A 142367-nucleotide genomic window follows, 5' to 3' on the forward strand; every position below is an offset into this window, starting at 1 on the left:
TTCTTAATTACTCTCCATATACATGCAGTCTGTGAAACTATTAAATGTTCATGTCATAAATAAAACGTGTTCCATTCTTATCAGCAAAGAATCAGTGATAAGGACTAATCTTTGGAGACACCCCCACCACACCCATTGTTTCACCATGACGATTAGAACAAAAGCAAAGGGCAAGGACCGCACATCCAAAGATTTTCTTAGGTGCTCGATCAAAACTAAACTTCTAAATATAAAAATCAAAAGAAAGATCTCACACTGTTCGCGCTGCTATAAAATATAATATGCAACGTTTCGATCAAAGATCATGAGATTTTCATCATTTTATGGGAGCATCGAACAGTGTGCAGGTCTTTTTGATTTTTATCTTCACCATGACTACACCTGATCACAATCATGTGTAACTAGAAATATATGCATACAAAGACTTATTTATTACACAAATAAATAAAATCAGCTTATCTGCATCTACCAAAAAACTAAGCTTTGTTTTAAGTAAAAGTTTGTTTTATCCTCTACATACTTACAGCACACTGCCCCCACCTACCCACACACACACTACACACACACAGTCACTGCTCCACTCCCCTCCCACCCACACACACATCGTCACTGTCATCACTCACATACATCATACATACAGTGCTAATAGTAAGTCCCTTCACCATACTTGCAGTACACTGCCCCCGCCCCCCCTTTCCCCAATACACAGCACATTGTCTCATGAGGAAGCTTCTCCAACACACATATTGCACACTGCCCTCTCCCCACATACACAGCACACTATCCCATCTCCCCTGTCATCCCCCCAACACACACACCAAGACCCCTGGCAGTTGGGTTAGCCCTGGGGGGCGTTCGTACAACCTAGGGGGGCGCTGGGAACCTGAGAGTTTTTATTTTTTTTATTTTAAACTTTCATGGTTTTCACATATTTTTGGTGCAAAAATAGGCTACCTGAAATAAATAGGCTATTTTCATTCATGGGTTTCTAACCCCTCTACCGTCCCAGCTACATTTGACTGTTTATCTATGCTCAGTGGTCATACAGTGCAGTTCGGGCCTGCACACGCCCGGACTCATGTCCCCCAGCCCCAGCTATCGTCATCTCTATAGTAACACCGATAAACATGACCCAAGTTTGCGGCTTAACAGTTCAATAACCAATAAAAATGTACACAATTCACTGTGACGTCTTCATCTTTAATAAAACAACACAAACGAACATGGCGGATAGAAAGAAAAAGTGCCGACAGTACAATGCAAATCAATTTTTACATGTTTTGTTTTTTACCCAACCAGTTTCCTATTGCTTCTAACAGTGGGCTAAATCTGCTTAATAATAAAATAGGCTCATAGGGACATTTTTCTTATAATTCCAGAAGAAACCAAAACAGCACAGAAATGGGCTCGTTTTTTTAAGCAATATAGCACGAGTGTGAGTGGCCTATAGCCTACCCAGGGGTGTAATTTTTTATTTTTTTTTTCATTGTGTGCCAGTATGACTGTATGCCAACAGTACTGTATTTCAGTGAAGGGTAATGTACTATGTGCTTAGTGAGAATCATTTTATGTCATGTGATGTCATCCACATCAATGAGGTTTTACTGCATATTATGACTGTGTTTACTACTCCGTACCACTTCCCACCTGTTACCTTTGTACTTTTATAAAATAAGTATATAGAAATATATATATATATATATTTCTATATACTTAAGTTTGGTAGTGTGAAGCACCTATTTTAAACAGAGCCTTTTCCAGGTCAGACAGAAACTACCACATCACACATTAGTTTATGAATATGACCTGATGGACAGATGGCCAGAGACAAAAATAGACAGTGACACAGACAGACAGAGACAGAGAGTACTTTATTGATCTCCAAGAAGAAAACGTCAGTCATTATATTTTACCAACTTGACTTTATTACTTTACAATATTCATCTTTCTTTATGGGTCATTCTATTTAGTAGAAAGGTAACCACAGGTTAAAACAAAGGTCTAAATTCCACACCAAAGTATGGAGATTTGGATCCTGCATTTGAGACAAAATGTGGCAAGCAACTGCATTTTAGAAGTATCTAATTCACTTAAATAAAACTAATCAAGGTTGTCACTGGATTCCTGTGCTGCTTACACATGTGTAATAAATTAAGTGTAGGTTAGAAAAAACACTGTACTCACATAACCAATGTTTATGTCAAGAGTGTTGTGCTGTGAAAGGATTTACTTTTTTTTTTTATTTGACCAAGTGTTCCTATCCGTAACACAGAAGAGCGCAGTGCACATCCTGGATGGCTGGTGGGAATGTGTTCTCCTCTGCACGTGGCCATGTTCCATCAAACTTAATCTGAAGATGATACAAAATATAGGATAAAAGCATACCTGTTGCTTCAAGTGGGTCACACCCTAGCTAAACATAAAACACGAGCCATATCAGTTGGTGGAGTCCCTATGCACTTTGAACCGGGGTCCGTGTCCAGGGATGATAACATCAGCAGTCTGTAATGCCACCTTTCGGTTAATCTCCTGAACCTCAGGGTTCTCGCTCAGCGCTCGCCAGGAGTCCTCATCATCACAGCACTCAAACAAGTCCCCAGCAACCAACACAACGCCCACGGAGGTGTCCTTTACCAGCACGCTCACATCCCGTCCGGTGTGACCCGGTGTGGGAACGATCGACACCTGTTGGAGAGGGAGAGAGAGAGAGACTGAGTCAGACACTCTGACATGCAAGAGAAACTATATAACTGATAGAATATACAGCGCCAGAGACCATAACTACTTTTTCAGATTAACAACCATTAGTAGCAATTCATGTGCAGCAGATGTATACATAGGTTATTAATTGCAGGCAGGCAGATAGGTAGTTTAACAGCCACATGACAGAGGCTGGTGAAACTTGGTGTCAGTAAGGTGTGTTCGGTCATTCCATATCAAATCTCCCAATTTGAGCAATATTTCACATTTATTTCACCTTCTCAGAATAAAAATCACGTGTGTTCTTTTCCAGACTTGGAAAATTCCAAATATTATGTATGTCTGCCTCTTATTTGAACCCAATCATTTATGATCAATTAGGCCATGTTTATCCAGTAATCAATATACTTAAAAGTATTTTCAAGGAAGATCTAATTGATAATATTACAACAAATATGACACCAGTGAAAAATAATCAGAGCATCTTCTCTTAATATCCACTGCTGTTCAAATGTTTGGGGTCCAATTTTCATTCCACTCAATTATAGACAGAATATCAGCTGAGATCAGTTGCATTGTTTTTTAATCAGGGCAGCAGTTTTCAGATTACAGTATGTGCTTACACAATTGCAAAAGGGTTCTCCAATGTTTTCTCAGTCAGCCTTTTAAAATAATATCAGATTAGTAAACAAAATGTGCCTTTGGAACATTGGATGAATGGTTGCTGGTAATGGGCAATGTAGATATTGCATTAAAGATCAGCCATTTCTTTTTACAACAGTCATTTACAACATTAATGATGAAAACAAAGAACATTTCTAAGTGACTCCAAACTTTTGAACGGTAGTGTATATTAATGTTCTATAAGGGCTGTATGATGTATTGAGTTTTTAATGTCTCGTAATGAGATAGTACCATTTATATTGATGTGGTGTGATTTCGTGTTAAGTAACAAGTTCCTTCCTTGAAGCAATCACACTCCACATATAAAACTGTGCCCCCTACTCTCCCCACGTGTTTGTACACAAGCCTGGCCTTACTCGCTTCGAAATTCTCCTGGGAGACACAGCAACCCACTTCACCAAAGAAGACATGGTTTGTGAAAACAAGAAAAATGACTCAGATTTAGAAGATCAGATGAGCAAAACCATGCATGTACTATGTAGAGAATGTCATGAACAGTTTGCATCAAAAAGCAGAAGCAGTCTTACACAAAGTTTGGGATCAACTGCCTTTTTAGCATGATTCATTTCAGGAACTTGCACATTGTCACTTTTTTTCAATTACCGGTATATGAAATTTTGTTGCACATCTATTGCAGAACATCTATTTCCAACATTCCATAAGAACTGTGCAGCTCTAAAGTTTACAAATCTGTAGGAGTCAAAAGGTAAAAACAATATGGAATCATTTTGGGGTGCAAAAAGAGTGACATTTAGAAACTTGTTAATGTAATTATTTGATGTCATTTTTTTTCTTTAAATACAGTTTTGTTTTACTAATGTTGTACCAATTCTCCACAAATAATGGGCATGAATATGTTATGGATAAAACCATAGACTGTATGGTTGCATAATTGTATGGGCATTTAGTGTACAAAGTGGCAATGTTGTACCATAGAGACATATTATAGGTATAACAATCAAAAATAACTGTGTTCATTTATCTATGAATGAATGTACAACATTAGCACTTTGTACACCAAATGACCATACATTGAGCTGTTTGTACCCCCAATTAGGGCCCTATATAAAATCAGCGGGCCTACAAACAAACTTTTAATGGTCAAGTCATAGCCTACTAACAATGTGTTTGTCTTCCATACATAGACTACTAGAACGTATTTGTCTTCCATCCAAAGTTTGGTCCGGCTAGGAATGATAATTTGTAAAATAATAATGCCCAAACATGGCTTCTAGGCCTACACTGAGCTTGCACTTAACAAACTGGTGTAACATTTTTTCACGCCTGTAATATTGTCGGTCATGCTGTCTCTTTCTGCATGTTTGCTGCGGTGAGAAGGATGTGGGATGAATGGGGCTGTAACTAACTATATATGCATAATATCGAAACGGAAATCGCAACACTCATATCCACAAACCTGTGTCGCAGTGTGAGAAGGCAGTATTGCGACACACCCCTTTAAGTGTTTCCAGTAGCACTTGCACTCTCTCAATCACACATCTCCCGCCGGTAGCCTATGTTGTCCAAAAATATATATATATATATATAATTTCATAGCTCTAGTAGCTTTCATTGTAGACCTATGCCTGCAACTTTATCATAGAAGTACCCTAAACTCTCTCTCTATCTCTCTAATTTGTTTAAAACTCTTGCATTCAAGTTGACTGATCATATTCTCAATACCAATGTATTTCAAGACCCAAAAGGGCCAAGGAGAACAAGTATTACCTTGAAACTTAAACACACGTGGGAAAACTGAATAGTCCAACCAGTCGTAGACCATGATAAGCTAGCCAACTAGGCTAGGCCTACTTTGTTTACAATATGTCTAGGCTTCAACCAGAGCTGCTGACAGCTGAGGCTATAATAATAGTAGGCCTACCAAGGCTATAATCTGCATAATGTGTGCCATCATGAATATCAGAAATTCAGTATTTACATCAGTTGTTTTTATATCAATATCCTTTAAATATAATATAATATTGTTTATTATTATATACAACCCCAAAACAGAAAAAGTTGGGACGTTGTGTAAAATGTGAATAAAAACAGAATGTAACAATCTGCAAATCTCTTAAACTCATATTTAGTTGCAAAAAGGACACAGACAACATATCAAATGTTGAAAATTAAACATTTGACTATTTCATGGAAAATATATGTTCATTTTGAATTTGATACCAGCAACAGTTTGGACAGGGGTAACAAAATGCTATAAAAGTTGTGTAATGATAAAGAAATGTTTCACAACTAATTAGGGTAACTGGCAACACGATTGGGTATGAAAAGAACATCCCAGAGAGGCAGGGTCTCAAAAAACGTAAAATGTAGGGGTATTCATCACTCTGTGTAAACCTGTGTGCACAATCGATGAACCAATGATCATATTCACTGAAACCGACATTAAAACATTAATCTGTCAGACTTGCCAACTGCAGCTTTAACATGAAATTGTGAAGTATTTGGGAAGTTCATTATACAGGACATCATTTTATTAAAACATTCAGAGAATCCAGAGAAACCTCTGCAAACAAGGGAAAGAGCTGAAAATCAAATTGGATGGCCGTGATCCTTTGGACCTCAGATGGCACTGCATCAAAACCAGACCTGTTTCCAGACTTGTCATTGTATGGGCTCAGGAAAACCTCTGATAACCATAGTCTATGTGCACAGTTTGATACTCAATTCAAAAACTGCAGCCAAAACAGCCAAAATTGTATTGAGACATGCACAGAAAATACCACCATCTTATCTGGGCCTGAACGTTTAAAATGGACTGAGGTAACATGAAAAAAGTCCTATGTTTGGACCAATCAAAATGCGCCATTCTTTTTGGAAATCATGGACTCATCTGGGCTAAAGAGGGGAGGGCCTATCCAAGTATCCAACCTATCCAACTTGTTTTAGTGCTCAGTTAGAAACTCAACATCGACAGTGTGGAAGATAATTAGTGCCTACACAGCATGGGCATCAATCAATTCTGAATTATGTACAGGTTTTGAGCAACATATACTGCCATCCAGACAACGTCTTTTCCAGGGAAGACCTAGCCTGACGTAGTCATACTCAACTCTAGTCAGAATATGAGTCTGATACTGCTCCATTGGGACGTAATTATGGGGCGTGTTTCAACCGATACAGGGGGGGAATGCCTCTGCACTCAATTGGATAGACCTAACCAATCAGAGCAACAAAATAGCTTACCATGAGGTGTAGGAAGAAAACACACGAACCATCCTTCTTCTACAAACATATGCTACAAACATGTTAAACTGCTGGGAAAGGCTGTCGCAAATCCCTCGAACAGGTGGTCAATCAGAGATTTCAAACAAACGAGGGAACATGTCACAATGCAACAACGCTGTTTTCCTTGATGAAAGTGAAACCACAAGTTTTCCCACATCTCAACATTTGCCAGAGTTTTCAGAAATAATCTTTCAGTGATACAACCTCATTAAATAATATGAATTTTCCATATGGGGTCTTAAAAGCCATATATCCTTCTAGCCACAGCATTTTTGTTTCACACATAATCCTAATAGTAGGGGGGCCTATGTGTCTAATTTGGGGGCTTGTGGGATTCGCATGTTAATTTTTGCAGAGTATTAGTTCTAGGGGTTCTTAAGAGTAGAAAAAAACATGTCTCCATTTTTTGGAAGGTTTTGAAGGACCCAAATCAAAGGTCAAATTCAGAAAAGGTCAAATTTGGTGTTTTGTCCATAAACCTCACATTGCTGGTAATATAGCATAGGGTTTGGTGCCAAAAAGCAAAGATATTCTACAAGGTTGTGTGCAAAAGTGGACCACATAAACAATACAACATTATAAAACATTTTAGGCTGATAATTGATGTCTTTAACAAGAAATTGTCCACTTAAAAAAATAATACTAAATAATACTTCAATATCAATTCATGCCCATTAGTGTGCTTGAGTGTAGGCCTAGCCTGCTCTGCCAGTTCTTGTCTACACCCATTCAGAGCACAAAGTGCAGAGATCTCTGTTAATAGACTTTTACATAGCTAGTATTAGGCCTTCAGTAGCCTGTGTAAGTGTGAAGAAAAGAATTTCGACTCGACCGACTCGACTCTCGACTGTGTGAATTGCTATTTGGATATGGTTATATATTATATTTTATAAATGTGAACATAGTCTCCTTTATATAAGTGTATGATTAGTAACCTGTAGACTGAATAGACGCCAATATCATGTTTACTTATTATGACAGCCTAATGCGGCCTGATACACAGCCAAGTATTCTGATAGGGTGGAAGCTTGTACTTATTTATATATAAAAAAAAGTATATTATATAAATGTTTTTCTATAAGTACATGCTTTTTGTAGATATTATGACGTTGTGTATATATGTATATAAATGTTTTGTAAATCTATGTAATTATAGCCTATCACTCTGATGGGTCATGTGACCTTTTGTACTTGTTTAAATATGGCGACAGTCTGTCTGATATTCAAGTCTGATGAAGAGCGTATAAGCTCGAAACGTTACACCCGGGTGAATAAGTCAATAAAAATTCCTGATGGGAGCAAGTGTGCGGACAATCCACCTTTTTTCCTTAAGAAAAGAAAGGGTAAAAGGATCAGATATACAAACAGACAGGTGAGTGTTTGTGTGTGTGTGTAAGAGAGAGAAAGAGAAAGACACTAGCAGTGACAGTTGGCTGTTTAGCTGGCAGTTATAGAATTTAGAATATCGAATAACCTGAAGCACATAGTGCTCTGTTCTTCATGGTTGGTGATATTAGTGACCTTCTAGCCTTCTACATTTGAGCAAGCACATTTTCATAGTTCATGGTGGCACAGTCTGGTTAGGTTATATTCTGAGGTGTGTCTTTCTGTTAGTCAGGTGATGGCACACCTATTCTAAAAGAAACAGATTTTGGGCTATGTATCCAGTGGCAGATATGTGTGGACTGGTGAATGACCCATCACTAGAGACATATGCCAAATTTCTTGTTTTTGTCCATGAGAGAGTATGGAGATTGGTGATCACAGATCAGCCAACGATTACAATGTTACAGTGCAGTTATTTTACAACAGAACAAAGCAGTTTGGCACAGGAACTGCTACAAATCCACCTGGAACAGTGAGCATCTGCAGCATGCTAAGATTCACTACTAATCATGAAAGGCAGAAAAGACGTGGTAGACCATCTTCTGAACCTGCAGCAACACCTCCAACTGCATCAAGTCCATCTAGAGGGACTTTGTACACTTGTTCAGCAGCAGCTGCTGCCAGCATAGATAAGTGCTTCTTCTGTCAGAAGCAGACAAAAGAGCGTCTTCATGAGGTCTCTTTCAATGCAGGCAACGAACCAAGAGATATAAGTAATATTTTGAAGTCAATGACTTTTAACAGGTTACCAGTGTAGAGATGCTAGGATGGGGGAAATATGTTCATATTTTTTGTGTGTGTGAGCAGCTGCATTTTGTATAAGCTGTAAGCTCTTTAGAGAGGTATTATTACAGCCAGCGTAATAGCATTGCAATAGTCTATCCTTGAGGTGACAAAAACATGGATTAATTTCTCGGCATCTGGTAAGGATAAGGACTTCCTTATCTTTGTAATGTTCCTTAAATGGTAAAATGAAGTTTTGGTGATCTGTTTTATGTGATTATTTAGTGCTACGTCCTGGTCATTTATAACTCCTAGGTTTTTAACACTTGTGGATGAGGTCAGTAGAAGATCACTATATGTAGCCTGTGATGTGGATAGGATATCCCTCATATTTTTAGAACCTAAAACCTTGACTTCTGTTTTATCGGAGTTCAAAAGCAGGACATTATTCGTCATCCATGTCTTTATATATCTTATACATGTGTCAAGTTTGGGGTTAATTCATCAGGTTTAATAGAGAGGTATAGTTGTGTATCATCTGCTAAACAACAGGGGCCCCAGTACTGAGCCTTGAGGCACTCCATATTTTACCATAATCTGGGTAGATGGTTTATTATGTACCTGTACAAATTGTTGACGGTTAGGAAGGTATGATCTAAACCAAGCGAGTGATGAGTCTGATGCCTATCAAATTTTCAAGCCTAAGTAGTATGTCATGGTCTATGGTGTATAGGGCAGCGCTGAGGTCCAGAAGGACCAGTATTGATACAAGGCTAGGTTTTTTGAGGGAGGGCTTAATAACAGATGTCTTAAACGACTGTGGTACATGCCCTGATAGCATTGAATTATTTATAATCAAGAGCAAAACATTATCCAGGAAGGGGAGAGCAGTCTTAAGAAGGTGTGTAGGAATAGGGTCTAGTAGACTAGTTGTAGATTTTGATGAGGAAATTGTGGAGGTGAGATCTAATATGTTGTGTATATGTAAATGAATTAAATGTTGTTCGAGGTCTCATCTGGGTCATTCTGTGTGAAATCACCATTTCAGCGCAATTTGGCAGGTGAACCTCTCCGAAAAAATCTGAAAAAAATCACAGGTGTTTGTAGACCAAATCCATGCATAGATCTTAAATAGTATATCTGTATAACTAATCGTTGCAAAACTACAGCCCTTTGAAACTTCAAGTCATTTTAAGCATTGTGGTGAACAATCTTTTTTGTTTAACTTCCAGCATTATTGGCTCTTTTGGTATTTCATACACATTAGTGAAACTATGTGAATAGAAGAACATTTTCCTGTTGAATTAAAAAATCCAATCGGATCAGACGGATCTTCGGATCGGATCTTGTGTACTTTCCCCTCTGGAAAGCTCTGAAAATGGCTATAAATTCATAATGTGAAAAGACATCATCACCTTTGAGGGCTTCTCATTCAAAAAGTATGTGACACAAATTCTTCAGATTTTGTTCCTACTCATGTATGTATTATAAGGTCCTGTCCATGCATTCACTTTGGTTGTTATAATTTTAATATTTTCAGAGCACCACGTGGACAGTTAACAGGATTTTTTTTTTAATTTTACCATATATCATTCTGTATGTGAGGATCATCTGCCAAAAGTTGGGCTTGTTGCTGAGTTTCTTCATTGAGATAAGATTTTTTACAAATATTGTCTATAAATCCACTGAATTTGTATTGGATCTGCAGTACCACTTTGTCAATGGAAGAGTAAGAGAGTCACTTGTTTGCGGCACATATCCAATCTAAACACACAGTTTATGGTTCATATGGTTCAAGTAAAAAGGGGTTTCTAAAATTCAGTGCATTGTCAGATGCAGAAAAATCAATACTAAAGATTTATCATCTTTTTACAAATGCCTCTTGGATCCACAAGTCCTCAAACCTTGTTAGGAATACTTGTGATGGAAACACACATGGTCATCTTCATTAAGTGAAATACCTTGATGAACTGAATTTTAGAAACCCATTGTTTCTTGAATATGTTCCAACTTCTTTCCCAGATCACATGGAGACAAAGCACTGATCTCCATCTTGATGCTTTGTCTATGTATCACAGAGGACTGCATCCCAAGCATATGACGATGGATATAGACTTTGCCTAACCAGCTGGCTAGAAATTATTAAAGTGCTCACATAGGCACTGATAGGTTGAAGCTGGTGTAGAAAACTCATTATAAAGATGGTAATTATGCTAAATCCTCTTGCTGCATGTATGATGACCAGTCAGTCTTATGTGTGTATAATTTACTTGATCAGTTTTTTTTCTCTAAATAAGATTTATGTATGAGTAGTATTATGTTGTTCATGTTGCAATAATTATTTGGACCAATTCAACTATGAACCATAAACTGTGTGTTTAGATTGGATATGTGCAGCAAACAAGTGACTCTCTCAGGCCTAGTCCACACGTACGAAACCGATCTTTTTTTCCTCCGTCTTCCCTGAAAGCGCATCAAGAATATTTGCGTCCAAACGGATCCATCTCAACACGACTCAACACGTTACTTCATACCCCAGGCCTATAGGTGGCACTGTTTCTTTACAGAAATTGACCAAAGTTTGTGTGCTTTACAAACAGACAGAATAGGCTATGACAAAATGGCTAGTGCAAGGAAACCAGAATTGTTTGTGTGGACTGATGGTGAACTGTCAACTGTAGTCAACTGTAAAACTAATAAACTTTATTTTTACGGTTTTGTGAAGGGTGCAGTCCCGTCCTTTATTTGGCTAACGCAGGTAGGCCTACTAATCACCTTTACTTTCTTTGGTTGTAGGACAGTCCGTGATTCACATTAGTTTTGGCTATCACCGCAATTAGGCTACTAAACGCAAGGCTTACCCAAGTTCTAGGGTATTCTGTCGCCACATTTATAATATTGCTATAAAACCTTCGTTAGTAACAGTCAATACGTTTGCCTGTATCAAATCAAATCGCGCATTTGCATTCAGTGTGCTACCAGCTTAACGTGAGTTCTAAGCGTCTTTGTATGCTTATATCTGATTTCACTCGACTGTGAATGCATTTATATATGTTGTAAGACATGTAAAATAAATGAATGACACTGGCACTACGCACAAATTAATGTAGCCTAAACTTACACCGCACTTTCCTAATAACTTAAGTTCTCTCGCGTCACTGACAGTAGCTAGAATGCATTAAAAAACACCGGGGAAAAACAGTCTTCAGTCCACCAAGTCATAAGCTATCGGCGCTGCGTAGCACCAGTTGTGATATTTATCTTACGGAGTGTAATCGTAGGTAATGTCATGTATGAAAACTAGTATTGTTAGGCAATACTATAAGTGCAAGTCCAGGGCAGCTGAGGTGTGGCGATGACATCATCGACACGCAAGCAGGATGTGCGGTTTAAGCTGTCTAAAGCGAATTCAAGCGGGCTACGGTTTCAGATTTCTCCACTCTGGGACCAGGTTTCAGAAAAGTGCGGTTTTGGGCAGTGCGTTTACAGGAATCGTTTGGACGCTCGGCCAAGACGAAGCAAAACCTCTGCGTTTAACCTAAAAAGCGTCTCCGTGTGGACGGGCCCTTACTCTTCCATTGACTTCCATTGTATTAAAAGAGCACCACATGTGGTGCAAAGTGGTACTGCAGATCCAATACAAATAAATATTTTTAAAAAATCTTATCTCAATGAAGAAACTCAGCAACAAGCCCAACTTTTGGGCAGATGATCCTCACATACAGAATGATATATGGTAAAATTAAAAAAAATCCTGTTAACTGTCCACGTGGTGAAATGAGAAGATGAAAACAGGCTTTTTGAAAATCAAGCCCAATTTTAAAAAAATGCTCTGAAAATATTAAAATTATAACAACCAAAGTTAATGCATGGACAGGACCTTATAATACATACATGAGTAGGAAAAAAATCTGATGAATTTGTGTCACATACTTTTTGAATGAGAAGCCCTCAAAGGTGATGATGTCTTTTCACATTATGAATTTATAGCCATTTTCAGAGCTTTCCAGAGGGGAAAGTACACAAGATCCGATCCGAAGATCCGTCTGATCCGATTGGATTTTTTAATTCAACAGGAAAATGTACTTCACTAATGTGTATGAAATACCAAAAGAGCCAATAATGCTGGAAGTTAAACAAAAAGGATTGTTCACCACAATGCTTAAAATGACTTGAAGTTTCAAAGGGCTGTAGTTTTGCAACGATTAGTTATACAGATATACTATTTAAGATCTGGTCTACAAACACCTGTGATTTTTTTCAGATTTTTTCGGAGAGGGTCACCTGCCAAATTGCGCTGAAATTGGGTGATTTCACACGGAATGACCCTCTATAATGTCCATCACATGAGGTAATTTTGTTTGTTTGTCATTCGTTGACAAAACTACCTGCCATTATATTGGGAATTCCTTAGTAGCTGGAGTAGGCCTATTCCACTACAATAGCGATCAATAGGCTCATGTTCAATGCAATCAACACATAAAAAAAAAAAACGTATCTAAATGTCTAAGTTCATTTCGTTATTGTATGTTATTTATACAATTACTAATATTTAAAAAAAAGGTTGAAAAGGATGTGGCCATGTGAAAAGGATGTGGGCATGACGATAGCCTATTGCTGGAAACAGTTGCTGTGGACATCCCTACAATGCTAAAGGGGCCATATTATGCAAAACTCACTTTTTCTGTGCTTTTGTACTTCCATTTGGGTCTGATGCTTCTACAAACACTCCAGGTGCGAAACAAAACCGTGCGCTGAGTTTTTGTGGGTTAGTTGAGAAACGTTGATGTCAGAAAGTATGCGCTTCTGTGAGCTAGTCACAAATCTCCCTTATTGAGATGTCACAATAAGGGAAATTTGAATGTTACTACCCCCAGACCCATATAGAGCGCTGACTACCCACCCCCATCTGAACATTCCCACCCAGTAGGTTAGAAACACTCGTAAAATATTTTTGTTCAATTCCAGTTTTCATTTTTTTCCACCTTTGATTTTTTTTTAAAGTGATGGCACTCTCAAAAATGAAACTCACTATTATTAGCATTAGGCACATTCTTGGAAGCCATGTTTGAGCATTAGCTAAGTAGGCATGGTCCTATGGACAAATTCCTTGAGCAGACTCCTGGATTCCCTTCTGAATCCCACTATTAGTGACCGTGTTTACCTGTACTTCAGCAGTAAAAAGTAGCAATCAAATCTGCCTTTAGCTGTTTGAACTTTTTAATTAAATTCTGGCTTGACAATGACTGGCTGTATCAAGATGTTGTTCCCAACAAGATGTGCAAGACTAGGCTACCTTAAAATAAATAATTCTTTCACACAAACATACCACTTGGAGGTGCAAATAATATCAGAAATTTGGTTGATATGACCATCAGTTAACTTCGAAACAGGCACTTTACTTTGGATAGACATCATAGGAGTGATTAATGTCAAAAAATATAGACTGGAGTAATTCAACATTTGAAACCTCCGATAAGTTTAGCGTTCTATAGCCTGTTATAGTTACATTACATTAGATTACATTTGGCTGACGCTTTTTAGCCAAAGCGACTAACAACATAGTAAACAGTTTAAGTTTTAGAGCAGTTCTCAACAATTTTAGGACAATTTAAAAACATTAGAGTACAGTAAGAATAAGTGCATCAGTGAGTGCTGTTTTTAACAGTTACTTGTCAGTTTGAGACGACTGGTGAGTGCTAGGATCAGTAAGACTTGTTGTAAGTGTTGCTATGAGAGGAGATGTTCTCTAAAGAGCTGGGTCTTCAGGAGTTTTCTGAAAATGGAGTTCATGGAGTCAATGAAATCATTGGAGTTCCTTTGAACCGCTTTGAACCAATCATAACAACCGGCATTTCATCATGCAGAGAAGTTTCTCTGCATTACGCCCATAACAAGCAAGCGTGCATCTTATCAGCAAACAGTCACACATTTCATCTAACTCTCGGCAAAATGCATCATATGGTGTTTTGTGAATGTATCCAAGTCAAACTTTCATATAAATGCATAAGTACGTCCAAAGCGCCACTTTTAAGCTTGTATGCGTTGTTGTTTTCGGGTCAAATTACCTTTTGAATGGGAATCGCTATTTTTCAAACACTAAGAAGGCTCGACACAACATGAAACTTTGATCAAAGTATCATCAGTGTCTCTACACATGAACTCGAGCATTGAGAACATTGTTGGTGTACACAGAGTTTACTAAAAGAAACTTGTTTTTTCTGCTCGCTGCCATCTTGCAAGGAAGGATTTTTATTAAACTATGTGTACACGAACAATGTTCTCAATGCTCGAGTTCATGTGTAGAGACACTGATGATGCTTCGATCAAAGTTTCATGTGATGTCGAGCCTTCTTAGTGTTTGAAAAATAGCGATTTTGACGCGACCATGTAGCCTATTAAACTAAAGTTTGACTTGGGTACATTCGTATTTCAAGTAAGGTATGACAAAGCTGATGATCGACTGTGACTGTGTGTTCGTGACACTCCTGTTAATAGGCTAAACTAGAAAGAGCTAAAATAACTCACACCAACCTTATATGTGCCTTTTATTTACATTTGCTCAAAGATTTCATAAGCCCTTTTCGCTCCCTACGTTGATGTATTCCAAGCGGTCTGCTTTGGGGGCGGGGACGTGGTAATTAAAAGACCATGCCTGGGTAGCGTAATCGCTCTCAGGGACGCCCTCTGTTCGCTGGTTGGGTCGGCTGCCCAACTACCGAAGTAAACGAGGGCGAATCAACCTATTACAGACGGAGTACTGTAGGGAAAAGAAATCGAGCAGAAATACGTAGGCAGGCAGAGGCCAGGCTAGGCCAAGGCTGCCCCCAATATGAAGTATTCAAATGATTAAATATGTTTAGCTCCTAGTAATTATGCATATTATAAAATACTATACCTTATTAACTAAATACACTTTATATGAATTTCAAAATATATGAAATACAAACATGACACAAGCCATCATTTTCCGTGTGTGTTTGTGTGTGTGTGGAGAGAGTCAAGCAGAATCTAGGATGGCCACTGATGTGAATGATCACACTTGACTACAGCATATTCAATATTACTGATGACCCCCCCCCCCCCCCAATTGTGTAAATTCCCCCTACATGAAGAACCAAAGGGGGAATTCCCCCATTTTGAAAAATTAATTTTAAGCCCTGCTCTATCTTCTAAATTACTTATTGAAAAAAAATGAAATGTATTTTGAATACTTTTTTGCCAGCAAAGGTGTATAAAAAATGTCAATAAAAATATCGGTCATCAGCCAAAGTGAAATTTTACATATTGCTATCGGCACAATGTTGCTGCTGCTCCCGAAGGGATTTATTACACGTTTCGACCAATGTTGGTCTTCGTCAGGTGTGCCACGTTGGTGTGTGTGCCTGCATGTACGTTTTTGTGTGTGTGTGTGTGTGTGTGTGTAGGTGTGTTTGCATGTGTGTTTATGTGTTTGTGCGTGTTGTGTGTGTGCATGTATGTGTGTGTGCATGTGTAGTGTGCTATTCAACTACTTTACCAATAACCTAGCCCATCTGTTACAATAATGCATACAGATCTGGTTCCTTCCTTCAAAATACTGTAGGGGACTATTGAATCACCATCATTTAACTATGTTAACAAACATTAAATGTAAAGTATATATATATATATATATATATATATATATATTTAACAGGAGTTAAAAGGGGTAGGGTGGGGTGAGAAGGGTTAATGTAACAACAACATATTACAGTTATAGTACTTTTCTTGACACTCAAAGTGCTTCACAGGAGAGGAGGAATCACCACCAATGTGTAGCACCCATCTGAGTGATGCACAACAGCCATTATGTGCCAGAATGTTCACCACACACTAGTTTCAGGTGGAGAGAGGAGTGAATGAACCAATTACACACTGGGAGGATGATTACAAGGCCAAATTAAATTAACCAGGTTGGGAATTCAGCCAGCATATCAGGGAACCACCTACTCTTTGCGATAAGTGCCATGGGATCTTTAACAACCATGAGTCAAGACCTCAATGTAACATTCATGCAAAGGAAAACATCTCCTGCAGTACAGTGTCCCTGTCACTGCAATAGGGCATTGGGATTGATATTTGTTTGGTGGCTTTTGGCCACAGGGAAGAGTGCCACCTACTGACCAGCTACCAACACCACTTCCAGCAGGAACCTACTCTTCCAAGGAGGTCTCTTATCCAAATACTAACTAAGCCTGCTTAGCTTCAGTAATTCAGCAAAGTCAGGGTATCTGCTGGTCTGGCTGCTGGCTAAAAACAAAAGGTGAAAGGCATGATTCTAACTGTCTCACTGAATTACATTATGCTGACTTAATTCTCTCTGGCATCTGCTAGACATCAAGTACCAAAACATGATTATTTCATAGATTTCACATGTAAAATACATTTTATATAACCCAACCCATCTTGCCTGTTCATAATTCGGAGAAATTCTTGAATTGTGTGCATGTGTGTGTGTACGTGTTTATGTGTATGTTTGTGTGTGTGCGTGCATGTGCTTGTACCTGTGTGTGCGCGTGCATGTGCTTGTGTGTGTGCCTGTGTGTATGTGCATGCATGCGTACATATGTCTACTGTGTGTGTATGTGTCATACGTATGACTACTGTGAATGTATGTGTGTGCATGTGTATCTGTTTATGCACATGTGTGCATATGGAATGGGTTAACATGGCCCCTGGAGGCAAACATTTGTATCCTAGGACCTACCGTTCTCAAGATATTCACAGGAAACTCTGTTGGTGTAGTCACTAAATGTACACATAAATTAATTTATTGTATGGCTCTCCATGAATAAAAGTCTACGAAACTTGGCATGCATTCAGAGGGTGTCATAATGATCCTACACTTTCAATTTCGTGCAGTTTTGACCATGTCAGCCAGAGATATTGTGATTACAACACCTAATTTTTGCTTTTTTTTATTTTTAACTAGGTGGCGCTATACATTAAATTAATGGTTATGGGATGGGTTGACATGGCCCTTTAAGACCAATATACAAAAAAGGTGGTCCTCCTAGGCCCTACGTTTCGAGATATTCACAGAAAACGGTGTCCGGCCACCTACAGGCCACTTGGTGTACAGTAACATAAATGTATTTATTGTATGGCCATTGGCCCCCCATGAACGGAATTCAAAAAAACTTGGCGTGCATTCAGAGGGTGTCATAATGATCCTACACTTTCAATTTTGTGCAGTTTTGACCATGTCAGGTCAGAGATACCTGCGATTACAACATCTTTTATTTTTTCAAAACGAAAAACAATAGTTCCATGCTATCCTTGTGGGGCTACATGCCCACCAAGTTTCATGCATCCCGGTCTTTAAGTGAAAGGAAAATTACACATGCGAAAAAGGGAAAAAAAACGGAAGAAAAAACTCTGACTAAACCTATATGACCTGCGCGGCAGTCATAATAAGGGGCCTTTTGGCAGAATTGAATCCGTGGGTAAAAAGTTAAGCGAGCACAAGATGTGTGATGTGTGGGTGATTATCATGTCTGACCAACAATAAAAACTCTGAATGCGGTGTGCTTGCATTAAAATGAGTCAGCGGATTTTGTAAATGCGGTTTGCTTGCATTAAAATGAGTCAGCGGACTTTGCAACAACCCGCCAACAAACACATGCAGTGGCTATTCAAAACAATGTAAAACATGATGTGCAAGGGTTGCCAAACATTCGGTAAAATTCAGAATAGTCCCGAATTTTAAAGGAAAAAGATGTGTTGTTCCGTATTGAACTGATAAGGAACGCATTTTGTTCCGTGTCATTGATAATCAACTCAGTGCAAGTCCATGACAGGCCTATAATACCTTAGATTCTAGACTATGAACGAAGAATGCATGATTCGTACGAGATACAGGGAAACCTTGCTGCTGTCATTTATCCCTCTCGGTTTGTCTGTCATCACAACAGAGAATGCACTTTTCGTTTGAGCCACTGTGAGTCACGTAGGCTATTGCGTGAGATGACATCTTGCTCGGAGTTTTACAATGCATCTGTGCAAGATAAACAAATAGGCTAGCCTAGCCTACTTTGCTGAGACAGAAAAAAGCCAGAAATAATATAAGCCTTCATCAAATTCAGAGCTGTGCTTCTGGAGCTGCTTGTTATGTTCAGATAAGATATTTTTTAGAAGATATTTTTTCTGTGATATCTGCCAGATCAGTTTTATACATTTCAGAGTTGTTTGAATAGAATATGATTCTTGTTTTGCCCTGGATAGAAAATGAGTAGGCTATCTACATTAATTCAATACGGAGCCCTGGAGGCGTCATTGCAATTTTTCTTTTTTTGTATATTGTGAGTGTCCACTCATTTGACCAAAATTGTGCACTCATTTTACTAAATTATGATCTCATTTTACTAGATTGTGCATAGAATGTAGTATCTTATGCATTCCTTTTAGTAAATAGTGCACTCATTTTAGTAAATAGTGCACTCATTTTAGTGCGTTCATTTGACACAATTTAGTAAACGGGCCCACAATTTTGTAAAATGATGCACTATTTAGTAAAAAAAGCGCACATGATCTTGAAATACATCTTGCAATACAAACACACACACAGCCTATATCAATACCCCCCCCACACACACACACACGCCCCACCCCATCCCATATTACTCATTTTAGTAAATAGTGCACTCATTTTAGTGCGTTCATTTGACACAATTTAGTAAACGGGCCCACAATTTTGTAAAATGATGCACTATTTAGTAAAAAAAGCGCACATGATCTTGAAATACATCTTGCAATACAAACACACACACAGCCTATATCAATACCCCCCCCACACACACACACACGCCCCACCCCATCCCATATTTTCATATCAGAAAGTACACTTCGAATAGCCCAAGCTACTTTGGACAGTCTTTAGACTTTGAATAAACAAACAACAATTCCGACTGCAAGGTCCCGAATTTAAGGACATTTCAGAATGCCACACATGGAAGCATGATCAGCTACAGACAACGAGAGGCAGATGGAGTGTGATGTCACTTATAGGCTACAAAAGACCAGTTTGAGTCACATTGTTGCAAATGTCATATGATGATCAAGTCATCAAGTTTTTCAATAGGCTAAACATATAGTCTTAATTCAAAGCTATAAGCTTTAGGCCTACTGTGTGTCATTTTGATCAGCTACTGACGAGTGGCACATCGAGCCATTTACAGGCTACCAGAATTTCTTCACATCGTTGCAAATTTCATATGATGAAGCATCATTCCACAAAATGATGTCTTCTCTGTCATCAAGTTATTAAATAGGCCAGGGGTTTTCAACTGATTGTGAACCAGGGACCACCATTCTGACTAATTACGTAACCCCAGGACCACCAGTAAATAAAAATATTGATTCCCACATTGCAACTACATTACTCAATCCATGGTCAGAGACCACCAGCAGTGTCCTCACGGACCACTGGTTGAAAACACCTGCAATAGGCTAAACATATGGCCTTGACTCAAAACAGCTGTTAGGCTTATGTCATTTTGATCTGTAAGAAATGTTACATGCAGACATGCCTAAATTCTACTCACTGGACATTTATTATATTATAATATAGTATTCAGTATTCATTATTATTGAATGTTTATAGCTGGAATTATGTATTCCCCCATCATCCTATTTTTTTAAAGCAGGCCTACCTGCAGGCATGTAATTGGGCTACAGGTTTTTTACAGGAATAGCATGTTTGAAAATCTGTAGCCCAATTGAACTAAACACGACAAAATACTTTTATAACCCTTGAGCCAGCTCCTTACTATGTGATCTCAATGGCGATGCAACGTTTGATGCACCTCCTCCAACAGATGCACCTCCTCCAACAGCATGGCATACCTGGTTACCGACCAAAAATGCCTGTATGTTTGTGTGAAAGTAAGCCTAGGCCACAGGTTTCTTGGACAGAAAAAAGACTCCTTCAAACTGAGGCTATTTGCAGGGTTGAACTTAAAGGAACCATATGTAAGATTGTGCCCAAAACTGGTACTGCAATCACTTTCAAATTACTGTAGAGCGGTGTATCCCCTCCCCCTTCCCCCTGACTTGAGGTTGCCAACTCGGATGCCAAAACACTACTGACTTTGTGATTAGTAGGTAGGTGGAGGGTGCCGCATCATGCCAAAACACAACATGACATGACATGACAAAACACAACATCAACATCAGTTGAGGGCTGCAACTTAACTTTTTAAATGTCAATATCCTGGCCGGACTACTGTTGTCAGTGATATAAGTATTTGAAATGAACATGATTTCTTAATGTCTAGTGACATACCAGAGCCATTTTATGATTGATTGAAATACAATGCTTACATACGGTTCCTTTAATGTCTGATTGCTTTAATGTGGCATTATATCAAGAAAGAATGTCATGAAACCATACTTACACAAATATTTATTTTTCATGAAACAAACTTTAAGAGACCATGATTTGACTGCCATGGGGCCAAGACAAGTTAAACCTTCATGCAATCTGATTCCTACCAGTACCATACTAGTCTTGCATAAATATTTTAGCCGCCTGGGCTCTGTGAGGCCTACTTACATGATCATCGATGAGATATGGCTGGCCGTCTGCCAGCTCGTTTGGAAGATACAGATCCCCTTGACTTATATCACATCCTACAACAATCAGTGCATCTGGAAACAGCCCTAGGTTACCCACGTGGTCTGAGTGGCCATGGGTCCCGACTACTATATTGATGTCATCAGGTTTTAGTCCCGTTTTCTCCAGCTGAGCAAGGAGGAAATCGCGATCCCATGGTCCACCTGTATCTACCAGAATATTCTTTGGGCCGACCAAGAGAGATATTGTTCCGTCTGCACGCGTACAACCATCTGCTTGTGACACACAATAACCCTCCTTTAGCACTGAGATACTGTAAGGCTGGCCAGGTATGTCCGAGCCGACATCAGCAATTACTCTTTTTCTTACGCTACAGCTTGAGGATACTACTTTGCCAGTCAGATCCATTTAGATAAGCACACAAATAGTATTGGCCAGACACGAGTCATTGCACAGGACTAACAGTTAACTGACTACACTAGCCTACGCTAAAGTTCATCACCAACTCTCTTCCGTTTCACTTCTTCTGTAGCGTTTGCTTTCATTCACCAGAGGCATTCACTGTCCCTTACTGCCATCTACTGATCACAAGTATTTGCCATGTAGCAAATGTTGGAAGGAAAAAACATATGTGTCTGGTCTGAACCATATGTGGCCTGAACTGACCACACTAAATTATCTTTCACTTGCGTCATTGTTCCAATTGTCCTCTTTATAATTCAGAAATGTATTTAAATAATTCAACTTTCAAGTTTTATTCCCAAGCACCGCAGTGATGGGACAAAAAACTATTTTTTTAATGAATTACAATGCAGTATAATAATATGTTCATGTCCAAACTATTGCATTTCTGCAGTAAAGTGCAGCACTATGTAGCCTGGTTAAAAACCAAAATGAGATTTAGATAGATAGATAGATAGATACTTTACTGATCCTCAAGGGGAAATTCAAGAATTTATTTAGATGGGCGTGGCCAGGCTAAGCACAATGTGGTGCAATGCAGAATTTTTTCATGTCCATAATAATGCATTTCATGCAGTTTTAACACTAAAAGTAGTGCAGCTATTTTTGTATTGGCCAGCCATAGATACACACTTGTATTTATGGTTGGCCAATACAGCCTGAAGGCAGTTGCTAAAATCATATGTGGTTGAGATTAGAGATGATAACAGGCTTATCCAGGCCAACAACCATCTTGCTTAGAAAAGCATGCATGTTTTTTGGTGTATTTGAATGAAACTTCAAATTTGAATCTGAAATTTAAAATGTTGAAACATTATTCTATCTCCAACCTGCGCTGTGTTGTGACCTCGGATCAGGAGTCGAGCGTGCTGAAAACCAAGCGAAAAGCTCAGCCTGCTAGCTTTCATGCTGGCAGCACTGCTCTTGAGACACAGCTATGCTGACTGGCATCCGTTGCATGCCATGCATGACCAAATATAACACAAGAAAGGAAAGAATCGAGAAGTGTGTGGACTCCTTTTTAAAGTATTGCTTAGAAAAATACTGTCGTCACCTTGGCACCGAAGTGCTCAGATTTGCTGTTATGTCTATTTGGATCCACTCATTGCCCATTATTGCTACACAAACTCAAATCCCCTGTGGTACTTGTCTGCCTGTGAAAAGTCTGGCAGACATGTAGGCCTAGTGGTCAGTCTCACTGAGCATTTAGGTCCACAACTCCACATGTAGGCTTTTGCCCTATGGGCTTCTTGCTATGACTATTACAACGGACAGTTGGTTTATGCCTGCAGATGATATGCTGTTGCAACTCCATTCTAAACTGCCAGACCTGCTTCACTTGGGTGTTTATCACTGTGCTTTTATAGTTGCTTCCATCAGATTCAAGATATGCTTAGCAGTCAGCAGTGTAGCACTACTGTAGACCTTTGTGTAGGCCTTTATGCCACCCATAGGTTTATCCTTGGCCTGGCCTAGGAATTCCATAGGTTTATCCTTGGTCTGTCCTTAGCCACATGAAATCTGACTGATTTGCAATTATGAATTGCGGCCAAACTAAATTACTTATCAATCATGAATTTGTGTATTTTAAAATGTTGTGTATTTCATCTAAGAACAATAATAGAGACACGGATTACATCCGATGGATCCATTGCACCATAGCCTACACTAGCGGAACTTTAAATACTGCTTTTGTTTCCACACGAATGAGTGAAACAGGAGACGTGACGTCACCGCCCTTGAAAGCTGACTAGCCTCAGATCTAGCTGACCACCAGCCAACTAGTAAACACAGAAGATGGAAGAGAAAATGTCAACGTCAGTGATGGACCCCTTTAAAGATGTCCTTCTCCAGTACTTTATGCCAGAGAAATGTTATGACGAATTTTTCCTCGATTTCAATTTTTTGCATGGTAAGTAACTCCGAGGAAGGAAATATCGCTCTGACAGTGAGGGGGAATCCAGTCAATCCAGATCGAAACTAATTTATGCTAACGTTAACATTACTGAATGGAGTGATTAGCATGCGTAAAGGTTAAATCGAGAATTAGGTTTCTCTGTAAGATTGTTTATTGGAAATATGATAACATAACGTTAGCTGCCAAGGAATCTAATTCCATTTTTCTCTTTGCTAGGTAGCCGCGAGCATTTACTTTACATTGGTCTGACTACTGCCATGTCTTATTTGGCAATGCAAACGTTAAAAGTCTGATATAACTTTGTACGTTATGCTCTTAGGTACTCGTTATTGGTTTATTAAAACCAAGATTGCACAGGTCAGATTTCCAATGTGTTTTTGTTTTGCAAGATGAGGTAGAAAAGTTGCCGGGGCACATTCTGATTGGATAGTTTGATTTCTACACTGTACTTTGCTCATGAGCTTTTTCGAAATGATAACGTTGTGTTTGGTAGCGTGTTTCTCTTTGTCAAGGGCTCTAGAGATGCTACTTTCACATTGGAGTGCATATGTGTTTTTGAATTTTAACAGAAACTTAATTAGTTTTTACACTGTCCGCGTCATTCTCAGATTATTCTAATTCAACATCCAGTCCACCAATATTATGAATATAAGGAAGTTGACATGTATGTTACTGGATTGTTGGGCATTAGAAAAGAGTTGTCCTACTTTATACCTTTTGGCCTCATTATTGGCCTTAGTCTAAAGTACATAAGACAAGAGATTACAGTACGCCTGGATGATGTCATCACCTGGTTGATCCGCCTGCAATTTTAAATAACATGAACACATTATTTGAGAGTATGTTTTATAAAAAGACACAATAATATGAAATACTTTTGTTTTTGTTTTCTTGAGGTTTTATGGCGTCTTCCCCAATGAAAACACATTACTCATATTTGCAGTTGTTAAGCAAATACCCTCTGTTTTCTGTTCAAAACAGTTGAATGTCTGAAGATAGTTTTAAGCAAAGGTCTGGGGATCGGGATCATTCTGGGATCAGTTCTGGGTAAGGATCATAGAAATGACTTTCTCTCTCTCTCTCTCTCTCTCTCTCTCTCTCACACACACACACACACATGCATTACATTAAGATACAGCACATCAAGCCATATGTAAGGCCTAAGCTTTACCCTGATTTGTTCTTGGCTTTCCTCAGTAAAGCTTCCACAGATCCTAAAGCTGATGGGAGCAAAAAGTGCAGAGGGCCTTAGCTTCAACTCCATTCTTCTTGAGTTGTTGGCGATCACAGGAACTATGGCCTACAGCATTGCAAATAGCTTTCCCTTCAGGTGCAGTATTACTGTTGACTATACAGGTTATTATGTCTAGTTTAACAGTTTGAAGTATTAGCAAAAGGTTAAGCTAAGCTGTGATTGCAAGCGAAGGAAGCAAACATGGTGGATCAGAAATGTTGCTATCATGGCCCCAAACGGGAAGTAAGAGAAGTGCGGTGAATGTGAATATATCAGCAGAGCAGAAACTGAAATTGCTGACAATGATTCCAACACAAGTGCTAGTGGTAACTTTAGCAGTGCCAGTGAAGTTTCCAAGGTACCTGCCAGTAACAAACAATGCAATTTAATGCTGGTGATAATGGTGGTACTTGGGGAGCCAATGCTTTTCTGAGATGGTAGTACTCATTGTCAAAAGTTTGAGAACCACTGTTTTAGACAACTTGACTTGTGAATTGAGTCCAGCAAGTGAAATGCTAAATTATGTTCTGGATGAAGGAAACCTATTTCAGATATAAATATAGTAAAGTAAACCTTTGCACTTATTGTTGTTTAAACAAATGTCTAGTGGTAATGTGTTGTAGATTTGCTGTATTTTTATACAGTTCGGATTAGTAACACACTGTGTTTTGGTTCCACAATTGATTAGCCATAATTGGGAAATCTGAAGTGTCATTTCTCAGTCAGGCTGAGAACAAACAGAAAGATTGTAAGTGTGCAGTGAGGATAAAAAGATGAGGTGGAGACTGATCCTCTAGTCATTTTGTAAAGCAGACTATAGAGGGACGGCCGACCTTGTCTGCAGTTGCTCTCACTGCAAAGTGATGTCAGTTATTCAAAACAAATTTGTTTGTCTTTAAATCTTTTCTACACAGTGCCTGGGGTGAAGTGTTATTCCTAATGTTACAGACAGTTACCATTGGATTCCTCATTCAACACTATGGCGGAAAAACCATCAAAGGTAAGTCCTCGAAGACTGAAAAACATCTTATTTAAAACATGGTAGTTAGTTATTCATTTGAAGAGATATGTATATTTTTGGTCATTTGATAAATACACGATTCTCTCTTAGGGATAATCTTTCTTGTGGTCTACTTTGCCTTGGTGGCAATCCTGCTCTCGCCAATGACACCCTTGTCTGTGGTCACCACTATGCAGGCTTCGAACATGCCAGCTATCATTTTTGGCAGGGTGAGCTTGATGACTTAATACATACATTCTTTAAGTTGCCTTCAAGTTACAGTTGACCTTTTGTATTGCACATGAAGCTGTGCAATGAAGATGGTGATTTGTTGTATACGGTCAGTGAAGTAACATGAGCTCTGCTACTTTCTTTTAGCTAATCCAAGCTGTAACTAACTACCGCAATGGACACACAGGGCAACTATCTGCCATATCAGTCTTCCTGCTCTTTGCTGGATCCCTGGCGAGGATATTCACCTCTATACAGGTACCAGATGCACGTTCACCATCCAGTCAGGTCATCATTAAAATGCTTGCTTATAGACCTATTCTAATTTAAACCTACTACAAATACTCTGCAACTGTAGGGGGAGAAAGTAGCAAAAAAAAAAAAAAACGCATTGGATATCTTTAAATGAACACTTGTCATGTCCTGTATCAGTCAGACTTTTTACGCTTTATGATTTAAGATAACTCCGACCTCGGCTGCAGCAAAGCTTTAAAAGTCTCCCTCTCTCTGTGCAGGAAACTGGGGACTCTCTGATGGCCCTGACCTACGTCATCTCGTCCAGCTGTAACGGCATCATCGCCGCCCAGGTCCTCTACTACTGGAGCAGCGGCCCTGAGGCGCTGAAGAAGAAGAAGAAGAAGAAGGCCGAGTAAAGTCTGCTTGAGGGACAGTGCCTGAGAGATTTATATCTTCCTTTTCTTTTATGACTTTCCTATGATCTCACTGGTCAGTCTGATCAGCTCAGTCTCATTGATCAGTCTGTCCGGCTCTCCGAAAGGTGTGAATTCAGCGCTGTCATTATAGAGGTAAACAATTCTGTTTGGGGATCTTTTTGCATGCACTCTGAATTGAGAGTGTGGCTGACAACGAATACTGTACCACCGTCACACACTTGCACTCACACAGACAACACACTGTCTATTTTCTTCACTTGATCAACGACCAAATCAAGATACTCGGGCCCTCTCACACCGCATTCCATCTGTCTGTGATTCTCAGCTGTGAACATTCTCTGTTCTCTCAGAGATTAATTCAGGGAGGACAAGTGTGTTGGATGGTCATTTTCATTTGTCCTTCTTCCTGTCTCTCTCTACCTTATTCTCCAATTCGTGTCCATGTGTAAGCCACTTGAAGCAGCCGTGCTGTATGCATACTGTAAATGTTCAAATGTTGCCATGGTCCTCGGACCTGTCTGAATCCATGGTGTATGTACTTTGGAAAGTGCAAAATGGTTGACAACATAGCTGTCAATGTCTTATACTGAGATAAGAATGAGAGATTCAAATACACACGCTGTACTGTCAAGAATTGTACTGTATGAAACTTCCCCTCATTTTTTTTATACCCTGAGAAAGAAATTTGCACAATCTGAATATCTTTGTACTATACGTTTGTGGTACTGCACAATAAATTCAAGGGGGTCAGATGTGCAGGGGTTCCTGGGCTCTTCACTGTTGTCGCAGTCCTGTAATACATTTCCAGTGAGGTTTTGGCCAGTAAATCCCTGTGAGAATGAAGTAAAACTACCATGTGTCATTTTTGTGTCCAAACAAAAGAAAATTCAGATACAGGATGGTCTCATACACCATCAACATCAAGCAGTGAGACTATAGTAGTTGCCTCATTGGCATGTAAAAGGGAATGAAACTAGTGGTGTGATTCATTCCTTCATCACTAGATGGAGGCAGAGATATGGACCACCATGTGGTGGAACATCCTCTACAAGAGCTAGCAGAGTTTTCTTCATGAATATATTCAGCTGTCGGAGATCCTCTGGCACCCATGGATTGGACACATGCAATTGTAATTCTAAATCTCAAATGTTACTTACAGTGGCCTAACAAACATTTACTTTTCAACATATACAACCTAACCGGCCAACCCCATAGCACCACGGGGTAGTTCAGTGTCTGTAAAAGCACTAGTTGAAATCAAAAGAAGTGATGAACTGATACACACATAGATCAAAGCGATCAATAGAAACGAAGGGGCAAACGGATCACGAAGAGTAGAGCGGCTCATGAAATATCCAGAGATATGAGATGATTGGGGAGAGGTCGTCATGTTCATGCATTCTGCCTAACCACCTGTGGAGTTCTTCTTGGGAGGTCTGTCTATCAAATATAGGTTGGTTCAACACAGCAATCTGTTTTCCTGAAAGTGCAGATGTCCTTATCTCTTCAGTGTGTGGGCCAGGTTTCTTCTCTTCTTTTTACCAGAACGTGCGTTTCCCTCTACTATCTGTGCATCACTGGAACCTGCTGTTGCTCCACCTAAATGAGGGTGTGAGATGAAGGTGACTGACTGCTGATAACTTCAGTGTTTGATCACGAAATGTCCAGTGTGTTCTAAGTATTGGCCCCCTGGCCCCCCCAAAAAAGTCCTTTTTTATTTTATTTAGTTTGAAATCGAGGGGGGGGGGGGGTCATTTTTGATAGGGAAAAAAGACACCATGACTATAGTGTAGAAATATAATTACTTCTCCAACTTTCTCTGACGTCTACATTAGCCTGACCCCTACTCCACCCAGTAGGGTTTGCTTCTTTTCTTTCTTTTTTTGAACCAGTCGAGCACAGGGTGTGTCGAGCTCATTAATTATAGTCTATAGTCTGCATGTCACAAACTCACTCACTGCTAAGCAAACAGTCCCTCTTTTAGAGGCATTAACCTCTCTGTAATGTACACATATCCATCATAGCTGATTGTGACTGGACACAAAGGTGGGCTTTTCTATTATATGTAAAAGTACGCCCATAATGTCTTAGTAAAAGTGGCTATCGGTTTATATTATAAGCTAAGACCTACAGACACAAATGCTCGTCAGGAAGATTCTTGTTTTCTTAACTGAAGTAATTATATGAGTTATTTCCTTTTACATGATGATAGAAGTATGTCATCTTGCAGACAGTATACTAGATTATACTGTGATTGTCTACATGGCAGAAAGCCAGGTCTTTGAAGTCCTGTTATTATGTACCTGTGACTAGCGTGAGCCCAGAAATCTCAGCTTATCATGACTAATGTGTAGTCACAGTTGGAAATTCACCACATACAAATTCAGATGAAACGACACTGCTTTCCTCCTGCAGTTAAAAAAAGACTATCAGGATGGATCAGTCAGTGGAGTGAGGCTACTCAATCAATGATCTGTTGAAAAACATGACGGCGACTTCCCTCTCACGGAGAAAACATACCACCTGGCTATACCTTTCCTTGTTGTTCTCACCCAGTTGCTTCTCTTCTTTTCAGTGTATGTTTTATGTTGGAGTCTTGTCTGCCTGCCTGAAAAACAAACACGTTTTATGTAGCCCATTTCACTCTCCTTGCTATAAAAAAATTGAGCAAAAGGCAAAAAAAAGTTTTTTTTACTTATACACTGACCATGTAAAGACAACCACAGTGCATGGTGTTTTGGTGGTGCCTGGGAGAGGAAAAACCCATTAGTGGATAGTGGATAATATGGTGGCAGGTGTTATAGGTCTAGCCTCTGTCAATGTATTAATTACAATAGAATACGTTGCCCATATTTGCAGTGCTGGTGTCAGACAAAACATCCTTCCATATCGAGCTAATCTCTACCCAGAAAAAGGGCAGGCCGACTGTTGCGTGACTGGTTTCCATCGGCTATGTCGTGTGAGGTGGTGAGTAAGTATGCAGCACTTGGTGGCATTTCACCCAACCGTGGCGGACGCCCACTCGCTCAACTGTGTGCAAACAACCTTTCAGGCAGGTCTGTCAACAAATTGTGCAAGAGAGAAATGCAGCTGTTTTACAGGCTGAGGACTTGCTGGCTAGAGTGCGGACACAGTTTACCCTGTTTTTTATATATACATATAAAGTTAATAACTGTACCCTATAGTCAATAAACTTGACACAGAAAATGTTAAATGATTTGTGTAACTTTTCCGAGCTTCCCCCAGAAAATCTCCACGTGTGTGTGCGTGTTTGTGTCTTTATTCATCCACCTAGGCCAACATAGGCTTGTCAGGTGTTGAGCAACTACAGCTTTTGCTCTGCGTGCAAAAGAGGAGTGGTTCCAGGTATACTTTGGAATGCAGGTAAATAAGAATCAGTTTCCATGGTTACCTTTGATGTTGAATTTCCTTGTGCAAAGTAAAAAAAAGTTCTTTGGAGGTCCAAGTTTCCCACCCCCCACAGAATAAAATGTCTAATTTCATCTCTATTTTGTTTTACTTTAAGACAGTCCATCCACATGTGTAGGCCATGTTTTTTTTAAGTGCCTAGATTCCCAGGACAACTTACATCTTCAGCTCACTTGTTTACCCCAGCTCCCAGAAACCATGGTAACCACTTGTTGAAGCCTCACAGCTTGTTGCTAAGAGATTTCATGTATGCCCCCAGAAAATTCATCAGCTGCCCCCACCCAGCCGCTCACCCCATTTTGGCCTCACTATCTACTTCCACCACAACCCCAACCATTTGGGCAAAAAGCTCAAAAGTAGACATAAGCTACTGAACACCATAGCAACAAATATATAGTGTAGGCCTAGCCTACACTCTGGTAGTTGTGGCCTAGCCCAGTGGTTTTCAAAGTGGGGGCCGCGAGGGGGTGCCAGGGGGGCCTCAGCAAGTTGGAAGGAAAAATAAAAGCAACAAATAAATACATTTGAAAAATGTAAAATATACCTATTACTATGAGGGTTGTTATACAATGCCATTATAATAATTTCTCACATTATCTGAACATTATATTTTTCATGATTATGACTGGGAATAATAGTAGAGTGATAACTCTCATATAGCAGAAAGCCATTTTTTTACACACTGTATGCTCCATCGCGAAGTGCTTGTGGCTAAAATAATTATTAGGATTAGCTTAATTGCCGTAGTATTGTCGATGGGTTTAATAACACATTAAGGGGGTCCTTGGCCAGAACCTAGTGGTATTTGGGGGGCCTTGTCATGGAAAAGTTTGGGAACCCCTGGCCTAGCCTACATTAGAAAACTGAGGTAGGCTAGGTCTAGTTGAGCGAGTGGGATATTTGACCTATCAGAGCCATAGAAAGAGATCTATGGTTCTGGGATAGATAGAACTCATTGGGGAATTCTAGACTAGCCTACTACTGATGCATTGTTGGCGGAAACACACAAGCCTAATGTTATAGGATCTTAGTGCTGACTACTAGTCAAACAGCCATCTCTTCCCAGTCCCGTCCCCTCCTCTTGGCCTCCGATTAGCCGGTGCGAACTTCGGCATTTCCATGAGAATGACAACGGGTGGTGAAAGGGTTAAGCCCGGGATAGAGAGAGAGAGAGTCGAGGCACCCGAATGCAACGCTAATTTTCTGCGCGACGGGGGAGCGAGAGAAAGGGAACAAAGCACTCCGGGGGAGGCGCGGAGCACTCAGCGGCTTTACTATGTGCACCTGCGAGCTCAAAAGCAACGGACAATGTGTCTCCGAAACGGCCAATTACGGCTGGGCCAGCCACCCGCTTTCTGTAAGGAGAAGAGGTGGAGTTGAATTTAAAAGAGAAGTGGAGAAGAAAGTTAATGATTAGGCCTGTCCAAAAAACCATTCTGCAAAATTCCGTTGCTTCTCTCAAGACATCATATTAACCTCATAGGCCTAGGCAATTTCTAGATGCTCATCTGAAACTCCCTAATATAGCCTACCTAGGTCACGAGTTTCTTATAGTGGACTAGGCCTAGACAAGTCTGAGACCGGCTATGCACATCAGTCAGGCAATACCATCTTCACCCTTGGTGTTATTCAGTAGGCCATTAGGAAATAACTTAAGCTGTATGGCCTATGCCTTTTTGTGAATGTCCTAGTCTACAGCAACATTATGGGGGGAAAAAACGAACAAAGTGCTTAAGAAACGTTGTGTTCAGGGCTTGCAAATGAATTAATTTCTGTAGAATGTGCACAAAAGTTAGGCCTATATTTGAAGCCTCAGAGAATGGTAGGCCAGGCCTATTGTCTGAATGATTCAATATCCAAATAGGCTTCTTCACAACACTTTCTTGCTTTTAATTTTTTTATTAACATTTTTGTGGTGTAACCCTCTATTCAGACTAAACATTTCTCTTCACAAAAAAATAGCAGGCATCATTGAAACAGAGGGCTTCAAACTGTACACAGGTGTGAGACTAAACTCTCATTGTATTTACATGAAAGATTATTAAAATATTTAAAAAATAAAGAAAGTTATACCATAAAAAGTTGCACAGTGCACACTTAGGCCGCAAATGTAAACAGTCTCCTTTTTCTGGATCAGGTCAACATAAAGTACAACATTAAGAGAAACTCATTAGGAAACACATTTTAAATGGCAAGTGAGATTGAGTTACAGTCCACTGCAAAACTATCAGATTTCAATTTCAAATCTGAAGACGTGTGCGTCAACGCATTTTATTTTGATGACTCTTCCCAGGTTTCGATGCACATTAACAGCTGATCCCCTCAACAGAGCAGTAGCCTAGTCACTAAAACAACTGTGTAGCTAAAGTTGACTTGTTGATGGAGTGAGAACCTCATTACTAATTTACGGTTCAATTTGAGCTGGGTACATTTTAAAACTATTAGAGAATCAACACTTCAGCGTCTCCACTCACATTTACATCTTCCGTGTGAAATAAGAGGACAAGACAATATGTTGAATCACAACTCACTTTACAAAAGATACACAATGTGCAAAAGAATGCAACAGTAAAAATCTAAGCACTCTGTTTACAAATGTGGCCAGTAGGTTAAAAAAAAAAAAAAAAAAAAGGGCACACCACAAACATTTACGGGGAAACACCATGGCAAGTCTATTTGGAGTGATCACAGTGTCTTGGCAAGATATGCCAGTGTCCACTAAAGAAACCCATAGGATTCCACTGTAGTGCTATACAGATCTGAGCATGCACATTTTCAAAATAAAACCATAGTAGATAATTCTGGTCGCGTTAAAATTAAAATAACCTTTCAATAATCTCACCGAATATCAGCAGTTCAATGTAGTGAACAATAAGAAAGGCTTCAGGTGATTAAATTGTGGGTCTCTTCCTAAATGCCTTAAAAATACAAATTACAGACTTTATTTGAATGACACTGACTTCAGACCAAACTTTCAGTGTCCATGTGGTCAATTTGATCGATTACAGCGCATCAGATCTCTGGTTAATCAATGTCTTAAATGTCATTTAAAAGACATTTGTGCCAACATGTTTATGGGACAATCTACCTTGATCTGTACAAACAACCATTTGCGTTGCCAGAACGTACAAGGGTACATTGTGGAATTTCAAGATTTTTAAACTACGTAAAAAGGGAATTGTGTATGTGTATTTAAAAGGAGCATGGTACACATGCACTCTCCCTCTGTCTGTCTCTCTTTCTCACACACACAAACAAAGACACACACACACACACTTATAAAATCACATAAAAACATTATGTAAACCAGACCTTCATACATGGCAAGACGTCAAGAGAGTATCACCAAGCAGCATTCTTAAAACAGTGGGACTCAGAGAGGGCCAGTCCACAACACATGACTGGACACCAACAGCAGCGTGAAGAACAAACCATAGACTGGAGAGAGAGGAGGTAGCTCTTTAGCCCATCTCAGTCACTGTTCACTAGCGTTGTTAATAAGGAGGCGGGTGGTCTTTGTGATTGGAAGACGGGGAGTGCAGACCTGGCCTCCGGAAGGTGTCCTGTGGACATGTCTTCTCTTTGCAGTGTTCGTTAGATATGAGTGAGTGGCACAGTTCCCCCAAGATAGTGCTGCTGTACACTGGAGTAGCCTCTCTGGGCATTATGGTCACTTGTGTCGCCACTGGGGATGTACATGCTGATCATGTCCCTCAGGTCCCCCTGGAGAGGGCCACGGTGGTGGTTTGGGGCCCCAGTTGGAGAATGAGCAATGGGCTCTGGTTTCACCATGGACATCACCGGACTCCCTTGCTGGGGGCTGTTACTGTAGGGCATGGAGCTGTCAGAAAAGATCAGAAAAGTGGTCATTAAGTATAGAAATGATATGAGTCTAAATGCCATTGGTGTCGTCATTGACTTTAAATGTGGGACATGAAGGAAGAGTCTGCTCATTTGTTCAGCTCTTAAGATGTCTACATTTATTTTTTGGGGGCTTGTATAATGTAGTCAATTTTTCATGAGCTCAGCAGGGAAAACATAGAACATAATTTATTTAAAAAATACAGTATCAGTTCACAAATTGTGCACTATAGTCATGATAAAAAAGCCTTGAATTTAGGGCCTTGCTTATCAGCCACAGCTGTGGGCCTCCCTCAATGTCAATCACTAACTGAATCAGCAATGGTTTCACGTTCTTTAAGGGCTTCGCTCACCATTCCAAAATCAACTTAAGTTAAAATGAGATCACTCACCTGTAAGAATTAACGCCATTCATGTAGTTTTGAGCGGCTGCCATAGAGGACGGGTATTGCAGGGCTGATAAATCGTAGCGATGAAGTTGCTGTGGATAACCAAGTGCCTCTCCCTGCATGCCTGCATAACCCCCCGCGGGTCCCCAGCCATAACTGTCCATTCTCGGGCTTCCACCTGATCCCTGGGCTGCCGCAGCTGCCAGCAGGTTGCCGGCTGACAATGGATATTTGCCAATCTGGTTATCCTTCTTAAGCAGAGGCTTGGTTTTACGACGTGGCTTGTACTTGTAGTCGGGATACTCCTTCATATGGACTGCACGGAGACGCTTGGCCTCATCAATGAATGGCCTCTTTTCGGCGTCCGTGAGCAACTTCCACTCAGCTCCCAAGCGTTTGCTGATTTCCGAATTGTGCATCTTGGGGTTCTCCTGTGCCATCTTGCGCCGCTGACCCCGCGACCACACCATAAAAGCGTTCATAGGTCTTTTGACCTTATCCATAGGGTCTCCACCGGGTGGACACGCGTTTTTGGACCCTGTATGAGTGTTTCCAGCCATAGGGGACATGCCCTGGCCGTTGTGGTGCGATTGCGGGTGTCCAGAAGTTTTCAACTCATGCTCCATCAAACTATACATTTCGAAACGTAGGCCTATTTAGTTCCAGATTAAACAAAGGTGAATGTTCTTGAACACCAGTTAGGATACTTGATGATCAAATCAAACAAACCCGTGCAGGTGAAGCCTCTGTCGCCTGCAGCCGGGTTTGCCTGTTCAAATAAAACAAATTACCGCCTAGAATACGAACGCTGATTTACGCAGAATAATAGTCGTAGTAATTAAAGTCACGCGCGTGTAAAAAATTTCATTACCTTTTGTCAGCGACGTCAAGGTTTCAATGAGGAGTAAGCAAACTGTTTACACAGTAAAGTAAACAAATAGTCTTTGAGAAAGTGTGATTCTTAGAGAACTCAGACACTTGTTGAACACCGATTCACTCAGCCAAAGAACTGAGGTAATACAAAAAAGTTCCCCCTTTCACTCATGTGGTCCTTAGTAATAATTGTATTCCACGCCGGACCAATCCTCCACTCTGTCATTTACATAACTATACAGGGGTGTGGCATACGGTTGCAGCGTTTGGCATGGTAATAAATGTAGCCAAGCCTTTTAAAGAGAGCCCGTCTGTAAAAACGTGTTTGCCTTTTCAAAGCATTAATAAGAACATATGAAACTTGTTAAAAAAAAGAGTTAGGTTGTTATAATTAAAAGAGGTTATTAAAACATTAAAATAATTTAGATTAAAAGTATAGCCTCGTGCAAATGTCTTTTCTGTTAAAATAATGAATACATAAAATTGGAAATGGCTAATAACCTGGTAGGAGAAATGAGGCTGTAGGCCTACAGCATTTGTCTTGAATATGACTGTGGAGAAGTATTTGTGAAGTCTTAATGTGTCAGGTCCTGAGACAATTATTGTACTGTGTCTGTTCCATCAAGTTTCCAAAGGAGGTTTAAAAATGCCAAGACTTGGCAGTTGATTATCCATGGTTCATCAATAAGTCCCATATTTAAAGAGGCAGAAAGACAGACTAAAATGGTCTTTATTTTACTGAACAGTGAAATAAGATAACATTCCCTCTAGATTAAGCTATTTATTTGGGTGATGTTCATCCTAAATTTCGACCACCATCATATTTCCAAGCACACTCAGTGTGTCATAACAAGTCAATGCCCGCATAGGGTATTAGTGATCATATGCATTAATTTTTCAGTCTCAGTCAACTCATTCATCAGTTGCTCAACATCCTCATGGTGCCATGCTGTGTCAGGTTACAGACTACCTGAAGATGAGATCAGTGCGTGATTTTGACTGTAACTGTTGTTGTTGCAGTTGTTTAATATGATTTCCTCTTGTCTATCTCAGATTAGCTACTGCAAACAGTGTTCCCTCCACCAGTGTTGACTTCATAAGTGTCATAGCGACAGGCTACATCTATATGCATCCACAAGCAGGCCAATGACAGAATGTGATAGCTTATGTGATGTGAAATGTGTTTGTGTGTGAGAGAGAAAGAGAGAGAGAGGGAGAGAGAGAGAGAGAGAGAGAGAGAGAGAGAGAGTGTGTGTGTGCGCGCGTATATGGAGACTTTGTGTGGGGTGCAGGTGTTCAGGCTAAAGGAGCGTTTTAGTTCATGACTGACAGTTAGGCTCTGACACCAATCAAACTGAGAATTGTGGAGCTCCACTCTCCCATTTCCGTTTCCAAGACAACCCTTTTTGGAATCTTTTCCAACCCCCTGTCTCTACCCCCACCCCCTTTTCTCAGTGCGGTCTTCCTCCACCACCCCTCCCCCTCTCCCCCTCATCTGTGTCTCTCTTTCTCTGATTGATTCTCTTTTGGAAAATCCTTTTATTTTCAACATGAGAGCTAAGAAACTTCAAACTGTTTTAAATACTCACAGGAAGACAAGCAGCTCTCTTTTTCACGCGACCTCTCAACCAACTGCTTGCACGCAACCTGTAAACACTCGCACTCAGAAGCAAATACATGCACACACACACACACACACACACACACACACACACACACACACACACACACACACTAATGCACTGCAAACTTTAATGCGACACCCACCCATTTCCTTGACTAGTCTTTGTAAGTGTAAATCCTGTTTTTAAGTGCTTCAAAAATCAAGGTCCAAAGCAAGTTACAACAAGGTTTTCATGCCACCATGCACAAAAAAGCACACCCTACAGCTCTGCTTCTACCCTTCCCAAATAAACTTTTCTATTCAGTGTTTAATCCCTGTACAAGATTAAAAAACATCAACAGCGGTAGTGAACTAAGTCTCTTGCATGCCACTTTTGTTTCGTATATTTATGATGAAGTTTATTTATCAAAATACATTTTTATTCAAGTGAATTAAAAAAGTGTTTAAAAAGCATACAATTAGAACAGCAAAGAACAAAACAGTGACAACATTAGTTTATATTGGTATACAACAACATTAATGAGAGCAGACCACAAGTATACATTAGATTCACATTTTATATATTTAGTATATCTATGAACAGATCAAGAGCTACGTCACTAGGCAGTGCCATTGTCATTGTCATCCTCTGTGAGAAAAAGATGCTCTATTAGCCATACACAAAAGGCAAATCATGAAAATGGCTTATGTGTCATCCAAATAGCATGTATACATTCCCAATATATTCAAAATTATACCAATGACTTGAATCTACCAAAAGTTCATCTAGCCATGCATAGAGCTCATCTGGACATAAAAAGAGCTTTAACAGTATAAGGCTAAAAACATTTCACCCAGTGAATACCTGTTGATGAACATTCCGACCAAACCAAAACATCCTGGTTTTCAAGAAATCTTTCACAATACATTGGGAAACCTACGTCATGTCACTACAAAAACGATAAAAGTCCTGCCGTGAACTTGGCGCAGTGCACAAGATTTCATTAGTTTCTTTGGTGTCATTAGTTTCACAGGTTGGGTCATTATGCATTCACACTTCCAGCACAGGAGCCAGTGTCCTACTGCTAAATGTGTGCCCATCAACAGGTGCTAACGGGCAATCCCAGCACTGATGTTTGTCGTCACCAGCCCTGGAGACACACGCAGAGACAGTATTGACTTATTTTGTGACCCCAAACCTGTGATCAGATGTTAGCATTTGGTGGCAAATTAGATGCACCTTTTTTCAATGACAATAGGTCATCTCAACAGGAGTGTAATGCCGAGGGGGTGATTGGTGTTGGACAGTGTTGAATGCCACACAGTTTTCACAACATTGTATTTGCATCTCTCTCTGGCCTACAACACAAGGCCAGAGTTATATTTTTTTCATACCAAACCTAGCCATTTTAAACTATACAATTGAATTTTATTGTTAAAATGTCGTTCATTCATTGTGACAAAGCAATGTATACACTGGGCCTTGAGACAAACACAAAAATGTGGCCTGTACAAGTTCAATTTCTCATGGATCGTCTACATTTTCCTTACTTTTGAGGCACTCCAGCCAGAAACTGCCTTTTACTTCCAAGGTGGAAAAGAAATCAGGCGGAGGATACAAGTCTATTGACAGAGAGAAGAGATGTGAATGCCTCAAAACTAAACGGGATGATATTAGAAGACAGAGAGAAACCGATTGGAGGAGGTAGAAGAAAAGCGGGATGGACGGACAGAAAAGTTGGGAGAGAGAGAGGCGAGAGAAGATAAAGGAAAAGAGGCTGTTGGGAGAAAGTGAGAGGGGAGAGAGGGATGGAAAGAGGGAGGGAGCTGGGGTAGTTCTTCAGTGCTCTGACAGGCCCATTGAATGCCCCTCTATTCTCCCTGTTCTCATGTAAATGCTGCCTTCAGTCTCCCTGCCATCCGTCACCGGCCAGAAAGACCTTGGCAGGCCCTTTACGAGCCTCCCACTCGCATAATCCCCCAGCCCACAATCGTGCAGTCAGCAGGGGGGAGAGGGAGGTGATGGCGGGGGTTACGCACCGAGAGAAAGTGGTGGATGGGCCACCTACACTGAACAAGAATAATCAAAATATGTCTGATAAGGTATACAGTCGGAGAGGGGAAGTGGTTAAAGAGCTGTTTTGATTCCATGGGAGGCCTGAGGGAGTGAGGGTGGAGTGGACTAATGATACGAGACAACGAGAAGAATGGCATACAAAAGACAATGACACGGTAGCCTACACAGCATCACAAATAGCTGTGATTACTGATAGATTTCAATCAAAATGACGCAACCAATTTTAGACTCAATTGGGTGGGAGTAGGGAGATGGGAGTAGAATTTTGTGAAAATGTGATATCACTGACAAAGTTTGATTATGCTGTTTCCATAACAACATTGAACATTGTCTTGAACTGTATATTAGCACATATGCACAACCCCTCCCTCCATGCCACAGCCGAACTGTGACCACACTTATACCTTCCTTAATATAGTTATATATATATAGATATATAGACTTTATTCTTGCACTGTTGCACTGTTTGACTTACTCATTTGCACCATCACCATGACACTCATTCACACAGAGCACCTTACCTTACCTTACCTTATGCACAGAGAATCACAGGCTCAGTCCCTGCCTCAGTCATTGCAAGCGTATCTTGTTTGATTAATCACCCACTGTGTGGATACTGTTTTTTTTAGAATTGATTTAGATTAAGTGTTATTTAGTATAATTTGTATTTTAGTATATAGTATTTAGTATATATTTATCTTCTACTGTCCTTATTGCTTAGTTGTGTTTTTTATATTATATACTTTTATATTTATTTATATGTATTTTATATATATATATATATATATATATATATACACACACAAAGGTAAGCAGCAAATATGGAATAGGAAAGAAGACACCACAAAGACGATAGTTATATGAATTTCATTGCGTTTAAAGTTCCAGGAGAAACACAGTTGGCAGCATTTTAAACAAAGAACTCAATAATACAGGGGCACCCATGGAAGAAAGCACAATTTCAAACATGGGGAGTCAATTTGATGAGATGTGCTTAAAAAAACGTATAAAAGTGAACACTTAACACATGAAGAGCATGTAACAAGATAGTTCTTTCTTGGACAGCTTGTCACACTAATGACCAAGAAACACATACAAAGTAGACCTCAATACTTTAAACTGGAACTTGACACAACTGGTGAGTTCTAGTAAGTTGATGTAATGAAGCTAAACTTGATTCCACATCAGTTGTTTATTTGGTGTAATAAAGGCAATAGTTGATAATGAAATTGTACTCAAAATACTCACACCAGCATGTCTTGAAGGTTCAAGGGGATCATTTTGATTGGCAGCTCTAGGTGTTCTAATATGAACAGTCTCCAGCGTTACTGATAGACCCCTCCATTACAGTGGGGTGTGTTCCATGGATGACCAACAGAAACAGGAAAAGAAAAACTGAGACTAAAAATGTGTGATGTGCAAGTAGCCTTACAACACCAGCTGTTTGTTTTTGGCAAAACAGAATACTCCGTGTTGTTAATGGAACATGATTCATATATGTAGGATTTAAACTATTATGCCTTAATATTGCGTCCACTAGCTGGCATCGGCGTGGGTCATCAATGTGAAGCCAAATCTTCTCATGACACAGTCATGCATGCAGTTAGTGCAAGTTCTAAATACAGCAGAATTCCCAATACCATGGCTGTGATTATTTTTCTGTCCTGAAAGCAACCTGGTCTGGAACAGGTTTTCTGAGCTTCCTCTTGACTTGATCTGACCCACCACATAAAGGCTCTGCTGGACAATTCCAAAGTTCCCATGGTTAAACCCTGCCACACCTTCTGGAGTGAAACCAGTTTTATGAAATTTCACCGGAGCCACCAACGTGCTTGCTCACTAGTGATTAAAACTCCCACACCATTTCTAAACAATTACACATAGGAGGGTTGGGCTAAGGGGCAGTTATTTGAACAGTTTGAGGCACATGTGCTTTTGTTTTAGCTTCACTATCGCCACCTTGTGGCTAAATTGAGTAATGGCCAATATGAAGCTATCAATTGAAAACAGCAAAAGTTAGATTTACTTGGTTAAAAAGAATACCTTTTATTGAAGACCATTAAAATAAATACTATACAGAACCCAATGTAGAAAAACCTTTAACACATGGCTTCTGTCTCAAAAAGGTTAACAAATCCATCACATTTTAATAAATTCATTTAAAAAATAGTGACCATGTAAACCCCATATCCTTTAGTGCCCCCAGAGACCCACCCTTTAAGAGACAAGAATTTTCAAACCATGAAAGAAAAATGTAATGTTATAATCTCTAATATACTCAGTCATTTTAATTTTGGTCCTTACATCAAAACCCCTCCAACATATCTTGGTGAGGTAGGTTACAGAAGTGACATTCCCCAGTACATATGCAACTCAATAGACCAGTCATGCTCCCAGAACCTGTGGCGCCATGACAAAATCAGTCCCTCTAGCTTCACCATAATGCCATCAGCAACCTGCATCTCTGGGTAAGGGTGGAAGGGAACTATACAACATAAAGTAAACAATATATGGACAGTAGAAAGTTCGTCCACAAGGTTTCTCATGATTACTTGTTCAATACATTTATTGAAACTGCTCACCCCACCCCATCCTCCATCAAGAGGCAAATATGACATACTAAACTTTAATCTGCTATGTGGAATACTGGACTGTTACTTTGGTCAAGGATTTCTCAGCCTCTTGACACAAAATAAGCAGTCTGTATATATAACTACTCTGACCCTAAGAGAAACAATCACCTCAAACACTCACCTTGCAACTCCTTTTAGGAATTTATTCCTTAATGGTTAGTACAGTACCTCCCACCTCAAATTCTACATGTAATGTGTGCACAGAGGACCACCCTTTCAAATATCGTTAAAATACAAACACCTTTAAAATATGAATGTTACAAGTAGTCAGATCCACATGGAATTAAAAAGACAGCAAGTCAGCATTTGTACACCATCATGTTGGAGGACAGGTGGGGGGGATATGTTTGAGTGGCAAGTGAGTCATTTCAGTCCGAGATCTTTCAAATCTTCTGAAATACTGTGGAGATGAGTTTATGCTACAAGTTGAACCCGCCCCCATACAAACATGGGAGATGTGTCCAGCCATTCATGAGCAAAACAAAAAAAGAAATATATATATGAGGGGGTGGGTGGGGGCGGTGATGGGCAAAACTTCAAACATTGGGTAGGGATCATCTGGGGGTAGAGCAGTAAAGGAAAAAGTGAAGGGGCTTGGGGCTGGGTCGGTCTAGATCAAGTCGGCCACATTCATGGGCATCTCCTCCACAGTGGTGTTGTAGAAGGTTTCAATGTCTCGCAGAGCGCGTTTGTCATCCTCGGTCACCATGTTGATGGCCACACCCTTCCTGCCAAAACGGCCACCTCGGCCAATCCTGAGGTAGACAAAAGGATACAGAAATCACAATTAGACAAAAAGATCCAAATTCACTTTTGATGATACAGATTTCATTTTGTAAGTTGTGCTTCTATTGAAAAGAGATAAACATATTAATGGCCTCAGCATCAACTCACCTGTGGATGTAGTTCTCCCTATTGGTGGGAAGGTCATAGTTGATGACCAGAGACACCTGCTGTACATCAATGCCTCGAGCCTAGGAGTAGAGACAGAGACCAGTCATTAATTAACAGAGCCCTAATCCATTGTAATACATACTGTGAATCAGGCAATATATTACTGTAGGCTATCCTGCAGTAACTCAGGCATTGTAATATAATCATTACTCCCACGTCTATTGGAAATGTCAACTGCTATTAAGTTGTGATGAGGGACGCTGTGGCCCAGTCACTGTGGAGAGCAGTTGCGTTTCTCTACCAAAGAACATCGTTCCCATGACAGCACTTCACACGCCGGAGGGAGAGGGAACTTTGGCCACATACAGTGCAATAAAAATATATATTACCAGGCTAATACATATCCCATCTACACTGGCCCTTTTATTGACCCACTGCTTTTTTTTTATCTGACAGTTCTCATTGTGCTATTGGAGTCATAATGACTTTGCAGTAATGTACATGGAAATTGAATATATTTAGCATTCTCATTTAGTTAACACATACACTTCCTCCATTAGACTGGCTTCTCAATTTAGCACTTCATATCCTTAGTATATCACTTACCAGCAGATCAGTAGTGATCAGAACTCTACTGGAGCCAGAACGGAACTCCTTCATGATTATATCTCTCTCCTTCTGCTCCATGTCACCGTGCTGAAAAAACAAACACTTTATTAATTACCTTTCTATGAAGACAGGCCATGATGGCACCCCATAAACCAGGACGCCACCCACTTAATGGGACATCTTGTGCCCATAGCATGAACCAGAACACTGCTCACAGACAGAGGTGACTGGGATGAACATGGAGCTCGTTTACTCTTCCCCTAACTGATATAGGACTCCATGCCATTGACAGACACGGCCTTGCCCAGTAGATAGGGGGTTGGGGGCCCTCAAATCAGATCACATAATTTACATTTAGCATAAACTGGCATATCTTAGGTGACTTAAAAATTAGGAATAACATTGCAGCAACAACAGAGACCATGGGTAGGAATTCACACTACAATCAATTTAACTTCTCAAATGGCCATCTAGAATAAACTCACCAGAGCAGAGACAGTGAAGTCCCTGGCATGCATCTTCTCAGTCAGCCAGTCCACCTTTCGGCGTGTGTTCACAAAGATAACAGCCTGAGTGATGGTCAGGGTCTCGTAGAGGTCACAGAGGGTGTCAAGCTTCCACTCCTGCCAAGAGCAGTGACACACTTAGTCGTTTAGAAAGGGTTGGGCTTCCCACTGAAGACCTTTCACGTTAATTTAATTCAATTAAACACACTTACACATTGTGACTTCACGAGTCCTAACAAATTATGGCGAAACATGTTCTTATTGGCTACAACCAGGAGGGGTTGCTGTTTTCAGGCTCTAAGTCAGATCATGCCCTTAGAGTCCTGCAGCCCCAAGTACACCAGTAAGCAGTACGCTGACTGGAGACCGAAAGCTACAGAGAGCCCCAAGTTCAGTTGACACGCATGGTTTTCATCATTAAACAGAACTTTCTTGGTGATTAGCCATCTTCTAGAACAAATTCAGTACATAAAACAGCCATGAATCAAAATAGCCAATGTAACGCACCTCTTTCTCCACATTGATGTAGAACTGCCGGATACCCTCCAGGGTCAGCTCTTCCTTCTTGACCAGAATGCGGACTGGTTCACGCATGAACTTGCTGGTCACCTCCAGCACCTCCTGGGGCATGGTGGCTGAGAGCAGGATGACCTGTGCAGAAGAGAGGAGAATTCAATGTTTGACTTCAGCCAAGAGACACAAAGTCAATGTGTTTCTAAATACATCAAATAGGGTTCATATAGAGGCATGCACAAGTTTCCAGGACACTTAATAACTGGCAAGGAAGTTTAACAATGTTTTGATACTATCGAGGTGATCAACTTACTAAGACTGAATATACACTGTAAAACAAGTTTTTTTTTTTTTTTTATGTTTGTGCCAAACTCTTCATGACTGAACCCTATGCAGACTAATCATAAGAGTTGAGCAGCTGACCTGGGTGTCAGAAGGCAGCTTCTGGAAAATTTCATAGATCTGGTCCTTGAATCCTCGACTCAACATCTCATCAGCTTCATCCAGGGCAAACTGCTTGATGTACTTGGCCGCTGGAAATAGGCAAGCAACATTACAATTAGAGCAATGACTTCATTTAGAAATGGCTGGGTTGTCTGTTTTAGTTGAACGTAAAGGGTTTTCAGTGAACTTACTCATTGTGACTTCACAAGTCTTAACAGATTATGGTGAAACATGTTCTTATTGGCTACAACCAGGAGGGGGTGCTGTTTTCAGGCTCTAAGTCAGATCATGCCCTTAGAGTCCTGCAGCCCCAAGTACACCAGTAAGCAGTACGCTGACTGGAGACCAAAAGCTGCAGAGAGCCCCAAGTTCAGTTGACACGCATGGTTTTCATCATAAAACAGACCTTTTATAGTTGTACTATATTTCTGATGTTAAGTGGCTACATATTAAATGCTAGAAGTAATTAAAGGACAAAGCTATAGGCATCGAGACGGCAAGGATCATTGTAGTGAAATATAGCAATAATAAAAAAAGATTTAACGAGTCACCCACATTTGAGGACAAAACAGGCTACTCACAGAGGTATCTGCGGTTAAGCATGTCAAATACACGACCAGGAGTTCCCACTACGATGTGGGGTACATCAGCCTGAAGTTTCTGGACATCATTGCGGACGTTGGTGCCTCCAATACAGGCATGGCAAGAAGCCCCCATGTAGTCCCCAAGAGCCAGGATAACTTTCTGAATCTGTAGAGACAATAAAGAATGTAAATGGAAATACCATTCATTGAGGTGCAGTTATTCTTCTAAAAATAAATAGTCTAACAGTAAACTAAAGCTCATGACAACAGGGCAATAAGCAGAATTACATTTATGCGACAACTGCACAAAGCCGTTCAAGCTGCAGGTGCAGAAGCATTGTAGAAGCATGTGTTTCCATAGCATGAACCAGTCTATAGCTCACTACACAGAGGTGACTGGGATGAACATGGATTTCACTCTCCCCCCAACAGATTTAGGACTTGGTGCCATCCAAGGCACCACCCTGCCCAGATGATAGGGGTTTAGCGCAATAACTGCATATATACACAGTCATTGGTTTATCTATACAAGCCAGGAGGTGCACTTCAACCCAACAACAGACTCCAACGATCTGAACATGCAAAGGCAACATGGTGTTCACACAACCAATCAAGCATCGCACCATATTGCTTTTACCATCCAGTCCTCGTGGGAGAGGCCAGAAGAGCAACCCAGACTGTCGAACTCAATGGCAAAGCAGTCCCCACCTGCTGTGCAAGCTCACGGGTGGGAGCCAGCACCATGGCCTGAGTGGCCTTCAGCTCAATGTCGATCTGCTGCAGGATGGAAATGGCAAAGGTCGCCGTCTTGCCCGTGCCGGACTGAGCTTGTGCAATGACGTCGTAACCTGCAAAGACAGACACAGGATCTTTTAACCAACACTTCCATGTTTTGAGTCAGCGCTTTCAAAGTTAATACATCTGTGCCCACAGCATGAACCAGTCTTACAATCACTATATAGAGAGAGCTGGGATGAAAATGGGCATCCTTCACTATTCCCCCAACAGATATAGGAATCAGTGACACCAACAGACACTGCCTTGCCCAGATGATGGGGGTGGGCCTTAAAAAAGGCTCATCAAGTAAAGACTGTATGGGTGAGGTGAACATTCTATATGAACACAAAACAAAAAACAAACTCACTTACCCTTGATGCAAGGGAGGATGGCCCTCTGTTGAATGGCAGAGGGTTTCTCAAAACCATAGGCATAGATTCCCCTGAGAAGAGTCTCGTGCAAGTGCATGTCATCAAAGCTGTCCACCACTTCCTTCCAGTTGCTCTGTATGAGAAAAGAGTTCAGTTAGACTTGACAAATGTAATCAGTATGCCCATATCTTTGTCTTCAGAAGTGACTGGTACATTTGGCAGCAAATTAACCAATTTCAACCAGTCACTCTTCAATTACCTCAATGACGCCATCCGGCTCCATGCCTTCAGGGCCATTGTCTCTAGGTCTGAAATAAAGAAGCAGAAATAAACCCATTATATAAGGTAACGTGAACAAGTACTTCCAATTAAATTCATAACTTCACTTAAACAGCAAGATGGGGACAGTTCGACTGAAATACAAACATTTACAGAAATGGTTCCCTGATTCACACAGTACTACTATCTGTGTGGCGACAAATTAGGCTCCTTGTGGTTTCATTATCGGATACTAATCAAAAGAATACATCAACGTTATTCCACCAGGATTAGATAGAAAACTAGCGACAATGTGAATTAACGGAGGGATGCAAGATGGAGGGCCACATTGACTACGACACGTAGAATAGGGGCGGGCAATTTTTTCCTGTTAAAAAAGACCGAGGGCCTGCAAGGCAGGCCGCCATTTTTTAGACCGACAGCCATGATGGGTGGTAGTAATAGCATTCAATGGTTACAAAGTCAACTAACGTTAGCTACTTTATAGTTAGCCATCTTTACGAACACAAGTCACTTCGTATGTACATCAAGGGCATTAACAAACAAAAAGACACATTACCAAAAACCCTGCATATAAGGATTAACTAAATTCTGCTACGCCGGTCTGATCTCACAACGTGACACCAGGCCCAATGCCTGAAAAAACTACGTCGAATTAGCGGACATGTGAAATTTCACAGACACGTAAATAGCTAACGTTATTGTAAGACACAAACCCGTGACGTATATGCCCAAAAATGCCATCGACTGTTCGCTTAAATTCGGTCGCCAAGCATCTACATTGCTAACGATAACTACCTGCCCTAATAACCATTTGACAAAAATGAGGGCCCATTGTCTCGCCGGGTCTGCCAACCATGTGCTCGCCATTCTGCTAACTAGCTACCGTTAGCTAGCCTAGCTAAATTAAGTCCGTAGACAGTCATCTAGCGTAACATTGACTACTTTGAGAACATTCCACGCCAAGACAGAAAGTACCGTTATAACGATTTCATACTACAAATATAAAGTCATATACAAACTGGCGGTCAATACAAAGCAGGATAAAAAGAACGTCATGACGACAGCCATGCTAGCAAGTTAGCAAACTGTTGGGTTAGCGGGCACGAATGGCTCACGAGGTTGGCTAAACCACCGTGCGTCACACCTTTTATCTACTTTATCTATTTGCAAAAATACCATCCTCGCCCAGATATTATACTGTTATAACAATAAATTACATAACATATGTTTCTTTGTAAGGATGTAAACGTCTGTTGAGCAAAGACCAATTTCCCGGCAAGTTAACAATCGGACCAAGGCGAGGCCTAACGTTGCAACTGAAGTCACGTTGAGTTGGCTAACGTTAACGTAGATCGTTAGCCAACTGAACATTTCAGACTAAAAAAGATTGGAAATATTTTACAGCCAATTTTGTCAGAACAAAATCCAACATGATGACTTATACGTTGAATCACCATATTATATAGCAGAAACTCTAGAAACTGAGGCAAGAAAAGCGAAATGCCGGTAAGAAATGCCACTCACCTATCTTCTGCCGACATTATCACAAAGAATGGTAGCGCAGCGGAAATGTGCTATATAGTTTAAGGTAAGGCACGCAGGAGATCTCTGATTGCAGCACTCCCCAATCAATCAGTGTCGTCACAGAGTCATTGTGAGATCTCATAGGCCAAATGGTACGTCATATAAATACTAAACAACGCCCTCATCATGTGCAGTATGACTCATAATGTTGGGCGGGATTGCGCAAACCTTATAGACTCTTATCGGACGTATTCTATTATAGTACGTTTCCAAATAATAATTTGTTTTCCTATAGATTCATTTATGTTACACATCCATGTCTGGATATAATTAGCCATTGTTCTTGAGTATCACACCGATCTGGTTCGGGTTGAATCCTACCCTATCGTTATGCTCCATATTTTACCTTTTTCCTGACGATTATTAAGTTGCCGTAGGTTTAACTTTGCTAATCCTTTCTTGTGCAACAGTTCTAGGCCTATATCCTGAATCATTATAACACAATCTTAATTTCAATTATGGCACATATTGCACATAATCATCTATATTTCATAGTGACCTCATATATAGTATTTGATTCAGTCCTCATCACCTAGACTGGTTCAACAAAAACAATCACACCACCACATCTAACAACCTGGATCTGATCATACAAGTGAGCAAAATCATGTAACACCTAGTATATAAGAAGAGTAGTTGTAGATTGCAGTGTGCCGACAACTACTCTTCTTTTCTTTGATAAGCCTTTTTTGTCCTTCACCTGGCCTCAGTGAGGTGGGATGTGCATACAACCACTTTGAAGACACCTAGTATATAAGCCTACACATTAAATGAAATCCTGCAGTTTACATTAAGATATAACACTAGGCTAGTAGACCTACACACTAACAACCTCTTAACCTGTTCTCAATGCAAATGAAACTTCATTAACATATACATCATTGTGTTCAGACAAATAAGCATAATGACATCAACTAGGACTTCATGAGATATGATTTATTTAAAAATAAAGTCGCACACATAACCATCTTGATCCATTTCCACATTTCTTACAGTAAGCATAGCGACATGTGTACGGACATGGAGAAAAAAAACAAAAACAAGACCTAGAGGGAAAAACAAAAAAAACAAAAAAAAAAAAAACCACACTTGAACCCCTGTGTGACTTCTCGATCCCCCAGTAGCGCGGGTCACAACCCTGTCCAGAAGACCTTTTGATGAGTCTCCTTACTGTGTCAACATGATGACAATAACAGTTGAGTTGGCCTCTGTCAACCACAAAGAAATAGACAATATATATATATTTATATAAAAACAAAAACATAGAAGGTGTGGATGGGAGAAATGGGCATGGTCAAAGGACCAATCATCCTCTGTGTAGAGTCTCTGGTTTGACTGACAAAGATGTAAGAGTTTTTTTTTTAATAGTAGGGCTCTGCTCGCAGCCAGGGGACAAAAGTGTCTCACGCAGACATTACAGCGAGAGCCGGCAGTGGCACAGTTCTTTGTACATAAGTCGCCTCAGTTTGGGCATGTCCATCTGACTGAAGCTGAATGGCTGTCCCAGGGCCAGACACTTGCAGTACTGGAATTAAAAAAAGAAGATATTTTTATTAGATATAATTAAAACAACAGAATATATACCATGCTGTCATACCATAAAAGAGATATGCATTAAGGCATAACATACAGTACTAAAACTTCAGTGTAAATAGACAGTAGATAGGTAGTGTAGATATATCAGTCTTATACGACAACAATTCATGACATATAATTGAGAAATTCTGATTAGTTGATGTTATGGTTTGATTATTAGATTGACTGCATGAAGAGAATAAGCATGTTCCTAGATGAGACTAGAAACGATATCCTTGTTTACAAAACATCACAGATGAGGTGAATAATTTTGATTAGCTTGTAACAACAACGCTTTTCAAGTTCTGGGATATAGTAGATAGGTGGTTAATAATCTGTTGTTTTAGTCCACATGCTGGAAGTGGGAGACGTGCAGATGTAAAGACCTGTGCAACTTTTTTTACAAGGGCTAAATCATTACGTCCAGACAACTGGGTTGGGACATCTCCAAAATGGCAGGGCTTGTGGGACAAACCATGATCCAGTGACAGGATGTGGGCACTGATGGCACGAGGGCAACGAAAGGTACCCCTCCCCCCACGTCTGGTCCAAACCGACAGAAAAGCTACTGATGCACAAGTAGCAGAACATTTTTTGTCAGTCAGGAATGTGTGGCATGGGGCTGCCGTCCTGCAGGCTGGTCAGAGAGCTGGTGCCAACCCCTGTCCACCATCTAAAGTGAAAGCTTGAGCTTGCAAGCATCAAAAATGGACCTTGTAACAATGGAAGAAGGTTGCCTCGTCAGATTAGTGACATTTCCTAGTACATGTTGTGTAAAGCCTATTTACCAGGGGGAGATTATAACAAAAAGATACACTGTCAAGAGGCCAAGCCAATCGAGTGATTATGATGTAACATTCCCAGGCAGTGTTCCACTGGGAAACCAAAAGCCTTCATCTGGATGTCAATTACACATCTCACCTAAAAATCTTTTTTTTAAGAAGGTACACCCCTTAATGACAATGGGATTCCCTGATGGCATCCTACTCTTTCAAAAAGATTGTATGCCAATGTATGCCCACAATGGACACATTGCTCAGAAATAGTTCAAAAGAACTAACGCTTTCTAATGCATTAGAAAGGTGGCCATAATGTGTTGGCTCATCGCTATATGCATATTTTGTAAGTAAGTGTCTGTCAAACACATTAGTTCTCAAACACTGGAGACATGTGTATCACTCAATGAACTAGTACGGTTTTTCACACTAGAGGAAATTAAATAATCGAAACACAGGACTTTGCAGACACACAGATGCAGTGTGGTGGTATTTGCTGGTCCTGTCTAAAACAAAAAACACATGATGAGTAGAACACTGAAGTTTAATACTAAGGATGGGCATTTAAAGCAAAAATACTATTCGGCTGAGAGCTAATTGACTATCCGAGACTCCTACACAGGGAGAGAGGGAGGGGGAGAGAGAGAGAGAGAGAGACCCATTCACACTTAACTTGGCAGAGTTTGCAGTGAATCTTATTTTCAAGGAGTTCCAAATAGAAGTTTTTGATAGCTTTAGCAGTATGTCATTGCATGTTTCTCCTCTCTGCACAATTGCATCTAATCTCATAGCATCACACACGTATGGTAGTTATGTATTCTGTGGTTGTTTAATGGAGGCTAACAAACGCCCCTTCAACTGCCTTTCCTCCACTTTCTTTCATACACCTTCTTGCAGCATGTTACTAGCTACCAGGAGAGGTTAAAAACATGGGAAAATATATTTCTTCAGGCAACACTTATGATGAAATGTTAAAGGGATAGGAAATAAACATCCTCATCTCTTCACCCTAATGCTGGTTATGAATACACTGCAACAAATGCACAGAGTATTTCTGTTGGTCTTTGGAAAGGGAGCTCATAAACAATGTTCAGGCAGCGCTTTTCTGTGAAGTGACTGCAGAACACTCTTCTTCTAAAAGAATAAAGCTTACAGGCACATGCACACACACACACACACACACACACACACACAAAAACAAAGAAACAAACAAAAAAAAACACAAGCTCAAACCTCAGACATGCAGTAGATAATTTGTGCATGAAAACTTTTCATAAAAAGCTTAGATGGATGCTATGTTTCTTCCGTTACCTCAGAGTTGGAAACAGAAATGTAATAAATAAGAGCAGGAGGAAAGTCTTTGGTGGACTGCAGTTTATCTTTTAGTGAATAGATTACTCCAGGGGACTAAAAGTGCGGTACAGGAGTCAAAGAGTACCATTTCCCCTCCCTTATGGGGGGTTGAAAGGCCTGGACGCCTTCCACTGCCAGTGCCACAGCAAGGAAAAGAGCTGATTCAACATTCTCATAGCAAACACCTTTTCCCCCTCCACAAAGAGGTGCTGGCAACCACCTCACTCAACATGCCCCAACATTAGTTCCAAACATTCTCTCATTGCATAGTATGCTCTTTTCAACTGGGACTGATAACATCAATCTTAATTTCTGAAGCCTTAGTCATCTTGAAAAAGGGAACAATGTTTCTGAATTTTTAAAACAGGTTACATGAGAGGGCTGAGACCTACCTGGAGAACAAATGCTCCACAGTCACTGTCGTTGTTCTGTCTGGCCACATTCTGTAATAAAATTTGACATTTATTGATTCTTTCTACAGTTATGTGTATAAAGCAGAACACAGAACACTACCACCATGCAATCACAGAACACTACGACCAAAAAAACCACTACCATGTTATTTTTGAGGCCTCTTAAGAGTATACAGCATGGGAGGTGATCATATATTTTGATTACAAGTTGAAATTTTTTGTTCTAGTGGTGACTGAGCAAGTAGTGTATGATTCACTTGTAATTCATACAAATAATTCAACAAATTACACACTAATTGCACATTAAATAAGAGGAGAAATCCTGCCCCCCCCCCTTTTTTTCCAAGGCCGCAATCCATTTTTTATTGGTTGTTGTTATTTGAGCTCAACAGCCAATCACACATGTTTACATACTCCTGAAACTCCTGTGTTGATTGGCTGGGATTGTCTATGGCTTGGCCCAGGGGCCGTATTCACAAAGAATTTTAAGGCTAAAAGTAGCTCCTAAGTGGCGAATTTAGGAGCAACTCCTAAAAATAATGGGCGTGTCACTCCTAACTTTAGGACACCTAATTTTTTTCACTAAAAGTAATTCTCAAAGCATTTTAGACCTAAAAGTAGCCCCTAAGTCTGGGACAGCTTAAAAGAAGTCAAGAGGACTCCTAACTCATTAAGACCTATTCACAAACAGCTTTTTGCGGCATTTCACGTCGCAATGTTTTTAAATGCGTATCCGGCAACAGGAGCTTCCAAGCTTCCAATCGTGAGGGAACAATTTTGCATTCATAAGGGACGCAATAACGCCACCAACAACAACCAAAACTACTCATTGTTAACATGTAAATTAAATGTAACGTTTCATTGTGAATCAAAATGATCTCCTCTTTGCAAACGTAGGCATATGGTGACAGATTAATTTAATAATGTTGCAATGATACTGCATCAATCCGTAGGTCATTCCCGCGTTACAATCATCAGCCAATCAAGGTGGTCACTTCAGTCAAGCTCGTGCATGAGTAATGACGTCAAGACTCACTCTTAGTTTAGGAGTTGTCATTTTTCCTTACTAAGAGTAGGTCTGAAAGGCTTTCTGAATAACTTTTAAGAGAAAACTCCTAGCTAAAATCTTTTAGTGCGATTTAGGAGTACTCCTAGTGGTAAGATAAAAGGCTTTTTGAATACGGCCCCAGATCACCATGTTTCCCATTTACAGAGAAAGTTAGTGAGTTAAAAAGTATATGGACTTAAATATGTTTAGCCTGCAACAAAGCAGAAATTGCTCCAAGTAAAGACTGAGTGAAATAAAGCTAATTTAATTACTAGACAAAATAATTTTGCTAATTTAATACCATGCACATCCTACAAGCAGGCATAGCTGCATGCAGACATCAGGATGCTCTCTGTAAACGAAATCCTTACAAATCCAGATGTTTGTGAACCTTCTAAAATCCTTTCTGTAAATGTTAAAAAGCGTTAAATAGTCTTATTACACGGCTCTTCACAATGCAAGTAGAACGCGGTCACAATCCCAAAGTTCTAGCGGTCATTATTTTCGACTAGAGGACCTGTGAAAAAAATAATGAGTTTGCGCTTCTAATTCAGGTCTTTCATATCTCTCCGCAACTACTAGAACTTCATTCTACTGGAACTTCATTCTTCAACTACTGGAACTTCAAATAAGTAACTTCCTCTGCGCGTCGGGGTCCGGTTTGCCCTGTCGGGACTTATTTTCCCAATAATGACCGGCGTTCTATACATTATCCCTTACAATCCATTTATGCTTGATTATGAACAATTATATGTGTGAAACACTGACATGGTAATCAGAAATAATTTGTTATTTAAAAAAAGACTAAAATGTTTTAACTAAAACTACTAGACTTTTAGTCAACTAAAACTTGACTAATAAAATTATATCTGAATGACTAAATATGACAAAGACTAAAAAGGCCTTTTTATCAAAAGACTAAGACTAAATGGAAAAAAAGGTGACAAATTTAACACTGTGCTGAATTCAGCTCTAATTAGAGGCAAATAGGTTTACATGGCAAGAGCGGAGGTGTGCACAATCATTTGTATACTTCCTTCTCTATGTGTTTCATGCTAAAATGAATTCACCCTATTCCATTTTCAAACATGTCAAATGTGACACTATGAAATCGCTTTGTTTGAATGGAATGCAACATGTACATGTAACCTGGCATAGGGCTGCACTACAAAGGCTACAATTACTCGTACAGCTGTCCAAATGGCTAATCTTGTCCTCGTCCTCCTTATGTGACAGGCAGTTAAGCTCACTCAATAAGAGTGCTGTATTTCTTTTGCACTATGTATGCTCACCAAACAGAAGTGGCCCAACTTAAAGCGAAATTTGGAATATTTGGATATGTGGAAATATCACAATTAGATATTACTATATATTAATCGTTCCGCCCCATTCTAGGATGACGTTACTAATGGAATGCCTCTCAAAAATATAGTAAAAATAATGTTAGAAATAATTGTCAGAAATAACCATCTCTGTTTGAAATAATTTGTGCTTGAAAATATGTCAAAGAATCCTCCATTTGTAGGAATTACAAAATTTGCAGCATTGCAGCTTGATTGCATCATCATTACATAGTTCAGTGGTTGATTACTTACTAAAGATTACTTTTACGGTCAACCAATATTCCATCATCTTTTTATTTGTTCTGCACCTCGTGAGGTTTCATCTCTGTGAACCAAATACTTTCATTGCATGGCCAGTCTCAGGTATGAGGATATGCAAGGCATCGGTTTCTCAGACTAGATATTATGATGTTCTTTTCCAACCACACAGTTGTGCATAGGGCCCTCCTGATTCTCTGATAAATGAAGAAAACAGGCTATAAAGCAAACTGCCAAGTAATGGAATACACTACGGATTGATGCAGTATCTTTTTTTTTTTGAATGAATCTGTATGAAGACACATTTGCATATACGAGAGGTAATTTAAGCTGTTTGCAATGACACTTTACATTTAGTTTAAATCTTGACAATTAATGGGTTTGGTTGTTGTTGGTGGCGTTATCCCATCCCTTACTATGCACAATTATTCCCTCGTGGTTGAATCTCCTGTGTTGAATCTCTGCATTTCAAAATATTGTGACGTAGAATGCTACAAACAGCTGCTTACGATTGTTTGTAAACAGGCCTTAGTGAGTTAGGAGTCCTCTCGACTACTTCTAAGCTGTCCCAGACTTAAGTGCTACTTTTAAGGCTAAAATACTTCAGGAATTACTCTTAGTCAAAAATATTAGGAGTCTTAAAGTTACGACTGACACGCCCATTATTTTAAGGAGTTTCTCCTTAATTTGACAGCTAGGAGCTCATTTCAGCCTTAAGATTCTTTGTGAATACAGCCTCTGATGTCATTATTCAGAAGAACATCTTAAACTTGAAATGTTATTAATTTATTAAGAAATCAAAGTTCACTCACCATTTTAAAATAACCCTTCCACCCAGTCATGAAATCTCGCCGTTGTTTCATGAAAGCCTCTGCCAGCAAGTACTTCGCAATGTGCTGCAACGTGCAGAAAAATGATTTCATTTACATGAAGGAAGGAAAGAGGAATCACACCCAAACAGAATGCAAACACACAAAGTATTTCCTAAAAGGTGTCCATTACCTTTGGACAGCGGTTGTTTAGGGTCCGCTGGGAGTCAAAGTAGGTGACAGCCTTGCGCTTGATATCAACGCTCACCAGAGACCAGTGCACCTCCAGGTGAATGGGGATCAACAACAGATCTTTTTGGAAGATGTCCACCTGACCAAGACAGTATTGTTTCATATTGAGCCAATTACAGTAAAATTTCAAATAAATTGGGCATTTATTTTCATCTCTAAGAGAAGCGAAAAATTAATCTAACATTTTGGATCATTTTTTTGATATTTCCAAGCTTTCATAGTTTTAAACCCTTTCAGCATACATTCTACAGGAGTAGAATAGTATAGTATGGAAAAGATAGTATGGAACGTAAATGTCCTTACATTTTTCGTCCACCTTTTCACGCCATCATAACCCTTTGTCCTCAACTTGTCATAGAAGAAACTGTTAAAGAAATGAACCTGGGACAAAAAAAGAAACACACAGGGGATGAAAACAAAATAAAATATAATATAATAAATCAATAAATATTTCTATTTTTCTATTTTCATGTGGAGTGATGAGTACCAGACACTTAGAAAACGCTGAGCAAAACAGACAGTGGGTTACTGTGTGTGACCATAATTAATACAATGAAATTCTGCAACCTGTGAGTAAATTAGGTGTACTGAATCAAGCAAGGTACATGCTTGTTGATAAACAGTTGACAGATGACAGTTGATAAAAATATGAAAATGGCTGATTGGTACTTCCTGATTCTGCCATTTTGACCAGTTCATAGAATCTATAAACCCTTTGTCATATAATCCCGCCATTTACTAAATTCAAACAAGTTCCTCTGAAAACCCACAGACTTGACATGTTGTTGGATGGCATAGCGATTGAATTCTCACCTTCTCAGGCACTGAATCCATCACAAGATCTCCATACATATTCATAACCTGATGAGAAGAAATGAATGAATATTACATAATTAAAATGACTGAAATGGGTGGTCTCTAGTGACCGAGGTGAAAGAGAACGTTGGTGTGACATTCGCAGAGATCTATTTTAGAACATCCATACATGATTACATAGATCAAGGACTGCCTAATGGGCAGACCACAGTTTGTGAGGTTACAGAGCTCTACGTGTTCTGGTTTGGTTTGAAACATGGGGCCCAGGGCGCAGTGCCGTCTCCCCTCTTTTTAACTACCTACAGTACATGACTCAGACTTAGAACTCTGAATACTGTCATCCACAAAAATTCTTGGATACTGCCATTGTTGGGTGAGTGGAGGGTGGTCAGGAGGAAGGGTACAGGGGCCTAGTGGACCACTAAGTGCGGTGGTGTGGAGAAAACTTCCTGCAGCTTAACGTGGCCAAGACATAGGAGACAGTGGTGGATTATAGCAGGAGGGAGTAGATTTCATCATCACCGCTCTGCATCAGTGGGAGTAACGCCTAGATCGGTAAGTCCTACAAATACTTTGGCATTCATCTGGATGACAAGCAGGAACGGTCCATAAATACTGAAGCCATCTACAAGAAAGGCCTGAGCCGGCATAACTTCCTGAGAAAGCTCAGGCCGTTCAATGTTTGCAACAAATTGTTTAACATGTTCTATCAGTCTGTTGTTGGCGAGCACCGTCTCCTATGTTGTGGATTGTTGGGGAGAAGGCATCACAGCAAAGGACGCAGACAGACTAAGATCATAGAGGCTGGACCCAAGCTGGACACACTGGAGGAGATGGCGAAGGACAGAAAGCTAGTGAAATTCCCTCAAGACTCCTTCAACTCAGATGCCCTAATGAACGATGTAGGAGGTAATTTGTTCGAGGGGCCCTCAGACTGTATAACTAATCTGCTTTTGTCAGACCTGCTGACATTAAACTGCTTGTGAACTAAATCTGCCTTGACTACTTACTTATACTTCATTCTGCAGTGTCTTTTGTGTTAACTCTGCAGTGCGATTTTGTAGTTTTTATGTCTTATTTATTATGTAGTATTATGTCTGCTTTTTGTCTATGTTGATATCTGAATTTTTATATGTCTGTCTACTTTAACAATGTAAATTCTCTATGGGGATTTAATTTATCTATGTTATCTATGTGTCGGACATTAACAATAACCCGCAGCATGGAACTACAAGTTGGACAGGGGCGTTTGCTGTACCTGATCATTCAGCCAATTCTGCCCATACAGAGTGCTGAGGTCATCCATTGTGAGGATGTGCCGCTTATAGTTGACACGAAACCCTCGCACCATGGCGGTTCCAGGTGACCTCTGGTAGGCTTGAATTACGGACTGCACTGTAGCTTTCCTGCAACACAAAGAATTATTATAAGTTAAGTGTGGAGCAAATGCTTTTATGAAAAGTGACATACAAATCTTGAATTATGGTGAATTATCTTTATCTAATAACCTTCTTTGATATGGTAAAAGAAAGTTGTCTTTATTTTGCTTTGTAAAACAGCAAAAAACACATGGTACACATGTAAACTGAATTTACACACTCAACTTTTTAAAACTTATGTCAGATAACACACAAGACTGGAAGGGTAAAAAACAAGATTGCTAAGTAACCTGTGTGGCTGGGAGAAATTTTCCTTGAAGATATCTTGCAGTTTCTCAACCACATCATCAATATGGATGGGAATCAGGCTTCCGTACTGCTGCAAAGACTCATCGAGAATCCCTGTAAAACACGCACAAAATAAAGAATAAGACAATGAGCTAAGGGAGATCGATTGAGCCTGATTCTATAGGACATGGACATAGGACATGTAAAATGCAAATACCATGTAGGCATGTCATGTGCTCTTCTGTGAGAGCCATCTCTACAGGCTTTGGACGCATCGGGGTAAAGTCCTGGCCTCCGGAGTCCCCAGTGCTGACCAATGAGCTGGATTGCGAGTCACCGCGGTAACCATTGAGTCCGAATAACCGTGATTCTGTTGAGAAGTGAAAAGGTTAGGGTTAATTATTGCAAACAATTGCAAAACGGGGCACATTTGGTCTAGCAACTATTCCTGACAAATATATAAAGAACATGAACAACAACAACGAAGCTCTGCTTAAAGATAATTCAGTGGTATTCAAAGACCCTCAGAAAAATCTCCTGGAACTGGCCCACTCCATGATGTAAATGGAGTACTCGCCTGTCTCACTCTCATCCTTTCTCTGCACTTCGGCTTGGGAGTTATTCAGCCCTGGGTCCCGTCGCTGGCGGACGCCATAGGTGCTGTGCTGACGCCACCTCCTCACCCTCCTGTGTCCCTGCATCCCCATCCACTGAGCTTGCTGGCGCCACGTTTTCCAGTGCTGTGCGAGTCGGAACCGCAGGCTGCTGCGAACGCGAAGCCTTCTCCAGCGCCTCAGTCGACGCAGCTTGTGTGCGGACAGCCTTGACCACAGAGGCTGCTCAGGCGAGTCACCTGCTAAGAACTGAACCTGCTCCTCCGACAGGGGCGGTGTTGATTGTTGTTGCCGCAGTTGGTGATCTGTGAGGGACCCTAACGGTGTGTCATGTGGGGCTTGCCATTCTTCCACCCCTTCAAGCTCTTCCCATGCAGCTGCTTCGAAGTTCACATCCTCCTCCTGTTCTTCTAAATCATCGTCATCATCTTCTTCATCTTCCTCCTCCTCGTCATCCTCTTCCTCCTCCCCTCCTCCTCCTCGTCCCTCCAGTCATCAATAGTCTCCGGGTCCATGTACTCGGTCTCATTGACCCTTTCCTTTTGTCCCAGTTTGAGATGCATTGGACTGGACACATGGTTGGGTGAGGAGGCGTCCATGAGGTGCCCTGCAGGCATGCCTGCAGCCCCATTGCCCTCCTGGCCCACACCCAAGGCCAGCTCTCCTTGCCAGCGGTTCTGTGCCAGGCTGCCGCTGCTGTCTCTCATCGTCCACGGGCACCCTGCAACCTGCGCCAGCTCGCCACCTGCCATGCAAATGGAGAAAGTGAAAGGAGAATATAATTTTTTCTCTTTCTTTATGCTTTGCGGCAAATATCACTTAGCTTTAGTTAGCCTGAAGTTACAGGTCTGGTAAGTGCAAACTTTGATGAGCTTAAATAAGCCCTAATAACTAACGTTTCTTCCAAGCACTACACAACGTTGACTGTTACCCGTATTTTGCAATGCAACAAATTACATTGTTGAAGTACATTTCTGCACTTCCGTTTCTCGTGGAGTTCATTTCATATACCTCTTACTGGCACAATGGTAGCTACAGTTGGCTAACTAGCTAGGTAGACACTTGCGTGGACAAGAGAAGTCAATTAGTTGGTTAATCTTAAATGGACACTTAGCGTTGGCTATCTAACACCAGTTATGGCTTCCATAAGGCTGCTAGAAGCGTATGGTTGCTTTGTTTGCCGAATAAATTAGGCTATAAGCATGTTGTGGCTATAACATTCATCTATTATTAATATAACTGACTGCTTACTCCATAAAGCTAATGAGATGGCTAGCTAACAGGCTAACCACATATCTAGATTAGCTGGCTAGCTAGCTTGAATAATGTAAACAACAGCTAAACTACAGACCAGTCGTTTAGCTACCCCATCGCTTCTTTGAGGTAGTGAAATAAAATATAAATAAGGGTATTGAATGCATTTGAGACCTAACAGCTAGGTGCATCAAAATCCGTGCGTTGACCCCCCGGAGTATTGACCACGTACCTGTACAGCTCACGATAGCTAGCTAGCATAATTTCGTGCTAGCCTGCTAGCTAACCATGCATAAACATTACGCCCTTTTGGTGTGTGTGTGTGTTGAATGTGTAAAACGTCAAACTCACCGTCAAAGGGCAATCTTTTATCAGAATACGGTATAAAATAGCAACTATAAAAATCGCTTCTGACTTGATGGGAACGCAATTGTGGAAGCGATCCAAAACAGACGCTTCTAATTCAACCTCATTCAATGAACACCGGCGCCTCTTTAAAACGAAGGCACGCGGTTTCCGTGGCGCTTTACTGATGTCATCAGCCTATATTGCTATGAAAGATATTTAGCTTGCCTATTGAACATGTATAGCGTACTTTATTTTATCAACATTGGTCTAGTGTTGTGTTTTTTGTTAATTCATTCACTGGTTTAAAATACCATCATCAGGCCTTGACCATCTTAATCCAGTTCCCTTTGTGCTTTGTACACATTGTACTTTCTTCAATAGCTCGCAGTAGCAGACAAAAAAGAACATGCACGATCCACAACAAGTATTCTTTTGATTTCACATGAGTCATCTGTAGCCAGTGGTTAATATGAGACTGAATGTGATGATGATGTTGGGTATCCCTGGCACCCAGTTCTGCTCTGCATGTCCTAAATAGGCCTAATTCTATGGCTATTAATTATATTTTGCAAGGGATCGGAGCTGAATAGGCCCACTTTTTCACATCAATGAACTTAGAAACGACCCAAACAACCAACAACAAGATCATGAGCAGTTGCAGCACTTTGCGAGAATTTGGATATGACCTGGGGTCCTGAAACTGTAAAGATATGTATCTCTTGCTCATCTGTGCGTGCGCTCATGTCTACGCCTAGATTGATTTTTCAACTGGACAGGTAAACAAGACATGTAAAATCAATCCACCAGGGGGCTTAAAATGAGGGAGAGCTTTTTTTTTTTTTTTAAAGGCAAACTTGGAGCACAAGAACACGTGTTAAAAAGGCATCAGTTCAGGTTACCCTGAACAGTAGTCCAAGGACAGGGAGGATCCTGTTTGACAGGCTGGGCAGGTGTTGGCCAGGGAGAGAGACTGAGCCTTGCTATTGCATTTGTCTCTTGTCCTCCAGGCAGTTTCAGGCTATCAGCGCACAAAATACACAATTGTCCAAAATTACGCATGTTAGATGGTGCAGACGCACTCCCCACACACACACACACACAATTATAGGCTACATATTAAACATAATATTTATTCAGCAAAGTGATATTAATTATTACTTTCTTTTTATCCGTGAGTAAGCAGACTCAGCGAAAATGCTTTGAAAGTGCTTTCGAATAATGGCCTATCAAAACAGCCTATTTGAAAGAACCCGACCAAGTGCGGACTGAGGAGGAGACGTGGGGGAGGAGAACACAGAAAGAGGGCGGATGGAAATACACAGGTAGGTAGTCAGCCGTGGGAATGCTGCATGCTATCCGGAGAGTTCGCTTTGGATACCGGGGAGTTGAATTGCTCAAACACCTGTTAGTGGTCAGCGTTGGTCTTAGCAAAACCAACGTTTAAACCTCTTGGACGGCTGTATCCTCCTACTCAGCAAAAGGCAAAAAGGATTATAGACATGCTTTGACGAATGTCTGTGGGGTAATTTACCGTCGAATATGCAGTGGGACTAATGAGAACACGGAAATGTAACAGGCCTTCTTCTCGCTACAGGTAGGTTATGACTATGAAACAACTCGAATGATCTAGGGCTATTTGCAGACCTTTAAACTGCATAGTATCTCTGTAATTGTTGGGTTTGCCCACGATAACAGGTTACAACAATTAGAAATCCATACATTTTTTAAAAAAGTTATCGAAAACAATGCATCTGCCAAATAATCAACATAGCTTTAGTATAGCCTAGGCATAACTTAGGCCCTACGTCTTAGTGTCTTACAATGTCTGCTGGTCAACTTATGTATTGTAGTGATAACATATGTTTTACTTACCATCTTGTGCGTGTTTAACTTTAACTTTAGTGTCATTTGTTGATTTGTGTACATTTTGAGGGCCTAACCAATGTTAACAGATAGGCTACAATGGAAACTGATTTGAGTGACAACTTTCCACAGGAATATTAAGGACTATTGGAGGGTATGTTACCCTAATAATTCAATGACAATTCTATGTTTATTTTAGCCTGAGACCAAAAGGCACTGAAGTGTTATGACTGGTTTCAGGTCAAAGTACCAAAAGTGGTAATAGTCAATCAATTTAATATCAAAATGAAGCCTAATTGAATTGATCTAATTATAACTGTGCCACAGTGTGCATATGCCCATACATGAAACTTCTTATAATTCTTATTCTTATTCTTATTCTTACTTCTTATAATGAATTTGTTAACAGTTGGGTAACAGTTAACAGTCAATAAATAACACTACACATTACACATTATAACCACACCGGTGGGACTGAGGGAATATGGTGTCATGAAACTTATTCGGATGATGATAGACAAGAGTAGGCTATGAGGTAGCCCATGAGAGTTAAGGTGAAGCTACACAACTTGTTTCAATATAGTCTATACACTTTACTGCATCTTTAAATGAATTTGACGTAATATCCAATACAATCCCAGGCTTCTTGATGTGGTGATCTTGTCACATCCATTACTACCTGCCAGAAGGTTGAAAGGTTGGCTGCAAAATGTGTTTACATAGTCCTGTGTGTGAAGTCAAAGCTACTGGGTATCCTTGTCTTTACTTATGTCAGTGCGCTAACTACTGTTGGTTTGCTCTCTGGCTGAGTTCAAATTGAAGAATGTTCTATTCTGAATGCTATGGCCACAACCCCTTTTTTGATGACGAACCAGTGATAAATGAAAACATTGACGACTGTGAGTCACTTCAAATTAATGTTGTGTCTGGTTTGTTAAGCAAATTATTTTCTTTTCCTCTAGAGGAAACTATAGCTCTTTTGTTAAATCCGCTTGTTGTGGAACTTTTCCAGGGATCACATTTCTAGTGTTTTTGTATGGGTTGTCGTTTTGTTTTCAGCTGTTCCCAGTTTAGAAGAGTAGCCTACTTGTTCAAACTGAATGATTACTTTTGAGTTGGGAATGATCTGTTTGAGTAGTCCTCATTGTCTAATTCGGAATGTAAAGGCACTTTTTGATACATAACGAAATACATTTGTATTAAGTATGGACAAATTCCGAAAAGGCTGCTTGATAATGACAGGCATGTCATGTGACTAACTTGCCGGTTTTCATCATATCCTGCATGATATACTGGGTGTGGACTTATGCACTGGGTGTGCAGTTTCGGTTGCAATTTGATAATGTTCTTTCATACTTGTCCGAACTAGCCATATGTTTGAGACAACTTTGTGTGTCTTCTTCAGCTCTCTCAAAGCGGCTTTGATTAATTATTTGTAGGACAGTAGGCAAGAGCACTGCAGCCTGGTCTCTTGACAACCCACACACAGGAATGTTGGACTCCTGCTTTCATGTCCTGATAAAACTTTGAGCAAGCAAATGAAGGCTTTATTGCCGTTTAGTGTCGTTGTGTAAAAGTCCATCAGAATGTGAGAAAGCCAACATGTAACAGGAATTGAATTTCCCCCCCTAAAATTAAAATGATAAACTTTCATTAAACTATGAAACCACCATGTCTATATCAACACCTTAGGAACCTTAGTACTTCTCCTTTACCTTAGTAATTTCTGCATTATCTGTTTTAACTATGCATGATATTTTACATAACAAGTTTTTCACTTTCATGCACTGGTAATTCTTTGGAATTGCATTTCTAGTTTAATTATTACACTAATTTAAACATTTAGATGTTTATCTAACAGCTAATGATAATGCTCAAGGCTTGACGTCATTGTAGGGTAATTTGCTGTGTGAGTAACTGAAAGCAATTTATATTCAGGGTTGTTGGTCTTACAATGAGAAAGTAATTATCATTGACAAAGGATAAAGGTTATGTAGAACATTCCTATCACTTTAAATACTGAGAACCCATAACTTTAGACCCATGGCTTTTGGTGCAGTTCCAAGTTTTATTTGGGTAAATCTGTACAAATAATATTGAATGTGTAGTTTCCACATTCTCTCAATTAGTAGTTTAGCATGCTAGCCCAGCTCCTTAGCCACTATGTTACCACTGTCCCAGTTGTAATTTTCCTTAAGCACTTATTGCTACTAACCTCAGGGATTCTGTTCTGTGCTCCAAGTGTGTAGGATGATGTCATGGTGATGGACCAGGACACTCAGTGGCTGTATCAGCTCCTGGCTGAGGTCCAGTTAGAGCGGTTCTACCTAAGGGTTCGAGACGGACTGAATGTGACTCGGATTGAACACCTGAATTATGTGAAGGAATCTGATCTCGAACAGATTGGCATTAGCAAACCAGGTCAGTACTTTCTTGTTATGGTTGCAATGCTGTTACTAATGAAAAAGTAGAACATCTGTGGTATAGACACCAGTGATGGTACTCACTAGGATGAGGTGGAACACAAAGCCAACAGAGTTGTAACTCCTACTTATTAAAACTAAACATTAGTATGCTAAGTGCTATGCATGTGTTACTAGGTCATCAAAATATAGTGTATCAAAATATTCAAGCTCCAATAAGTTATGAGCATTTGATCTTTTTTTCCCCCTTTAGGACAGCGAAGACTTTGGGATGCCGTTAAGCGTTACAAGACCAATGCACGTCCACGCTCATGGATGGCCAAGGTGACCAGTCCAGTGACTACTCCTTCTTGTCCTTCTCTCTCCCTATTTGCTTTTGCACTGAACTGAACTACTTGATCACTCTTTCCTTGCTGCCCTGGCAGGTGTTCAGCGGTCGTGGCCCTGAGGGGAGCGACCAGTGGAGTGGCAGCGGGTCGGGGCAGGGTCCGGAGATGGGCCGAGCTCTCACCTGTCTGATCCAGGACAGCGAGCTGTCACTGGGGGAGAAGCTGGGCTCGGGCTCCTTTGGGGTGGTGAAGAGGGGCGAGTGGCACACCCCAACGGGAAGAGTAGTAAGTGTGTTTGGGCTAATTTGGGCGCTTTGATAAAGCACTTAAGTCAGAGACTTTCTAATGAGGAGACACAGCACTTAAAAAACCCTCCATAGAAATGCATGGGGCTTATTTGTAACGCCAATATGGCCGTTACTACACATATCGCACCCCTTCCTCGGCAAAACGTCGACATGTGAATATATTGAGCCAATCATGTGGTGTGATGTGAATACATTGAGCCAATCATATGGTGTGTTGTGAAGACATCGTGCCAATCATGTGTCGTGATCTCGCCGCTGGAACAAGATTGGTGTCGTGAAGCCTTGCGCACGCGCATTTCTGCCGAGATGGATGCCCGACGAGTGCCCAAAAAGCGTTGCCATATGGCCGCTGAGTGGTTGGACTTGCCTAAAAGGACTTTGCTAAGTTCAACTGTTATCATTTGGGTAGAATAAGCAGTGCAACTGTGTGCAGGCATGTTTTTAACACTACATAGTTTGCATATGTTATATGAAGTTCACCTGTTAAATGTTGTCATTTTATACAGATTCCAGTAGCAGTTAAATCGTTAAGGAACAGTCTTTCCAGGCAGACGGACACACTGACCGACTTCTTACAGGAGGTCACAGTGATGCAGTCCCTCGATCACCCCAACATCATTCATCTCTATGGTGTGGTTCTTACGCAACCTCTTAAAATGGTAAAATAGCTTTCATCCAGCATTTTATAGAGTCCAGTGGAATTTCTTTTTAAATGCATTAAAAAAAGTGTGACGGCTACTTTCACTTCCTGTGAATACACTTACCATGTTCACCATAGTGTGTTTTCTTAATCTGATGCCTCTCTGTAGCAAATGATTCAATTTTTGATTGCATTGACTTTTGCCCCTTCTCTCCAAGGTGACTGAGTTGGCCCAGTTGGGCTCCCTGTATGATATGCTGCGCTCGCGTCAGGGTGAGTATCCACTTGCCCGCCTGTGGCTCTTCAGCACCCAGATCGCAGCAGGAATGGAGTACTTGGAGAGCAGGCGTTTCATCCATAGAGACCTGGCGGCCCGGAACGTTCTGTTGGCCTCCAGGGAGCTGGTGAAGATTGGAGACTTTGGTCTGATGAGGGGCCTGGGGCAGGATAAGGACCACTATGTCATGACCGCACACAAACGCATCCCTTTTGCCTGGTAAGAAATTAAGAGATAAAGAGAGCGAGAGTTGTCACTGGAATTGTCTGGGCCTCCTGTATTTTGTCAAATCATACATGCTTTTTGCATACTTTCATTTGTTATGTATGCTCTCTTTCTGTCACAATGGTTGAAACCTTTCTTACTTTCTCTCTCTCTCTAGGTGTGCTCCAGAGAGTCTGCGAGTGGGCTCTTTCTCCCACGCCTCAGATGTGTGGATGTTTGGAGTCACACTCTGGGAGATGTTCACATACTGTGAGGAGCCCTGGCTTGGTCTGTCAGGCAGACAGGTGTGTGTGTGTTCAGAGAATAGTACACGTGTGTCTGCAGTAATACCAAAAGTTATCTTAGCCAGTATACAGTATAGGTATCATGTTGAACCTGCTAAACAAACATGCATTGTGGCACTCCCTGTTGGTACATTTTCATGTACCAAAGTTAGCTGGAAACTCCGTCAAGATGAAGGTCAATCAAGAAGCAGGTTTATTCTTGTCAATGAGGTGCGTCAAGGGAGAATACAGCCTTCAGCTCAGGAGCATCGACTACCATTCTAAAGACTACAGGAAGAGGCTGGCCTTTTATGCTCAATTTGCAAGGGTGTTGTTCACGTGGTGATCATAGGTACAATGTCCTCTGATTGGCTTTCTCTTCCCGCCGTTTCCATCAGCCACACCTACACACACCTACACACACCCACTTTCTATTAACATATTAGGCCGGGCTCCTCAGGTAGAAATGTTATACAGAATGTTCTAAACATTCTTACACTTAATTCATTGTACTCCTTGTACTGAGACTATAAAAATGATACCAAACATGAATACATTTACAGTTAATAACACAAACATATAATTCAGCTAAAGTTTAACCCAGGGTCTTTGTCTACTCAAAGACAGATTGTGGACAGATGGTAGGAGCAAAAGGTATCCAGCCAGTGGGAAGCCTTTCACACCTACATTTGCATTGAATAGATCAAAGGGACAGGGATAGAATACACTCTCAATGTAAATGGGGCTAAGCCTCCACCAAGTCTGGGGCAAGAAATGGTCATACAGAATTATTCCCTTCATCCCCATAAGTGAATGTGCACTGAACAGGTGCTCTCACCTTGTGTGTGTTCAGATTCTCTACCGTGTGGAGAGAGAGGGAGATCGGCTGGAGCGACCCACAGACTGCCCTCAGGAGCTCTTCACTGTGATGCGGAAATGCTGGGCCTGCAACCCTAATGACCGACCCACCTTTGCGGAGCTCACAACGCTGGTGGCTGATGTCAGTAGGACTGATTGAAGAACTGATTTACATGACTTGCTTTATGTTATTATATATTTGACAGTCTACTCAATATGGTAAAATGAATAATGGCTGTCCAAAAGATAAAAGAGAAGATGTACCATATAGTTGAGGTCATTTGTAAAGGTCTTTTTGCCAATCTTTTTTTTTGGTATTCTATATTTCTTACCACAGGCAAAGCCTATGGAGGTTCGTGTTACTAGGGACTTCACAGAGCACAGAAAACTTAGCCTACTGACCAATGACTCGGTGACAGTTATAGACCACGGGTGAGTAAAATATTGTGAACTGAGGAAAGAAAGCATGCGATGAATGACAGAGAGGGTTTGTTGTTAACCTACATGCATCCCCCCACTTTCTTTTTTAAATGCCTGCCTGAATTTACCACATACCACATACCTACTATAATATGGCTTGGCTCTAATCCCCACATTCTTGCAGTTGGATGGTGCTTGGTGATGAGGGGCCTTGGAGACGGCCCCTTTTGATGAGGGGGCTGTTAGCACAGTACTAAGGCGAGACAAGAGAAACGTCTTTTGAGCTTTTTCTATGTGGTGCTTTAGGGGCTCCTGAAGCCAGAAACACAAGGACAATCTGTAACCAGCACCTTTTCTGTTAATGAGGCCTTTTACGACTGCTGGCAGAGTAGATTATGTTTTTTTTCTCTCTTGAAATTGGCAAGTGGCGTCAAATGCAGGGGATGGACAGAAATGTCAGAAATATCTTCAGAGACTGAATATCTAGTGACTCTAGTGAAAATAGAGTAGACCCACCCTTTGCCTTCAAAACATTTATTTCAAGGAGTGCAATCATACAAATGACTATATGGTATACTGGGGTATCAAAGCCCAGCCCTTCTAGAAGGCCAGTCTTCTACTTCTAACAGGGGTGATGAAGGAAGGGGAGATATGTAGTTCATACTCTTTGCTCCTGCTCTCACTATAAAGGCTCTTGATTTCTTCCTTTTGATCCTAGTAAGTCTTGTGAAATGACTCCTCACCATCCCATTCAGTGTTAAAAGCCTTATCTGGCTCACACCAACATAAACTTGCTCAGTTTTATAACAGTAAAGAGGAATTGTCAAAAAAAAAAACAGATAACCAGCCATGTTTTTTCTGTCACTCACCCAGCTATATTTGGTGTTTTTGTGCATGCCGTGGACCAAAATGTTTTTTGAATAGTGGCCTTGCCTCCTACTCTGTGAGGGTTTCTATAGGTATGGTTCTGTTATATTTTGTACTGAGTTACCAAGCGAATATCTGTCCCTGTCAGAGGCACTTGGTATGTATATTGTCCAAGACCTCTCTGTTTTGTACACCTTTAGTTGTGTACACCTGTTTTGTACACCTTTAGTTGTGCCAAAGCAAACCCTCAAGCACTTTTGTGCCAAAAAGTCAGGCATCCTCTCTAAGATGTGAAGAATTTGCAGACTTCTTCAAAAACAAAGTCATTTCTATAAGGGAGGCTATTGGTAACACAAGTAATATGTTTGATAGTACACCCAAAAACAGCCCCCCAAAATTAAGGTCCTTTAGCACTATTACTCAATCTGAGCTTGGTAAAATTATAACTCAAACTGGCTCCTCAACATGTGTTTTAGATCCAATCCCTACTACATTCCTCAAAAAAGTATATGATGGCTTAGCTCCCTTTTTTTCTCAAGGTAATAAATACCTCATTAGAAACAGGTATATTTCCAACTGCTTTTAAAACCGCTGTTGTGAAACCTTTTACTTAAAAAAAGTCAAATCTTGACCATACCAATCTGAGCAACTACAGGCCTATATCAAATCTATCGTTTTTTGAGCAAAGTACTTGAAAAAAGTTGTTTTGCAATCAGTTAAATACCTTCCTCAACGAAAACAGTATCCTTGAAAAATTCCAATCAGGTTTTTAGATCAAATCACAGCACAGAAACGGCTCTAGTAAAGATAGTCAATGATCTCAGACTAGCTACCGACTCAAACAAAGTCTCCATCCTTATTCTTCTGGATTTGAGTCGGCATTTGACACCATTGATCATAGCATCCTAATTCGCCTTACTTGAAGTGGGTGGGTCTCTCTGATAATGCTCTAAACTGGTTTCAAACCTACATTACTGGCAGAGATTTTTTATATCAGTCTAGGAGATCATGTATCTGAAAAAACATGACTTGCCTTTTGGTGTGGCCCAGGGGAGCTGCCTTGGTCCCCTGCTATTTTCTCTATATATGCTTCCATTGGGAAACGTCATAAGTCAGCATAATGTAAACTTCCACAGCTAACGCCAGATGATACCCAATTGTATCTTTCTGTGGAGCCAACTAACAGATGGCCTTTGCTCCCTCACTGCATGCCTAACCTCCATTAATCAGTGGATGAGCAAAAACTTTTGAAACTAAATGATGACAAAACAGAGGTACTTCTGGTTGGACCAAAACTAAAAGCGAGATATTATTCTTAGTAATCTGGGGAACTTGGCACACCAGGTCAAACCAAAAGTAACAAGCCTCGGTGTCATCTTAGATGCAGAGTTAAGTTTTAAGCCCCATATCAGTAAAGTTACTCAGACAGCCTATTTCCACTTGAGAAACATTGCCAAAGTGCGCCCCTTTTAACTCAACAAGATGCAGAAAAACTAATTCGCCTTTATCACTAGCAGGTTAGACTACTGCAATGCACTTTTCACTGGTCTTCCCAAAAACATCTAAAGAAATTGGCACTCATACAGAACTCTGCGGCTAGACTTTTAACTAAGACTAAGAAGAGAGAACACATCACCCTGTGTTGGCTGAACTGCACTGGCTCCCTATTTCCTATAGAATTGATTTTAAAGGTTATGTTAATTACTTACAAAGCTCTGAATGGCATAGCACCTTCATATATCTCTGAGCTTTTAATATCTTATCAACCACAAAGGAAACTTAGATCATCCAATTCTAATCTTTTAATCATTACCCAAAGTGCTCCACAAACAAAGTGGAGAAGCTGCGTTTATCCATTATGCCCCCAAACTATGGAACACCCTAAAATGTTGACATCATTACATGCCAGTCTGGATGTGTAAATGTATTAAGATGTGTTTGAGACTTTTCATTCAGCTATACAAATCTTTATTATTATTATTATTATTAAAATGTTCCTTGACTATACAGTGTGTTTTTTAGATACAGTGTGTTTTTAGAGGTATTCATTTTACATCAGTACTGTACACAATTCTATGAGTGTGTATAACTTGGTTAAATCTGAACCCCATATTGTAACCGTGGATATTTGGAACCAATCTCTTCATTTGTATCCTACTTGCTGCCAAAGTGTTTTGAGACCGTGGTCCATGGTGAAACTGCACTTTAAATAACAATAAATTGAATTGAATTGGACACAGTAAATATTCTGGTGAAGATGTTGTCCTCTGGTCTCTCTGTGGCAGGCTGGAGCTGAGTGAGTGGAAGGGGCAGAACCAGAGGTCCCTGAGCATCGGCTGGTTCCCTGCAGCCCTGACCATCCCTGCCATCCTCTCGGCCCCGAACCCCTCTGGAGGAGTGCACATCTCCGGCCCATTGAGGGGAAGCCTCCAGCACACGGGGCACGGCGACACCCATCCGAGTCGTAGCTGGGGGACACCTGAGCGCCTGGACGAGTCAGTGACATTTAAATGATTAAGGATTGGTTTAAAGTGCCAGCGGTATATAAATAGATTATGCATCGCAACCTAATGCAATCCAAATGGGAAATGTATATGAGAATCTTAAAGTTCTTTTATTTAGTTTCCATGTTTAGAATTTACCGTTCACACTGTTTGCTTGCCATGTTGGTTTCTCTGGCATTCACTATAAATTTATTGGCTTTCTGTTGGTTTGACTTGTTTTTCCATAATGTTATTTACAGCAGCACAACATGGAAGGTTCCACTGGCCAAGGAGAAGGAGGGCTCCAACCTACAGAAGATGTCAGGTCAGAAAAATAAACATCAGAGATAGAGCAATAAGAGTATTCAGAGCAACAAATATTCCAGACCCTTTATGATCCTAGATCCTTAATGATCAGGTTTTGTATTTATTCATTATATCTATTTATATCGTTTAGTCACTTGATAGTTTTAGCAATTATCTATTAATATAGTCCAGGTCAGACAGTTAAATATTTAATATATCCGATTAAATATTTAATATATCCCAAATTAATAGACAGTTTCCTCTGTCTTGCAGGAATGTCCCGGAGTTTAGAGTCAGTCCTGGGTTCCCAGCAAAATAAGGACCGAGGGAGCCACTCAGAGGGCAGACCAGACGCCCGCAGGCCCCCCATACCCGCCTCTGTTGCAGGCGGTCACTTTGTTCAGGACCCCCGCCGTTTCAGCGAAGCGAGCATCGTGCCCCCGCCGCGCCCACCTCCCCCGAACTTCAAACCGTCAAAGTACCCGGTGTTGGTGCGCGACCGTCGGCATGCCGCAGCCCAAGGCCCGCCGCAGATGTGGGCTCCGCCCCCACCTCAGCATCCACAACTACTGCAGCCGCAGCCGCAGCACGGCCCTGGAGGTGGCAACCTGGTCCGAATGGCCCCCATGGCTCGGTCAACCCCTCTGCTGGACGACGGTGGCGGTGGCGACAAAGACCGGGAGACTGAGAGATCACGAGACAAATATCCACCACACGTACAACTGGATAAGGAAGGATTAATCAGACAGGTGATTGTTTTTTTTTTGTGTGTTTGCCATGGTTGCTGTAATAAAGTACACTCGGAGTACACTGAAGAAGGCACTACTCCGAAATGTGTCTGTGCAATAAAACATTTTTGTATGGAAAGTGCGGCCTTTTTTCTCCTTTCTGATCAGTTATATAAGTTTGGCCCAGCACTCTGAAAGACAAAAAAGAGACTGCTCCTGCCATACAATTTGCTGTAATCAAGTTACATGTGACCATACACACTTTCTTCAGGTAATTTCTACATGCTTGTGTGTTATTGACCAGGTACTCGAGGCGGTACATGGAGCGACCAGTGAGGATGCGCGAGCGGCCTTATTCAGAAATGAATGGAACCCTGTGAGGGCTGAGCAGCAGCTAAAGGTAATTTTGCACCCAATTCATTTGGATTTATGCATCATTTCATTTCATCATAGAAAATGAGTTCCCGTATTTTATGTTATGCACTTTTCAGTCTATTTGTGTTGATACAATTTGCGATAAGGGCTTTTCGAATGAGTGCTGGCTTAAAATGTCTGCAGTGTCATTTCTGTGCCTGTGTTGAACATGTTATAGCAACATCTGCACCTTTTATTGACACTGGTTATTTTGTGCCCCACCCACCCCACTGATACTCATACATGTGCTCTGCCATTTTGTTGCATTAGATGGAGCAGTTGTACTTCATGAGCTTGTGTTCTAAAGAGGACTGCTACAGAGTCCTTTCCAGACACAAGTGGGACTTGCAGCAGGCCAGTCGATTCCTCCTCAGGATGGCAAAAGAGGGAAGAGTAGAGCGTGTGTAGAAAGTCGGACCATACCAGTAACGAACAAATGGACATCATACAAACAAATGTGCTGTTTTATATTACAATTTGAATTATATGAACTTTTTTTTTACCATTTTTAGCAAATGTCTTTTTTTCAAATCCAAAACTAGATTTTATTTTTTAATCCAGAAGAATGGCCAAAAAGGAATGAAAAGGAACGGAGCATGTGAAAGATGCCAAAATCGGACCAGTACAGAGCAAGTGGACACATGCTGTTTTTCATTACAATTTGAATTATATGAACTTTTTACAATTTTTAGTAAAGATGTCTTTTTTTAAATGAAAACTTTGTAATCCCAAGGAATTTGTATATATACTGACCGAATCTTTTGCACTGTATAAATTTGATCAATTTCAGTGTAATATAAACTAACCATGTGTAAAAAAATGTCTGGTGACTTGTTTCCACATCTGTCCAGGGGGGGGCAGTGCGGAGTCCGTTGCTGCTTTTCTCTCCACCCCAGGCCACACCCACAAGTCCTCCCTCAGACTAGTAAAATCCTGTACCGCAGCCAAGTCTGAGCCCACGCAGGGTGGAGCCAACATAACACGTTACAGATACCTCGGGAGGGAGAACACTTTCTCCTCCCCCGCCATCTTTAACATTCAAACACATCATACGACAACACGACATATACTGATTTTTGTTTATTATACAATGACAATATTTGGACATGATATTAATTGGTTCATTTGAAATAAAATAACATTGACATAAGCATTAATTGATCGTGGAATGAAAGCACTTAGGTGTTTGGTAATACAGCACCACAGTTAGTGAACATGGATAATTGTCATCAGAGAAAAATGCAGTCTTTAGCCATTTGGTATATGGCACACGGTGTATGATACTAATATATACTATATATATGTGAGTATGTATGAGAAATACTTAACATAAACATCACAATACCACTGGACAGAAATGTCAAAGTTCAGGCAATGGCTTCATCATTCAGTCAACTCCCCTGTTAAGGTTTTTTGGCTTTACTTCAATCAACTAACCAAACCAACAGCCCACCCAATAAACAAATCTAGAGCAGACCAAAAATCATTATCATGATAAACGATGCATGCATCATTAAACATCAGGTGTCCTGAAGAGGCATTGTTCTAAAGGCTGGACAGAGAACTTGATAATCCAGTTCTGTTGGCTGCGGCTGTGGGTCCCACATGATCCAAATTTCCACTTGGCCTCTCCCTCCTCTCCCGTGCATGCCATTACACCACACTTTTTGGAGGTTTATTTTCTCAATACACAGGAACCACTATTCATCCCTGACAACAAGCTGCTTTTGAGAGTGAACCCAAGACAAGTGCAGCCTTTCTAGGAGCACCTCGTCTTGCTTTTAGCTGCTACACACAAAACAGATGGGTGTCATTTCTCTTTGGCTAAACCTATAAAGCTCTCTGGAGGGACTGTTCCACACCCTATGAAGCCCATGTGTTAAGGCATGTAATTATGTAGAGCTTTCCTGAATGAGAATAAGAGCATTCTTCAAGTCCAGTGCCTTTTCATTTCCAACTTAGATACCCCCTGCCTCCCCACATGTAAACTCCGTTCATCTGTTATACTGTCAAACAGGTCAATGTGTTGTGGACTTTCCTTCCTATTGGTACAACATCCAAACTTTCAGTGACCTCGCAGGAAAGAGTGACTCAGATTTTCCTCACCCTCTCTCGCCTGCATTCCCAGCTAATACAATCTTACACAACCTCTCATTGTGACACACCTACTTTTGTTGCCATTTCACTGTTATGTACATACATCAAACAAAAAGGAATACATTACAAAACCAACTCGCCCACAACCTACTTACAAATACATCACAACATTTACCAGGATGATTAAAAAAACTGCATATTAATTGTATAAAATGGCCTTTACAGATAAGTAATATAAAATATCTATTTCAAACAAACTTTGACATTTGGTAAATAATAATGACTATAAAAAAAATAGATGTGGCTAATATTAACCTTGATACAAATGTAGTAATAAAACATATAGAGTAGAGAGAACATGACTGTGTGTGTAAGTGACACAAGAAAAAGAAGGATGTGACAGCTTGGAGTAGAAAAGGTGACACTTTCATTTCTGAAGCAACAAATGGCTTACTGGAGCGAGCAACGCAGTAGCTCAGGAGTGGCTGAAGAGCCTAAGCTAGACGTTGACATTTCCACAGGGGACGGTGGGATGACGTGTGGACAGTAGAGTGCAGGCAGAAGTCTCCAGACATCTTCAGGAAGAGACGCTACAGGCCGATTCGCTTTCCCACTCCCTTCTCATCCTCTTATGAGAAAACAGTGTTGCGCTGATTGGTGTCCCCAACTTTCTCAAAGAACATGAAATCCTACCGGAAAACAAAAATAGCTCGCGAATCATTTTCTATACAGTGGCGTAACAATTTAAAACATCTTGTGCAATGTCTGAATATCCGGCTTACACCGTTAGCAAATAAGACATTTCAACTGAGCGTTCATTACTCACGATAAGGAAGCAAGCACCCATCAGCACGGCCTTCATTTTGACATCCATGTCCAGAGGGAACTGGATGCCAAAGTTATCCGTGTCCGTGAACACCTCTTTGAGTAGACCACTCCACTGCTTACTGATACGGCCAATACTATGACCACCATCTTTCCCCTTCAGCTGGGAACACAAAGGACAGCATGTGTTATATTATATGTATTGGCATGAACAGCTGAGAGAGAGAGAGAGAGAGAGAGAGAGAGAGAGAGAGAGAGAGAGAGAGAGAGAGAGAGAGAGAGAGAGATCCACACTTGCCCTTTGGACATTAACGGCCCTTGAACCCTGTTGATCAGGCCACAGAGGTCCGGACCTCGGCCATTTTTTAAGAGCTAAAAAGCTGTCTGTGTGTGTGTGTGTGTGTGTGTGATGGCATACAGCTTGGACTTGGACACACACACACACACACACATTTTGCATGCCCTTGCTGTGACAGTCTACGATTAATGTGGAGCATGGGCTACAACTAAGCATAGAAAGGGAAAAGGACCTCCGTTGACCAAAAACAAAAAACTGCCTGTGGTTGCCCTTGTGAATCAAGCAGTGGAATGTGGTTGGCCTGCATACGCCTGGGATAATGTTGATGCGAGTCAGACAGAAGACGGGCCAGGTTTTAGCATTTCTGTCCGTCTCAAACTACGTTAAGATGGTATGTTTAGCAACCAGAATTTTAAACATTTTCTTGGGGGAGAAATCCCCGAATCCCCATTTATATCAAAGTCTGACTTGATGATTTTAAGGGTCCAGGCCTGGGTGCGCTCATGTACCCGATAGTTGCAACACATGCCTTAACAGAAACTGGTTCCAACGTCCCGGTCTCTCACAGGCTACACATTTGCATGTTTGGTGGTAATGGGGCTTCAGATTTTATTTTGTCCTTGCGCAAAACAGACAGGTTGTTGTCTTATTATTGAATGATGAAATCACATGGAAGACTTTCTAAATCAGCTTTTTTTTTTTTTTAATCTCAAACATTTAGGTTATTAAAACTCGAATAAGACTACATATGGAATATCACACACCAGGAATTCCAAAACTGTTCAAAAGTTCTAAACAGGCAAACTTATGAGCAGGGATGGATTACTGAACGGGCCTAATGGACCCAGGCCCAGGGGCCCAAGTGTTCAGGGATCCCTGAAGCCCAAACCTCTGTGTGAAGTCACTACTATGTTCTCCAGCCCTGATATCGGAATAGAGCCCCTCAGTCAAATAACATAGGTTATGTTATGTGATATGTCTTAATAGGGCCCCTCAATCATATAACATAGGTTATATTATTCACCCTGATATCTAAATGGGGCCCCTCATTTGAATAACACAGGTCACGCTCTATGTGATAATCATGCTTTGTAATTGCCATCTTTTTTCACAGCAAGATGCCTTAAATGTGTTGATGGTTATATTATCTATCTAAGCGTTTTTCATCCAGTCAGCTGAGGATCCGATGAGCTCATGATGAGAGTACTAAGGTACTAGAATAAGGTAATAAAATAAAAAATAAATAAATAAATAAAAAAGATGATTGTTTTATGTCCATTTTCATATGTTCCAGGAGATGCATTCATGTTTGCAAAGGAAAGTTTGAAAAATTGTGCATCATCAGGGATCAATGACTTGAATTTGAACTTGCTGACTCCACAGGCTAAAACCAATGAATGCCCTGGTGCTTACCTCAAAGTTCACATCTCCACAGCAATTGCAGGCAAGGCATGGCCCTTCTAGTTTCATCACCGTCTCACGGTTTGGGCCTCGAATAGAGAATTTGGGATAGCAAGCATTCCAGTCCTGGGTGACATAACCAATGGTGGTACCAGGTGGTGCTTGTACTTCCATCTACCCACACACACACACACACACACAGGGAGAGATTTCTTAAATGACACACTAAATAAATACACAGGCAGAGAGAGGGGGAGGGGAGTTCTTAAATCACTCAAATGACTTAAAATGACTTATGAAATGACATGCATTAATGTTGCATTCTTTGATGATTACAAACAAATCTCCCACCATGAGGCAATCAGTGCTCGACATTGCTGCCTGTAACTGGATCTCTGTTTGTGCCACGACGGTCCAAGAATACTCCGTTACTAAGGTTAGGACTCTCACATGACTACTGGGATGTGATGTGGGTGGGTGGTGAGTACTAATGTAGTCCAGAGTGTTCATATGACACCCTTGGCCTTAGCCCAGCCAGTGTTGTGATTTGAAAGCCATTGAGGTAGATGGGGCGAAATGAAAAGGGATTGGCTTAGGTAAATAAAGGCCCATTCATAGGAAAAAAACTTTTTTCTCTGGTTAGGCAGGAAGACCTGCAGATTGTCTATATTCAGAACAGAACAGCTAGCCACACAAAGTCATGCTTAACATGGCACGCCTGTAAAAGGAGAGGACCTGACTGACTGCAGGATCTTTTGACCTGATTGCAGAAATTCTGACCTTTCCGGTTAGTATGGTGCCCATTGCCCAATCAGTAATGGCACCATCCTGGCCCCCAGTACCCACATATTTATGACGACAGATCTTCTGATCAGACCTTTCAGGTCTTTCGGATTAGTGAGCTGCCATGATGAAACAAAAGAGAATGTCCACACACCGGCACCGTAGCTCCCACCATTTGATTAACCCAACAGAGTTGTCTTCAGGCAAAATCAAGACCCCCCCATGCATTAATGGCTGCCTGAATGGCCTTGTTACCTCTTGAAGGCAGCAGGGACACCAGCAGGACACACAACGGAAGGGCCTCACGAGCCGAATGACCTCACGGTCACCGTTGTCCTTAATCTTCATGTCAAAGCTACGTAGCGAGCCACAGCAGTTGCGAGTACAACAGTCGTTCTTCTCCTTAGCCTTGTAAATCTTCTGCCCCATGCTGTTTTTGATCTCATACTGGTTGTTGGTCTCAAAGCCGATGAATGCTTGATGAATGCAGGAGGAAAGAGAGAGACATTAATTGCAAAAAGTTACCAGGTTGAACAAAGCAATGGCTCAATGGTGAAGTTAGATTAGAAGAAACAACAAAAATCCAAAAAAACAATATCCAACAGCAACACTGTGGGGAGGTGGTAGTGTAGCGGTTAAGGAACTGGGCTAGCGTGCAGTAGCCTGAAAGTAGTGATGGCCAAATGAAGCTTTGGTGAAACACTGAACCACAGCAGTGTGAACCTAGCGACACTAGCTAAAAAAGCAAAAAGATGGCCGCCACACATACATTTTTCAACATAAAAGTCCTTAGCAAACCAATATTTTTGGTTACATATACTGGTTTGGGTAAGGACTTTTATGTTGAAAAATCTACATGTGGCAGCCATATTGGATTTTTTCATTAGTGTTGCTAGCTTCACACTGCTGTGGTTTAGTGGTTCACCAAAGCTTCATTTGCCCATCACTACCTGAAAGTTGTCGGTTCAATTCCCGGCTTCCACAGTTGTGCTCTTGAGCAAGGCACTTAACACCAAGTTGCTCCGGAGACAATGTAATCCCTTGTAATATAGTTGACATGTGTAAGTCGCTTTGGCTAAAAATGCGTCAGCCAAATGTAATGTAATGTAATGTAATGTAAAGCAACACAACATACTATAAAACAGCAGTATGTAAATTATATTGACTTACGGCTCGTGTCCATTATTGCGGTGCATAGACGCAAGTGGGCGTGTATAGGCTAAAGTGTATGGTATAACGTTTTATTTTTTGTAATTACACAATGCCAGCTAACGTAGGCTACTATAGTGGAGGTAGCCTCCTACTGTTAACATATTTTATTGAAACACTTACAAATATCACTGACATGTTCCTCCAAAGCACATTCTGTCTTGGTTCAAGTCGCCAACAAGGTTTTTTTGATAGGGTGCAGTGGCAAACTTGTTCTAAACTTAACTTCTTCGCCACTATATAGCTTAATATATTTTCATAAAACCTACACGATTATCAGGCGGAACAAATATTTCTGGCAGGCTATTGTTCCGGACCGGAAGACTAGAGCAAAGGTCAGAACTTGTTTACCGAAAATGTACTTTCATTGGCTAACCGCCTCGCGTTAACCGCCCTCATTTGCATAAAGTTCAGCTGAGCCAGAGAATGTCTAATAAGGGTTAGGGCCCAACTTCTTGACGCGCCGCCTCTGTTCGAATGGCCGCGCCGCCTTCCCAAGGTGCATTGCGGAAGCGTAAACCACGCCTTGCCGCTCTCCATCAATGGAGGAAATCAATGGGCTATGTCCGGCGCGGTGGGCTTTGCCGCGATAATGGACACGAGCCGTAACATACTATATAACAGCAGTATGTAGATTATATTGACTAACATACTATATAATAGTAGTATGTAGATTATAATGACTAACCTTCCAGAAGCTCTACTTTCTGATGTATCAAAATCTGATCAATCTGAAAAAGAGACCAAAAAGGATTATATTGACATGAAGAAACAAATGAAGCCCCTCATGCCCAGATAGATATCTTAATATACACATGTCCTATGATATATACCCAGGTCCATAAGATGACAAATCAGTTAGATCAATTAGACAAATCAGAAATTAGTAGAAAACACCACAAACCACTCTAACAGTGATTTGAAGAAAAAACTAAAATGAAATGAAACAAACAAACAAAACACAATACAATCAGCTACAGCCATTTTCCTGCTCTGGACTCCCTGCGTGGAGTACCCACCTGTGAGAGGTACTCCAGGCCCGGTGGCACACCCACTGGCACTGAGACTGGTGCGGGGGCTACAGGTGCAGCTGGTCCTGAGGGCTGGTATGGAGGGGCTCCAGGCCCCGAGTGCTGGTACTGGGGGGGAGCTGGCCCTCCATACTCCTGCATTGGCATGGGTGGACCTGGGCTAACCGGGCCGGGTTGGTACATGACTGGCTGGTCTGGAGAGGGCTGGTAACCCATGTGAAACCCAACAGGAGGAGGCGCTTGGCCGGGGTCACCGTAGCCTGGCTGGGACATGGGATATGGGGGCATGGAATATCCACCAGGTTGAGGCACAGGGTAAGGACCCTGGTGAGGGGAAGGGTACCCTGTAGGGTAAAATAGAAGCAATAGAATACCACAGTAAAATAGAAGCAATAGAATACCACAATACTAAACATAAGCGCTGAGACTACTGTAAGGACTATCAAAATGTAACCAACGACAGAAAACAGGAAGGTTCACTTTAGGGGACAGTAAGATGCATTAGACTTGTGAAATTGTAGAAATTACAAGCTGTCTGACTCCATTAAATTAGTAAACTAGAAAATGTAATTTCGAGGAAATTACCAGTGCATGAAAATATAAATATACTGTATATTAACATAAAATGCAAAACAAACTTTTATTTGGAAACAGTTGGCAGGAGTCATAGTTGATAACAACTGACAGTTGAAATGTCTGACAGTTGAAATGTCTAAACAGTTAAATAGTTGAGTAGTTTAAATAGTTAAATTATTTAATAGTGAATTATTGTAGTGAGGACGTTTATTTTGAAACAGTTGTGGGCAGAGGAAATAGGAACAGAATCTGTAGTCTTAATAGAGCCAGATTGTATGCTTAAAGCCTGAGACAGAGTATATAGTTTAAAAGTTGAATTTAGATAGTGTAATGGATGTTGATAGACAGAAAGTTGAATGGATGTTGATAGGCAGATTGTTTAATGGATGTTGGTGGATAGTTTAATGGGTGGATCAGTGAATGGTTTGAAGAGGATGAATGGATAGAAAGTTGGATGGAATATGCCTTATATCCTTGTAGAATGGAGAGACACAGAGAGAGTTGGCCTAGTTAAGCAGAAAGCAGTTGATACAGGTGCAATCAGTTTAACTGGCCCTTTGATGGGTCCTAGTAGTGAGCAGCTGGAAGTTGATACAGGTGCAAATCAAGTTGATTAGCCCATTGTGATGTCATCAGCCTATGTTAAGTCTATGGGGAAAATAAGCTTGTTTTTTATAAATCTCTCAAAAAGTATAAAGTTTACAAAAGTGAAAAATACATTCCCCCACGTGTCCTTTTCAAGACCTACGTTACAAAGTTTGAACGAAGTTTCTACGTTAAAAGGTTAAAGCTGAATTAGATGCAGAAATTTGGGAAGAAGACGACGACGACTTCGGATAACAGAACAGTGCATTTTCATGTAATCTGTAATTACCTACAATATCACTAAGCAGTTTATAAACTAAATGTTCAGCACAATGGCAAGGCACACAAGGAGTTAAATAAATGGCAGATGAAGGAAGAGTTTATTACTGCAATACACGTTAGCTTAAAGCTACGTTCAGACTAGGCTTCTTTTTTGACAAGAAAAATTGGCCAGGGTGCTTTTCTTAGCTCTGGGCGCACTGAGACCCTGGTGAATGACCAGATGTTCAAAGGACGCAGGAGATCCAATTAGCAGCACTGTGGCCAGGCCTTAGATGCCTCAAATAATCAGTACATGTCTCTGCATTTAACCCAATCGGTGAATTAGTGAAACACAAACAGCTTTGTTTGTAATTCAGTATGTGATGGGCACTTAATTTGTCTACATGAGAATATGATTTCATCAAACATGACATTTTGGACAGTTTGTTTACCCATTTTTCCTTTCAATAATTAAATCACTCAAGAACTTTTTGTGTTTTGTTCTGTATGCGTAAATTACTGTGGTTATTCTTAACATTCTGGAAACCTGGATTCTCCAGAATGGTTCTCCAGGTCTCTGGACTGAGCCTACTGGCTTGGAGGAGGACAATAGTTGTTATGGCACTGAATCTTTGTTCTCTGTAGCTGAAGACTAAAATGTAATAAATGAAGAGGCCATGCCCTTAATTCCTTTTGCTGAGTTCAATGAATGAACATGCAAAAAATGTGGTCAGTCAGGCATTCTCTGTTGGACTCATTCACTCATTGAGGAGATTTGGGACTATTTGGAGTGAGTTTTTTCTCACTCCAAATAGTTACTCATAGCCTTTCCGAGACCTATAGTTGTCAGGTGTTTTATTCTGCACTATAATAATAATGTTGATATATGTTCATTCAATTTTGATCATCCTCATTAAATGTGCATAGCAAACTTCATCATTGCGGAACAGATCAAACAAATAAAGGAAGAAACACAAATATCCAGGAACTATGGTCATTTTTCAGAGAAGGTTCATATAAAAGTGTTTTGACCTACCTGGTCCAGACATAACGATTAACAGGTCGTTTCACAGGTTGACGTCTCCTATGGTTGCTATACAAACAATACAAATTGATAGGGTCACTTTACAGACAATGTGAAAAGAGGGCATGCGGACTACACCGTGGAATGTAGCCATATGCTTAGATGTAGGGTATCCTCTGAAATAATCCACTATTTCTCTAAGATGATGGGAAAATAGGCTATCAGACAAATGCACAGGTGGGCGTGGAGCCTCTCATTGACGATTTGTTTCATTAACTCCTGAAAATTTGAGCCACGAAGTCCACGACTAGTGTATGACAGATTCACTTGCATTGAAAAAGTTATATTTGCCGAAATAAGGCTATTATCGCGACGGCCACTGCTGTGTTTACGTACCGCAACCAAATTTCCATCATTAGACCTGTCTGATTAATTGAATATTATATTATCAGCAATGTATTCGCAATAGCGTAATATTCATGTCAACTTTGCGTAGGCACACTTCCCCTAAATGGGGCAGCCTGAATCAAGAGAACCATGTAGCCTACGCTGAGAAATTATTGCCTCCTGTCCTGTAGTTTAGCTTATGATGTTAGCCGAGGAAGACTGAGAATTGCGCTTTTACAGCTACCCTGTATGTTCGTTAGTAAGCTAACTTCCAGCGAAGACATTTAACCATGAAGTAGAAATACTCACCTCTCAGTATAGGAAGTATAGCACACCGCAGGCTACTTCAATTTGCGCTGATTTCTAGTTACCCAACAGCTACGCTTTCCTGTAGCCAAAATGTTCTACTTTCGAAATAAACCATAGACTGAACCGTCCCGTGGTGCTGTAGCCTACGGAACTGTTAGGCCTAAGCTTATTTTTGTTTTCTCACTTAAGATACTCCGCCCTAAATTAGACAAATTTTCTCCTATCGAGGGTCTCCTCCCCCTATTGATGACGCATGTAGTCAAGGAGAGAGTGGAAGGAACGCAGGGTGAATACATCTCGCGGGAAATTCAATTAACCAAATATAGCTGCAAGCAGCAATGAGGGGGCCAAGCAGTGAAATCAGCAGGCCAGATTTGCCATGTAAGTCAATGCCGTTGCATCAGACATATAGCCTTAAGCAGTCACAGCAAGTTCCATGCCATACAACCCAAGATTGGCTGAGTTACAAGGTCAAGTTTCACATCAAATCATAACTGATTTTGTGGGGCTGAACCAGGGCTGAGTGTCGCCGCCCCCTCCCCAGCCAGCCCACCGGCCAGAACCGCCCCTGCCCATCCCACCCGCCCCACCCTTGCACACACCTTAGAATGAACTGGATGGAACTTGCTGTCATCAGTTTCACATAAAAATAAAAGATTGACTGAGATATGATCACACTAGCTGTGATTTAAACATAGAGGTCAACAATTGATCATAGGGTGTGTTGAACTCGGCTTGGCCCAAGGATTCCAATGATATCTCATTTTGCCATTCGGGTCAACAGGTCAAAAGTTACTTCCGTGAACACAAGTCCAACTTTGGCCTGTTGGTGGCACTAGAGCTTTGAGGTGCGGCATGAAACTTGGTGAAATGAATTATTGGACTGTCCCCAATTAGTGTGCCAAATTGTATAACTTTTTTTACCAGATGGTTCTATGGGCTGCCATTGACTTCCATTGCAAAATAATGCCATCAGCAACTACTGGCCAAAATGCATTTTTTGTCAATTACGGAGCTCCCCCCTAGAAGTCAAATGTCACCAAATTTCTTTGCGTCCTCCCGATGTGGTCTGAGGTACATGTACTAAGTTTGGTTTTGATACATGAAAGCGTTGCTGAGATATGAAATCACTTCCTGTTTGGCGGTTTCGCCGCAAAATTGTATTGGCTGGTACAGGCCAAAGCTTCTGTCAATTGTTCCAGAAAGCAATGCACTCATCAGGCATGGTCTGAAGATGGTCTCTGCCAATTTTGGTGAGGGAACAGATGAAATTTGTGACCTGCCAAAACTTTTTTTGTGTTTTTTGATTTAATCCAATATGGCGGCGAATCAATGACGATGACATCACAAGGGGCCGGCCTAAGGACCTTCAACAGTAGTACCAGACACCACTAATGGGTTTTAATTTTACTTTGAAACTGCTACAGGCCAAAAGGCATGTTTCTTAATTACAGCGCCCCTAGAGGTCAAAGGTCACCAGATTTCTTGGCGTCCCCTGATTGGGTCCCGAGTCCATGGACTAAGTTTAAATGACGTCATAGGGTGTGTTGAACTTCGGCTTGGCCCAAGGATTCCAATGATATCTCATTTTTGCCATTCGGGTCAACAGGTCAAAAGTTACTCCGTGAACACAAGTCCAACTTTGGCCTGTTGGTGGCACTAGAGCTTTGAGGTGCCGGCATGAAACTTGGTGAAATGAATTATTGCACTGTCCCCAATTAGTGTGCAAAATTGTATAACTTTTACCAGATGGTTCTATGGGCTGCCATTGACTTCCATTGCAAAATAATGCGCATCAGCAACTACTGGCCAAAATGCATTTTGTCAATTACGGAGCCCCCTAGAGGTCAAATGTCACCAAATTTCTTGGCGTCCTCCGATGTGGTCTGAGGTACATGTACTAAGTTTGGTTTTGATACATGAAAGCGTTGCTGAGATATGAAATCACTTCCTGTTTGGCGGCTTCACAAAAATTTGATTGGCTGGTACAGGCCAAAGCTTCTGTCAATTGTTCCAGAAAGCAATGCACTCATCAGGCATGGTCTGAAGATGGTCTCTGCCAATTTTGGTGAAGAACAGATGAAATTTGTGACCTGCCAAAACTTTTTTTGTGTTTTTTGATTTAATCCAATATGGCGGCCGAATCAATTACGATGACATCACAAGTTGGCTTTGGGTCGGCCTAAGGACCTTCAACAGTAGTACCAGACACCACTAGTGGGTTTCAATTTTAAGCACAACTGCTGCTACAGGCCAAAAGGCATGTTTCTTAATTACAGCGCCCCTAGAGGTCAAAGGTCACCAGATTTCTTGAGCGTCCCCTGATTGGGTCCTGAGTCCATGGAATAAGTTTGGTTATGATAGATGAATGGGTTGCTGAGATATGAGCTCACTTCCTGTTTGGCGGCTTCGCGCAAAAATTTTGGATTGGCTGTTTACTTGAGCGGTTTTAGTTCGAAGACGAAAAAGGAATAACTTTTGTGCGGCTTGGTCTGAAGAGCATGTGTGTCAAGTTTGGTGACGATCGGACAAAATTTGTGACCTGTGAAGTTTTAGTTTCACTTTCACTAAAATCCAATATGGCGGAAAATCCGTCATGGCGGAAAATGACGTCATAGGGTGCGTTGAACTCGGCTTGGTCCAAGGATTCCAACGATACCTCATTTTTGAAAATCGGATCAACAGGTCAAAAGTTACGATGCGTGAACGCCAAGTCCAACTTTGGCCTGTTGGTGGCGCTAGAGTGCTCAAGGTGCCGGTATAAAACTTGGTGAAATTAATCAATGTACTATCCCCAATCAGTGTGCCAAATTTCACAACTTTTTACCAGACGGTTCTATGGGCTGCCATAGACTTCAATGGCAGAGGAAAGATGTTAAATAATAATAATAAGAAATCAGAAAAAAGCTTCGCTGCTTGGCCCCTAATAAGAAAAGATAGAAACACAATGGGTGCCTTTGCTTGGCCCCCAATTACAAGATATTAGAATGGTCTCAAACAAGAATGAGCTATTGGCTACAAGTAGCCAACGTTGGATGCAATGTAGTTGATCTTATAGTAGCCTTTCTATTAATAGACTATATTCACGTCACTTATGCAATCTCGAATAATTTGAAAGGAAATCATATTTAGTTACGTACTAGAGGTGATTTGACCAATGGCCAAGCAATGATTAACAGTTTGTCATGCACCATTCCTAACCAAATACTTTGGCTTTGGCTATGTGGGTGTTTAGTCTACCGTTAGAGGGCGACGTTGTCCCAGAAAATAAACATTAGCCTAATAGAGGCTTGGGGAGGTTGTGCTGTATCAGAGTCTGAGGAACTTGCAACCACTTCTCAGGCAACTAGTTTTGGAATCATCTTCAAATTGATTTGATTTGATGGTATGGTCAAATAAATACATGTCCTTCTCACCATCCATCCAAGATATGCACTAAGCAGTTCTATGTTCCCGGTAGGAACACACCTCAAAAATGAAGAATGAAGAAAAAAAAAAAAAAAAAAAAAACTTTTCCATCTGGACATTGCAGACCATCCCAAAATAAATTTGCTTCCCTTCAAGGTTGTATTTTTTCTCTTTGTTTTCATTGTGTGATTACAATAAATCACCAAAATATTATTTTTTTACACTAGTTTTTTGGGTGACAGATAAGGGTTGGTAAGATGAGAAAATTAAAAATATGTTTAAACCTTTAAAACAAAACATGCCTGAGGTTTGCTAAAGTGTATACTTTGTATTTCTGTTGTATTCATATTATTTAATATGACGTGTATACTATTTTTTAACAAAAGATAGAACTAACAGCCTGTTAAATTGTCAAATGGTGTAACCACAAAAATGACAAATATCTAATATTTCACACCTCCTAGAGTTGATGCAATTGCTCTCATGAAATTATTAGTTTATTTTGTAATATCCTATGAGAATATGTTTTATTATATTTATTCCTAAATTTAAATTATATGGGTTTTTCATTGTACTGAGCAAGACCATATGCTGTAAACATCTTGTTTTCTGTCTATTCTTTGACCATTTGAGTAAAAATGGTTTAAACAGCCATTATTAGAGTAGAGTATTAAATCATTATCCATATTATTTTTTTGTACATTATTAGTATTTTAGACAAAATACTGGTTACACCAATTGACCATAAAACGTTTATAGCAATAGGACAAGAAATTGACACAGAAAATAGGCATCAAGGTAAACTGATACCGTCTAAAAAGCATTATGCCACTGACCAAGAAAAGCCTGGTCTATAGCGAAAGGCGCATATGAAACACGTCACTGTCACGAGATGTAAGCAGCAATTCCTCTGCAGAATAAATGTCCTTAGGTTATTTATTCGGTCATTCGAACATTATAGGGGGAAGTTTTGCTTTTTTCAGGCTATGTTTTTGCTGGTAACCCATTGTCAGTCAATATTGAAAGTAATTAACTGTGTATAACTGTTTTGTCGTTGACTATGACACCACAGTGAAGTTAGTTTCACTTTGCCTATATGTTCAATTAATAGACAAGTGCAGATGTGTGTAGCCTATACTCTACTCGGTTTTAGTAAAGAATGGCTTAGTGGAATACCTGTTCCATACGGTCTTGTGTACAAGCAGATTCCTTCAAATACACCGCTGACTATCAAAATACTGATGCGCTGTTTGAAGTTGCCCTGCTTGCTGTTAAAGGGAATGACAGATGTCCTCCTCATTGGTTTAAAGGATGTTAAGCCCAAAACACACCCATGACTGATTAAGAAACATAAAAGCCACCTTTTTGCACCAGGCACCTGACGTTTGATAACAAAACCACCCCAAATGTGGACTGGACAAACCCCTAAATGTATTTACGCTATTTGCTAGTGACCATGCATTTTATATTGCTAAATTAGGGCCCAAAGTGTGTGTGAGAGAGAATAAGAGTGAGTGAAAGAGTGGGTATGATAATTTATTAACAACCAACCAACAGCAGGATCTGCGTTCACATGCACTCTGTGGCGAGACAAGTTTTTCCTGCTTGTAAGTGGCATCCATTGGGGGACAAGAGGCACATTTTACATATAATAAATGTATTTATTTATTTATAATTTGAACATACTGTTTACATACATTATAATAAAATATTAAAAAATAATTATGGAAGTTTAAATTTAAAATGAAAAGCTTTCTAATTAATCTAATTAAACCCTTTTAAAGCTATTGTTCATGCTAAACAGTTAGTCACTATTTAAATTATAAAAATAATATAATTGGCACCTAAAATTACATACTCTTGGCCCTGAATCTGATCAAAATGGTCTCAAACAGAAAAGAGTCAAATGATGTAACCGGTTACACCATTTGACATTTCTATTTAAAACAGTAGGGGTTAAAGGGGTGGTTCAGGATTTTGGACTTAGGACCTCATTTCCAAGTAAGCAAGTGTGATATTTATCAGTGGAGACCGTTTTTCAACACGTTTCATCCAGTCGTTCTAATTGCAGAGTTAAGTGAGGTGCTAGGCTACGCAAGTCAACGGTATGTGCTAGCCTGCCACTAAAAACAGTCTTACCTACTCCAAAGGACACTGAGGCAAATTCCAGACAATCGATGTAAATGTCTGTGTTGATAGAATAGTGTAAGAAATACAACTACCCTCGCATCGCGTTGCAATAGTTATACTTTGTTCCCTGAAGTTGGTAGTAGTCATTTTGCATCTCAGCGGCGGACTGATATTACCAAGGCTACTACTAAGTATCCCCATTGGAGTGCGCTTTTACTGTTTACTTTTTTTGGCGCAGTACTACTAACTGGAGCAAGTATAATTCGCTGCTAAGAAACTAGTCCCTCAAAATGTAATGCGATCGTTAAAAAAGCAAGGATAGAATAATGTTAGAAATAAAACTATCAATACAGACATTTACATCGATAGTCTGGCGTTATAATTTATTTGCCTTGGGTGTACTTTGGAGTGGGTAAGACTGTTTTTAGTGGCAGGCTAGCACATACCGTTGACTTGCGCTAGCCTAGCACCTGCGAACTCTGCAATTAGAAGGACTGGATGAAACGTGTTGAAAACGGTCTCCACTGATAAATATCACACTTGCTTACTTGGAAATGAGGTCCTATGTCCAAAATCCTGAACCACCCCTTTAAGTCATTGAGAGACCTCAGACCCATTAGACCAGCCTCAGATGAGTCCAGGAAGTGACGTCAATTCCGGAAATAAGTACATAGTTTACTTTACTCTTTATGGAGAATACAGCTGGAAAAAACGTGTTTTCTTTTACAGTTCATGGAAAAAATAGTCACATTAGGTAGAAGCTTTTTATTATTATTCGTAATTCACATTTATTTATTAAATAATCGATCGCGACTGACTGTCCACGAGATCTGCCAGTCAGCTGGAAGGAGCTCGTGATTCACGCATAGGGACTCACGGCGAAATTTTGGTTTATGGCTATCTTTTTAGGTGTCCTTCCTATTCATTAACATGAACATGATGCTGACTAAATAAATGACTATGATGTTTAATAAACCATTGTAGGCATACAAGTTATCATGATATCACATCAATTAAGTGTTTTCTGTAGGCTAGGCTACTGTGTGACCTGCTTTAGGCTACAGCATATAAATCAACAATAGGCTATCAACACGTTTGCAGTATCACTGTTGTAGAAATCACATACAAGAAGGCATCCTCTTGATTGTTTGTACATTTTTGCACATTCCAACATAAGGAAGCAGCATGAACTTGTCGTTTTTCTGCCTTATTTTCTAACTACTTTTAGGAGTCTGCAGTGTCACTGAGTACAGCTGTTACAAGCATAGGTTACAAGCAAGGGGGCAGGCGAATTCCCGGAAGTAGAAGAATCGACGTAGGCTGGAGGGACCACCTCTCTGCTAACTCCCATAGAAGTCCATTCATTCTAGGATTTTTTTGAAATACCATAACTTCATATAACATATATCCTGTGCCGATATTGTAGCTTCTGTGTAATCCACATAAACACTAAAGGCAAAACAGACTCCACTACCTCGTCCGTAACGTTGGTTACCCGTAAGAAGAATGGGTAGCTTGTTCGGTTGGAGGGAAGCTAGCTTTGACGTAATCTCTCTTTCGCGCCGTAGGGAGATAACCGTATTGTTTGGATAAGAAGCTCAGTCCACCTTACTGTCTATGACGGTAACTCATAAAGCAAAACCTAGCATACCTAATCGTATGTTAAGGTAAAGCATTACACAGAGGCAACCTAATAATAATAAAAAAGTAAACCTAATTTTTTTAAAAACGGCACTAATCATTTCAGAGGTTTTCGATGGATTGACCGTAGGTCGGAAAAGTGGAAAGAAGATTAGCTTCAAGGCTACCCAGATAGCAAGGTGACATTGATATGATGTTGATTTTCCATCCAAATCATCATTTTGGTTGAGATTGAAATCTCAATGGTAAATAGACATTGAATCAGCATTACAATCCTGACAAAAACCCGACAGTGCATGAATATCGATAAGAGAGATATCGAAACAACATTGGTTTATAGTTTATGTTGCCATAATCGATAGAGCATCGATACATGGTTCACTAAAAGATATTGAAAAGTCATGGATTTGTGGTTGACTGGGAAATCTTAAAGTGGTGATTGAAAAGTAGTGGATTTATAGTTGACCGCGCGACGACGTTTGAACTGTCCAGTTCATTTTCAGCAACAGTTCAGTCAGACCAACGGGGGTGTTCAGCTCTCTGTCAAGTTCACTCCTCCTTAATGGTAAGCAAGCATTTATTTATCAAACGATAATGTTTTATTGTAAAAGTGTACTACATTAAATTCGGTCATGTTTACAGTCTATGTACATCGTACTGTCAGATTTACAAACTGATTCAAATGCTAGGCTAGCTAAATTTACTTGCTGTTGTCAAATTAATGTTTAGGCTTTACGTTATGGCAGTTCATCATAATGTTAGGTTAACGTTACTTTCGGCAGTCTGATTTATAATTAGGTCCTACCTTTGTTGTCAGTAAGTTACAGTTTATTATACTCATGATAATAAAATATGAAGTAGTGCTAGGCCTACCGGTAACGTTAGCTTCTAGGCTGTCAAAATTATAGGCTGAAGATGTGCTGCTGGTTTACGTGGAGATTTGGCTAACATTTATGTAACTCCTGGTAATCATATTTTTGTGAGTTTAATAGGCTAACTTTAGCAATACTGATATAAGTCAACTTTAAGTCATATCTGACTAGACTGCTATCATTAACCGTTCATTGGGCAGCAAAAGTGTTCGGACGAACAGAGCTGCCCGAATGGCTGGTGCTTCTAGCAAACACGGCATTGCGAAACCAAATTATTCTAACACTATCTTCAGCCTGGCATTTTGACAGCGAACTCAACAAACATATAGAATATATATTCTATGATTATTCTAAGTTTCAATTATAACTAGCCTTCAGTTGAACATATTTATCTAACACTGTCTATCTCTTTTTCTTCTGTTTCTGTTAGGTGCCACTTCACTCTGCTACTGGATGGTGGAGGGCTAACTGCGAACGGGTGGTCTATGAATGCTATACTGAATGGATGGCAGGGAACACACGTGAATTTCTAAATGAAGAAGAGTTAATAAATGCACTTGATTTTCAAACTGATAAGTTGTCTGGTTATTTATGCACGATTGTGTAGCCTAAACCAGCCATACTAGGCCTAGTCAAATTTATCCCGGCTGTATATAAAGCAGGATGTGAATTTCCCAATATTTTTCCAGATTAAAAGTGGTTTACTGAGGTTTAATATCAATTGAAATACCATTGAAATCGCATTGATCTTTAGTTTGGTTGTAATTTCAACGTTGTTTCAATATTCATTTTAATTGAAATACCATTGAAATTCCGTTGATCTGTAGTTGGAATTTCAACATTTCTTCAATATTAATAGAGGGTGCAAAATGTTATAGGATCAATGTTGAAGTGCGACGCTGACTCAATGATTTTAACATTGACAAAATAATGTTGATTTAACATAGATTCAATGAGTAATTGCTATCTGGGTATAACTTTGTTTTGTTTTAGCATGACTGTTTTTGAAGATGATCAGGTAGCTTCAACATTAACACGACTTGGTGAGAATGATATTAATAATAATACATAAATAAATGTTTAACTTTGATGACTTTGAAGGCGAAGGAAGTGTGAGAAGAATTTCTGTGTATCTATCATATGAGTTACAAGATTCAGATTCTATGGCTAACGTCACGAAGTTAAGTGTGAGTCTGTGCAGTACTGGGGGGACCAACTGAAAAATCGTTCTATTTGACTCAGTGCCCTCCCATTGAAAACGACGGAGTCTGTTCGTCCATTTCTTTTACTGTCTATGGTTACAAGAGGGTCTGGCGTCCCATTGTTATGATGCACTTCCTGCGACGCGGTCATTCGTCTCTAAATGACTTAACTCCCTGCATTTAAAAGCAAAATTTGCAGGCATTATTATGGACAACTATGTACACACTTCACCTTCATGTGAATATTCAAACACAGTTTTTACATTAAATTGAATATTTTATGATTATTAACATTTTTAAAAGGTCATACCATTTGACATGTAACCTAAGCTTGCCTGGCCATGGCCTAAAAACACTATTATGTTACTTTAGGAGAGTTGCTAACCTTGACTCATAGCAGTTGGGGTCTTGAAGGGTCCTTCTCTATGACATAATTTCCTGCCACATGATTCTCTGACATAATACATACAAAATTGCTCCTTAAATGGTGGTTACACCACTTGACATTTTAAGTGGTTGATGTGACAGACACGATTCCTCATATTAATTCAAACATTCAGCACAATGGGGTTTCATTACTTGTATTAAATTTAGAAAAGTTCTTGTGCAAGATCATGCCAGATTATTTTAGAAGGGATTTTGGAGAGAAATTCACATTTTTTTCAGCAACTGTAATTATTTGGTTCATGTTTTTGTGGTTACACCTTGTTGACAATTTTACCCAAATTCAGTTAATACTCTTTCAAAATTAAATAAATCCAAAACTTTAAGATTAGGGTTTGATGAAAATGATATTTGAAAATAATGTCAAATTATTTTCAAATTTTAACAATTTTATTGAGTCAGGTGACAAGGCAGGGAAGTTGCTAGCTCATTATATCAAGCAAAGAGAATTAGCAGCTACTATTCCAGCTATTAGATCCCCTACTGGAGAGACACTAACAGCTACTAATGACATCAATAGAACGTTCAAAGAGTTTTACATGGACTTATATAATAGCTCAACATTCTCTTCCACAGAGAAGGACATGCAGGCTTTTCTACCTTCCCAGATTATCAGAGAGTGAGCAGGAATTCCTAGATGCAGAGATTACGGTGGAAGAAATCATAGAGGTCATAAAGGCATTCCCTGTCTGCAAGGCACCAGGGCCTGATGGCTTCACTGCAGAGTTTTTTAAGAGCTTTTCAACAGAGTTAGCACCACTACTGTTAGGGGTCTATACTGAAGCACTGACTAAAGGCGAGCTGCCCCCCACCTTTAGACAGGCATTGATTAGTCTCGTCCCAAAAAAGGTAAAGATCCCTGTGAACGTAGAAATTACCGTCCTATTTCTTTAATTCAGATGGACGTGAAAATTATTTCAAAGGTCTTGGCCAACCGGTTAAATAAGGTAATAACATCCCTTATCCATCCTGACCAAGTGGGGTTCATTCATGGTCGTAACGCCTCAGACAATATAAGGCGCTTCATTAATATTATGTGGAAGGTAGCAGATGACCAGTCATCTATGGCAGCCATATCTTTAGATGGAGAAAAGGCTTTTGATACTGTGGAAATTAAATATTTATTTAAGATTCTAGAGATATATGGGTTTGGTAGTACATTTGTTAATTGGATTAAGGTACTTTATAAGCAACCAGAAGCGGCGGTGCAAACTAATGGGTTAATATCTGATTACTTTGCTCTTGGTAGGGGGACTAGACAGGGTTCACCCCTGTCTCCATTGTTATTTTGTCTAGTCCTGGAACCACTAGCAGCAGCCATAAGACTGGCACCTGATTTCCCAGGTATAACAGCAGGGGGAAAGGTGCATAAGCTTATGCTTTTTTTGCAGACGATATGCTTTTATTTGTCTCTGACCCAAACCGATCGATAACCTGCCTCCTTAACATAATCAGGTCCTTTTCCAAGTTCTCAGGATACAGGGTGAATTGGTCCAAGTCAGAAGCACTTCCTTTAACGTCATATTGCGCCCCCTCTGCTTTTCAACTTGGTGCATTTCAGTGGCCCAAACAAGGTATTAGATATTTAGGCATTATTTTCCCTCCACAGATGAAGATCTTGGTTAAAGTTAACTTTGATCCACTATTACACAACATTTCATGTGATGTTAAAAGGTGGGCAGCACTAAACCTGTCAATGGTTGGGAAGGTTAATGTGTTAAAAATGAACTGTGTAAACTCCTAAACTCAACTACTTCATCCATTCTATACCTCTTGAGGTCCCACTTTTTACTTCAAATGGTTTGACACGATAGTAAAGACGTTCATTTGGAATGGCAAGAAACCAAGGTTGCATTTGAATAAATTATGGAAGCCCATGGATAGGAGTGGTTTAGGCTTACCCGAGCTACTGTATTATTATTATGCCTTCAATTTAAGACATCTGGCGCACTGGTCACTACCTCCAGAAAGGGCGCCACCATGGCACTGTATTGAGCAGTCTGTTGCTCCAGTGTCACTACTACTACGTTTGTCTATTAAATTATCAGGAGAGCTTAAAACACACCCAGTATTCTCTCATTTAAAATGACTGTGGTCCAGAGTCGCTAAACAGTTTAACCTTGATCCTCATCTAAATGTATTTTGAAGCATCTGGCTGAATCCTAAATTATGTATTAACAAGTCTCCCATATGGTAGAAAGAGTGGTACGAAAGAGGCATTGTAACCCTTAATGACCTGTATCACAACAATATCTTAAAGTCCTTCCAGGACCTAGTGCAACAGTTTGGCATCTCCAAATCACAGTTTTACAGATATTTACAACTACGTCACTTGTTACTGGGGACTTTTCGATCTGATACACCTGCTCCCAAACCTGCTGGGTTCTTGGAGGAGGTCCTGATATGTTACATTTTAGGAGGCAAGGCCTCTACGTACTATGCACAGATGATAAGGTCAGTGGGGGATGGGGCACTTGAAGCCCTCAAGCTGACATGGGAAAGGGACTTGAATATCACATTGGAGGATGATCGTGGGGAAAAGATTTGTAAAAATGTAAGAGCTGTGTCAAGGGATGCCAGAGTACGATTGATTCAGTTTAAAATTATCCATCGCTTTTATTGGACACCCTCTAGAATGTATAGATTTGGCATACTTGAATCCCCTAAATGCTGGCGATGTAAAACAGAAGATGGCCATCTTGTTCATGCACTGTGGTTTTGTGACAAAGTTCAACAATTCTGGAAAAGTATTCACAGTCACATTAGTGAGATCTCAGAGACACACATTGACTTTTGTCCCAGACTTTGTACTGGAAGATGGAACAGTTCTAACCGAGGGGAATACAAATGTGAAAAGCTGGATCCAAACTAGTATAATGATAGGCAAACAGATACTGTTGAGAGGGTGGAAAGCTGAGGGGGTTCCCTCATTTCAAGAATGGACTGCTGAACTGGCCAGAGTTGCGGCATTTGAAAAAATGTCTTACAGAAACCTGGGAAGGATGGACTTGTATGAAAAAAAATGGGACATGTATGTGTCATTTATAACAATTTTAAATGTATGTAACCCATATGTACACAAAAAAATGAGCGTCACGTCATTGACCCTTTTACTCAAATTTACCAAAGGTACCAATAATTCAGGAGGGTACTCTACATTAGTTGGAATCCCTCCAACTCTCTGTTGACCAAAAGTTTTACAAAATCCTAAAACAGAGTCCTAAAATTAAACATAACATACACATTGCACGAGGTGCACTTACATGGTATATACTAAATTAAGATTGTGATTCTTATATAGTATGGAGCAGACAAAATAAAATCTGATTAAGTTAAATCATGACTATGAAACCAGTGGCTCAAAATACGATGCCATCATAAGGGGAGTGAGTAGGGACACAAAGCTTATGTACATCACAAAAAAAGACTGATTGGCAGATGCAACTGTATCATGTATCAGATTGATCAGCCTCACTGTGCTGCAGCGTAGCGTGGTAGTCCGAGGCATGTGTTGAGATTTATGGGGTCTATATTTGGAGTCGGTGACCACCCTGGCTACTTATAGGGCCGAGATGCAGGGGTGGGGGTGAGTTGAGGGAGCGAGCACACACACACAGGGACACACTGATAATTAGCGTAATCAGTATAGCCTATCTGGTCTCTGCCCCTGTGGTCAGACGCCTGGGCGGCGTAGTGGGCCCAGTGTAGTGGGGTCTACTGGTCAGCAATTTGTTTTTGTGGGGGTTTATCTGTCAGCAGTCACTCTGCGTTTGGTGGTCCTGGTAGCCAGAAATAGACTTAATTAGGGCAGGAAAAGAGAAAACGTGTCAGACTGCTGGTAAGCCATCCTAGGAGGCTTCCATGCTCTTGCCCTCCCGCCATCCCCAATTGTCTTACTGTGTGTGTGTGTGTGTGTGTGCGCATGTGTACTCTCCCATGATGCTCATTATAATAAACAGGGCTTAACTGTTGTAAGACAACAATCTACTTTTCAAACTGAATGAAACGAGATATATCAAAATGGCTAGGAGACCACACATAGAGAATATGGCACAGCCACAATGTAGCACCTAAAATCTACATACATTACAGTGTGTGTGTAGTCACAAAGACTATATGAGTATGTAGACATTAGTCCAGTGCAGTGACAGTGTTTTTTTTTTTTTTATTTACATGCGGTTATTATTTACAAGTGGTTTTACCCATTTTCATTTATCCACAAGCACCTATTTTATACAGTCTATGACAAGTACACAAATTGTGAGTGCCCAGATAGATATGACAAGTGTCAAGAGCAGATCATAGACCCTGCCTGACCAGTCCATGCCAACGTGCACATCTTAGATCCCTATCTTAAAGGGTCAAACCTTCATCTGCTGTTGTCCCTTCCAGTTCTATCCAGATATGGCCCAGACGTGTAAACAATAAATCATCAGATCCAGAGTGATGTTGTAATCATGTACTCATCTGTGTTCTTCCTCTGTAAAAAAAAGGAAAGTGGAGGAAGTCAGTCTCTTACACACACACACATCCTTACATCCCTTTTACATATAAACCCACCCCGGCTTCATGTCTACAAATACCCATTGCAGCCTCGTCCAGCACACAGAGGACAAAAATCCCTTAACAGAGAGCTGACCTACAGAAGCAACCCACTGTCTTTGATCTGTGAAGAATCATGGTAGGACTTTTCTGACTGATTAAGCATCTATACATTCTGTATTTAATGCAGTGGCTATATATGGTTAATAAGGGTACTTGTAGTCTAGCCACATATCTATTGGACAAAACTTAACTTAAAAAATGTAATGCAGTGAAGAGATGAACTTCTGAACGGCAAAAAGAAACGTCTGTCTGTATGTATTAATGAGGTATTGTATATTCTTGTCTTGGCAGATGTTTTGCTCCAGGTGTTTGCTACCTGCTCTTGTTCTTTACTTGTTCCTAGAGGAGCTGTCTGCCTTCCTGCTGCCTGATCGCATACGCAGAGTAAGGACCATGAGAACCACATTCACACTCACACCACTTAACAACCATCATTTCACACATTCACACTCACACCACTTAACAACCATCATCTGACACATTTTTGTCACAGCCATTTCCACATCCTCGCAGATACATAGTATATATATATACACAAAATCAACCACACATAGACAGCTTCTTTCCTACTGCAATCACCCGCACAAACAGCAGATCTGTATCTACGAACTCTTGTTTCTTTCCACAGCTAAAACATCCTGACTCACATCGACATTACTGTGTTGTACAAATAATCATACATCTGTCCCATTTGCAATGCACATTATTTTTTGGCACTCGATACTTCACTTTATGTACACTGTTTTGGCTTTTATATAATTGATATGTTGCTTGTTTATTGTGTCCTGTCTAAATATAGTGTCTGTGAATTTATATATTGACTGTTTATAAAATGTACATTGTCTATGCTGTCCACTTGTATGTGTGAACAATTAGCAGATAAAATCAGACTGACTGTTCCTCAACTCTCATTTCAGAATGCAGATTGGATGGACCAGGAGTCCTCACCCCACTGGTCCGAGCTCTCGGACCTCACTGACCTCTTCCCAGGTGACTCGGGGGAGACAACTCAAGACTGGGGCTCCCGCCATAACCAGATGACCCCCTTCTTGACCCCACTTGAGCGGCTGCCTGCCTCCCAGCACGTTGGTCGCAATCGGCGCAGGCACAAGCAGTAAGTGTGGGGCAAGACACACACGATGTGAGGCATCTAGCCCAAACGTCCACATTCGTTTTGTTTTGTTTGTATGTTTGTTTGATTTTCCCCTCTCCACCACCTTTGGAGCAAACAACAGTTAATCAAGGAATATTGCTTTGTAACCAAGGCTTTTTTTTTTTTACCATACCGGTATATGTTTTACCAGTTAATTTCATGCAAGCCATCAATTTCTCTGGACTTATCAGGACATGTGCCAGGGAGATTAAGGATATGTACCTTCCCTCTCTTTTGCTACAGCAAGCGGGTGACGGCCCCTTTGGACTCCATCGGTGTGGGACTCCTGTCGAGCCACCACGGCAGAAAGGTGGGCGCATCTGAGAATGACTTCAGTGCACATCTTTTTTTTGTTTTTGTTGGTGCCATCCATCACATCACACCAGATTACATTTGTTTCCTAATGTACTTTTCAGCTGTGTGTACCCCTGTGTAACATAAAAACAATCTTTGTTGCAGGATGAGCCAATGGATATCTGGGAAGATTACACAGACTGAACAAAAATGCAGAAGAGCTTTTCATCCCTCCACCTGTTAATTAACACACTTGACTGTCAGATGTATATCTTGACTTACTTAAGTATTGTACATAACTTCAACTCTGTAATCTCATTTATATGTAAATTATTGCTATTTATGATGTTTCATAATGCAACATTGGCTCCCTCTGGTGGCTATGGACAAACACAAACTAGTGTGCTTACCAAAATGTAAAAATTGGATGTTTTTATGGCATTTTGAACAAATAAAGTCATAAAATTGTTGAAATACAATGGTCTCAATTTTGACAATGGGACAGAAAAATACAACAGGTTATGAGCATCGAAAAGAAAGATTTATTTGTCTTATTATTTCCCAAGCTACTTTAAAGAAATAAGACGCCAAAAATATAACCTTTGCTTGGCTATCTGTTCTATTCTCACTCTTGTATGTACAGTTCTCAATAGGACAAGGTATATATACACAGGGTCGAGGGGGCAACGGCCTTTGGGGATCCTAATGAAGCCACAACCCCACCTACGAACAAAACTGATAAAAAAAAAAAAAAAAACTTGATGGACTTAATGCCACAACACTCTTGAGTGCCATAAACTCTTTTACTTTTCACTGTACACAAAAAAAAAAATCTAGTCTCGAAACTAGCTTTAAGAATAGACAACCCGTAGCATGAGAGATGGGCTTGGTTTGACGGGGGGGGGGTTGGGGTTGGTGACTGAGCCAATTCCTCACACAGAATAAAAAAAAATAAAAAATAAAAAACCAAACAAAAACTTCATTACAACCAACCATGCAGAGATTTAATAGCAGCCTAACGACGACCACAGGGCGTCAATATAGGGCCTAGTCCTCCATTACACAACACTGAATCTCCCACAACCTGCCGAGTCTTAACCTAAAACAAAAAAAGGGACCAATTTAAACAGCTTGCCTGGTTGAACTCCAGGTGAGAACTCGCAACCAGTGCAGTCATACATTGCAGCCAGTCATTCAGACTGCCTTGCCCATACAGATTGAAGATATCCAAACCGAAGGCTCCTCTTTTTGAGAAGTCCCACAGGCTTTACAAGTTGGTAAGTGCCATCTGAAGACCAGTAATACAAGACAGTTATAACAGTTCAAAAGCAAAACAGAAAAGTTAATAGAATGCATCAAAATGGTTGGTAGCCAGTATTGCGTGTTAGCAGCTGCAAGAGGAAAAAAACAAAAAAAACAAACAAAACAAATAAAACACCAAAACATGCTGAAGAGTTTAGTACTGATTAAATACACTTCTGGAAAATCACTGGTTCTTTTCCCTTTTAGGCAAGGGAACTTAAAAATGTATGGTAGCAGATTTGAGGATTTGGGTGCACCTCAAAAGAATGTTGACATTTAATGAATACTATCCACATAACAATATACAACTTCCCTTATATGCACCTGCAGTTTACCTCCGACACAGTTGCATCCGTAGCAACCCTTGTCCACTTCACCATATTAAGACAGACATGTGAATTGACTGACAAATGAATGAAGGCATCATCAGAAACCTGAATTGGCATTTTATCCAGACAGACTTGTGGTGAATCCTAGCCATACAATGACATCTAAAAAATGTTCAGGAGTACTTTTAGGACCAGGGTCTGATATTAGTGCATAACAAAATCAGTTGTGTTGTGGGGCCATCGGAAAAAGACTGAACATGAGCTGCAAATTGTAGTTTGTAACTTTGGAGCTAAGTCCATGAGAACAATTCTGTGCACTGAATTCCTAATTTTGTATGGAAAAAAAAAAAAAAAAACCACAAACAAAAAAAACAAGTGAACTTCATTAGCTTAGGGAGGACAGTGATTGTCTTATCTGGATCTTAACCTAAAGTGATTTTTGTTGTTTTCAAGTTGTCAGCCAGGGACCAGTTTAGGGTTACCAACCAGTTGAATTCATTCAAAAAAGAAAAAAGAAAAAAAAAAAGAAACATTCTCCTAACAAGGATTTAGATGCAATGAAACTTCCATATTCAAGACATTCTCAGCACTTAAATATTTAAGGGTCTTTCTTGTGTCCAGACCGTCGACAGTCCCTGCACTTGTGGCAGTAAAAGATGTCTGGTACATTGGACTTCTTGATCTTAGCACAAGAGAGGTGTACCCACACCCCACACTGGTTACACTCAATCATGGGCCGCCCAGCAAAAGGCTTTCCGCAATAGCAGGTAATTAAGTCCCAGGAGTCATCACCTGCAAGCAACAGAAAATAGACAACGATGGTTAAAAATAAAGTAGAGTAAGAGACAGTGAGGCTATAGGCAAAGACAAAGGCAATACAGCATGGCTGTATACAGTAGTGCTACATGCTACAAAGAAACCAGTCTGTGCTATGGATGATCTACCAGCTTAGCACCAGTGACACCTTATTTAAAATGTTTAATGGAGTGTAGTCTACAGATGAAGTGTTTGTAACTACATACGAGACTATGTGGATTGTGCTACAAAACTATTGATTGATATAAAACCTTTCTAGCACCAGCGCTATGAACAAAAAAAACAAAACCTTAACGTACAGCCCTGTTACACAACTCCAGCAATACTCACCAGACTCTACCATGATATCCTCATCAGCAATCCACGTCTCACCCTCACTCGAGCTCATCTCTGCATCCCTCTCGGCCTTGACCAACCCTCCGGACACCGAGGACGGTGGACTCCTTCTCTCACCGAGCTCTGGTCGCCGCGCGCGCCCCTCGCCCAGCCCTTGCTCCGAGTCTGTCTCGCTCTGCGGCGGACTCTTTACTTTCTTCAGTGCTTTGGACTGCTTTGGGTTGCGGCTGCGCTTGATGCGGGCGCGCTTCTCGCCGCCGCTGCTGCTGCTCTCTGGCCCTCCGCCGCCGGACACGCGCTTCAGCTTCTTGTCCTTCTTGCGCTCGGCCGTCTTGCCCGTCGAGACGTGGCTCTCGTATAGAGAGTCCTTCAGACGCATTTTGTCTAGCAAGGTGCTGTCAGACGGCAATCGGCGCATGCTCTTGCTGGAGCCCTTGTTGGAGCGGGCCTTCCTCACAAATGTGTGGATGGTGTGCAGGTCTGAAGAGCCCTCCCGCCAACTGCCGCCCAGCGCTGTGCTCCCCCCTTCTCCCGATGCTCCTGAGCTGTGTGGGGAGCTGGAGGAGGTCGGCGACCACGAGCTCTCCTAAGACAAGATGATGAAGATGAGAAAAGGTTCAGAGATCAGAAATCGCAAAAAAAAAAAAAAAAAAATCAAGACTAAAAGAAGCACACATTTTGGATCTTACCTCTTTCGGGGAGGGGATGTAGCCTGCATAAGCAAGCACAAAACTGCAGAACTTGTTGAAGTCCTCTACCGTTCTCTTCCTCCTCTCTGGGGGCTTTAGATGGATAAATCATTAGATACATTTATGCAGCATTATTTTAAATGATTATTTTCTATATATATATATATATATATATATATGTCATCATATTATATTTTGACTTACCAGAGGCTCCGATTTGCACTTCAGTAATGAATCTGTCAAAAAAAGAAAATAAGTACATTTAACACGTATTCATTGTGATACACACTTGAGCACACAGAAATGAGCTCCAACTCACTTATAAACAAAGCTACCCAGAGTCCACAGAAACGCAAGCCTGCTGTACTTAATACACAACACAGTGATGACATGGAACATAACATTCGCATAACATTCACATAACATTAGCTGATTGATAGATGACAATTCGTGCAGCTCAGCATATCTATCCTGCTTCTACGGCGACCGTATGGCTACACATGACCAAAACAACGATCAAGAGCGTTTAGCAAATAAAAAAATCAAAATTAGACTTCAGATATTTGATCGGGCGGGGGGGAACATAACAATTCGCAACACAACTGACAAAAGAAGGCGGAATAATTTGATCATATTGAAGAGAAACATACCTACAAGCTTTGCAAGCTAGCAGATTGCGTGGTCCGAGATAAGCATTGTCAGCTTTACTTGTCATGACTGCTTAGCATGGACACTAGCAATCCCAAATAAATGCTTTCAACATACTTAAATTGGATCTAGAATCACATTTACAACTACCGTTAGCTTTATCGAAAGCAATCCACGGCAACACCGAATGATTAAAACTAAGACACCGCATGTGAACACACCATAATGTTACTTAGCTGGCTAACTTAGCAAGCATAGCTGGCATAGGTTCACTAATCATGTCCGAACAGATTTTCTACTGCTAACGACAATATCTCCCAGATCAGCTGCAAAATATGTTTATTCGATTTCAGTACAGATTTTAGTTTGACTCAGGGCCACTAAACACTTAAATTTAAATAAATGAGACAAGTCTAGATATGGTAAAGTTAGCCATATGCACCAGGTTTAGAGAAGGCAGCCAAGTGCGCCTAAGGTTAGCGACAGCTAACGTTAGCTAATGTTACTGTTACTGACATTGACGATAACTGGCAAATACATAATCTACATTAGCCGATTTCAACCTAAAAGCTATCAGGCTAAGTAAAGGCCACTGTCTTAACATTTGGGCCGTGTTGCTGTCACTTGACAACCGAAGTTAATGTTAGCTCTATGTAACATTAGCTCAGTAAGCGCTATGCAAATATAAAAAACGTTTGCTACTAGCATAGTTAGCGTTAGCTAACACGACTTTTTTGACCAGTTGATTTTAGATGCCAAGTCCTTCAATTTCGTTGAACAATGCTATCGATGCAAAACACCGTCCTTTCTGGAGTCATATAAAGTTCTTCTCTGAATAGCAAATAAGGCCATATTAGCCAGTAAACATGAGGCGGATTGAGATGTTGTCAGTAAACGTTACATATAAATGGCAAACTGTTGCGTTGTCTCCACCGTCCAGCTAACTGTAACCATGTTAGCCATGCTAACAAGAAGCTAGATAGCTATAAAAAAAAACTAAAGAGCTGGTTAGCCAACAAGGCACCAACCATTTCTAACCAAAATGCATTATAAAAAGTTATTTGATATTTTGCAGGGACTCCCTACGTTTGAACAGACATAAACGCTTGGATCAACAATCGTTTAATGGCACTGGAAAGTAATAACTGATGTGATTCATGACATCAGCTCCCAGCCCAAGTTGTCTCACTAACAAGATTTGTATCGTAACCCACCATCGGTAAGCTAACGCGTAACGTTAGCTTGTTGGCCTTTCGTTGCATATCTGTTAACTTAAACATCGCAATTAAATATACACTCCCTCGCAAAGATTGAAATAAAAATAACAGATCAACCCACATACCTTGATGGTCAGACATAATTTCGAGCATTGTCGCCTCATCAACGAGGACACGGGGATCTTTTGGCACCAGCCAGTGTCTTCGCAATTCACCCGGCTTGGTGGGAGCAACCCCCGGCCGGGGAGAAAAACTTAGCTAGCTTCAGTTCTTCAGTTGAATCGTATATAATCTTACTTTTCAGCGTAAGATGCGTAGTGTTTGTTTCTTCTCCACTCGGGAATTGCCAACTTGCAATTACAGCCTTGGCTAACTAGCTAGCATAGCCAGCTAATAATTTCTTCGTCACAGTGTTGCATAAATAATCCTGCTGAGATAGTTTGGTTGCTAGAATCTAGCTGAACAACTAACGTTACTGCTCCGCGTAGAATACAGAAATCACATCGACAATCGCTCTTGACATCTGTCCGACAAATAACAAATGACCAGTGAAGTAGTATTCAAACTATTCGATTTCGTAAACGTGACCAGAAGGCTACGAGTTACAAAGTTCTTCGAAAATACGTCTGCGTGTCGTCTTCGGCGCGCTTCACGCAAACCATTAACGATGTCAAGTGCTCTGCAGAAGAGGGCCCTTGTGGTTCCTACCACTAGGCATTTCATTTGTGTCTTGCGGGACTTGTAGTTTAATGACGCAACAACTTACTATGGTTTTAGGGCAACGATAAGACTGAAAAACTACAATATCCATGTTATTATCGCTGGATGCATTTAGCGTTTCCATGAGGCAGGGTTACCATTAGTATTTTAAACATGGACTTTACAAAATGTTTTATGACAAGAGGCAGCTGAATCTTGTATTTAAACGTATTTTATACATTGTCCCTTAGAGATACCGACTTATATCCAAATTCAGTTTAGAAACAGGTTGTCTTTGATGTAACGTTAGTGGCATAGTTAGCTGGTGAGGCACCTAGCATCGTCGATCACAAAATGTTGTTGGATGTTTTACAAGGAGCAGATGCAGGAACTTTCATCATATTTCTAGGTAACTGTTATTGTTGAATAAGAGCTGTGTTGCTTTACGCTGAAGCATATGCACCCTCCGACTTGAGACAGCTTATGGCATTTACGTCAACTCAACTGCAGGCTAACTTGGACTTGCAAACGGCATTCTCTCCCTCACTGTCGAAAAATGGGTTTGCATGGACTGTTAATCATTTTCGTTTCTGTGTGTCTTCCCCCCTATTTTTGTTATTAAACAAATGTAAACCCTATAAATTCTTTTTTCAGAAAACTTACTTGTAAAGTGAAGATTACGTTGACAAACGTATTGTTAGTAATGTTATGCTCATATTTCAGACACTGCCAATTTTTCGGGTCGCTCCCTACTTAAGAGTTATATAAATACTGCACTGAAACGGTAAGCTTTAATTCGAATCTCTTCATTAATGGAGAAGTTCCTATAATTGTGATTTGTTAAAGGCTATGTTTGCTGTTTTGCTCCAGGGAAGACGTGGTCCATGTGCTTGAGTTCGAAGTGAGCGAGGAGGAACTGCGTGATGGCTTGGACAGTCAGTGTGGCCGAAGGTGACATATTGTTATTGTTACTTAGCCCTCCATTCTGAAGAAACTGTTATCCTTTATTTTGATGTTTATACATTTCTTTGTCATACATTTTACTTATTAATATTTCTTCCAAGGATGCATTTCCATGGTGGATTTGCAGACCCTTTGGGCTGGATGAAGCGTTCATCATTCAACGTTCATCAATTCATCTCTCAGGATTTATCAACCCTTCTTACACAAACACAGCAATCCAGATCTGCAGTCTTGGTCATTGACTCCCTCTCATGGCTTCTGAGACACCTTGATCCTGTAGTTGTCTGCCAACGATTGCAAGAGCTAAAGAGAGGTGTGCATATTTTAGCACTATCTTGTTATTTACCATATTTACAGAAGCAGTAGGAGCAAAAACTTCACTCTTCTTGGTGGCACCCCTACTGTCTCCTACTGGCTTGTGCCACTTGCCTTCTGTCCCACGCCCCTCGCCTACTGTTACCTGTTCATGGGTTTCATCAGGTCCCTTCCCACAGGTGTATAAAATCAACCACCATGCAGTCTGCATTCATAAACTAGGTGCTTGATTTTATACACCTGTGACAAGGGACCTGATGAAACCCATAAATACTGTCCCATGCCACATGCCAACTGTTCCATGGGTTAGGTTTAGAGTTAGGATTGGTATAGTTTGCAAGTGGCACAAGACAGTTGGCAAGTGCCATGAGACAATAGGCGAGTGCTGTGAGACAGTAGGTGAGTGTTGTGAGACCGTCTCGTGGGACAGTCTCGCAGGACAGTAGGAAAGTGGCACGAGACAGTAGGTCAGTGCCGTTGGTTGGTGACGCGTGCCACCAATCACAGTACAGTACCGTTGTGTGGTCCTACCGTTTCTCCTTTTAGTTACAGGCTAGCTATTGGCTTGTTTTGAAAGCATGACTATTTTTCTCCTGATCACCAGGGGGTGCTGTTAAAACCATCATAGGGCTACTGCACTCTGACCTGCACCAGACTAGTGTGGTGGAAAGTGTCTGCCACTTGGCCTCCACAGTCATCTCACTGGCACCCTGGACGAAGGGGCCGTGGGCTTTAGCCAAGACAACAAAACGCACAAAATCAGGAAAAGTTCTTCAAGAGGTTAGACTTTCTATTACTTTTATTAGTCTGTGTTGTCCTTGCAAGTAGTCGATTCTCTGTCAGGTTCTTCTCAGTGTTTCACCCACAGATTTATTTAGTATTCAGCTGTGTAGTTTTTTGTACATGACCTGTTGAGCATATAGCAAATTAGGAGAGGTAAACCCTTCTTAACTTAATCAGTTACTGTGACAAGGTCTGTGTTATGTTTCTTGCTTGTTACGATCATTTCACAGTTCTGTTTTGTATTATACCCATTCTGAAAAGATAGCTTGGTAATTTTTTGTGTAATCAGGAAGAGCTCTTTAGTGTCCAGGAGGATCTGACCATCACTGTGCACAGCAAAGTCAGCCATGCCGTGCCGACACAGGCAGAGCCTGACTCTGAGGTAAACCACAGCCATTTTAAGATGGCAACACTTGTAATTCCACCAATGATTTAATGAACAGTAACTGATTAGGTTGAACTTATCATCTTCTGTCCAATTCTTCTTTCAGGCCGATCCGACAGCCAACCTCACCTTTAACCTTCACCTGTCAGAAATGGAGAGAGAGGCTAAAGAGAAAGTGGCCTTACCCTTTGTCTTCAGTCACGAAAAGTGAGATGTGCAAAACTGTGTCTATTTCTTGATTTTATTTATAAAAAGATTAATAATAATGATCAATAACTACAGGGGTGTCATCATACCTCTTGTGGATATGTTTTATATTTAAATATCCTACTAATTAATGAATTTCTTTTTTGAAACAGAAAATCTGCTCTACTCAATCCGGGACAAGGAGCAGGTCGAATTCTGTATGAGCCAGATGAAAATGATGACTTTGATCAAGAAGATCCTGATGAGGACCTTGATGTCTGAGGATGCACACAGGCAAAAATGACCTTGTTATATTTAAAATATGAACTTAACCAGGGCATGTACCAGTAATGAGTTTGTACCATGATGAACAGTTGTTACTGAAGATCCCAATGGTTTCCCCTCCTGGCTGATGTGGTAGCAAACTGGATTTTTTTTTTTTTTTATTACTATTATTATTATCATTATTATTATTCTAGCTGTAGATCACCACATGATGGTGCTGTGCTTCATAGTGAAGGCATTTGCCATATTTCATTCATTTACCACAAGTGATGTTTATGATTTTCCCAGATGGCTAAAATGTTTTTTAGAATACTGGCAAAGGGTCTGCTGATTATTAAGTAAATCTGCTTTGTGGAAAGCCCTCCTGCAGTCTGTAACCTGCGTTGTAGTTGGGAACAAACCTGTAGAAGTTTATTTTGCCACGGAAGTCTATATCTTGAGTCAGAGGATATGTTATTCAGTTTATGTATGTAATCAGCAATATCCAACTGTTGACATCCTGAATGAAAACTGATGTTTTGCGCCAGTATCAAGAATTATGTTTGGGAATTCTGTACCCCAATCCTAAGTGCCAATTCTTTCATTTTAGGATTTGAAGGTGTCAGAACGGCAACTCAAATTATACAGTATACTTTTTCTGCTTCATCAACACGTTTGTTTATTTGATTGAAATATTAACACAATGTCATAGGGGGAAAGTGGTGAAAGGGTCCCTCCCCACCAAGCCATGTATACAGATGGAAGCGAACAATGACTCACACTCTTCTTTGGTGTCACTCCCCAAACACACACACACACACACGCACACACTCAATAACTCCAACTCAAAGCTGTTTGCTCAGCTTGCGACTCTGCCTCTCACGCCCCTCAAAGGCAGTTTTGGAGTCGCGCATCTCGTCCAGTAGTCGCCTCATGCGGACCATGTCCAGTTGAGCGGTCTCACACTCTTCCCGCAGCTCCCCCATCTCCTCGCGCAGATGTGCGGCGGCCGCAGACAGATGTTCGGCCCGATCGCTGCACTGGGACTGCACACGCCTCGCCTCTGCCAGCAGGGACTCCACGCTGCTCACCACGGACTCCACCTGAGACGCAGACATCCCCTGCAGTGACACACACAGACGAGAAAGACTGAAGTTTACACTGAAATGATTAGGAATAGATTAGGCTCCAATAGTGAAGGCTTTTGTGTGATCAACAACGACATTTAATGTGGAGCTTTATGGAAATGTGCCTTCATTAGGATCTGAAGACAGGTTCAGGCAACTTGTTTGCGCTCAGACAATTGTACTTAAAATATAAAGCTTCTATGCAACTACATATCCATCAAAATTAGGTTTAGGGGTATCCTGAGCCACTATACACAAAAAAACACTGTATGGTATTAAACACACATAAACAAAGAGGTAATTGTTTCTTTGTGAATTTGTATAACAAAGCAACAGTGGACTAATGGGTGTGGTGGTTTAAAATCCTTTGTATATTTCAACTGCATTGGTGTGCTCATCCAAGCTAGCTTCATTTTGCCTTTCATCTAATAACAACGTTATTAGCTAAAAAAAACAAATGCTTAAGTGGTGCACAGACCCAGAAAGTCTGGAGTCTGGCTTTCAGACTAGACAATAATTATGACCGCCGCGCAGCGAAGCGGCGGTCATAATTCGCATGTCCAAATTTTCGTCAATGATTCCCGGGACACTGAAAGACCGGGGTAGACAAAACTTGGTGGGCATGTAACCCCATATGGATAGCATGGAACCATCGTTTTTCGTTTTGATCTGTAGCCCCCACGCTGGACTGCACCCCCCGAAAGGAGGGTAGGGCAGACACAGTTTTCTGTGAATATCTCGAGAACCGTAAGGTTTAGGAGGACCACCTTTTTTTTTGTATGTTGATCTCAAGGGGCCATGTCAACCCATTCCATAACCACTAATTTCATGTATAGCCACCCTAGTTAAACACAAAAAAGTAAAATGAGGTGTTGTAATTGTAGGTATCTGTGACCTAACATAGTCAAAACTGCACGAAATTGGAAGTGTAGGATCATTTTGACACCTTCTGAATGCACGCCAAGTTTCGTGGAATTTTGTTCATGGGGGGCCACACAATAAATGAATTTCTGTTATATTACACCAACTGGCCTGTAGGGGGTCGGGCACAGTTTTCTGTGAATATCTCGAGAACCGTAGGGCCTAGGAGAATCAACCTTTTTTATGTATGTTGATCTTAAGGGGCCATGTCAACCTATCCATTAACCTCTCATTTCATGTATAGCGCCACCTAGTTTAAAATGAAAAAGCAAAAATGAGGTGTTGTAATCGCAGGTATCTCTGGCTGACATGGTCAAAACTGCACGAAATTGGAAGTGTATGATCATTATGACACCCTCTGAATGCATGCCAAGTTTTGTGTACTTTCGTTCATGGGGGGCCTTACAATAAAATAATTTATGTGTACATTTAGTGACGTACACCAACAAGGATTCGGGACACTGAAAGACGGGGTACACAAAACTTGGTGAGCATGTACCCCCACATGGATAGCATGGAACCGTCATTTTTTCGTTTTCATCTGCAGCCCCCGCTGGACTGGACCCCGAAAGGAGGGTAGGGCAGACACAGTTCTCTGTGAATCTTTTATGGTATGTTGGTCTCAAGGGCCCACATCAACCTGGCTCATAATCACTCATTTTTGTGATTTGCCCCGGTAAAAAAAATGAAAATCAGTAGGATTAAAAAAAAAGCCAAAATAAATATTCATCATCATCATCATGGCTGCATTTTCAGTATTGGCAAGAAGTAGTCGTTTGTCCACTAGATGGCATGATCGTTGCAGTGAGACGTAATTTTGTTGGAAGTTAAAAGTGGGTTGGAAAAACAATGGGACGCTTCATACAAGGACTGTAATTTACCGCCAGCGAACATCTAATAAGGATAGGGCGATGTTCACATGAAGTGTAATTCCATTTCTTCTTGAAGCGAAATAAATCTGAGGATGTTTATCGGACATGCTTGGTTTTTACTGCAGGTACGTTAATCTTGTAATATCAATAAGGACCTAGGTAATGTTACCGTTAGCGTTGGTTGAGTGATGGAGGCATTTGATTTATTGCATTTTGTCGAAAACTATAAATGCGGTTATACCAAGCAAATGTATAGCAGCACTGTTTGTATCTTTTCGACTGTCATTTATTGCACGCGTGCTACAAAATCATTCTGTGCAATGGAAGATTTACCAACGCGTAACACCGGTCTGATACAGTTTTGCCTATACATGCGCGTGAGACTGAGACGCCTGTTTATTTTGTTTTAAGTGCGTGCAGGGTGTGAGAGGGGAATCGATGTGCTTTGATTACAGCTTGGTAGTTGTAGTCTGTGAAATTAAAAAGCACGTGTGTGTGAAGTATCCAAACAATGACACCTTCATTTCGTTATGGCTGCTTTAGCAAAACACCTTAAGCTACTGTGTAGTGGGTCCCATTTAGAAGTGGCTACTTCATTCGCGCTTTCCTTGACTCATGGAGCTGCGTGAATGTTATTACAACTTTAAGCCGCGATATGACAGTTTAAGTCCGCTTTGATACTGTAAGTAAGCCATTGGTTTCAAAGGAGATTTTATTTGTGTCGCCAGCATAGCCTATTGACAATTTATGTTGTCAATAGGCCTACCTTATAATCCTACCTGTAGCTTAGGGAAGCTAACAACTTTCTATTAGGATCTAGTTTGTTAGTTACCGCTTTTGTCATAACTCCCTGATGCATTTTTGCATTTAGAATAGCCAGAGCGTGTATATCTCAATCGAAAATTAAACAATATCGGTGCCTATGGACTAGGCTGGGTGAACCCAGCCTGATCTGCCCGCTATTTATTTTTTTTGATTTCTTAAAAGATTGAGCTTGGTCTGATGAAAGCCAGACTAGCCATGGACCTCAGTTAAACAATGCAAGGGAACATGAATCAGCCTATATTTGCACTAACAATAACGGACAAAAGCTCTTCAACTTTGGCCCGTTAAAATGTGTATGAACAGTCTAGCGACGCATTTCATCAAGGCCCATTTGGACATGTCAGTTATTTGCACCACTGGTTAGATGTAAAACAGCATTTCGTTTCAGACTAGGCTACTGTTACTTAATTTGTGCATTAACAATAACGTTTCAGACTACTGTTACTTAATTTGTGCATTGACAATAAAGTATTACATGAACTAAAGATGACTAAAATCTTATGTAGAAGAAGAAACATTCACAAAAAATCCATCCATCCAAAATGACCTTTGTTTTTGATAGCTGTTGAAAACGGCATGGAACTGACAGAGATGTTTTTGTTTATAAATACATAAAAAAAATAAATAAATAAATAACATTATGCTGATACCTTTTGCTTTTCCCAAATACAATGTAGCCTACAGGTGTAAGTGACCTTTCGTCAATCCAGTTGCAATGGATGAACTGTGATGAACTGCCCTACTTGTGATTGTTTAGAGATTTTAAAGGTTTTATAACAATTCTACATCTTCTTTGGCTATTCTACAATCTATTCACCTTTTCAGCACCAGTAGGGTACTTTCTGTGCAGCGAAGACACACACACTCAGGCATGCCAAACAAGCATACACAAAAGTTTCAAGAGTGGGGATGGAGTAAAATATGGAGACAAATTGAAGTGTGATTTATTTTGCCGGAACGGATGTACAGGACTGAGCGGCGGTCATATTTTGTACCGCTATGCGGTACATCTAGTTATTTGAATGGCTTGGCATTACAAAGTACGTTAATACATGTTCTGCAGGCCACTTCGCAAATGGTTGTTGCCAACTTGTTGGTAAAAGTAAGGGACAACGTTTTATGGAATATGTAGGCTAATGGAGGATCCCTCTGCTGTGTCTTGGTCAGCCAAGGGTCATCGGCATTAAAATTATGGAAGACCTCTTTACTAGGTCGTTTGTAAGGCCTTCCTAGGAGGAAGGACACAATCAGCTATCCCGTCTGGCTGGGGCACTGGCCAACCCATCGCAGGGGGTATGCATCTGATGTCCTAAATGCAGGCTAATCAGCAAGGCTGTGGGGCTATAAGATTACATACAATTATATATATATATTTTTTTTTTTTTTTTTTTTTTTTCACATCGCAGAAGGGGCACATTTCATTTGAGGTCAGTATTGCAAAACAATAGGCCTAACCTTCTAGAGTTTAGGTAATGAAATACTGTAGGTCCATTTCACTGCCAAGGATATCTGGATGAGTCAACAGTGTCCAGAATCCAGGGAACGTTCTTGCCAGAGGAAACCAAAGGCAAGTTGGGGCAGTGAAACTATGGAGAGCTTGGAATACTTGTCACTGTGGCATGTGCAATGCACTGGCGAATGCACTCAGGTTCACAGGGATTTGGTGCTTCAAAAGAGAAAATGGTCAGTTATGCTGATTTCGCACCAGCCTGAATTACTGACCATTTGAGCACAATCCTGAACCACACATCACATTCCATCGTGTCCTTCACTGTGTCTGCAGCTAGCTAATCCATCATCTCCATCATTCGTGGCTGCCAATGCCACTGCACCATATTTCATTGCCTCCACCCTGTCTGCCATCACCTCCCATCCTTATCCCCACGCCTGTAGCTGGGCTGTCCTTGTCCTCCTTTGCCCTGGCAAAATCCTCCTCTAGAGTACACCGGAGTTAAGTTAGTTTAACATTCAACATTCATTCACTCTGCACCAACTGCTGAGCCTTTCTCCACTAGTTCCACTGTGCCACATGGGCCTCTTGCCTCCACCATGCCAGCGTTCTTCCTTGGTCCTTGATTCATTTTCTTGGTAAGGTCATTCGCAAAAGCAGAGCCCCCGAAAGAATACAGACCAGAGGGAGAGCTAATTGAATTAAAATTGAACCACTGCAATACTTGGCCAAGTTTTTTCTGCAAACATAGAAATAGATTTTAGAACCTTTGAAGGTATACACAATGCCTATATGTAAAATAATTTGAACTGATATAAAATCCCACAAGGCATAGTATCCCCCAGACCTAGAGCCTCATTAATAAAAAAAAATATTTCAGAGACATGAGGGTCTATGGGTAATGGAGCCACTAGCTTGATAATATCCAGACCAGGGCCATTCTCTTGAGAGCCACATATCCTCAAGAGCAAATAGCATTGTTTTCTTGAAGATAAACGGGAAAATGGTTGTTAGATTTGAGTCTGAAGTGACTTAAAGCAGCTTAGCAGCTTATCCTTAGATTGACCAGACCTACACATACGGTGCGGCAAGTAGCCGAGCCTATGTAAAAATAGTAACCTCCTTGTCCATGCGACTGAATGAGTAAGCTAATTTAGAGAAAAAGATTCTGCATGGAACTGCATTACATTATAAATAATCAATTTAGGCCTCACTGTCACCAGGTCATACAGTGATTGGCCATTAGTAAACATCAGCACCAAATAATTACACTCATATTTACATCCACATAAAATCTACAGACTACTGAGTAGTAAGAGATGACCAAAACCACTCACCGCTCTTCCAAACGTTCCGAATCCAGCTTGAGAAGACGTCTGTGGTCATTTGACGGTCAGCCACTTATCCTGTATTCACCTCCTCCTTCTAAGGGGAGACGTGAGTTGGCTCTAAACCAATGGGATCAGCAGGAGGGCACCGTCAAACGTACAGGTTTTCAGGCAAGGCCGCAGCCATAGAGTCAACATTACTATTTTAAAATAGTAATAATGTTCCATATAGCTCTGCTCTTCCCCTCTTTGTGTTATTCCGTCTAAGTATGTTTACATTTTTTAAATGCATCTTCATGATGACACCGTAGCATTGACAGAAAAGTTAATTTACAATAAAATGTTGCATATAGTTAAAGGAGAATTCAGGTGTGATATTGACCTAAAGTCTGTTGAAACATGATACCGAGTGTGAACGTATGTCTCATAGCCCATCTCGGCTTGTCCCCCCCAGCTAACAATTTATCTGGGAACCATAGTTTTTGGTTTCGGGAACGTTAGTTTTTGGTTCCCAAACGCAGAGGTGGAAAGTAATGAAATACATTTACTCACGTTACTGTATTGAGTAGTTTTTCTGTGTATTTTGTATTTTTTAAGTAGTTTATAAAATCGGTATTTTAAATTTTACTTGATTACATTTTGAGTGAAGTATTGTACTTCGCTACATAAAAAAACAATCCCATCCCTTACTTGAGTAAAAAAAAAAGTTAAGACTAACGAAAACAGAAAGGGAGAGACAAGAAATCGCCCTAAACCACTATAGTGATAATGATCAGCATGTAGCCTACAACAGGACATGAATCAAGCTGGCGCCATGCAGTCTTTCTGAAAGTGATGCAGATGGAGCTGGATCACGAGATGCATCAGATTACATGTGTAGCCTAACCTATGAAAGTGTATTTTCCGCTATTTCAATGGGTTGTCTCAGTTCGTTTTAGCACTAATGATAGCGGAGATATTCAAGCAAACACCATGGGATTTCGTATTTTGACGTTTTTGCTCACCTTTCTTTGGAAAGAAGTTTATTAGCAGTTGTTTCCGCTCATTTTGATGTCTCTCTTTTTAGTAACCTGACTTGGCTTTCTTGGAGAAAACATTGCACCAGCAGCACAACAATTAGCGGTCCACTACTAGCGATGCTCAACTAAATAAACAAAAGATAGACTACCTTATGAATCGTGCAGGCGGACTAAACCATTTAGATCTTTAACAAGGGAGAGTGAGAGTGACCTTAGACAGTTTTCACTATGTTTTGTATACAAAATCCAGTCAGTCAAACTTTAAATTTCGTCTGACATTCATTTTGACATTTAATTTGGAAGTTAAAATATTCAGGTAAAATAAATATATGGTGGACATATAGCCTAGGCTATATATATTTTCAGTAATTAGCTTAAACTTCCAGTGAGTCTATTCGACATTTTCACCACACATTATATTAACACACATATAAAAAATCCAAACATAAGAGTTATGTGTATTAAAGTGGAATGACACAGGAAAAAAGTATTGAACGTGCCTACTGAAATTTCTTCAATACTTTGTGGAAAATACTTTGTGGAATCCTGATCTTTAGTTACTTCCAGAACTATTTAATAGAATTTAATTGAATTGGCTGCCTTCAAGTCTTTCTGGAGCTTTCTCCGAGTGGTCCTTGGCTCTTGGAATTGACTATCCTTCTGACTCCCTGGTCAGAAATATTGCGAGGAGATCCTGCATGGCAGTGATGTTTCTTCCACTTGCAGATAATGGCTCCCATGCTGCTTACTGAAGATTCTGAAGTTTTGAAATGCATCTGTAACCAGTTTCATTGATATGTTTTGCAACAATAAGGTTGCAAAGGTCTTGAGAGAGCTTTTTGCTTTTATCCATCATGAAATGTTTCTTGTGTGACACCTTGGTAATGAAAAACCTTTTTTATAGCCTATTTATAACCTTATTGGGGCCCTATACTTCCCCTCTCCCCCAGTTCGACGCCCCTTTAATCTGCTGAACCTTCTGCTCGTTTCCAAATATAAAAAAACTCTCTGCAACTCAACATTGGCCTGCCTGCCTCAGCTGCCTGTGAGGGGCTTTTCAGTTGTGCTGGATTACTGTTCACTGCAAAGCGACGGAAGGATGAGTGCAACTAACTTTGAAAATCAACTACTGCTCAAACTTAAAGGAACCGTATGTAAGAAATGTATTTCAATTAATCATAAAATAGCCCTAATATGTCACTAGACATTAAGAAATCATATTCATTTCAAATACTTATATTACTGAGAACAGTAGTCCGGCCAGGATATTGTCATTTAAAAAGTTGCAGCCCTCAACTGATGTTGATGTTGTGTTTTGTCATGTCATGTCATGTTTTGGCCTGATGCGCCACCCTCCACCTAACTACTAAAACACAAAAAAAAAAGTCAGTAGTGTTTTCGCATCCGAGTTGGCAACCTCGAGTCAGGGGAGGGGGGGGATACACCGTTCTACAGTAATTTGAAAGTGATTGCAGTACCAGTCTTGGCCACAATCTTACATATGATTCTTTTAAAGGAGAACTCCGGTGATTTTTCACATAGATCTCCATTTCTCAACGTCACCGAGTACTGTCGGTATGAACAAAACTGAAACAAGGTTTTACCTAGCTCGAGTTGCTGCAGCTACTGGCTACACAGTGGGAGCATGAACATGGCTGCCTTAGCTGCTGGCTGCAGCAACTCGAGCTAGGACCAAAGTCCTTTTCAGGCAAGTACCTCCACTCGGCAGCCATATTGCAACACTTTTTGGGCACTTATCGTGCATCTATTTCGGCAGAAATGCGTGTGCGCGAAGGCTTCGACGACACCAATCTTGCTCCAGCAGCTAGATCACAACAGATGATTGGCACGATGTCTTCACAGCACACCACATGATTGGCTCAATGTATTTTACAACACACCACATGATTGGCTCAATGTATTCACATGTCAACGTTTTGCCGCGGAAGGGTTGTGATATTTGTAGACAACTGACTAACCCCATGCATTACTATGGAGGATTTTTTGAGTGCTGTATCTTCTCATTAGAAAGTCTCTGGTAAAACTGGTTGTTCTGGTACCCCCCCCAAAAAAAAAGTAACTAAGTAACTTTTACTTAAAGTACATTTTAAATGAACTACTTTTTACCTTTACTTAAGTACATTTTCAGATCGGTATTTTAACTTGTACTTGAGTAATATTTCATCAAGGTATTGGTACTTTTACTTGAGTACAATATTTTCGTACTTTTTCCACCTCTGCCCAAACGTTCCCCGAAGGTTAGTTTTTGAGTAAGTTTTGGTTCCCATGGAAAGTTTGCTGAATGTTCCGGGAACGTTAGTTCTTGGTTATATAAAACGTAATCTAACGTAACCTAACGTTATCTAAAGGTTGCAACCTTTAGAGAACCTTCCCCTAACGTTCCCTAACCGTTGCAACCTTCATAGACCTTCCCCTAACGTTCCCTAACCGTTGCAACCTTAAGGGAACGTTCCTATAACGTTCCCTAAACGTAGCAAAATTTAGGGAACGTTCCCTTCCCTAAACGTTGCAACCTTTAGGGAACCTTCCCCTAACATTGCAACCTTTGCATACCAATTTTATTATTACTTTAAACTACTTTAAACTGCATGAGCAGGAATGCATTATTATATATTTGCAGGAATTAATGAACAGGCAAAATTGATGGGATTTATAACTTTAATATAAAATAATCAAAATACAAAAAAATATAAAAGGTCTAAATATATATATAAACATCAGACTCCATGTTACCCAAGTATACTAACACAAGGAATTTGACTTTGGTAGGTGCTCTATACATTCAACAAATAGACAGACATACTGTACAATAGAGACAATATACATTGTGGCAGATACCAACACAATATACAAAACAACTATACAAATAAGACATAATACCAATATAAGTACACATGGAGTGTGATGTAGAGTGCAAAGTAATAGTGTAAATTTAGTGTGCAAGACACATATTGGAATGATAAAGTATGTAATGTGCAGGTGAATGGTCAAAGTGGGGATGACCCCACTTATCTGCAGTTCAGGAGAGTGACGGCAGTGGGAAAAGAGTTGTTCTTGTGTCTGGTTGTTTTTGTGTGCAGGGATCTGTAGCGCCTGCCAGAGGGGAGGAAGTTAAAGAGTGTGTGTGCAGGATATGTGGAGTCTTTGGTGATGGTCTCTGCCCGCTTAGGTCCCAGAGTACAAGTCCTGGAGGGGGGGCATTTTGTTCCTCCTCTCCTGCAGCTCAGTGACTGTCGAGCAGGACGACAGCAATACCTCATCGACTGGAGCAAAGGGAGGTGACTGGGAGCTCCTTAAGAGCATGAGCAGCTCATCCATCTTCTCCTCAAATGCGTCCATTCGCTGTGCCATGTGGTAATGGTTGTCCTTATTGCTATGGAAAAATGGATGGTGTTAGTTTTAGTTGGTAAATACATCATATACTTGCATTTGTGAACAAATTAAGTGAGTCTTCTTACCTCTTATTTCCGTCTCCATGGCCAAGCCACCTCCCTCTGTGCCTGCACTCCAAAATCTGGCGCTAGTTAGCCGATGCTACCAACAGCTTTTTCAATGGTGGTGCTTCGGCATCGGGCTAGCCATGCAAATAAATCACTGTTTTACACCATTTACGAGGCTCAATGTATCTCCACACTTCATTGGTAGACTTCCGAGGGCCCTGACATTTAAAATGAGACATTGAGAACTTTGAAAAAGCACTGGTAGTTTACTTACAAGACGATTTATACAGACAGTATCTTCACGAAGTTTAGCGTTTGCAGCCATCTTGAATTTAGTCACGATAAGTCGAGCGACGAGTAAGAATGAACAGGTATGATAAGGAATCAGATTCCAAAAATAATTCCGTGGAAATGCAAGGATTCCAGTTGCTGCTACTGGAAGAAACTGGAATCCATGCATTTCCACAAAATTATTTTTGGAATCTGATCCCTTATCACAGGGGTTCCCAAACTTTTCCACGACAAGGCCCCCCAAATACCACTAAGTTCTGGCCAAGGACCCCCTTGATGTGTTATTAAACCCATCGACAATACTACGGCAAATGTAAAAATACTTTAATATGTAAAATATACATTAAGCTAATCCTAATAATTATTTTAGCCACAAGCACTTTGCGATTGAGCATGAAGTGTGTAAAAATTGTATTTGGGGCTTTCTGCTATATGAGAGCTATCACTCTACTATTATTCAGTCATTATCATGGAAAATATAATGTTCAGATATGTGACACAATATTATAATGACATTGTATAACAACCCTCATAGTAGTAGGTATATTTAACATTTTCAAATGTGTTTATTTGTTCCTTTTATTTTTCCTTCCAACTTGCTGAGGCCCCCCTGGCACCCCCTCGCGGCCCCCCGGCCCCCACTTTGAAAACCACTGCCTTATCATACCTGTTCATTCTTACTTTCGTTATTTCGACTTATCGTGACTAAATTCAAGATGGCTGCAAACGCTAAACATTGAAGATACTGTCTGTATAAATCGCCTTGTAAGTAAACTACCAGTGCTTTTCAAAGTTCTCAATGTCTCATTTTAAATGTCAGGGCCCTCGAAGTCTACCAATGAAGTGTGGAGATACATTGAGCCTCGTAAATGGTGTAAAACAGTGATTTATTTGCATGGCTAGCCCGATGCGAAGCACCACCATTGAAAAAGCTGTTGGTAGCATCGGCTAATTAGCCAGATTTTTGGAGTGCAGGGGACAAGCCAAGATGGGCTATGAGACATACGTTCACACTCGGTATCATGTTTCAACACACTTTAGGTCAATATCACACCGGAATTCTCCTTTAACATTCATTGGGTTTTGCTTGTTGGCGTTATCGCCCATTCAAGCTGCACAAGTATTGCCTTGCCATAGTGTGTGTGTGTGTGTGTAAATGGTTTTGTTGGTGTTTTTAATTGTGCCTGTCATCCCCTCAGTATAATAGAAGTTTCTAGAGTATGAGAGATGATGAGTCAGTATGTGTCACTTGAGCCATATGCCAGCTCGTGTGTCTGTGAACCTCACAGACAAAAGGCAAGAGATTGATAAACCGTTATTGTGTTTTTATTGTATATTAGTGGTATGGTGTTACAATATTAAATGTCCCATCAACAATAACATTAACACGTTAACAGATCCTAAATTTACACAATGGGCTGGTGGTTATGTAGGCCTATATAATTTATTCCAGTTAACAATTTGTGATTAGGCTACAGCGGCCAGTGATTCAATTTTGGACAGCGGTGAGTGACAGGCTACTGTAGGTTAACAATTTATGTCTTTATATGGGGAGAGATTTTGAGCAGTTGAATATTGGGGGGGACATGTCCGCATCGAAGTCTATTATGATTACGGCCTTGTATTCAGGTAGCCATTATTGGGGGCCAAGCAGGAAAGCTGCGAGGCAACCCATAGTGATTCTATGTTTTCTTCCCTATTATTACGCTTCCGCCATTGAAGTCTATGGCAGCCCATAGAACCGACTGGTCAAAAGTTGTGAAATTTGGCACACTGATTGGGGACAGTCCAATAATTAATTTCACCAAGTTTCATGCCGGCACCTCCAGCGCTCTAGCACCACCAACAGGCCAAAGTTGGACGTGCGTTCATGCACGTAACTTTTGACTTGTATGCCCAATTACCAAAAATGAGGTATCGTTGAAATCCTTGGACCAAGCCGAGTTCAACGCACCCTATGACGTCAATTTCCGCCATGATGGATTTTCCGCCATTTTGGATTTTTTCAAAAACCTTTAAAAAGTTTCACGCCTCACAGTTTGTCCGATTTTCACGAAACTTAGCACATAACATCTTCAGACCAAGCCACACAAAAGTTATCAATTTTCATCTTTGGAACTAAAACCATTTGCCCGTAACAGCCAATCGAAATATGCGGCGAAGCCGCCAAACAGGAAGTGAGCTCATATCTCAGCAACCCTTTCATCTGTCATAACCAAACTTAATACATGACTTATAACCTCATCAGTAGGGCACTCAAAAAATCTGTTGACCTTTGACCTCTAGGGGGCGCTGTAATTAGCGAAAATGCATTTTGGCCTGTAGCTGTTGATGTGTTTGGAATTAAAACATACTAGGGGTGTCTGGTAGTACTTTTGGATGTCCTTAGGCTGACCCAGGCCAACTTGTGATGTCAACATAATTGATTCGGCCGCCATATTGGATTTAATCAAAAACACTAAAAAGTTTTCACAGGTCACAAATTTCATCTGATTTTCACCAAAATTGGCACAGACCATTTTCAGACCATGCCTTATGTGTTTAATTTTCTGGAACGATTGACAAAAGCATTCGCCTGTAACAGCCAATCGAAATTGGTGGCAAAGCCGCCAAACAGGAAATTACCTTGTAACTCAGCCAATTTTGGGTTGTTTGGCATGGAACTTGTTGTGACTGCTTAATGCTATATACCTGATGCAACCGCATTGAGTTACATGGCAAATTTGGACTGCTGAACTGACTGCTTGGCCCCCTCATTGCTGCTTACAGCTATATTTATAGTAGAATTATTGTCTGTCATAGGTGATCAAGCATCAAGCTACATGTGAGCAGCAGTGTTTTAAAAAATCAAGACGAGCATACTTATTTTTTGACTAAAATATCAAGGCTGTAAATTACTGTTAAAAAATTTGGTCTCTTTTTAAAAATATTTTGAAGCTAACAACCTGAATAATGTGCTTGTAACACATGACCCACTCTTTTGAAAACTATTGACCTTTCAGCATAGTTTTAATTACAGCATTATTAAAGCTTTTCAAAGAAAATTAATGCAGGTGTAAACTGGATGCTAAAGGAGAATACAATTCAGAGAATCATTAGATGTTCATTATGATAAATAAACAAATGTAGGCACTGTCACATTTCCAAGCTCAACACCAATATAAAATGTGATTTGACAAAACACTTTCACTTTATTCTGTCTTCATCTCCACCATTTTATTTCAGCCAACTTAAATCTGAAGGGCAGATGCAGTTGCTGTCAGACAAAGGCGAAATTGGGAATAAACTTAGCCTTTATAATTAACATTACAACAGCCTGTTATTTGTAATGAACTGAAGCAAGATCACTGTTACTGTAGCTTTATATGTAGAGGTAGTGACAGGTCATTCCAAATAAAATTCAACTATTGAAGCTATTGAAATTCAACTATTGAACCAACAACCATTAATTAAACAGTGACTTGGGAATCTGTACCAATGTTTAGATGTTTTTCTCCAACACAAAGTAAATGTACCTTGATTCTGTGCCATACTAACTGAATGGAGTGATAATAAAATGCATGTTAAAAAAATTAGCCATGGTTATGTTACATATCCCCGCCGAAAATACTACAGGCTAAAAACCCTTACAAAAAGACTCCAACATAGTTATAGTCAGATTATTCGTCTAGATCACATACAGTGCAAAACACAACTGGGCTACATGAGAATCACACATATCTGTGACACACGGAACGTTCGCTGTGTACTCTTAGTAGATCATAGTCAACATTCAGGTTGCAACACATAACATTCTGACAACATTACGGTAAGATTTAATATGTTCTTTTTCTTCAGTTTCTTCCTTTCTAATTTAAATGGTGTAATATAATGTGGAAGCGAGTATAACTGTTTGTGTGAATGTGACTTTCATTCATACATGTGTACATGACTGGTTCAGCTTTGGCATGAGGTGTGGTGCTCTTTATATGGTGCACAAAGTTGATCACTTACAAGAAAAAGCTATACTGGAGACAAAGTATAGTTGTGGAGTATTTGCTTGCTGCATATAGTCTGACTCAACGTGATGTAGACTTCAAGCAGATGGAGGCATGTGACTTGTCATGTACAATATTACCAGGAAGTCAGAGGTTGTATAATGGCACAAAAGGCTATATCCCGATACCAATTGCACAGATATAATATGATGCTTCAGCATCTGTTAAGGTCAGCATTACACACTGTATGTGGATGAAAGGCAACATGCTGCAAGAATATCTTTTCTCACGAATCAAAGTGATGCCGAGTTATTACGACAAAGAGCAACAATATTTGTGAGGCAAAGTTGGTGAGAAGCTTGAGCTCAAAATGATACAAAAACTTGTTGTAGTGCAAATAAAGTGAGTCCGGTGTTCAAAAATAAAGAGATGACCCTTTATGAGGGGGAATGAAAAAATGGTCTATAATAGTCTTTGCACTGAAATTCTTATCCAACAGCCAACAGAGTTGCTTAATCTTTAGCATAATCATTGATCTAATGTATACTTTCTGTTTATTTCGGAAGCCTTTGAAAGGCTCACATGGCTAAAAAGAAAACCAAAGATCAGTCGAAAAGACAAAAAAGGCAGAGGGGTGATTGGGCTTCCAGACCTACTGAAAATATAGCCTCAGGCTGAATTCCCATAAGGACTTGAGGTTACAGGCAGGGGTGAAAAAAAACTTCCACAGGTCTCACCCGCTTTGACAAAAAAAAAAAAAAAAAAAAATGTCAATGGTACATTTCCTTTGCTGAGGCATTTTCAAAAGTTACCTGTTATCACTGAACTTGGAACAGAAGGTCAAATGAATCAGGAAAAAGGCTGAAATACAAAAGCTGAGATCATTTTGATTGAAATAAGAAAATGAGAAATCCTGATGTATACAGACCCATCGGCTTGAGATTCATTTGACGTCTGATCCACAAGACAGATGCTCTTAGACCCTCATTAGACAAAATGGCTGAATGTGACAGACATGTTTTCTTTCTTTGTGTTCATGGTGATTATTTCTTATTGGTCTTGGAAGACAAAATATGTCCACACTGTCCTGCCCTGGGTCCTGTTCTTCTTTAGTTAAGCATTAAAGGAATTGCAGGGACAGGCCTAACATCCATTCTGACTGTCTCCTCACGTCCCCTTGTCATTGCATAGTTATCCAACAATCTGAGTATTTTTTTTCTGACTTCAGCTCACATACTGTAAATGTGCCATTTGGTCCTTTTTAACCTGCACTCTCCTTATGCTCAAAATTCCCTAGCCTACAATATTCTTACATCAAAATATCTATCTGCCCTTTCTTATGTACATACTAAAGTTTTTTCATTTTCAAATACATGTTTTTCTTTTGTATTTCATTGTTTCAATCCATGTTACTCTCTGTCTCAACTGCTTTATGAAATATCTTCTCCAGAATGGCAGCTCTCCTCTCCATGGACAATCAGCACGGGGAAGAAGAATGCGTCCTGATAGGCTGGTGGTCTCTCCCTCTCTCCCTCCCTCCCATCCTCTCTATCCTCCTCTTCCTGCTCATTCTCCTGTCGCTCTTCATTCTCTTCGCTCACCTCATTCACTTCCCCCTCTTCTTCCTCTTCTTCGTCGCCGTCACCCTCGAGCACTCCCCTACTCTCCTCATCCTGCCTGGATCCCAAACCGAGGAAGCCCCCTCCTCCTCCTCCGTCCTCTCCTCGTCCCCCCAGCCCCCCGCCCACACTGCGCGAGTGGAACAGGGACGCCGGCCGCGAGGCCTGCAGCCGGCCGAGGGAGAAGCCGCTGCGGCTGAGCACCAGCCTCCCGGGCCCCGCTCCCGGCGCGCCACCACCCCCCGCCGCCGCCGCTGCCACGCTGGCCCTCATCCCGGCCATGGTGCCCGTGAGCAGGGCCGCCGTGGGGCCCCGCAGCCTGGAGGGCAAGGAGGCGCTGCTGGTGGAGCGCCTGCAGCGGGGGCAGCTCTGCAGCAGGTAGGCCGAGGCGAACGCCACCGGGGCGGCCGGGGCTCCGTTCCCTCCTCCTCCCGCCAGCGTTGGGGCTCCGGTTTGGGCCACGGCCGGGTTGGGGCCACTGGTGTCCAGGTCCATCAGCAGGGCCTCCGAGTAGCTGGGCACCATCTGCTGATTGCAGCGGATGTGCCACTCCAGCTCGGTCATGTCCACGGTGTTGACGCGAGAGATGGCTCTGTAGCTGGAGCCTCCGCCTCCGACGCTACCGTTCCTCTCGTTGTTGGCCGCCTCACTTCCTCCTCCGTCGCCCTCGCCCGACCGGGTCTCGTCGCGGTCGCCAAACAGCTTCTCCACGTGGTAATGCACGTAGGCGGTGCGGTACTCGGCCACGACGCGCAGCGGCCACGACAGCAGCACGGCAGAGGCCAGCCAGAAGACGGCGTGGCGCGCGAACCATGGCTGCCGCGCCGGGTCCAGGAAGGCCAGCATGTGCTCGCGGAAGTCCACGTTCTTCAGGTGCATGCCCTCGCGCGCCTCCATGTAGTCGTCCAGGCCCTCGTTGTCGCCGAAGAAGCGCGCGCGCTGCGTGAGGTAGGCGGCCTCTGCCCGCGCGCTGGCGAAACTGAAGCACTTGGTGAAGCGAAGGCGCACGGCCGGGTGCTCCATCAGGCCCCGCAGGTCCCTGGACACGTCGTTGACGCCATAGCGGCCGTAGTCGAACTCCGAGGCGGCGGCGTGCGTGTTGACGCGCTCGTGGTACACCTGCGTGCTGGTGTAGGCGTCGCCGTTGCGGTAGCGCGTCACCTGCCGCGTGCGCCGCACGTAGTGGTAACTGATGGCCTTCCACCAGATGCAGGGCGTGGCCTGCTGGAGCCTCTGCACGCGCTCGTACACCTCGGCCGTCTCCGCCTGCGCCAGCGTGGCCGTCTTCGAGTAGCAGTGCCAGCACTCCACCAGGTACACCACGTACAGCATGGCCAGGAAGGCCAGCGGGATGTAAACGTAGCCGCTGGAGCACGGGCTGGTCATCCCGAGGTCGCCGTAGGCGTAGGGCGGCTCCGTGGGATCGTTGGAGTGGTCGAAGGGGGCGGCGGCGAAGGAGAACAAGGACGAGGAGGACGAGGAAGAAGGGAGGACGGGCACGGTGCAGAAGGCACACCAGCCCAGAGTGCCGAAGCAGCCGTACATGAGCAAGGTCAGCAGCAGGCACTTCCAATGCGACTCGCGACACAGAGACGCTAGCAGGGACTGCCTCACCGGACGTTGCTGCAGGGGAGAGGGTGGGAAACAGACGTGAGTGGAGCAGGGGTGGATTTATAATGACCATTAAATAGATGGAAGGCAGATATCACGAAAACTGGTCAGAATAAATCTGATTCTGACAGAACAAAAAAACATTAGTTTGTATTACAGCTTACTTCTTTTGCATATTCTCTGGTAGTTCATCCTATCAGACAACCATTAACAACGGCTATCACCAACATCTCTAATAAATCAAATAATGCAGTTTAATGATGTAGTTATCCTCATCAAATGGAAAATCCTCATCAGCTTCAATGGACTATATGCCACGGAAAACTGTTTCAGCCAGCACATTTATATCCGGTGGAGCATCAGCAAAGGCATCCTCTGCTATTCTGCTCCTTTCATGTTCACTCCTACACTACACATCTTGTTTATGCCTAACAGTGCAACTCTTTATTCAACTTCTACACACGCATGAATCCTTAAGCATTTTAACCTGCTCATTCATTAGGTGTAACACCCAACTGGGTCTGTGTGATGGTCAATTGGAAATGTTCGTGCTGGCTGAAAAGCCTTCCAGGAAGTGTCTAGCAGATAGGCATACTAATAAACAAATTACTATTAATGCATCACTGAAACTAATACAGAATGGTTATTATTAGTTAACAAAAAGTTGTTGAAAATGGGAAATGAGCAGGAAATTAGGGAAAGGGAAATGAGCAGGATTGGAATGTGGGATGCAGGAAATTAGAGAAGGAAGTAGTCTTAGTTAGTGATTCTCTCCAACAATAATATACTAATACAGGTGTGGGAATTCCAATGACTGTTCATCAGCTCGTTTCTAGTGAAGAGCCACAGGGCTAGGGTGGTGCAGGAGGTCACAATGACACGCTCATTTCATATTCAGTTTGTGTATACTCTGAGGGTATTTGGTTATTAGATTATTCATTATAACAATGGACAATCTTAGTGAGGTGGCCACTGATGCATAGAAAGAAACACTATGTTAAAGGCTAAATATACTTTAGTAGGCCTTACGTACAGGGGAAGGAAAGAGAGAAAGAGTATGCTGGCTTGTGATTCTTTAGAGTTTCAGCTATAGCCAGCAAAAAGGTCCTGGCCATTGAAATAATGTGATGGACAGTTGTCCAGAAAAGCCAAGCGCAGGGTATTCTCAGCATAACCTTTTCCGACTGACTCCGTTGTTCTCCAACATAAGTTTGGCATATAATCAAAGGATGCCTTCATCCCTTCCTTGGCCTGCAATGCACTGTTTTTTAGAGCACTGCCCATACACCCTGCTGTATTTCTGTCACCCAGTGAAGAAGAATTGGAGTCTGAGAGACATGCACCCATATGGACTGGGCCATCTGTGTGAAGGGCAAACTGCCGTGAGAGCCGAGGAAAACACACACGGCACACTGACTGCACCACTGACACACACACGGCACACTGACTGCACCACTGACACACACACACACAGGAGCTTAGCACTGAACAGTCCCAGTTTCTCTCTTTGTTGTCCCATCCCTCTCCTTTCTGCCTGTCTCTATCAGCATTGATCTGCATGTAACAAGAGACAGAAGGTTAACTCAGCACCTCAGATTGGCAGAGAAAGAGAATGACAATAATAGACCCAGCAAGATTTGTATGTGTGCGTTATGGTGATGTGTCAGTATGGTAATGCAAAATGAGGAAATGTTTCCGAACATAAACGACTTAAAGCCATTGATCAAATAAAACTTGACAAGGTCATCTCGGGGAAACTGCAAGAATCTAGAATGTTCTTTGTTTTCACTCCTTTTTTCCAACTAGTGTATGAATGTGCATCTAACTGCATCAGTGTTGCTGCTTGATCTGTCAGACACAGTATATGTCTATACTCAGCACAAACCTGGATCACTCTATGCATGGCAACTACTGTAATGTATAGAAAAAATGTACTGTATGGACACACAAGCATGGACATGATGATGCCACAGCAGGTATTCTCACTATTCGTTGAAACTGATCTCCCAACACAATCTCAAATACAAGGTGAAAACACAGGCTACATAAAAAATCCCTGTAGCTTTTGTCCCCTCTGTTAAGATACAAGCATGACATTAAGAATTTGCACATTACCAGTGTGTCAAAGATTAGGTGAGTGTATATGACCATAAGTCTATGAAATTATGTCTACTGTAGAAACCTACAATGCAGTGCAGCCATTTAAAAATTGTGAAAAGGCAGATATGGGTATACTAAGTGAATGTACACTTCAATAAAAATTGAACAGGCCTTCTCTCCACTTTCAGCCATTCAATCAAGCGTTTGAAGATGTCCATACTTTGGAAGATAGGCCTATTCTACAGTCTAACCATGTCCACATGCTTAAACGATTCTCTAAAGTTTCTTTTGCATGTGGTGTGGCTTCATGGCCCACTACATGAAAAAAAACAAGCCAACCGGACGTGGGAAAAGGAGGCCAACATCTTCAGATCTGGCCTAGGCCCCATCATATTTGTAAAATATAATTTAAATGAATGAGCAATTATGATATGCTACACTCAAGTTATAGGCCTATTCGCCATAGCCATTAGCTACTCCCTAGAATTTGACTTAATTTGGAGGACTGCTTCTAACAAAAATTGATGTCCACAAAAAGCCAAAACGTCTTACCACCTCTCTGTTAGTCCCGTCTAAAATGGGATCATCCCCCTCCACCGTCACCTCCTGCATTTTCTCCGATTGCCCCCCAGACGACCCCGTTAGAGCCGGGGGTCCGCCCGGGAGGCGCTGAATCCGATGGCCCGCGTCTGGGACCTTCTTGCCGGAGAAGTCACCCCATTCGTCGCTCGACCGGATCCAGTTTCACAACAGCAGTGCCTGCGGCATTCTGGCATTATTTTCAAAAACTAGCATCCAGACACTCCCAAGCTGTTGAACTCAAATATATTGGACATACACGGTCCATTTCATCACATCAGGGCACGTCGCCTGCTAGCCTGTTCCCGACGCTGCCGATGCCATTTTGGCAACTAATTCAAGGATGCGCAGGTAGGTTGGATGCGATTCGTCGGTGCAGAGGCGGTAACGCGGATGCAGGAATGAGCGGAAGATGCTTCCAGAGCTTAGGCTAACAGATCAGTGAGTTAAGGACATTTCCAAAACTAAACACCTAAACCAGGCAAATGAGTAAAATGCTGTCTTTTCACGAGTTGCATTTTATCTGCACGAAAAATAGCGCACGTCATCGGAGGTTCCTTCCAATCCCGTCTTTCAGGAACGATGCCTTTCACCTTCCGTGTACCCCCCACACACTGACGTCACCCACCTGTACAAAAACAATCGGGCAGACCTAAACATTTGTCACAGCGGTTTACACGATGTAGCCTATTAAACATGCGCACACGCACATTGGTAAAGCATTGCAATATTCGGACTTGTTACAGAACAACCCTTTAAGTTAATTAAAATGTAACGATCTTGGGAACCCACCTTTCAGGAAAAAAGTTATTTTCATTTTATTTAATTTATAAACTTTATTAAATCCTTAGTTTATTATTTTACAGATCAATTGATACATGAAAACAAACATGGCAAAGAACAAATTCTGCTGAACAAAAATATGACCCTATGTGGGACACTATGACAGTGGACCTTTACTACAATAGAGCTGGTAAACAGTACGGCTGAGAGCTGGACCCAGGTTCCTGTGGGGAAATATCAATGGCAGAAAAACAAGTGTCATCTCATTAATTCCACAAAATGGTGTAAACATTTACATGGTAAGCTAGCTATCTATAGGCAATTAGCCATGGTAGATTACTAATTTTAAATAGTGAAGACTCCAGTAATGTGATGGACATATATGGACAATCTTGTGGTTGCAAAAACAGGGAACAGGCTACATCAATACAGTTGAACACCAGCCAAAACAATTAGCCTGGGAAATATTTACTTGATGGGTAATCAAGATGGATGATGACGGCAGGGTAAATTAAAATGGGGCAAACCTTTTAAGTTTTCCATATTTGATGGAGGAGAGAAGTTTCTCTTTCTCTGTTTCACTAGAGCATCGGTCATAGGCCTGCACAAGGCTGGAGAAGAAACAAAATGGAGGACCTTTGTTTCTGTTTTTTGTGACTGTGCTTAAACCAAAGTACGGAGTGTAGAGAGTGTGTACCTGTTCACTGTGTTGTAGCGATTCAATATGGCTGCCGCTTTGTCCCCAGAGAGTCCACTGATCTGCATTAGCTGGCGGGCAAACACCTCCCTCACGGTCTGACACTTCAGGAAATGAAGACATGCAGCACAGAGATGAAAATAACCTGAATTTTACCTCTTACCACACAGACACATACTATGTGAAAATACTAAAGTTGAAATCAGTGAATTTTGAGGTATTTTCCTTAGAAAATTAAACAAACTAATAAACCGATTACCAATAATTGGCGATTAATTTAATAGACAACTACTAGAATAATCCATTAATTGTTGCAGCCCTAATATGCACATTACCTTATTTTTGACTGCTCCATGGTTGAATTCAGCAAAGGACATTAGAGAACAAGAGATGCTGGCATCTCTTGGGCCGTCCCCCTCCAGCTCTCTGGAGCGACAGTACAGTGTCCGGTTCTGAACAAAAAAAGCCCAAGCAATGACTTAGGCTGGGCTTAGACACAGACTGGCACACTAGACTTTTGACAGAATGAACCGAAAACATAAACCACATTACCCACAACAAACCCAAACTTCACAAAATGTACCAAATCATTCAGACCTTCATATCATATTCAGATATCATAGTGCAGCATAAGCATAGGTTTAACCTGAAATGGTCTATGAGCCTAATCCAATATACAGTACATTTGGTTAAACTTTCTGGCCCTCTAGCGATCTGTTCTGTGTGCATGTGTAACCTGCGTTGTGTTGAACCTGCGCGATTCAGCCCTGCATACGCTCGGACTCGAACCCGCGAACAGCAGCACCTCGGATCGGGAGGCGAGCGAGACAGTTGAGCTAAAATCCCAGGCTACTAGCTCGCATGCCAGCAGCACTCTTATGTGCCGGGGAGTGAGGTTTACCAATGTTCCACAAGCACAGCTAAGCTAGCTGGCATCCGTTACACATGCACAAGAAACACTGATGTTCACACACGGTTCTGGATCTGTGAATGGAAAAACAACAGGCCTCTTCCACCAACAGAGAACTGACAATGTCTGGTTCACATTCCTGACATTGGACCGTTCACAGAATTTTGATCAATAGTAAATCTGATCAGAACCTGGAAATTTGGTTCGGAGCTGGCACCAAAAATAGTTGTTCCTGTGAACCGGAGTGGGTGCATCGTTTTATAGTTAACAGGCAACGCCCTCCCTGTTGATGACACATCCTAGGTTGCATTTAGGACTGGTGGCGCGGTTGTGGGCTGACTCACTAGAAAGCACCAAGGCTCAATTCTTTTTAATGGAACTGGTTCAAGAACCGTGGCTTCAACCAAGCCATACACTCTCACAGCCAATCAATATGTCAAATTAGGAGCCTGAAGAGCAGAGGTATAATCTGCTCGGCTGTTGAGCTCAAATCTCACCAACTTTTTGCCAGAATGGTGGACTGTACCTCATCCTAAATATTCAGTACCGATAATTAGAATTATGTCTACAGCAGAGCCCAATAGGTCATTGTCACAAGAATTTGCATCTCACTTGGTACAGCTTCTGTAGGTATCTGGTCATAATGGTGAGGTAGGCAGCAGATTCCATCACATCCTGTACTCTTTTCACAAAGAAGCCATCCACCACCTAGCACGCACACAGTATGAGAAGTTATTTAATACTGGCAATAACGCTATTAACTCTATTATTTAATTGAGTGTGGGGAATCATTGTATTAACATCTTTAACTGTTACCAATTATTTTTATTCTTCCTCAGAAAACAGTTTGAGAGCGTGAAAACATGCCAGTTATACTGTGTTATAGTAAAATTTCACGTTTAAAAAAAGATTAACTAACCACACACTCTGATCTTTTAATGCATTATTTATTTATAACCGATGTTTTCGGCACACAGCCTTTATCAATAATAATATCAATCATTTTTCATAATTTCAAGTTTAAGCAGTTTAAGCAGACACCTGAAGTGAAAGAGTGTATGTGCGTAAGTAAGTGTGTGTGTCACACCTGTGTATTGGCTATAGCCTGCTGCAAGGTGCTCTCTGGTAAACTTAGGTGAGCAGCAGCTGACCCGTGCTCCTCCACCAGGTAAATGGGCTTGAACAGGCCGCACCTTTTCAGACGGAACTGTGAGGAAAAGGCAACATCCATGAGTGTTCAGGTTTTATATAGGTTACTCCTCCAGACTACCAAGCTAAGTAAAGCCCGGGCTACACCGGGCCCACAACTGAAGCGCTCTGTTTGTGTAGCATAAAAACAGTTTTAGAAGACTGGTCTAATTTGTTTTTAACGTACGTGCCGCCATCATGTCTGGTGTAGCCAGTTCCATTGATTATAGTGGAAGCTAATTGTTGCAGCAGACGGTATGTAAAGGGAACGCTTCAGTTACACAACTAACATGGATGCTACTAACTAAGAGGTCATTTCAGGTACATTTCACTTGGCTGAGCCATTGATTTTACCTTCTGTTCCCGAAAGCGCCCGTCTATAATGCTGCCACACAGGTCATCCATTCGTTTTCTCTCGACGATGTAATCCAGGACCAACTCTTTGACCGGAGGCGGCCGTAGTTGCTCTGTGATGAAGGTTTATGAATATTCAGACACCAGGCACTCTATTCAGTCATCTATTTTGTTTATAGGAAATACAGAAGTTTTAGGGTATCATTTTCGCCGGAGGGACCAACACTATCACAATCTTTGGTAAGCATTTCAAATCTGGTAAAGCATAATTAAAATGTCACATGTTGTGAAGAAGTACTGGAGATAGAAGTGCCTGTGTGTACATGATTATAGTTGTGCATATACGGTGCTACATTACCTTGATCAGGGGCAACTCGTTCTCGGGCAACCCAAAGGAAGTCCCCCACATTTAGCTTCCTAATGTCAAAGGTCACTCCATTCTTCTGTAACTCCTTAACCAGGTCTTGCTTCTTGACAGTATTGCCCCTGTGATACATAAACAAGCATTGATCAACTCCTCTCTGAAGAGGAAACTGTTAAGTTAACCGTTAAGTATTCAGAGGGTTCTTAAACCTTTTTTTCCACAGTCAAGTGCATAATACTAGGCTCCTAGACTTATGATCTCACCCAGTTGTTTCTATGAAGTCAATACAGAGAATGATGTCATAGCAGCCAGGCAGAAGAATGCCATTTGCTGCTGCCTCTCCTTGTTCCACAGCCAGGCACTCTTCTGTCAGGTCCACTTCATCATCCAAACAAGCAGCAGGGGGCGCCCTCTTTGCCAACCTGTTCAAAAATGATCAAATCATCACACTCAAGAGCAGTCAGGTCCCTGCAGACCCCTCTATATGATCCTATATGATATATCAGAAGCAATTTTCTGGGCCGATTCTGATTTCCGATTACTCACAGAGTTTGACCTGCCATTTTTTAACCAGTAATATTGTTCATAATATTGCTAATTTTTCTTGTTGGTGCTTTGTTTTATGTGTCGGGACCTTGAGCAAGCTACTGACGAGGTTTGATGCTGTTTTGAGCAATATTACTGGTTAAAAAAATTCTATTTGGGAAGCATTTCGCTCATGGCCGACTTGTACTCATAGACTTGTAACCGGAGGGTTGCCGGTTCGAACCCCGACCAGTAGGCACGGCTGAAGTGCCCTTGAGCAAGGCACCTAACCCCTCACTGCTCCCCAAGCGCCGCTGCTGTTGCAGGCAGCTCACTGCATAGGGATTAGTGTGTGCTTCACCTCACTGTGTGTTCACTGTGTGCTGTGTGTGTTTCACTAATTCATGGATTGGGATAAATGCAGAGACCAAATTTCCCTCACGGGACAAAAAGAGTATATATACTATATACTTAATCCACTGTTTGCGATTTAGGGCTGTAGCATATACCGGAGCAAGCTCAGTAGTGGTTGATCAACGAAAAATACTGTCTCCACAGCTTATTTGATTTGTTTTAATGCAGAAAAACGGCATAATTCGCTGTAATTACACTTAAATAAAAATTCCCTCCTTAAGAAGTTTCTTTCAAGTGGGTCACCCCTCACCTGCCCTCTCTTTCGTCTTCATCATCATGACCACCATCATCATCATCACCCTGGGTCAGATCCACTGTGTCTGGACAGGCCACTGGTTCTCCTGCTTCCCCTGTGTCTTCCACGTCTTGTTCACTCCTCTCCTCCCTGTCTCCTGATTCTAGTTGTTCTGCGACAGCCAGGCCCAGCTCAGTCAAAGCATATCTGAGACAGGATAGAAAAGTGATGTGAGAGAGGGAAAGATAAACTCAAAATACTATTTTTGGACTGCATGATTTTTAGTGGGAAATCCAGTCTCACGACATAGATTAAGTCTCAGGATAAAGTTATTTTCAAACATGAGGAATTATGGGATTTACCTGGCTGGGTTGTGAGTCTTCAGCACCAAGTCCCTCTGAATGAGAGTGCTGACAGAGGACCAGGCTGTGTACTTACTCCCCAGATCTGGCTGTACATGCACCAGACGAAGAGAGCACAGTTAGCACAACTCCATCCACAATTCCATCTGCCATCTGATATGAGAAAGACTATAAAACACTGTCACATATCATATTATTCTGAAATGATAAAGTCGGTCACTTGCACTAACCACAGTGAACGATTTGTCACAAAGAGGTTGAGCCTCCGTCTGCAGCTCATTTTTGAACATGAAGCCTTTATTGCCTGGGACCTTTGGACCATAGAAATAATAAAAAGGAGAGAGTGAGCTGGCGCAACTCCGTGACTCAATGCGGCTGTAAATGTTTTGAATATGATGTGGTCGGGGAGTACGTGTGCATGCATGTACCTGAGTGTGCCTGTAGAGTGTGAGCAGCACTGCATAACCTCCAGACCTCTTCTGAGGAACATATCCCCTCTTCTTTCGGCCCCCTTTCGCTTTCCCTGCATCTACTTTTTTGGTCCTCTGCCAACAGATAAAAAACAAACAAGAGATGACCATTTCCATTTAAAAACTGCAAATATGTTTACATGACATAAACCACTAGGTTGAAGTGAGACAGCGCATCTCCACCTTGTGGGGTCCACCACTCGTTGCAGAGGGTTCCTGAGTGTTTAAGAAAGCTTTTGACGGGTCCTGGTTACTGCTGCACTGACCTGAAGCCTTTACTTCACTGGGGAGGGAATGTATGGGTGCGTCTGGACCTGACATGGAAGAGGTGGGGTGAAAGATAGGGGAAACAGACAGCACTTCTAGTAACACATTAGTAACGATATCAGACAAGGCCAGAAATATGATATGTTTTTATAATACCTGAGTGATAGAGGTGATAGGAGATAGATGGGAGTGTGTAATGTGTATTAGGGGTTTGCGCCGACGTCACGTTCGGTAACTATGGTAACCCAGCACGCGCAGCCATATTGGAGATACTCAGTGAATGAAGTACAATGGAGTATTATGCACTTTGGATATCTTACGTCAGTGGTCCCCAAACTACGGCCCGCCACCTCATTTTAGGTGGCCCCCAAAACATGTCCGTGGTATATAGGATCCGGCCCGCACGGGAGTACGACATCGTCAAACTATAACCTCTGTAATTTCCCCTATTCATTCTCTATAGCGGGTCTTAACAGTACACATGTAATACTCTTTTTGTCCACTGGTGGTTGTTTTGGCGCTGTTTCGCGTTTGCCATCGAAAACGGAATTAATGAAAACGGATTGTTTGTAGGCCTACCTGCAAACAATGTAAGAGGCCTCTGCTGACTGCATCAGTGCTCAAAGTATTCTAAAAATGTATCAATTAATTGTTAATAACTAACTAACTTCTATTCAAGTCATAATTCTGGAACTTTCTGGTATAATTATTTATTCACTCGTTCAAATGTTCATACAGAGTTCACAAAGTTCTCATCAGGTGAGTGAAAGTTAGAATGATGGTCATTTCAGATGTTTCTGCCACCACTTCATAAAACTCATAGTTTGAGAACTTTAAATTATTTGTAGGATATTGCTTGTTCACAACTTGAGCTGTGTATGCAAAGTTCAGAGTTCAAAATATACTTTTGGGACTCCCTGCTTATAGTTTTGAGAATGCTATTATTAGTATTATTTCATTTGAGCTACATTTTACACTGCGATGGCAATATAAACACAGATAACAATGGTATTAAATTGCAATAGCCTATAGATTAAATGTAATGGAATATTCAACTAAGGTAGACTGCCTTTGTTCACAGCGCTAAGCTACATGTATATGGTTACTGATATACTCCGAGTCTCTGGCCCTCTTAGAACCAGGCATAGTGAGCTGGCCCTCGGAAGAAAATGTTTGGGTACCACTGTCTTACGTGATTGTAGCCGTGTCTAAACAACAGAAAATCTCATCAAAATGCGTCTAAAATGCAAAGGCATATAGGGCAGGATTTGGACCACAAGAAAAGGCGCGATATTTCGAGAAATTACGGATTATTGGCAGCGCAGATCCATATGAGTTGGGTGAGGGAGACGAAGTACCAAGTTCAACCACAAGCGCCCCCCTTTCTCTGATAACTTCTGGCATTATTGTCCCTTCTCCCTGTTTTTTTTTTAAATAACTTTTGGAAGTCGATACCTACAAGTACACCAGATTTTTTTCTCAGTCTGACCTATTGGTACAACCTAAAACACGGCAATAATTAACCATTTTCTTTGACGATGTTAGGGATTTACTTCAGTGCCTAATGCTTTCTAATGAGGCGAGTATCTCCAATATGGCGATGTTCAGATCAGATGAAACGCCGTGCAAACCCCTAATAGGCTGTAGGCAACTTTGAATGAGCTCACCATTTTCTTTATAATACTTCTCAAGTCGATCATCCAAGATCTTACAGATACCGTCCCCGAAATTCTGTAATATCTTTGCTTCTTTCCCGTTCCTCAGTGGGAGAGGGTACTTTTTCAAAGAACTTAGTGCCTGAGGAAAATACATTTTGAAATACACATCTAAACTAGATACACTAGTTTGTAATTCGACAGCTTCAGATACAAGGATTGGCCTCACCTTCTGATACACGTATTGAGTTTTAAGGCCTTTCTCTGCTGCCTGATCTCGCAGCTCGGTTAGCCACTGAAGGAACAGGGGATTTGGACAGGGGGGTAGGGCCCGTTTCCGACCCAGACGCACTGGTTCAGATGGCATTCCTCTACCTGCTCTGAAAGGTGCAAGACATTCAACGAAACAACACTACGTTGAACAACAGCTAGCATCATTGCACTCATTGCTAAGGTGCACAAAATGCCCTGTCTTTTTTAGTCTGCAACACACTAGCCTATTTGCGATATCCATAGCGCTCACTTGTTAAGCTGATGCATGTTTTGACAAGTTCATGCAATCAAACTATAACGTTAACTCTTCAAAAAGGTAACATAACGTTAAGCTAAACTGCTATCTGGCTGGTTGACTAGCTTAGGTTTCCAAATTATACAAATTAGCTAACAACAAGTCAAGGGGATGTACAATTTAATTTCCTAATCTTACTAAACGCTGTTTTACGTCATGGGACATCGTAAAAACTTTACCAAATGCGTTTCAAGCTTCATTCATTCATTGAGTAGAGAGTTGTTGTCTATTTGTCTGGTACTTGCACGCCGTCACTGTTTTTGAAACATTGCGCATGTGCAATGGAAATTGATGGACCATCAGTTAACTAAACAGCGCCATCTTCAGTCCTTAAAGTGTAAACGTTTTGCGGTTATTTTATTAACCCTTTGCATAATGAAAACAAAATCACCATAGCTTGAATATTTTACAAAAGCAAATATGTTGAATGATAACCCTTTGACGCCTTTAGGCAATTGTTTCCACATTCGGCAGACTTTGTCACACACTCATGATGGCTTGTGTTGGATCCGCAGGTCTATAAAAACTAAATAGCATACAACAAAACTACCCCCACCCCCAAATCCAAGAAAAAGCCCTATAATCTATCCTATTTCAGGATAGGCCAGTAAGTACTGTATAGAGGCATGAATGATGTGTATAGATGGAGATGCTTGTTATTAAATTGCCAGAGACCCACCTCAATTAAGGGTAAATCAAGGTGAAGTAGCTTTAAGAACTTGGTATTCTATGGGTACAGGTCTTAAGCTAAGCTTTGTCTACAAGCAAAAGTCAATATATTCTTACAAGATAGTAGCCTAATATCTGTAGTTGCACTGCCCGAGTACCGTTAAAGCCCTGGAACCCTTCAGGAGATGAGCGTTTATTTTGGAATCTGACAAGACCCAACAGGGGTCTGGAATCCAGTACATAGGCTAGGCTATGTCTTCCTGCAGCTCACACATTCACCCATAGACACACTGCGCTCCCATGCGCTTAACAGAAAATAATGCTCATTATTCTTGCAAAACAAGACCTCTGGAAAACATGATTTAATGATGAGTGTAGTGGTTCCCCCAAAAAATCTCACATCTTTGGCAAAGACAAGATACAACATATGATGCCGTTAGTGATCTAAAATGTTTGGTGCCTTACTTTCATTTACAATTTCAAAAATGAAGCTATAACCTATATAATGTTTTCTTCTCCAAACAGCATAAAGCTGCAGCAAGTTTTTGGCATACTTTATGTGATTTATGCAAGGTGTCAATTCCCCCCAAAAGACACAGGATCAGTATCAGTAGTAATGTAATGTGTTTCATGGGGAAAACATGCTGAAAGGGGGGTTGTAGTCAAAAAAGGACCATAGGCCTAATTGCTTGGTAAGGCTTCAACCACTGCCTTCCCTTTCAGGGTATACTACAATATTTACAAGCAAAAGTTGCACAATCACAATAGAAATCTGTAAAAATAAAAAAGGCAGAAAAAAACATCAACAACAGTAAAGACATATACAGATAAATATAAAGCTCTCTTTATACAACAATATTTTTCTGAATATATTAGTTGAGAAAATCCATTTTGAAAAACAAGCACAGATTTGTACAAGTCTGCTTGAATTCCATTACCCATGGCCATACCAGCAACACACCTTAAGTATAAATACCGTAGCCGTAAACAGCTCTATTAGAACATACCTCAACCATACATCGACACTGGACTGCTGGTCCGAACTTATTTCATGTGTGCCTTTACATCAAAGACAGGGGAAATAATATAGGCTATTTTAAGCATACAGTAGTGATTGCATTTAGAGAGTTCCCATCCTGAGTGCATGTGGCAGCTTACTTGTGCCAATTTCTAGTTACAGAATATAATGTTACACTTTTAAAACACATTAAGTCAACTGTCTACCCATCTCAAACCTTCTTTATTATAAGGTTAATGTGTAATGTATATGCAAAAGTACATAGAATTCATGTGATACCTTAATTGTAACCAAAAACCACAGTGAAGTACAAAAATATATAAATGCTACTTCAAAGATCCATTTGTCTATTGATTGTTAGTTTCCTTCTTGAAGTCCTTTGTTGACAAACTGAGCCAGGAGATGATCAAACACCACCTAGGCTTCTCCATTAGTCTGTCTCCACTAAAGCCCTACATGTTTCCGTTTATCACAGAGCAGCTCTTCTCTAACTGCCTCCGGATCCTGTAGTATCGTCACTATGTAGAGAAAGTGGGGACCCTGGTATTGACATCTCCTCTGCCATTGGAGCGTCTGATGGCGAGCCTATCGGCTTCCCGCCTGGACTTGCCATTTTACGCGTTGCCTTGTTGCGGAGGAACGTGCTGTTAGGATGCAGGGTGTGGAGATGGTCGATCAGGGCATCCTGTGTTGGCGCCGTGTGGCCGCACTCCTCACAGACGTAGAGTTTGTTGCGGCGTTCTTTGTAGGCGTACTGCTGCGTCACTCCGTGGATCTTCTTCATGTGGGACTCTAGCGAGCAGCGTTGTGTGAATGCCTTATCGCACGCGTTGCACTTGTATGGGCGAACACCTGCAGATGGCAAAAAAAAATCAAATATATAAATGAGATCATGGGTTCTTCTTACATTTCTCCAACACAAAATGAGTTTCCAGAAAATCAGAAAACAATATGAAGGGTTCAGATGCAAAAGCCTCTAAATGCCACCTATGTCAAAAATGAGATAAAGATGGTGAGGGGATGCTCTCCACACATAGTATACGCTAATCAAATAATTTAACTTCTAAACCCACTAAATACCACTCTCTTCCTGGTCTGAAATATCGATTTATAGGCAAAAACCTATAGGAGCCTGAATTTAAATGCTCATTTAAAAGAAAAGTGGTCAGACGGATTTAGAGGGTTTTGCATCTGAACTCTTCATATATTTTGGCATATACCTGTGTGAGTCCGAACATGTCGTTTGAGATCAAAGGTGTCATTGAATCCTTTCCCGCAGAAATTGCATGGGTGCCTTTTAGTGTCGTTATGGCACTTTAGGTGCCTGTTCAGCATACGTTGATACTGGAATGTCTTCTGGCATACATGACACACAAAGATCGGCGTTGTGGATGTGCCAGGGCCACCTGAGGTTGTTGTTGTTGTTGTTGTTGTTGTTGTAGTTACACCAGGGGGGACAAAAGGAATAACTGGATCTGTGCTGTCCTGACCTTGAAACTCACCAGGAAGCTCACCTGTAGTCACCTGTGGATGGGCAGAAACAAAGAAAGAGGCAAAGACAGTGAGTCAGAGACAGTGAGTCAGAGACAGTGAGTCAGAGCTTCATAGTGAAAGTATTTCTGGCAGATGTTTTTTTTTTCTGCACATGATCCAGCCTTCTCTTAGATATTATGCATTCAAATCAGATAGAACAGTTGCCAGAAACTCACCTTAATCTTTGAGCGTATATACTTGCTGCTGGTGGGCCTTTTACTGCTCTCAGGTCCTGGGCTAGAAGGCCGACCTAATGCAGTTGAGGAGGGTAGTTCAGCCGTAGGAACCACAGGATAGGACTCATGGGTATGGATCTGAGTTTGTGTCGGCAAGTTGTGATCTTTTTGTGTGGAAAGAAATGAGGCAAACTCGGCAGGACTGGCTTCCGTCTCCTCACTGAACACGGTAGGTATCATAGGTGCTAGAGAGACAGAGGAAGGGACAGAAAAAAAGATGTTATAACAGAAACATGCAAAAACATTCAAATGTAGCAACA

At 41.0% G+C, this 142367-nt stretch overlaps 12 protein-coding genes and 3 non-coding genes across 24 annotated transcripts in view; 3 read left to right on the forward strand and 12 right to left on the reverse strand.

Moving 5' to 3' along the window:
* Positions 1-1854: 1854 nt before the first annotated feature.
* Positions 1855-21933, reverse strand: mblac1 (metallo-beta-lactamase domain containing 1). The gene is made up of 2 exons (XM_048236479.1): positions 21314-21933; positions 1855-2685 (listed from the first exon to the last, which is right to left on the reverse strand). Exons 1-2 carry the CDS (start codon positions 21740-21742, stop codon positions 2437-2439), a joined length of 678 nt encoding a protein of 225 aa, XP_048092436.1. The 5' UTR covers positions 21743-21933; the 3' UTR covers positions 1855-2436.
* Positions 21934-23527: 1594 nt separating this feature from the next.
* Positions 23528-27702, forward strand: mpdu1b (mannose-P-dolichol utilization defect 1b). The gene is made up of 7 exons (XM_048236564.1): positions 23528-23708; positions 24696-24761; positions 24912-25044; positions 25863-25948; positions 26060-26178; positions 26327-26437; positions 26695-27702. Exons 1-7 carry the CDS (start codon positions 23594-23596, stop codon positions 26830-26832), a joined length of 768 nt encoding a protein of 255 aa, XP_048092521.1. The 5' UTR covers positions 23528-23593; the 3' UTR covers positions 26833-27702.
* A 5106-nt stretch (positions 27703-32808) lies between these two features.
* On the reverse strand, positions 32809-35594 carry sox19b (SRY-box transcription factor 19b). Its single transcript, XM_048236565.1, has 2 exons — positions 34536-35594; positions 32809-34123 (listed from the first exon to the last, which is right to left on the reverse strand). The coding sequence occupies exons 1-2, from the start codon at positions 35168-35170 to the stop codon at positions 33877-33879; spliced, it is 882 nt and encodes a 293-aa protein (XP_048092522.1). The 5' UTR covers positions 35171-35594; the 3' UTR covers positions 32809-33876.
* Positions 35595-41348: 5754 nt separating this feature from the next.
* eif4a1a (eukaryotic translation initiation factor 4A1A) lies at positions 41349-48280 on the reverse strand. The gene is made up of 11 exons (XM_048236251.1): positions 48223-48280; positions 46676-46724; positions 46417-46549; positions 45977-46116; positions 45266-45434; positions 44664-44773; positions 44235-44378; positions 43707-43844; positions 43219-43308; positions 42613-42692; positions 41349-42473 (listed from the first exon to the last, which is right to left on the reverse strand). Exons 1-11 carry the CDS (start codon positions 48237-48239, stop codon positions 42329-42331), a joined length of 1215 nt encoding a protein of 404 aa, XP_048092208.1. The 5' UTR covers positions 48240-48280; the 3' UTR covers positions 41349-42328.
* LOC125289964 lies at positions 43401-43541 on the reverse strand. The gene has a single exon (XR_007192732.1). It is a non-coding gene; the product is annotated as a small nucleolar RNA SNORA48 (small nucleolar RNA).
* LOC125289966 lies at positions 44014-44150 on the reverse strand. Its single transcript, XR_007192734.1, has one exon. It is a non-coding gene; the product is annotated as a small nucleolar RNA SNORD10 (small nucleolar RNA).
* Positions 44950-45086, reverse strand: LOC125289965. The gene has a single exon (XR_007192733.1). It is a non-coding gene; the product is annotated as a small nucleolar RNA SNORD10 (small nucleolar RNA).
* Positions 48281-49203: 923 nt separating the features above from the next.
* Positions 49204-60653, reverse strand: senp3b (SUMO specific peptidase 3b). Its single transcript, XM_048236899.1, is given in 12 exon segments — positions 49204-49807; positions 52379-52429; positions 55861-55944; positions 56051-56188; positions 56413-56490; positions 56923-56970; positions 58184-58331; positions 58595-58706; positions 58810-58962; positions 59170-59686; positions 59689-59951; positions 60635-60653. Coding segments are annotated over 11 exon segments (1665 nt in total). The 5' UTR covers positions 59914-59951; positions 60635-60653; the 3' UTR covers positions 49204-49696.
* Positions 60654-62110: 1457 nt separating this feature from the next.
* tnk1 (tyrosine kinase, non-receptor, 1) lies at positions 62111-74092 on the forward strand. Of its 2 annotated transcripts, none has more exons than XM_048236641.1 (14): positions 62111-62130; positions 64914-65092; positions 65348-65418; positions 65520-65708; positions 66238-66390; positions 66590-66867; positions 67031-67157; positions 67990-68136; positions 68332-68426; positions 71567-71776; positions 72025-72089; positions 72344-72819; positions 73103-73198; positions 73483-74092. In XM_048236641.1, exons 2-14 carry the CDS (start codon positions 64930-64932, stop codon positions 73618-73620), a joined length of 2208 nt encoding a protein of 735 aa, XP_048092598.1. In that variant the 5' UTR covers positions 62111-62130; positions 64914-64929; the 3' UTR covers positions 73621-74092. The 2 variants fall into 2 exon arrangements, with proteins under 2 accessions (XP_048092598.1, XP_048092597.1); XM_048236640.1 differs by lacking the exon at positions 62111-62130 and adding an exon at positions 62137-62402.
* Positions 74093-74277: 185 nt separating this feature from the next.
* Positions 74278-99878, reverse strand: LOC125289684 (phospholipid scramblase 2-like). 4 transcript variants are annotated; one of them, XM_048236645.1, is made up of 10 exons: positions 99676-99878; positions 99281-99517; positions 98063-98175; positions 83315-83371; positions 80845-81200; positions 80514-80556; positions 78872-79092; positions 77846-78007; positions 76136-76297; positions 74278-75998 (listed from the first exon to the last, which is right to left on the reverse strand). In XM_048236645.1, exons 4-10 carry the CDS (start codon positions 83325-83327, stop codon positions 75939-75941), a joined length of 1017 nt encoding a protein of 338 aa, XP_048092602.1. In that variant the 5' UTR covers positions 83328-83371; positions 98063-98175; positions 99281-99517; positions 99676-99878; the 3' UTR covers positions 74278-75938. The 4 variants fall into 4 exon arrangements, with proteins under 4 accessions (XP_048092602.1, XP_048092603.1, XP_048092604.1 ...); XM_048236646.1 differs by having other exon boundaries at positions 99249-99517; XM_048236647.1 differs by lacking the exon at positions 83315-83371.
* A 388-nt stretch (positions 99879-100266) lies between these two features.
* On the reverse strand, positions 100267-105730 carry phf23b (PHD finger protein 23b). Of its 2 annotated transcripts, XR_007192672.1 has the most exons (6): positions 105210-105730; positions 103424-103455; positions 103220-103312; positions 102525-103116; positions 101374-102170; positions 100267-101035 (listed from the first exon to the last, which is right to left on the reverse strand). XR_007192672.1 is itself a non-coding variant. In XM_048236648.1 (5 exons), exons 1-5 carry the CDS (start codon positions 105235-105237, stop codon positions 101977-101979), a joined length of 939 nt encoding a protein of 312 aa, XP_048092605.1. In that variant the 5' UTR covers positions 105238-105730; the 3' UTR covers positions 100267-101976. The 2 variants fall into 2 exon arrangements, 1 of the variants encoding a protein (XP_048092605.1); XM_048236648.1 differs by having other exon boundaries at positions 100267-102170.
* elp5 (elongator acetyltransferase complex subunit 5) lies at positions 105518-109345 on the forward strand. Of its 3 annotated transcripts, none has more exons than XM_048236650.1 (8): positions 105518-105632; positions 106507-106567; positions 106654-106734; positions 106848-107059; positions 107666-107841; positions 108134-108226; positions 108336-108436; positions 108589-109345. In XM_048236650.1, the coding sequence occupies exons 1-8, from the start codon at positions 105626-105628 to the stop codon at positions 108695-108697; spliced, it is 840 nt and encodes a 279-aa protein (XP_048092607.1). In that variant the 5' UTR covers positions 105518-105625; the 3' UTR covers positions 108698-109345. The 3 variants fall into 3 exon arrangements, with proteins under 3 accessions (XP_048092607.1, XP_048092606.1, XP_048092609.1); XM_048236649.1 differs by lacking the exon at positions 105518-105632 and adding an exon at positions 105942-106192; XM_048236652.1 differs by lacking the exon at positions 105518-105632 and adding an exon at positions 106019-106343.
* Positions 109346-125310: 15965 nt separating this feature from the next.
* Positions 125311-130451, reverse strand: LOC125289683 (transmembrane protein 151A). The gene is made up of 2 exons (XM_048236643.1): positions 129833-130451; positions 125311-127192 (listed from the first exon to the last, which is right to left on the reverse strand). Exons 1-2 carry the CDS (start codon positions 129890-129892, stop codon positions 125381-125383), a joined length of 1872 nt encoding a protein of 623 aa, XP_048092600.1. The 5' UTR covers positions 129893-130451; the 3' UTR covers positions 125311-125380.
* A 258-nt stretch (positions 130452-130709) lies between these two features.
* On the reverse strand, positions 130710-138918 carry mus81 (MUS81 structure-specific endonuclease subunit). 3 transcript variants are annotated; one of them, XM_048236257.1, is made up of 17 exons: positions 138831-138918; positions 138313-138463; positions 138096-138225; positions 136345-136523; positions 136120-136236; positions 135922-136002; positions 135692-135780; positions 135345-135536; positions 134419-134577; positions 134150-134277; positions 133792-133904; positions 133337-133456; positions 132862-132957; positions 131675-131791; positions 131340-131443; positions 131170-131253; positions 130710-130866 (listed from the first exon to the last, which is right to left on the reverse strand). In XM_048236257.1, the coding sequence occupies exons 2-17, from the start codon at positions 138448-138450 to the stop codon at positions 130800-130802; spliced, it is 1914 nt and encodes a 637-aa protein (XP_048092214.1). In that variant the 5' UTR covers positions 138451-138463; positions 138831-138918; the 3' UTR covers positions 130710-130799. The 3 variants fall into 3 exon arrangements, with proteins under 3 accessions (XP_048092214.1, XP_048092215.1, XP_048092213.1); XM_048236258.1 differs by having other exon boundaries at positions 136345-136475; positions 138313-138458; positions 138831-138914; XM_048236256.1 differs by having other exon boundaries at positions 138313-138458; positions 138831-138914.
* A 747-nt stretch (positions 138919-139665) lies between these two features.
* The window catches only part of ovol1a (ovo-like zinc finger 1a), a 6321-nt gene continuing 3619 nt past the window's right edge, over positions 139666-142367 (reverse strand). Inside the window, exons 2-4 of the mRNA XM_048236436.1 lie at positions 142048-142292; positions 141559-141862; positions 139666-141190 (exon numbers count right to left, since the gene is read on the reverse strand). Of these exons, the coding sequence (XP_048092393.1) occupies positions 140826-141190; positions 141559-141862; positions 142048-142292 (914 nt within the window). The 3' untranslated portion in view covers positions 139666-140825. The remainder of the gene's footprint in view (positions 141191-141558; positions 141863-142047; positions 142293-142367) is intronic.

This window comes from Alosa alosa, chromosome 24, assembly GCF_017589495.1.
Source record: "Alosa alosa isolate M-15738 ecotype Scorff River chromosome 24, AALO_Geno_1.1, whole genome shotgun sequence".
NCBI lineage: Eukaryota > Metazoa > Chordata > Actinopteri > Clupeiformes > Clupeidae > Alosa > Alosa alosa.

Bases quoted from the DNA above. Each gene is read 5' to 3' on its own strand.
- mblac1 (XM_048236479.1), bottom strand. From the start codon at position 21,742: ATGGATCTGACTGGCAAAGTAGTATCCTCAAGCTGTAGCGTAAGAAAA. The intron at 2,686-21,313 runs GTAAGTAGGCCT...CCTCTCCAACAG, and splicing joins CATATCTCATCGATGATCAT to GTGTCGATCGTTCCCACACC.
- mpdu1b (XM_048236564.1), top strand. From the start codon at position 23,594: ATGGAAGAGAAAATGTCAACGTCAGTGATGGACCCCTTTAAAGATGTC. The intron at 23,709-24,695 runs GTAAGTAACTCC...TGTTCAAAACAG, and splicing joins CGATTTCAATTTTTTGCATG to TTGAATGTCTGAAGATAGTT. The intron at 26,179-26,326 runs GTGAGCTTGATG...ACTTTCTTTTAG, and splicing joins CAGCTATCATTTTTGGCAGG to CTAATCCAAGCTGTAACTAA.
- sox19b (XM_048236565.1), bottom strand. From the start codon at position 35,170: ATGTATAGTTTGATGGAGCATGAGTTGAAAACTTCTGGACACCCGCAA. The intron at 34,124-34,535 runs GTGAGTGATCTC...CTTTTCTGACAG, and splicing joins AATGGCGTTAATTCTTACAG to CTCCATGCCCTACAGTAACA.
- eif4a1a (XM_048236251.1), bottom strand. The intron at 44,379-44,663 runs GTCAGCTGCTCA...TCTTCTGCACAG, and splicing joins AGCTGCCTTCTGACACCCAG to GTCATCCTGCTCTCAGCCAC. The intron at 42,474-42,612 runs GTGAGTTGATGC...TGTCTACCTCAG, and splicing joins AGGGAGAACTACATCCACAG to GATTGGCCGAGGTGGCCGTT.
- tnk1 (XM_048236641.1), top strand. From the start codon at position 64,930: ATGGTGATGGACCAGGACACTCAGTGGCTGTATCAGCTCCTGGCTGAG. The intron at 67,158-67,989 runs GTGTGTGTGTGT...GTGTGTGTTCAG, and splicing joins TTGGTCTGTCAGGCAGACAG to ATTCTCTACCGTGTGGAGAG. The intron at 72,820-73,102 runs GTGATTGTTTTT...GTTATTGACCAG, and splicing joins AGGAAGGATTAATCAGACAG to GTACTCGAGGCGGTACATGG.
- LOC125289684 (XM_048236645.1), bottom strand. The intron at 78,008-78,871 runs GTAACAAGGCCA...GTGTGTGGGTAG, and splicing joins GTCCCTGCTGCCTTCAAGAG to ATGGAAGTACAAGCACCACC. The intron at 76,298-77,845 runs GTAAGCACCAGG...TTGTGTTCCCAG, and splicing joins GTGGAGATGTGAACTTTGAG to CTGAAGGGGAAAGATGGTGG.
- phf23b (XM_048236648.1), bottom strand. From the start codon at position 105,237: ATGCTCGAAATTATGTCTGACCATCAAG. The intron at 103,313-103,423 runs GTAAGTCAAAAT...ATCCATCTAAAG, and splicing joins AGTGCAAATCGGAGCCTCTG to CCCCCAGAGAGGAGGAAGAG. The intron at 102,171-102,524 runs GTGAGTATTGCT...TGTTGCTTGCAG, and splicing joins GGATATCATGGTAGAGTCTG to GTGATGACTCCTGGGACTTA.
- elp5 (XM_048236649.1), top strand. From the start codon at position 106,138: ATGTTGTTGGATGTTTTACAAGGAGCAGATGCAGGAACTTTCATCATA. The intron at 106,735-106,847 runs GTGACATATTGT...ATTTCTTCCAAG, and splicing joins GACAGTCAGTGTGGCCGAAG to GATGCATTTCCATGGTGGAT. The intron at 108,227-108,335 runs GTAAACCACAGC...TTCTTCTTTCAG, and splicing joins AGGCAGAGCCTGACTCTGAG to GCCGATCCGACAGCCAACCT.
- LOC125289683 (XM_048236643.1), bottom strand. From the start codon at position 129,892: ATGCAGGAGGTGACGGTGGAGGGGGATGATCCCATTTTAGACGGGACT. The intron at 127,193-129,832 runs GTAAGACGTTTT...TCTCCCCTGCAG, and splicing joins ACGGGACTAACAGAGAGGTG to CAACGTCCGGTGAGGCAGTC.
- mus81 (XM_048236257.1), bottom strand. From the start codon at position 138,450: ATGCCATCTGAACCAGTGCGTCTGGGTCGGAAACGGGCCCTACCCCCC. The intron at 133,905-134,149 runs GTAATGTAGCAC...CCTTCATCACAG, and splicing joins ACGAGTTGCCCCTGATCAAG to AGCAACTACGGCCGCCTCCG. The intron at 133,457-133,791 runs GTAAAATCAATG...TTTTCCTCACAG, and splicing joins GGCGCTTTCGGGAACAGAAG to TTCCGTCTGAAAAGGTGCGG.